This window comes from Ictalurus punctatus, chromosome 13 (assembly GCF_001660625.3).
Source record: "Ictalurus punctatus breed USDA103 chromosome 13, Coco_2.0, whole genome shotgun sequence".
Classification (NCBI taxonomy): Eukaryota; Metazoa; Chordata; class Actinopteri; order Siluriformes; family Ictaluridae; genus Ictalurus; species Ictalurus punctatus.
Genome location: NC_030428.2, coordinates 21,389,361 through 21,533,539, shown reverse-complemented (window position 1 = coordinate 21,533,539; position 144,179 = coordinate 21,389,361). Strand labels below are relative to the sequence as shown.

General features: G+C 38.3%; 5 protein-coding genes across 12 annotated transcripts in view; 4 read left to right on the top strand and 1 right to left on the bottom strand.

The window, feature by feature from the left end:
• The window catches only part of jakmip3 (Janus kinase and microtubule interacting protein 3), a 57,788-nt gene extending 17,910 nt beyond the window's left edge, over positions 1-39,878 (top strand). Inside the window, exons 3-24 of one of the 3 annotated variants that reach the window (XM_017482719.3) lie at positions 6,219-6,461; positions 7,129-7,371; positions 15,587-15,787; positions 19,369-19,488; positions 20,302-20,448; positions 22,830-22,961; positions 23,240-23,275; positions 25,709-25,771; positions 26,255-26,377; positions 26,463-26,591; positions 26,778-26,861; positions 29,325-29,387; positions 30,503-30,601; positions 30,764-30,862; positions 32,706-32,759; positions 32,895-32,960; positions 33,043-33,111; positions 35,035-35,112; positions 36,062-36,268; positions 37,349-37,414; positions 37,639-37,680; positions 39,254-39,878. In XM_017482719.3, coding sequence (XP_017338208.1) covers positions 6,219-6,461; positions 7,129-7,371; positions 15,587-15,787; positions 19,369-19,488; positions 20,302-20,448; positions 22,830-22,961; positions 23,240-23,275; positions 25,709-25,771; positions 26,255-26,377; positions 26,463-26,591; positions 26,778-26,861; positions 29,325-29,387; positions 30,503-30,601; positions 30,764-30,862; positions 32,706-32,759; positions 32,895-32,960; positions 33,043-33,111; positions 35,035-35,112; positions 36,062-36,268; positions 37,349-37,414; positions 37,639-37,680; positions 39,254-39,289 — 2,400 coding nt within the window. In that variant the 3' untranslated portion in view covers positions 39,290-39,878. Of the gene's footprint in view, positions 1-6,218; positions 6,462-7,128; positions 7,372-15,586; positions 15,788-19,368; positions 19,489-20,301; positions 20,449-22,829; positions 22,962-23,239; positions 23,276-25,708; positions 25,772-26,254; positions 26,378-26,462; positions 26,592-26,777; positions 26,862-29,324; positions 29,388-30,502; positions 30,602-30,763; positions 30,863-32,705; positions 32,766-32,894; positions 32,961-33,042; positions 33,112-35,034; positions 35,113-36,061; positions 36,269-37,348; positions 37,415-37,607; positions 37,681-39,253 lie in introns of all 3 variants that reach the window. The other 2 variants (XM_053685233.1, XM_017482722.3) reach the window with 2 other exon arrangements.
• Positions 39,879-45,665: 5,787 nt separating this feature from the next.
• On the top strand, positions 45,666-58,442 carry dpysl4 (dihydropyrimidinase like 4). The gene is made up of 14 exons (XM_017483130.3): positions 45,666-45,932; positions 47,089-47,177; positions 48,380-48,564; positions 49,407-49,571; positions 50,578-50,639; positions 50,768-50,848; positions 50,953-51,021; positions 52,181-52,301; positions 52,908-53,064; positions 54,086-54,227; positions 54,564-54,734; positions 54,880-55,059; positions 55,298-55,469; positions 56,685-58,442. The coding sequence occupies exons 1-14, from the start codon at positions 45,894-45,896 to the stop codon at positions 56,774-56,776; spliced, it is 1,725 nt and encodes a 574-aa protein (XP_017338619.1). The 5' UTR covers positions 45,666-45,893; the 3' UTR covers positions 56,777-58,442.
• A 137-nt stretch (positions 58,443-58,579) lies between these two features.
• LOC108273717 (zinc-binding protein A33) lies at positions 58,580-66,448 on the bottom strand. Its single transcript, XM_017483149.3, has 6 exons — positions 65,882-66,448; positions 65,684-65,779; positions 63,663-63,893; positions 63,211-63,233; positions 63,001-63,125; positions 58,580-62,050 (listed from the first exon to the last, which is right to left on the bottom strand). Exons 1-6 carry the CDS (start codon positions 66,317-66,319, stop codon positions 61,515-61,517), a joined length of 1,449 nt encoding a protein of 482 aa, XP_017338638.2. The 5' UTR covers positions 66,320-66,448; the 3' UTR covers positions 58,580-61,514.
• Positions 66,449-68,957: 2,509 nt separating this feature from the next.
• chmp6b (charged multivesicular body protein 6b) lies at positions 68,958-79,121 on the top strand. The gene is made up of 8 exons (XM_017483153.3): positions 68,958-69,178; positions 71,515-71,624; positions 73,282-73,369; positions 74,555-74,641; positions 74,869-74,934; positions 75,075-75,155; positions 75,285-75,348; positions 77,584-79,121. Exons 1-8 carry the CDS (start codon positions 69,116-69,118, stop codon positions 77,637-77,639), a joined length of 615 nt encoding a protein of 204 aa, XP_017338642.1. The 5' UTR covers positions 68,958-69,115; the 3' UTR covers positions 77,640-79,121.
• Positions 79,122-81,977: 2,856 nt separating this feature from the next.
• baiap2b (BAR/IMD domain containing adaptor protein 2b) lies at positions 81,978-143,404 on the top strand. 6 transcript variants are annotated; one of them, XM_053685018.1, is made up of 15 exons: positions 81,979-82,241; positions 95,761-95,836; positions 98,823-98,909; positions 113,781-113,842; positions 115,869-115,940; positions 118,255-118,395; positions 125,447-125,599; positions 131,332-131,562; positions 133,054-133,252; positions 133,998-134,199; positions 134,947-135,015; positions 135,286-135,448; positions 136,616-136,653; positions 142,533-142,575; positions 143,107-143,404. In XM_053685018.1, the coding sequence occupies exons 1-14, from the start codon at positions 82,170-82,172 to the stop codon at positions 142,558-142,560; spliced, it is 1,593 nt and encodes a 530-aa protein (XP_053540993.1). In that variant the 5' UTR covers positions 81,979-82,169; the 3' UTR covers positions 142,561-142,575; positions 143,107-143,404. The 6 variants fall into 6 exon arrangements, with proteins under 6 accessions (XP_047015564.1, XP_053540993.1, XP_047015566.1 ...); XM_047159608.2 differs by lacking the exons at positions 142,533-142,575; positions 143,107-143,404 and adding an exon at positions 138,802-139,425 and having other exon boundaries at positions 81,978-82,241; positions 134,001-134,199; XM_047159607.2 differs by lacking the exons at positions 142,533-142,575; positions 143,107-143,404 and adding an exon at positions 138,802-139,425 and having other exon boundaries at positions 81,980-82,241.
• Positions 143,405-144,179: the final 775 nt, after the last annotated feature.

The following is a 144,179-nucleotide window of genomic DNA, read 5'->3' as shown; positions in this document are numbered from 1 at the left end:
TTTATTAAGTCACTGATCTATATGCTGAATACACACATTTCATTATTTGGTTCAGATGGGGTTTAAAAAAAAAAAAAAAAACAAGTGGAAAAAAAAAACTGCTGAAAAAAAGAAAAGTTAAGGAAACCATTGCAGCTTTCTGCTAGTAATTGATTGTTGATTTATAGTTCTTTTGTGTTTTTCATATGGGTCTATCTGTATTTGATGGTTATTTAATGGAATTTCAGGATGTCCTACAGGAGGCTGATGGTCTTTTATGGTGAAGGTCCCTTATGTTTATAGGCCAAACAGATCTAGTATCTCTTAGTCTAATGGGCCTAATAGATCTAAAATCTAGTGAATTGACCAAATAGGTAGAACCAGTACATATTCTATTAAAATACAGCAGTTATATATATACCATATATAGTTTGCATATAGTTTGCATTACTAAATTAAGAATATTAATATCCATAAATCATTTTTTGGAAAATTGTAACCAGTACGCATATTTTCACTCGGAAGTAAAACAATATTTCTTAAAACTTTACAATAGTTAGAAAAAATATTTCTTAATGGCTTAGCAAAGTATTAATCCAGAAAGTTAGAAAGACTGAGACCAATGAGATGATGATCTGGGGAAATTACTGCTAAAAAAAATTATTTCAGTGGGTGGCATGGTGGTGTAGTGGTTAGCGTTGCTGCTTCACATCATATGGTTCCCTAGTTAGAGCTCATATTCTTCATGGTTTTTTAGTTCTCCGGTTTCTTCCACTTTTCCCAAAAACATTGCAGGGGGTGGAATTTCTATGCTAAATTGCTCCTAGGTGTAAATGACAGACTGTGCATGGTGTCCTGCAATGGATGGGTGTTCAGCCACGTTGTGATCAGTGGTCAATCCCTGAAGTTACATGATTATTAATCCACAGAAAGTTTGAGATATAGCGAATATAAATGTTGTATAATACATCACCTGATCTTTGGAGCGGTGATATTTTCAATGCTGAAATGCCAGTGCACCATTTAAAATATTGGATGTCATGGTGAACAGCTCTGAGCAACTGATTCATATGCAAACAACTCATTTTCATTCACTGTTTTTTTTATTATTATAAATATTTAAATATGTAATACATTCATGAATATTCATGTCAGTGTTGATAGGGAGTAATATTGGAAAGGCTACAGCCATGCATGTATCTGTGGATCTTTTTTGAAGCTTCTTTAATCAGATTCCTGTAGAAAATCTGGCAACAAGTCAGGATCAGCTTAGTTTCCCCTGCTGTGCCAGCTGAGAGCTTTCCAATATCAGTATACTGTGTTTATTATTATGGGGGGAAAAGGCACAGTATTGTCATAGCAATGCTTGTTCTTTTTGTGTGTGTGTCTGTGTGTGATGTGAGGCAGTAAGAATGTCTATGGAGCCTTCCTTTTACCCCATGCTCTGTCATGCATACATTTATTTTATGCTCTGTGTACATGTGCACAGTGTGTTTACATGTGTTGTGTGTACATGAACACATGGCTACACAATATGGACAGTGCTGGATTATACAGTATGCTACTCCTGAGGAAATACAGGTCCCTCCAAAAGTATTGGAAAAGCAAGGCCGATTCTATTTTTTTCACTATACATTGACGACATTTGTGTTTGAGATCTAAAGAGGAATATGAGACAACAGGATCAGAATTTCAGCTTCATTTCCTCTTATTTACATCTAGTATATGGACTGTATACGGTTCAGTTTAAAATCTAAATTTGGATCCCACTGTGTGTAAGTGTGTGTGAGAGAGAGAGCGACAGAGAATATGTTTAATGCAGCAGATTGTGCATTATTTCCAATAACTATCTGGCAAACAAATCGAAAACAAGTGAACACAAGGAAAAGTGTTTATCAGTAAGAGCCTGGATACACCACCATCACTCTAGCCTCATGATAGCTTGATATAAAGCCTAATAAAAACGCAATGGAAAGACAATCATTATTTCATTGCAACATAAAACAATTTAGAGATTAAAAAAGATTTAAGGCACAATTAACGTTAATTATTACACACTCTGATTTTATAGCAATGATTAAGATGCATTATACCACTGCTAATAACAGTAATAATAAACAGATGTGGGGGGTTGGAGTAAGCATGCGGTTATTAAACAAATCGATATTGTAAAGATTTCTGTAAGGAGACAAGTACTTAACATTTATGGAAGGAGTCTCCAAGGTCAACGCCTCAGGATAGAGGTGCTGATTTTCACCAAAAAGCAAAACCTTCTTTTGCATTGATCTTAAATCACTTAATCTCATCAGTGAAAGACTCATTCAAATGGAGTTGAATGGGAGCTAAACTGAGTGGGGAACTAATGTTGGTGTGTTTCCAGGGGACGGGACATGGGATTTATGCAAAGAATTCAGTGAAGCCAATCATTTGGAATTATTGCTTATATACCTAATTTGCACAGAATTGACAAAATCTCAGTCCAGTTATTTCAGTGTTGCTTGCAGTGTCACCTTTATCACAGCTCTGTTTCATACAATCATATAGAAAATGACTGTCACTTGGTTGTTTGCTAGTGTTAACTACAGAGTATAGTAAGATTTTCACCCACCTGATTATGTACAATTACATTTTTGCATAAGATATTCAGAATGTTTGCTTTGTTTGGCAGAAATGGAACTGTTGGGATATCTAGACTCCTAGAAAATGATCAACACTCTTCATACCTTCATGTAGGTAACTGTTATAGGGTTTTACATAGATCCTCTGTGTTCTACCAATAGGACAAACTGAAGATCATTCAAGGATTATAGATCTTTAGTTTCTGGGCGTGTATAAAATGAGGACATGATCAATACACTTTTTTTTTTTTTTTAACAACGATGCAGTCATTGTATCCTCAACACACTTAGAAAAGTGGGATCCATTTACCAAGCTTATAAGTTCATTCTGGGGAAACCCTTAAAGAGGCTATGTAGCATGTCCCCCCCCCCCCCCCCCCCCAAAAAAAAAAAAAATAGGTTTTGAGTAAACCCCTGTTAGAAAGGTGGAACAGATAACCATTCAGAAAATGCAAATGACACCCTTGCAATATTTCTGTAACTGGAAATGCAATATTTCTGCAACTGGAAAAGTCTCTCCAGAATATTCACACAACTGCAATTGATGAAAGCGCAAAACCATTCTTTTCTCAGCCTTTTGAAGATTTGCTTCCTGTTTGTAAAATATTTCTCTGGAAACATGCTGTTTGTTATACTGTAACAGAGAATCCTACAGCGAGTCTCAGGATAAATATTTACTTTAGCAGCAGTGACTTTAGCTTGAATCCAGAGATCCCACACTGAGTATGTTACACTTCATCTTGCCTATGTCAGTGTGAAATAATGAGCTGCAGCAGAAAAACAGTCCAACTGCACAGTAATGAAAGCACAAAGCTCACAGTTTTAAGGATGTGCTGCTGTCAAACCAGACAGTCAGACTGAGCAGAGCTATTGTGTTCTCGCTGACAGGAGCTGGAGATGGTGGAGATGCCTCTGCTGTTTCAGGCCTGAATAAACAATGCTCAACATGTATGGTAGCGATAAATGAGGCGCATGTCACCCTCAGCATGACTCCAGTTATAGCTTGTGGAGTGGAGGCGATGTTTCATTGGAAAGGAAAGTTGATTACATAGTGCACTTTGACTGGAATCTAGTTTTGGAACTTGCAGGACAGAGGAACCTTTTGGTCTGGTAAGAGTATTTCAGTATTAGTTTTTATAATGTTCTATAGCTTCCATTTTTATTATTATCCTTACTGTCTTCACATGTCACTAGCCAGTTACCAGTTATTTGACTCACCATGAACCCTTTTCAAGATTCCATGATTGGGGTTCCATTTGTGTACTACTGATATTACACTTACAAATATGGAATGATTAAAAGTCATTTTAAACACAGGTAAAGTGTCCTTCACAACAATATGTGCATATTTCTCATAAATAAAACATTAATAAATAATAATAATAAATACTATATATAGCACATAGAAAATGGCATGGGAGGAAGAAAATGAAGGGAGAATTTAAAACAATAATAATTTAATCTCATAAAAATAAAATCTGTGATATTTTTATATTTACTGATGAGGTCACATTGAAAATACAACCCCATTAAATAAGTCCCATTACTTTTAACACTGTTACTGTTCACTATTACTGTTTTGGAGCAAAATGCAGCCTTGTCAAATGAAAAAAAGTAAACATTTTTGGAATAGTAATGCGCATGTTTTATTAGATGTTTAAGAGTTATAAAAGTTAAACGGCACCATAATCATGTAATCCTGCACCCAGAGTTTTGCCCTAAATACAAGAGTACACAGTATACACTCACTGAATACATTACATTTGCTTAACTGCTCTACTGTAAACACAGTTATTGTCTTCACATTGACTATGTTTTTTCCTTCTGACCTTAATTAATCTGATGGATGACTCTGTCCCCTCTAAAGGCTTAGACTGAGGATAGCTCGGCCTGGGGTTCTGCTCTCTCTATGGAGAGTTCCATTTTCTTACTCAGCTACAAATCATGCAAACCCCAATTACTCTGTATAGCTGCTTTAAAACACACACACAGTAGCTCTGCAGATTTTGTGGGATTTATGTGTCCCATGTGGACAAGAGCTAGGTGTTGGATGACTGATAGGTCTTGTCATATGTCACACTATGGTTTAGATCAGGGGTTCCCAAACTTTTCCAGGGCAAGGCCCCCCAAATGGCATTAACATTTGACCGAGGCCCCCCTTTTGCAAGATGTCTTTAAAACACATTAAAAATACAGACTTCTGAATATATCCCCCTTTTTTTATTATTAATAATTACATCTTACATCTTTACATTACATTACATTAGGAATTATTGTGTGTGTGTGTGTGTGTGTGGTGGTCTGAGAATGAGAATTTTTTTTTCACACCAAATTGTTGAGGCTCTCCCTGCTGGCCCCCACTTTGAAAACCACTGGTTTAGATGAGCGATTTTATTGTTAGAGGAGGAAGAAGAAGAAGAAACCTTTATTTGGCACATATACGTTACAGCACAGTGAAATTCTTTTTTCGCATATCCCAATTTATTGGGAAGTTGGGTTCAGCGTGCAGGGTCAGCCATGATATGGTGCACCTGAAGCAGAGAGGCTCAAGGGCACAACAGTGGCAGCTTGGTGGTGCTGGGCTTGAACCCCTGACCTTCTATCAACAACACAAAGCCTTAACTGTTGGGCCACCACTGCAATGTTGTTCTCATTTCCTAATATTATTTGCATTATTAGTTAGAACTAACTCAATTTCAGCATTATTCACCATTTTTAATTGATATTATGAAAATAATGATCACTTACTAGCTTAAACAATCATTTATATTAATTAACACCTTGCTCCTAATTGCATCCATGACTAACAGTGAGTCCACATTGACCAACAAGAAACTGTCACGAATCGAGGTTGAGCCAGAAGCAAGTGCAGATAATGACATTTATTGAAACAAACGTACTAAGAAACAAAGACACGAACACAACTTGGTAAACCACCAAGACATGAACAACGAGAGTCCAGGACAACGAAAGACAACCAAACAGTGCAGACAAAGACTATATATACACACACGAGTGCTCATTAACCAAACGTGAGTCAGGTGCAGGTGGTCATGTGACAGCTAGTGCAGTGCAGTGGCTGATGGGAAGTGGAGTCCAGAGTTTCTTGATACGTGACAGAAACCTAAATAATATATTCTTGCAGATTTGAGAATAAATTTAAGATGTTGATAATGAACTGGAAACATCAATTGCTGTAATATGCGTATACTGTACACATATATTTACTTTGTTATCCTTACTTGGTGTATTCAAGCTACAGATTCTAAACATAACAAACATTTGTGCCACTGTACCTGTACTGATTTTTTCTTATTATTATTTTGCCATCCAAAGTTAAGGATTTTCTTATGTGATTTTACATCCACCGGCACTTATAACAGTCATTGCCACAATATTAATTTAAATTGAACAGTACGCAGTGGTGCACAAAAACTTTTATTCTGCTGTACTCAGCTGCTAATGAATTAAATCAGTTTCTCCTTTCAGGATGTATTTACTTTTAATGTGTTTACTTTACTTATTTACTTATTGGATTGTAGAATACCTGAAACAAAAGTGGCCAAGTTTAACACTTACTGTACATGTTTAACCCTCTTTCTCCTCTTTCCGCCATCACAGGTGAGTAAGCTGGAGAGGGAGAAGATGCAGGAGGTGCGTCATGAGCAGCACAAGTCTGCGGCGGTGGTGAGCGAGCTGCGGGCCAAGCTACACGAGGAGAAGTTGCGCGAGCTGCACTCTGTTCGGGAGACACTGCTGCGCCAGCACGAGTCCGAGCTGCTACGGGTGATTAAAATCAAAGACGGAGAGATTCAGAGACTGCAGGCCCTCGTGAATGCACTCCGAGATGGCTCTACTGACAAGGTGAAGAACTGGAGGAGATCTTAGAGAAAACATTTGCAGACCTGCATCATGACTCATACACTGACTTTTAAGTGGGTTCTAGATTTAGCACACCAAAGTCAACTAATTATGGACTTAATAATTAATGCTTAATGTGATGGGGAACTGAACAGTGCTGACGAGTTAAGCTTTGATTACAGTGGAATCCAAAAGTTTGTGCACCCTACCTTCTCACGTCTCAGAGTTTTGGAAAGAAAAAGAAAAAACTACTACAGTTTGTCATTTTTATTTTTCAAACACTCCATCTTTCTTCAGTAAAAAACACTCAAAGACTGATTGAAAGCATTAGGTATGATGATGTATAACACGTAGAGGATTGTACTATTTGAGTCAATATTAATCGTGTTAATCATTAACATGAAAAGAATTTCACTTTGTATTAGGATCATAATTGCATTTGTTAAACAATAAAAATGTTGGAATAAAGCAGTTCTTGTGATATTTACATGTACTTAAACAAATATTTACAATTTCAGGCTAAACCCAGAATCGAAAGATTCCTGAAAATGGACATGATTAAAATTAAAATTGTTATCAGTAGAGCCACAATATACAAGCACATTCTCATAACACCGCTTCGATTTAAATGGAAGTAAAAATAACATCAGTGACTACTCACTATGTGCAGGTGAAGTCGGCTCTGATGGTGGAGGTGAAGGAAGAGGCACGTCGGGGCTTCGAGGCCGAGCGCTCACGCCTGCAGCTGGAGATCACTGAGCTGAAGGGGGTGAAGCGGCAGATGGAGGAGGCGCTGAATGTAGCCCTGCAGGCCGACAAGATCAAAGCCGCCGAGATCCGCAGTGTGTACCATCTCCACCAAGAGGAGATCAACCGCATCAAGAAGGAGTGTGAGAGGGAGATCCGTAGACTGGTGCGTGCTGCTCTTCTTTTCATCATTTGGAATCAACAATCTGATTTACAAGACCAAAATTAGCATAGGGGTCCACACTTAAACTCTGTCTTAGCGTGGTATTTATCAAATCTCTACACCATATTTATAGGTTTCTTCAAGGAAATTTTCAGTGTACTTTTCTTAATAAATTTTATAATAATGTGCTCTAGGGCCCGGTTTTCAACTGGTGGTTTCAAGTGCATTGAGTATCAGGAGAGGTTTACTGATTTAATTGGATCCCTGTCACATATGCCTAAAGGAAATAATATTCTTAATGGGCTTCATGTGAGTACAAAAACACTTTAAGCGTACAGCATAGTAATACATTACAAATTACAGTATGTTAAAATAACTTATTGTAGTTACAATAAGTATAATATAAATGTTGATGATGGTGTAAACACACCCAAAGCCCATTTAAACCCTTAATGTCCCAGCTTACTACTCAGTTAATTATTTAGTAAGTACAGTAATATGAAAGGTATTTAGTTACAAAGGTGAGGAATGGAAGTTTGATGCAGCAACCTCGTAGAACACCTAGAAAAGTGAAACAGGAAGTTAGTTACACTGATCAGCCATAACATTAAAACCACTGACTGGTGAAGTGAATGACATTGATTATCTCGTTACTATGGCACCTGTCAAGGGGTGAAATATATTAGGCAGTAAGGGGCATAATGGAAGAAGGTGGCCTGGTCTGATGAATCGCATTTTCTTTTACATCATGTGGATGGCCAGGTGCCTGTGCATCGCTTACCTTGGGAAGAAATAGCATCAGGATGCACTATGGGAAGAAAGCCAGCTGGCGGATGCAGACCGATGCTCTGGGCAATGTTCTGCTGGGAAACCTTGCATTCATGTGGATGTTTCTTTGGCGCGTACCACCTACCTAAACATTGTTGCAGACCAAGTACACCCCTTCATGGTATCAGTGTTCCCTAATGGCAGTGACCTTTATAATGAGATAATGTGCCCTGTGACACTGCATTGTTCAGGAATGGTTTGAGGAACATGCAAAAGAGTTCAAGGTGTTGATTCAGCCTCCAAATTAAACAGATCACAGTCTGATCAAGCATCTTTGGGATGTGGTGGACAAATCAGTCTGATCCATGGAGGCCCCACCTCGCAACTTATAGGACTTAAAGGATCTGCTGCTAATATCTTGGTGTCAGATACCACAGCACACCTTCAGAGGTCTTGTTGAGTCCATGTCTCGCCAGGTCAAAACTGTTTTAGTGGCACAAGGGGGACCTTTAGTGTAAATGCTTGTTGTTTAGATCCTGATACAATCTAGGCACAAGGTGCACAAAATGACCAGGTCTCAATAGGATCTATTGTATATCAGTCCACAGTGCTGTGGCTGGAAAGGTACTACAAAAAGGTGGCTCTTACGGAGAAGGTTTGAGACTTATTGTTGCTTAGGGTATCTACATGCTCTTTAACTTTTCTGGGGCAGGGAACTGCTTCTTGCTCTTCTAAGCCCTTTCTCTTTATTCCCATTCCAATTTCTCACAGATTCAAAATCTGTCCAGCACTTTTAACAATAAACAAAACTTTAAACAAAAAGCTTTAGAAATCTGGATGTAAATTTCGATCTCTAATGAGCAAGCCAGAGGTGATAGTGGTAAAGAAACACTGCCTGAGACAATATGAGGAAGAAACCTTGAGAGGAACCAGACTCAAAAGGGAACCCTTTTATAAATCATTACAGTATACAAATGTTTACAGTACTAAGTGTGTAAAAGATAAGAGCACACAGTATTGTGAATAAGAGTCTGTGATGAGCACAGTGCATTTTACATCAGCAATTCTTAGGAAAAAGATCTACAGTATCCAAGTGCCAATCATTAGGGTATCTCTGTAACACTGTTAGAAGCTCATCCAATGAGACGTGAGCTTCCAGATGTAATTTCTAGGCCTGACAGCCTAAAAGCATGACAACGACAAACATTCCCATGAGAAGCTGATTGACTGAAGCATGGATCATGTGATATTGTCAATGTGCTGTGCTGTGTGCTGGGTCAGCAGAAAGTTTGGATGAGCTGAGAGGTCTTGTGCTGCTGCAGCTGATGTGTTCGTGTTATCGATCCTCAGAACTCTGTCCTGTGGGTCTCTTTATTTAGCCCAGCAGATGAGCACTGCTCTTAATCGCATTACCACAGTCAGTGCAGGATGACATGCAGTGGTGAAGTAGCAGGGACAGCGTTGACGTGCTGATGTTTACCGGTCATTCTGTACCTATTACAGATAAGACACAAGACTGCAGGAAGCTATTATCAGTCAGTAAGAGGAGGGAATGAGGGAAGACAATCTAAGAGAATACAGTGGCATAAGTATAAGGTGAATAAGGAAAGAAAGAAAAGAACATGCAGAGAATGCTGCAGTGGTCTTGGCAGATTTCAGATGACATCACCCTCCTTGACATCAGCACCACCCAGAGCTTGGAGAGAAAGATAAATAGAGACAGCAATTCCTGATTTTTTCTTCCACATTATATATAACTACATTATTGCTTTCTTATGGCTGGAGGGGTTCACTCTATCCTATAACCTTTATGTTTTCTTAAATGAATGACATGGCGACATCTCACTCGGCTACAATCATTTTGTTTTGTTTTTTTCGTAGTCTAAGATGAATGTCAGTCAGCCAGTTTAATTAGTACTCTTGGAACATATAAATGGAACGTGGCTACATTAACTGCTTTCTTATTCCTGATGATCGAACATACTCAGAGAAGAAGCAGAAAGACAGGAATGTTAAGACAGCTGCAACCTTGTGTAGGATAAGTGGTATGAAAGAGCATGATGGTTGGGCTGCAACTGCTGCAATCGTCAAGAGAAGCTATAAAAGTGAAAGTGAGTGAGGGCATGTTTTTGAGAAAATGCTGACTCTAGCTCAAGTATCACATTTGCATGTGGTGTGTTTCTGCATTCATTTTAAACCTGACGAGTTCCTTGGGTCTTTGTTCAAGAAGTTTTTATTGTGCTGAGCCATGTGTTTTGGAAATGTAGTCTCCTCAGGGTAGTTGAGCAGAAACATGACCCCAATCCACAGCTGGCTAATACAGTCTTTCACATTTTACACTGTGTCCTCAATTCATTCTTATTATTAGCTGTGGAAAGAAATGATTTTTTTGCATGAGCATATCATTGGTCACATGACATTATAGAAATTGATACCATATACAAAGCCTTCAGTAAAGTAGTAAAGTTTGCTAAATCTATTTCTATCCTGGTAGGATAAACCCATTGAGTCCTTTTGTTAAAAATTAAATATGAAATACTATATTTTGAGCCACCGAACCATGAATGTCAATCAAGCATGTGTGAATGTGAATAAGCTGCTCTTAACGTGAGATGAAATGACACTGTGGAGTGATAGGCATGACCGTATTAGTCTCTGAGACGGATGATGCACTATGACGCCTGAAAAAGAAACTCCACCTTCTCACATACTGAGCTGTCGGTTTCAGAGGGGCTTCTGATCGAGTTGAATGTGGATTACAGAAGTGCGTCCTTCCCTCTCTGTCACAGTTTAGTTTGCATAGAGAAATCGGATTATTACCATGGTGTTATTATTCATAGATGAAATAAGTGTAGTTACTATAGTCACATTTAAACAACTCTCTGCTTTATGTGGGTTAAACGGATGAAGAGCAAATGTGAGCAGGTTACATTTTACCTTCACCTTTATCTTCATATCTTCTAAATTATGAATAGCACGTAAACCTCTATAAAATGCATTTTTAAGGTATCCCTTCCCTTAAATGAAGTACACTTCGATCTTCAGCATCACTACACTAATACACAGTGTTCTGCAGGATGTAAACTGCATTGAAGCAGTGTGTTGTTTGGAGAGAGCCACTGAGCCCTGTTGTTTCTTGGCTTGGCTGTGCGTGACCCTGCCTTTCATGGTTGGATGAAGGCCAGGCCACACTCCTCCACTGATCCCTACAGCTAAAACTAGTGTACAACAAGATGCAGGATGGAGCGGTGCAGTTTTATGTTGCTAGGCAGTGCTGGCATTCAGCTGCAGTTTGTGAAGTCAGCAGGTAATCGGTCCATGAGGAATGTTGTATCGGAAATCACACTGAGCAAGAAGAGAGGCATCAATCTGCTTGTCCAAATGAAAAGTACATACTAAATACTTAATTAATAGTGCTAATAGAGCTAGATGGCCAGTCCGTACAGGATTTCAAGGGTTTTTTTCGTGGATTGAGTTTTTTGTGATTGCCAAAAATGCTTGATTTTACTGCATTTTTTTTCCCTTCAAAATTTGTGATGCAGTATGTGGAGTTTTTTGTGCTTTATTTTGTTGTTGTTGCAGGAAACCTACTTGTATTGCCGAAATTGCAATTGCACGAAATTGTTTTCGCAGTGATGTTTGTTGGTAAATGAGACGTTTTAGCTGTACTCGTATTCGACGCACATGAATCGAAGCTGGCTTTGGCTGAATGTGTGTTGTGATGACGTCACATGATGCATCTTGACCAAAATCTGCGGAAAATCTGTGGTAATTAAAAACATTTGTAAGCTGCTGAGAATATTGCAGAGTTCCATTGATTTGTGTTCATTTCTGCAATCGCAAAAGCACAAAATCCTAGAGGGACAGTAGAGGTTAGAGTATTAAAGTAGCAGTTTGTCATATTTTATAGTCTTCTGGTGCCTTCTCCCCAACTGACCTCATTCTCTTGGTTTTAATAAAACTAGTCAACTCTGTTCCAACTTGGGGTGACACAAAATGAAGAAAATAGTACACCAATTTCATTCTAATACTAGACATCACACTTTAATGACATATCTTTTAAATTTTACAGTTATGACGAAGGTGCACGTAGTGTCCCTTTAATTAAGTTTTAGAATAAAGCTTTGAAGGGACATCATCCATGCATCCATCCATCCATCTTCTATACCGCTTAATCCTTTTCAGGGTCGTGGGGAACCTGGAGCCTATCCTAGGAAGCATCGGGCACAAGGCGGGGTACACCCTGGACGGGATGCCAATCCATCGCAGGGCACAATCACATACACATTCACACACCCATTCATACACTACAGACACTTTGGACATGCCAGTCAGCCTACCATGTATGACTTTGGACTTGGGGAGGAAACCCCCGCAGCACGGGGAGAACATGCAAACTGAAGGGACATCAGTGGACCTTAAATTATTTTTGAAGGTATAGGTGTAGTAATATCTAAAATGTTAACTCCAAAATTTTTCATATGTGAGCACTAAATTGATTCCCCTGATTCCCTATATTATAATTCTTTATAGTCTCTCTCTCTCTCTCTCTCTCTCTCTCTCTCTCTCTCTCTCTCTCTCTCTGATGTGAAAATTAACTATTGCTCCCCACTTGGCAGGTGACTCATGGCAACACACCCAGGGTAGGCGTTACCATGGTGATCAGTGTGTGCGTGCATGTGTCTGTGTAACAGAGAGAACAACAGAGAGTTGGAAATCATTTTTTATTCAACATGTCCCCCCCACCCCCTACCTTTTTCTTTTCTTTTCTTTTCTTTTCTTTTAAACACAGCCATAAACTGTGATTTATACTACAGCAGCAGCAGTTACTACCAATCTGCTTGCAGTCTGAATACATTTCATCAACATTTTAAAAACATTTTAACACAGAGATGTGGGCTGTCTGGCTAAAGGCAGCATTAGTTCCCCTATTGAAAGTCATTCAGTATACAGTTATGATTCATTATAAGATAGAGATTTTGTCAATATTTGCTATGCTAAATTGCCCCTAGGTGTGGGTGTGTATATGTGTGTGTATGTGTGCGTGGTGCCTTGCAATGGATCTCAAACAGAGTGTATTCCCCTCTCACGCCCAGTGTTTCCAGTATAGGCTCCAGATCCAGTGAACTCTGACCAGGATAAAGCTGTTACTGACGATAAATGAATGTATAGTCTACATGTGTACCACTTATAGTACCATTTTATTCTATTTTAAACTTGGTTGCCAAATATGGGGACATAAAGGCTGTGAAAAGACCAGGTCAGATAGTGAGAAAACAGACAGGAATTTTATTTAAGTGTAGAGCCATAAATGAGCGGTAAAAGATTCAGCAAAAGGGGCAGGAATATAAATGATTCAGGTATGATGACCAAGCTCCCAAGCAGTTTTGTCCATGTTGTGGAAAATGTAAGGGGGAAAAAGAAAATAAAAAAAACATTATAAAACAGCTTCTAAAATCTGATTGGCTGAGCTGTGTTCAGAGTTTTTTGTAAAATCCTTGATATACACTGACGTGACCAAATCACATTAATTGAATGGTATATTAATGCTTGAGGTTTTAAACCGATTACACTGTTGTACTTAAGCCATTTGTCCTGTTGATAGAATACACTAATCTTTGCCTGCCGTGTTGCTTAGCAACTGAAACCTAATGTTAATAGATTACAATTCCCAGTGGAAGAATTGTATATTGTAAATACTATTTTATAAAAGTAATAAAGGTGTGTGTTACACTGATTATAACACAATCCCTCTAATGGCTTTAGTTTGTAGTTGCTGGCTGTTGCCTTTTTTTAGTACGATTTACAATGTTGTGTCCTTCCCATAATGATTAAACTGATTAAATAAATCATGGAGTAATTGAATTGATTCAGTCATTTTTAAAATAAATTGTTTTCAAAAATTTGGAAAACAACAAGACATGGTATCTAATGAGCTACAAAGTTCATTTAAAGCCCTGCACACCAGGGTTGTGTCTTTAAGGCCTTCTGTGAATAATCCGTCTTCTTACATCTGAAATATGTGAAAGGTCATAGTAAAGATGGCCTTTGCATGTGCAAATGTGAGAAGAATGTTATGATTATGACTGATCACTTGTGCTCCAGGCCTGCTGTATACCATTATCCACCAAAATCTAATGTGTGTGTTTGTGTGTGTGTGAGAGAGAGAGAGAGAGAGAGAGAGAGAGAGAGAGAGAGAGAGAGAGAGAGAGAGAGAGAGATGATTTGTGCCTTGTGAGCATGTGTTACCTGTGACATCACTTCTTAAAAGTGCTCACTTTTAACTTTTAGCATTTCTTCTACTTCTTGTTCTTCTTCTAGGGTCAAAGACTAAAATAATGTTCAAAAAAGCAATAAAAAAAAATATATTTTCATGTCTAGTTATACAAATATTAGTTATACTATAAGTTAAAGTACAATGCAATGAACACAAATATAGCCCTTTGATATATTATTCAATACAACAGATAATTGGCAAAAGTCATAAAGCATACATTTAATTGTACAAATTGGTTAACTGAACATATTTTATTTTATTAAATATAAATATACATACATATCTATACATATACATATATTGCTGCTATCATTGCAACCCTGTTCAACTCGAACAATATTGCTGTTGTAGTTACTATTTTGTTCTGTAAAAAAAAAAAAAAAAAAGGAACTTTTAAAATACTGTAACGTCTTTCCCCACAGTGACACGGAAGAGAGTTTCTCGCATAAATGGTTTATTGAACCAGGCTACTGTTGGCCGCAGACACGCCAGCTTAGAACAGTAACACAACACCATGAGGGTAATCTTTTCTCCCCACCCCCAGCACTCTCTCACCAAACTGCAATCCTAACTTTTTACATCCTCCTCCTCCAGGTCCCTACTCAATACTATTTAAACTTTTCTGCATTTATCTTTTTTTTATTATTATCTTTTTTTAAAAAAAAATTAATAAAGTTTCTGAAAATATATGTGCATTTTAGTTCTTCTTTCATTGGGATTGATAACAACAATCAAGGACTGCAGTCAATCATTGGGCCTGCATTGTAATTTTACAAATGTGAATATCAGAATTGAGGTGCTACTCCACACACACCACTCGATCTTTTTACTGCTGCTCATTAACATGGGTGGAGTCCATTATAGGCTGATGTCGGTGTTGCCATGGTGACCGCATTATTTGGGCAGACAGTGAGTGGGGACATTTGGTTGGTCACCATGATGAAATGTATGCCAGTGTAAGATCCTCACATGGATAGCAAGACGTATGTGTATGAGAGAAGGAGAGAGAGTGAGAGAGAAAGAGGGAGAGTATATAGCGCAAGAGAGCATATACTGTGTTCTGGCCAGAATGACACAAATCTTAAGGAAAAGACTGTTCCATGTGCAGGTCTAGAGTGTTATCGGAGTGTGTATCTGTGTGTGTGCATGACTATACTGTGTTCTGTCCTGTAGATGGATGAGATTAAGGTTAAAGAGCGCACTGTGCTCAGTCTGGAGAGGCACTTGGGTATGCAGGCGGCTCACAATCGGAAGCTGCAGCAGCAGAACCAGGCTGTAAGCGATCAGTTGGCTGTGATCAGAGACCTCAGCCCAAAGAAAGAGGTTCCGTATTCACCCGGTGCAGGAGACACAGCAGACAACACAGCTAACCCTGTAAGCAAATTTCACTCCCCACCTAATAATGTGCTCCTAGTGAATGTTGCACCTACCTGCTGTTCAGAAATCAATATGGCCTCCAGTCAGGAAATAGCTCTGATACTCAAGCTTCTTCAGAGCATCATGATGATTGTCATCAGAACAACAAAGGTCATCATGATCTGATGAAGGTTTAGTGCTTGACATTGAACATGTTTTTATTTTCAGATTTTTTTCTACATGTCGGTGTGTGTACTGTATATATATATAGTGTTCGTGGCATTTTACTGAAACTTAGTGGCAAACTGTGCATTTTAGAGCCTAAGACATAGATTTTACACTTATAAGGAAACAATTTTAAATCAAACCAATCATGTATGTTCCTAAATATGGTGAATAAATGTTTAAAAATCACAGCGATCACATTTTTCCCCATTCTGATGTTTGAAGCGCTTGACCTGTATCTGCATAATTGTGCTGCTTCCACATGATTGGCTGATTGGATAACTGCATACATTAGCAGATGTACAGGTGTTCCTATTAAAGTGGACAGTGAGTGTAAAATGAAAGTTTTATTCCACTATTTGCAGGCGATTCTATGAAATAATAATGAACTAAAATTACAGCCAAGAATTGTTTCCATTTTTATTTCAACAAAGTGCTTAAACCTTCTCCAAAGGCCCTAAGGATACTCTGCTGAAACTAGAACAGGCACTGGGCCATGACATAGCAGTAAAGCCATACCAAACAATATGGAACACGATTTTCTACGATTGGTGGTTACTCAGAGCTACTGGTGGCACAGAAATTAAGCTTGTAACTGACTTTCCTGATTGGTGCGTTAAGGCTCAAACCTCACCAACCCAACATTCCCCCCAAAAAAGTTTTTAAAATATGAGCCTGGCTTTGGATTGCTTGGAACGTCAAACTAAATGTGAAGTTTGGGAATTTCATCAATTTTTCACTTGTCATTTGAAGCTTACATAGAAAAAGTGAATTCAAACCTAAACCATATCTGACAGCGTAATCTCACCTATTTATGGTTCAGGATCTCAGGAACTGTTTGGAGTTTGTCGGAGACTGTTGGGTTGGTGATGCATCAGATTGGATTTTGTTACTTCAGCACCCACGGCAACATTCACCACAACCTGCTTAAGAAGAACACTAATAACCACTTCCCTGTCTATACTCACTGTAAACACTTTCCTGATTCATTGCTGGCTTCAGCTCTGATTGCTAACCTGGCAGGTTGCGCCGTGCCAAACTGGGGTTTTGTATTTGTGAAAGCTTTCTGTTTTTCTTTTGCTAAATATATATTTTATTTAAACCCTTTAAGATGTGTTTCTAAACTATTTCTTTTCAATACCGGTGTTGCATAATCCTAGCATGTGAATGGACCTCCTTAATGTTTGCCCTTAATGCCTTAAGAGCAGAACAGTTGATACACCCACTAATACACAGCATACTAACTTTAGCAGTGAAAAAAAAAATAGCTCATTGTTTTACTTAGTGAAGAAAAAATAATATATAGTATGTAGGATTAGAGAAACAACAATAGTCATGATACTACAGTAAGGATACAACAGTGCTGAAATGATTAGTCTGTTTTTGAGGCACTGTTATTTTATTATAATTTAATAATTAATATTTTTATATATATATTTATATACAGTTTAACATTTATTTAGCAGTTGTATGTATATGTAGAAATTACTGTATTACTGCTGTGGAAATATATATATATATATATATAGATATATAAATATATAGATATATATATATATATAGATATAGATAGATAGATAGATAGATTGGTGTTTTAGCGGTTAAGGCTCTGGGTTACTGATCAGAAGGTCGGGGGTTCAGGCCCCAGCACTGACAATCTGCCACTGTTGGGCCCTTGAACAAGGCCCTTAACTCTCTCTGCCCCAGGGGTGCTGTATCATAGCTGACCCTGCGCTCTGACCCCAGCTTCCTGTCATGCTGGGGTATGCGAAGAAAAGAATTTCACTGTGCATATGTTTATTATAAGACTAATTTTTATATATATATATATATATATATATATGTATGTGCGTGCGTGTGTGCTGTGCTGTGCTGGGCTGTGCTCTCTGGGAAGGAGGGATACTATACTCTTAAACTGCCCTGTGATCTAGCATCACCAGCAGTTCAATAAAGAATGTGGTTGCCTGGGCTCGGAGGAAGCATGTGATAGCCTTCTCCTGCCCTGGTTGGTAGCAGCTGTATGATAGGGGAGAGCTGGCTGGTGGGTGGGAATAAAAAAGAAATGAATAACAAAAAATGAATGAAAATAAAATCACCATAAATGATTTTGGGTTTTTCACCCAGGATTAGTAGTCATCTAGACCATAGTTTTTCCAGTCTAACAGTCCATTATATCTAATAATAATAATAATAATAATAATAATAATAATAATAATAACGTAACACAAATTAATTTGTGTTGGTTGAACCTGTTGCATTTGCATATTGGCTGCTACCTTAGCCTGATGAAGCTCAGTGCATTTTGTCCTTTTTTGTTGTTGTTGTTGTTTTTTTTTTTTAATAAACCAATTTTCCCTAGTAGTTATCCCCTACACATGCTGTCTAAATGATATACACATTAATTATTAATAGATTGTCTCCTGCACTGGGTATGCGCCTCTCAAGGTGTACATTTTGTATAATTGAGTTCTTTCTAATTCTGGATATTTAACTTTTTCTCATTATCTCATTTATCAAGCCCAATATAGTCTTATAAAGATATCTTATATTGTTAGATTCTTACACTCCTAGACAGTTTTCTCTAAGCTAAGCCGGTGGTGAGTCCCAAGGCAGATGTAGAACAGTCTTATTTCACACTTCCTGTAGAGTGATAACTGCATGAAATATCACCTGTGTAGTGCTGTGAGAATATAAGATGAGAAAACACACATCTTATACATCCCAAACTGTAAGATTCACACATTTTTCCACCTACACCCTGACTTCACAACCTTTACCTTTACCGTATCTTTTTTCTTTTCTGTATTGAAATTGTACTGTTGGCTGATTTTAGTTATTTGTTTGATTTTTTTTCTCTTTTTTTTGTTCAGCAGCAGCTGCCAGTGGATTTGCTCTCTGTGGCCTTTCAGTGCTTCGTATTTCAGATGTACCGTACACATTATTCTCAGTGTTTACAGTGATAAGCTTTAGAGTACATTTTCATGTTTGAGTAATAGTACAACTTTCCTGGGATTAAAAAGAGTAAGCTACAACTATAAACTCACTATACTGTAATTTTAACTTAAATATGGTGCTTGTGTCCTCTTTTGTGATACTAGATTTGAAAAAAAAAAAAAAAAGGAAGTGATCACAACAACCTCCATAAAACCCCGTGGAAGTGAATTTTATTTATGTCTTCTTGGCATTATAGTCTTATCCAAACACAAACCAGTTTATTGTTAAACATTTGTAAACACTTATAATTAAACTATAGCCTTTCCTGAACAGCTGAGGAATGTTTGAGGCCTGACAGCAGGCATTCGATGTGTTATTATGCTGTACATGCTGTACCCCAGCGGTTAGTTCCAGTTCTCTGCAGTCGGTTTGTGTTTCAGGTACAGCAGTTGGATGAGAAGGACGCTCGTCGTTTCCAGCTGAAAATAGCGGAACTGAGTGCCATCATTCGCAAGTTGGAGGACCGCAACGCTCTTCTCTCAGAGGAACGTAACGAGTTGGTGGGTCACGGATTCTTAATCTAGGAAATGTAAGGTTGAATTAATGCTTTAGAACATGTTGATGTGGAATTAATGAGTTGAAAATTATCCTGAGATGGAAAAATGTAATGGGCCAAAACTTGCTAGTCAATTTTTATCAATTGGGCAAATAGCTAACAGGAACATGAGTTTTCGTATTAACATGTTGAACAAATTGAGGACATTTATCAATGAGGGTGTGAGATTTCCAACTGTGGCAGTCTTGAGGCATCCTGCTTTTAATTTAAACCCACTATCTTCCAAACACAAGCTCAAAAACCTAACCTCTGAGCCACCACCGCCCTTAATTCTTAACAATACTGAACAACAACCATTTTTAACAGTCCTTGTTGTATTCTCTGAGATACAACACATATATATAATCATGTTTGGCAGTGGTGGCTCAATGGTTAAGGCTCTGGGTTACTGATCAGAAAGTCGAGGGGTCAAGCCCTAGCACCGCCAAGCTGCTACTGTTGGGCCCTTGAGCAAGGCCCTTAACCCTCTCTGCTCCAGGGGCGCCATATCATGGCTGTCTCTGACCCCAACTTCCTAAGAAGCTAGGATATGCGAACAAAATAATTTCAATGTACTGTAATGTATATGCGACGAATAAAGACTTCTTCTCGATCAAGACAGGATTAGAGATCAGTATATTAGATGGAATCCAGGTCTTTATTCACAAAATGTACCACTGCTCAATTATATAGACCATTTATGTAAAGGTTGCTATTATAATGCATGTAAATGTGTCTACTCACATTTATGTCTACGTATGTGTTTTTTAATCCACAGCTGAAGCGTCTCCGTGAGGCTGAAAGCCAATATAAACCACTTCTGGATAAGAATAAGCGTCTGAGTCGTAAGAACGAAGAGCTGGTTCATGCTTTCAGACGCATGGAGAATAAACTACGCTTTGTCACGCAGGAGAATATAGAAATGGTGCTTCACACATTCAACATGCTTCATCTAATAGCATTTACATTATAAACCAAAAGCTCTGAAACTTTGAACTTTGCGTTTAAAACATTAACATAAAATGCACATCGAGATACTTCAGTCGTGTTTGACTCCTCAATCAGCTGCTTGCATTTTATATTTAACCGAGACAGGATCACTTTATTTTCATGCTCAGCACCAGAGAACCTGCTGTACACTGTGTTTTTCTCTGTCAAGTGCATTAGTGTTGTTGGGTTTCAGATCTAATTGTCCATATTCAACCACAGTGCACCACCAACATTATAAGAACAACAATTGATTCTTTCTGCTGCATTATGAAGCTCACAGAAAGATCAATTTTACTGTGTACTGTAAATAACCCTGGAGGCTCTTACAGGAATATAGCTGTTGTCAATTGTTTTCAGTATGAATGTTTATTTATCATTGCTATAATGGCATGTAAACCAAATATGATTTTTGCAAAGTGTGGCTGGGAATGATTCAAGGCTGGTGGTGTTCAAATATCAGTCAAGTCATTAGAATTAATCATCTACTGTATATGCACAAGATATAAATCAGTAGCTTGGTTTCAGTACTCATAAATACCCACTTTCTTTCCACTTGACCTTTACAGTAGCAGTAAATTAATTAGCTCTGATCTGATCTGTCAGATCTGTCAGCACCACTGAAACTGATCTGGCTCTTTTAGAAATCAAAATTAGCATTATGCTTGCTATGGTACATTGAAGAATTCTCCTTACCAGTCCTAAAACAAAAAACTTAAAAAACAAAAAATGCCCCTATTTGTCTCGCTAAAATTCACCAGATAAGCTCTTCACCTTATGCTCCTGTATGTTTGAGCAGAAACAAGAGAAAATGTGTCATGCTGATGTGATGACCATGGTCTATCATATGCCTGTCTTATGTCCCAGATTAAAACACATTTAAAAGATGTATTAATCTTTAAAAAAAAAAAAAAAAAAAGGGGGGGGGGGGGGGGGGTAGCTATCTAACTAGCATTAAGTGACTATTAAACAAGCTAGCATGGAAACAAGGGGCAAGCTAGCATGAAAAAAAGGTTTAATAGCCAGCTAACAAGCATTACCTGGCTGTTAAACAAGCTAGCATGGAAACATGCTAACTAATACTTCTGTAACGTATTAAATAAAACTAGATGGCTAATGCCATCACTGTTGTAGCTAGACACAAATAGCTATATAGTAATCATAATTAATTATCCATCACTCTATAAGTGTAAGTATGAAATAAAATAAGGTACTGATCAAGATGCTGTAACACCAACACACTATTAACGTAATAGCTAGATGGCCTGCGAGTGTCCAAGCACTAAACCAAAACATACCTCTGATTAATTAGTAAAACGTGCTAATTACACAACATTATCCTACTGGAAAACCAAACAACAACAACAAAAAACAATAGAAACCATCACAGAAATTATAATGGTTTCCACTACAAATGCTATTACAAACCATCAGCTATCCATTAAAATCATTACCATTATTGGTCCTTAACGGTATCCACTAGACATAACATGCCATCAATAGAAGGCAAGAAATTACCAGTAGAGACCCACAGGGACCCTTAAAGTTTCCATTAAAACCAATCCAATTCCCATTATAACCATTAAAACCTTACAAATTACAAATTCTATGAGGATGTCTGTTTTTTTTCAGCAGGGTACAAAAAAAGGTTCAATTAGACTTATTAACCATGTGTAATCTATCTTTAAATCTCTGACAACATTTGGTTCCATGATGCTCATCACCATATTATACAGTTGTAATGTAATGTGCTCAGGGAACATTAGGCTGGCTGGGGCTAAGCAAACAGTGTCATGTGGTAGAAGGCTAAAAAGGAATATGGTTTAATAATATGACCTTCTATAATTCTATTAACTGAGAATTAAATAGTATAAAATATTAAATAGGCTACTTTATATTGATACGCTATCAGTGCAGTAGCTAAACATTACCTCAGAAACCTGCATGCAGCTAGATAGCTAAACCAGAAAACCTGGAACTAAGATATACTTTAGGTGATATATCCAGTAAACCTATATGACTGATTAACACAGTAGTATTAAAAGTTAAATCATTTACAAAGGTTTAAACTACCTCTTATTGTATATTTTCTTTAATATCTGTAGTGATTTTATGTTGATAATGATGCAGAGGGAAGATTAGCCTGCCTGGAGTGTGGCATACACTAAGATTAATGACCAGTCCTAAACTAACAGTGAGGTAGAAGTGCTAATGCTAATCTAATAATATGTGTATGTAGAGGCTAGTGGATAATGTTAAGCTAACAGTGGTGCATGTGGAATGTATTAGTTGCTTACTGCAGTGTTTTGTGTCTGTCAGCGGGAGAAGGTGGGGACTCTGCGCAGGCCGAGCTCTCTGAATGACCTGGACCAGAGCCATGAGGAAAGGGAGATGGAGTTCTTGCGTCTGCAGGTCCTTGAGCAGCAAAACATCATTGATGATTTGTCTAAGGTCCAGCCTTGTTATTTCTCCTGCTTACTCCCACTCTCACACAACCCCCCTATTACATGTGCAATTATTTGCTTTCAGCCAGGATTAAAATGTTGCAGGTTAGCAATTACAGCTAATGAAATGTATTAGCAAAAAGCATAAACGTCATGGTGGCAATAAGCATCATGTAGATGACATTTATTCCAAAAATAAACAGAGAATAATATCATTTTTATAGAGTTGTATGTTGTACTTTACTTGTCCTGGATAATTATTTGTTGGTTGTTTTTATTTTTCAGGCACTTGAAACTGCCGGATATGTGAAGAGTGTAATAGTAAGTTCTGTCTTGGAAACCGAAACATATTCATTATTTTATTGATGCAGTTGTGCTTGAGTAAGAATTAATTGTGTGTAAATACACTCTATGTATTGGCAAAAGTTTGTGTACCACTGACTATCACAGCCATATGCGATTCTTCCCCAAAGTCTTACCACAAAGTTGGAAGTACACAATTGTATGCTTAGCATTATAATTTCCCTTCACCGGAACTAAGGGGCCCAAACCTGTTCCAGTGGGACAATGCACCGGTACAAAGCAAGCTCCATGAAGACATGGTCAAGGTTGGAGTGGAGGAACTTGAGTGTCCTGCACAGAGTCCTGACCTCAACCCCACTGAACACCTTTGAGATGAAGTGGAACGCCAACTGCACCCCAAGCCTCCTCGCCGAACGGCAGTACCTGTCCTCAGTAACACTCTTGTGGCTGAACGGACACAAATCCCCACAGCCACGCTCCAAAGTCTAGTAGAAAGCCTTTCCAGAAGAGTGGAGTTATTATAACAGCAGAAAGCTGGACTAAATCTGGAATGGGATATTCAAATAGCACATATGGGTGTGATGGTCAGATTTTCACATGCTTTTAGCCACATGTTTAGCTGAGCTTAATTATTTTAAATGTCTACAGCATTGATATTCAGCTTACAGACCTTGTTCACAGGCAATTAGTGCCTCTTTCCAAATAAACATAGGAAAACATTAGCTAGGGCAGACTAACAATAATGTCTCAGATATTAGCTAGCATGATAATAACTTTGAATTAGCTGAATACAAATAGCACTCACATACAAACTCTCACAATAAAAAAAAAAAAAAAGTGTGAGCAGTATCAGATACTTAGTCAGTATCATACTGTCAGATCTGTTAAAGTTTAGGTTTGTTAGAAATATAGATCGACCCCTTTTGAAGCTGCCTGATGCTAAAAAAAAAATCACTTTATGACTTTATAAATATATTATTATAAAGAAATGTAGTGTTATAAGATGTAATGAGTAGAAAATAGTGATTTTTCTGTAATGTAGTGAATCAGGTGTATTAATCAGCCCGTATAGGATTTTGCGGATTTTTTTATTTTATTTTTTTTTTGTGTGTGATTGCTGTGGGCAAAAATGCTTGATTTTATTGCAGCTTTTTTGTGCTTTTTTTTTTTTTTGCAGAAAACTACTTGAATTGGTGAAATTGCACACAATTGTCTTACACAGTGATGTTTGTTGGTAAATGAGACCTTTTAGCTGTACTCATGTTCGACACACATGAATCAAAGGTGGCTTTGGTTGAATGTGAGTTGTGATGACGTCACCTGGCGCGTCTTGGCCCAAATCTACAGAAAATCTGCGGTAATTTTGAAAAATTGCAAGCTCCTCAGATTATTGCGGAGTTTCCTTGATTTTGTGTTCATTTCTGCAATCCTGGAGGGACCGATTAATGGAAGAAAACCTCAAGTAATATACAGATGCTTAAGAACCATTTTTAAGTACAGAAACAGTAAGTAATTGTTAGTCGGACTAAAGGTCTGATGCGAATCAGCTCATAAAAGTCAGTCACCATATCCTATAAGGATTCTGTGTGACTTTCTTTTTAAAAGTGTTTTAAACTTTCAGAGGAACCAACTTTACCAGTTACTGTAGGTTCCACGTGTTATTATGTCAGTTTTGGCTGTCTAAAGTTGCATGGAGAGATGGATGTATTTACACGTGTGTAACATTTGGCTAAAATGTGCGATCTGGCTCAAATCTATTTTAATGACATATTTGGTGTATTTATACCTGCTTTGTTATGTGGATATAATCCTGGTGGTTAGTATGAATGAAATGACTGATTGTAAATGGATTCATAGTTACAGTAGTTATGGTTGGCTTAGTAGTTTAATCTGCATCACTCCAGGTGGAAATTTTGAATTAGATCATTTGCACATAGTGTAAAATAGCCACATTCACACAGTAATGCAGCATATGACAGTAACAAAACCTGGTTTTTATCTTCAAATATCCAAGTTAGTGGTGCACTACACTTCAATATTTATTCTTCTCTATTTACATGAACAATAACATTTACATTTTCAAACCAAAATTATCTTCAGTAATGAATTCACTGTGGAAGGTGTGTTAAAAATTAACCCTCCGTTCTTTTTCTCAAAGGATGAATAACATTTGCATTAGAAATATACACGTTAGCCTATGTAAGTGAGGTGGAGAAAACAGAATGCTTCTTTTTTTTTTTTTTTCTTTTTTTTTTTTTAGTATAAATCATGCAATACATCCCTTGTGTTCTGAAGCATTGGGTCAGCTTTGTTATGATTGTTTCGTTTTGCAGGTCCACCAGGGCTTAGGTTGTTTATTAGTGGTCTATCTAGTGATGTTTAGTTCATGAATAAGAATGAATTCTTTATATAAATGATTGGGCTATAATTCCTGGTTTTCTGACCTTTTAGGAGAGGGACATGCTGCTCAGGTACAGGAGGCAGGACCCGACACGCAGGAGGAGGAGTCTCAAGGTTTGTAAGGTACCCTGTGCCTGAGTTAGCAGTTTAGTGGGCAGACACTACTAATGACCTGATTTTGAAACAGTCTTTTCATACTCTTGCTAATGAGTAGAGACTAACTTTTAATTAAACAGAAGGTCAGCTCAACAGACGAAACGGATAAAACAGGATATATACAGACAGTTTGCATGTTCTTCCTGAAATTTGGGGGTTTCCTCCAGGTACTCCACTTTCCTTTGCGTTGTAGGCTGACTGGCATTTCCAAATTGTCCATACTGTGTGAACGTGTGTGTGTGTGTGTGATTGTGCTCTGGTATGGGTTGGCACCCCAGCCAAGGTGTCCCCTGCCTTGTGCCCCAAGATCCCTGGGATAGGCTCAGGCTCCCCTGCGACCCTGTGTAGGATAAGCTGTATGGACAATGAATGGATGGAATATCTTTAGTGTGCATGTTTTGTCCTCTGTTTTTCTCCCCGTTGTCAATTTCTTTCCTGTAGCCAGTGATTGAGACATTTTTTGGCTATGATGAAGAAGGCTCCATAGACTCTGACGGCTCATCCATGTCCTACCATACAGACCGAACGCCCTGTACACCTGATGATGATCTGATGGATGAGGAGGTGGGTGCACCATTGTGCACATTTCTTTGTGATAGAGTTGCTCTGTGTGTTTGTGTTTATCTTTTCGATTGTGTAATATTTGTAGGGAATGCTTAAAGAGGAGACAGAACTCAGGTTCCGTCAGCTGACGATGGAGTACCAGGCTCTGCAGCGTGCCTATGCCTTGCTTCAGGAACAGGTCGGAGGAACTTTTGATGCTGAAAAAGAAGTCAAGGTAAATTACAACTACAATGTACATAGTAAATTAGTTTCCGGCTTACTTTTGGACCCTAGTGTGTATCAGAATTTATCAGGTCTTTTTGCTGCTGGAATGTAAAGGAGTTTATTAATTTTCAGTAAATAGTTTTAGGCTTTTATTTTTAACACAACCATCAGTGATGTCACTATTTGTCTTGTGCAGATACGAGAACAGTTGCAGGCAGATCTAACCCGCTACAAGAGCAGAATAACAGACCTGGAGTGTGTGTTGAGTCAGCAGGGCCAGGTAATCCTGCATTATGCTTCTTGTTATTGACCACATGGCCATCATGGTTGCATGAAAAGATTTCCTCCCTACTGAGAACTGTTCTTTTGAGACTCGTTTTCAACTTCTCCCCCTCACCCACACACACACACACTCTACTGGACACTCATTGGGCTCATCTCTGAGGGGGTTGAGATGGTGCTAGACTTCAGGAAGAACCCAGCCGCACCCGCTCCCATCATCCTGTGTGTCTCCCCAGTCGATACTGTGGACTCCTTCCGCTTCCTGAGAACCATTATTACCCAGGACCTCAAGTGGGAGCTGAACATCAGCTCTCTGATTAAAAACGTGCACAAGAGGATGTACTTCTTGAGGCAGCTGAAGTAGTTCAACCTACAAAAGACAATGATGTTGCACTTTTACACCTCCATCATTGAGTCAATACTCACCTCCTCCATCACTATCTGGTACGCTGCTCCCACTGCCATGGACAAGGGCACAATGCAGAGTGTCATTCATTCTGCTGAGAAGGTGATTGGCTGCAATCTGCCACCCCTTTATAACCTGTACAGTTCCAGGACCCTGAAGCGGGCAGTTAAGATTGTGGCTGAACCCTCTCACCCTGGACACAAACTTTTCGAGGCACTCCCCTCAGGCAGGAGGCTGCGGTCCATCAAGACCAAAACCTCACGCCACGAAAACAGTTTCTTTCCTTCTGCAACTGGCCTTGTTAATAATACCCACGACCCACCATGGTCTCTTATCCGCCTCCATGGACATTACACATATTAATGAAAAACCCCATATTGTTGTTTCATATGCATTACATTAACGCACACAACTCAGACTGCTATACTGCACCTTCTTACTTCAAACTGTGAGCATTTTATAACGTTCTCTCTTTTACTTTCTTATTTTACCTTGCAAATGTTTATTTTATTAATATTTTTATTTCTTGCATTTTACTATAATTGTTAAGCACCAGTACACCAAGACAAATTCCTTATACGTGTAAACCCATGGTACTTGGCAATAAAGGTAATTCTGATTCGGATTCACTTTCATAAATTACACTGGAAACAGCCTCATAGATTGCTCTTATGAAAAAAAGCTCTGAATGTCAGTTAGGAGAGCATGGCTGTAGTCTTTCACTCTGGGCTCTTAGAGATAACCAGCTGGTAGGCACAGTGCTCTTGCTTTCCAATGAGAGTGTGAGTAGACTATGAGTGTGTCTCTCAGACAGTGCATACCGAACAAAGATGTCATTTCCCTTCAGTCATTTGACTGGGAAGAGATAGATCAAGTGGAAACAGTGAAACTTAATGAGGTCTGCTGACGTACGGCACATTAACCAGTGCACTAAATCCAGTCTAGATCTCACCAAACAAATGTTTTAAAGGAATTTCAAGTTAAAGATCAATTACATTTGAGGTGCAGCAGTTCATTTTAAAACTTTACCCTTGTCAAAGGCCATTCTCATATTAGGAGAACAGGCAGCATGCATACTGTTGATATTTGTGTGCCAGACTCAGAAGATGCTTCACCTGGTCTGTACCTTCTGAATTCGCTTAAGTACCTACTGCTCGGCCATTACAGTACAGTATATACTGATCAGTATGTGTGTATAGCTAGAATACAATCCAGACATATTACACCCAGCATGTTGGCATTGTCACGTGACCAACAACTTAAAAAGAGCTGAGACGTTACCTTCCGCCATGTTTTATTCTGACAGCTCTTCCACACCAGTCCCGTTGCCTTATGGTATAGTGCAGTGTCCACTGACTCCATGCTGCAGAATTTCAGTAGGCCATCTGGGTATTCCTCGCCTACTGTTTTATGAATACTGAGAATTCGGTCATACTACTCATTTGGTATACTGATTTTCGCCTAATGTATAGTAGGGTTATTCGGATGCAGTACTGGACTTTCCTGAGCCATAATGCTTCTCATTTGCATGTATCTCAGCTAAACATTCTAACATTTTATAGTCTGGTTACCCCCAAAAAAGTGAAAAGTAAGACAACTGTATTTAAAAATTGTCAATGTTGTGCAAGAGCATTGTGGAGATTTTGACAGACGATACCTTTTTACAAGCTGAGTTGATTAGGCTTATGGCCATTTTGTTATCCAACATCCAATGATATTTACTGTGTGAGGAAATAACACTTGGCCACCATGGTTTTACATATCTTTAGGCAGCCTGACCTATTTCAACAAAGTGTTTGTTCAGTTGGCTCCTCATCCGCCATGATCTTTGCAGAAAGAGTCTAGGCATGATTAAATTGTAAACAAAACCATTTCCACATTGTTCTGGTCAAGTAAATACATTTATGAGGTGTATCATATAGGTGAGTTTTTCGCTTATTTGCCAGAGTTCAGCCACAGTGACTTCTGATGGCTTTTCCGGACATTTTCTGTTACTTCATTGCTATCATTCTGCATGGTAATTAAAGCTACCTGTTAATTTATTCTGTCTTTTAGGATACAAAGTGGATCGAGGAGAAGCAGGCATTATATCAGAGAAACCAAGAACTTGTTGAGAAGGTGAATTGTGTAAAACCTGTGTGTGTGTATGTATATATATATTTCATATATATACATATATACATATACATATTTCACACATGAAATCATGGTGGTATTAATTGCTCAAATTTTATCAAAATCTGGTTCACATTTGCATTACAGTCTGCACAGTTGACAAAATATCCGTTTGTACTCATTCTGATCACATCCTCTCTTTATGTCAGGAGCACGCACAGTGACTGTATTTAGTAATACACAGCCCTACTGAAGAAGAAGCTCTTAATGTGATGCATGCAGCATGCTATTTTTAGAAGTAAATACCTTAACGGAAGTGAATTGTTTCTCAAATACACAGGACAAGTAAACTACAGGCAAAAGAAAAACAGTCCACTGAAAGCCATTTAGCAGAAATATAAATAAATGCTGCAAAAACCATAATAAGAGCAGTGGCTAGGGACACAAAATTATTACTGCAGTACCCCGTAATTCAAGTTGAAGTCACTGTTAACCCTACAAATTTACATGCACATTGTATTTTTATATATATTAGTTTTAATTGCTTAAGGCACTTAAATGCAAGTGCTTATGTTTAAAAGCAGTGGTCTAGTGCTATTAAAAAATTATGTTGATTTTCATCAAACTTGATTTCTTGATATATCTTGATTTGGGTTTTTCTACTCAAGAAAAATCAAGCTCAAAGGTATGAACTAAATACAAGTGATTTGCATAGCCCAGAAGATTGACTTATCAGCTATGTAAACCGACTCTGCATATGAGGAACTTTCACCAAATTTTTATGAAACCTTTGAACTTAAGTTGCCAAATCTGAATATAGCAGAACACCCTGCTAAACATCTTCCAATAATACCTATAAAAAATATTTATTGCGATGGTCAATTAATTAGACATGTCATTTGAAATGTTATTTTGCCCCTTGCTCTATTCATTAATATGGGTTTGAACAGGGTTAATATTTCTACTGCAGACTGCTACAGGAGAATCTTAGACAACCGTTTTGGCTTCACTATTCAATAACTGTCCTGTACTGTAAAGTATATGTGTAAAACTCCATTTCCACAACCATTAAGTCAGCAGAATTTTGACATGTTCACGTCTTTTATATTTCCCCTCAGATGAAACATATGGAGACAGAAGAGATGCGATTCAAAAATGAAATTCAGGACGCAAAAGACCAAAATGAACTCCTGGAGTTCCGTATTCTTGAACTTGAAGTAAGTCTGACCGGGGCTGAGGCTGATTAATCTCAAGTGTTACATGTGGACTTTGATCACATCATTATATAGCTAGTCTCTTAACCGTATGATAGCACAGAAATTCATAACTGTGTCCATAATTGGACTTCCCTGAGTGATGTCATTGATTGTGTTCTCTAGGAGAGGGAAAGGAGATCCCCAGCCATAAACTTCCAGAATGTCCACTTCACAGAGGGTATGAGTCCACTGCAGGTGTACCTTCAGGCTGAGGGTGTCACTGTGAGTTCCCATTAATACCCCTGAGTTAAGAACAGCTTGTTATTAGATTTTAAATATAGTGTAGGTGTGTTAACTTTTGTAGTACATAAGTATATAAATGATACATTCAGTTAGACATTCAATCAATTCAAGGTGCATTAACGAGCATTAAAGGTGAAATAGTCGATTTCTTCTTATTCCTTACTTGTACCAAAAAACTGGAAGATATGTAGAACATGATTTTTTTTTTTTTTTTTAAATGGTTAAGCCATGGTCTTAGCAATTTATTAATTCCCTGGGAAAACCTGTTTTGGAAAACGGACTTCTGGTCCAGAGTGCTTGTTTGTGTTTGGATGCACCTCCTGTTAGTCATTTTATAGATATTATATACCCACCTAAGATTCTGGGGCGGAGCTTCATGAACATTGGCGGGAATCATTCACATGTTAACAGTAAGGTGGGTTTTACACCGAGACCCAATCTTGAATAAAATAAATAAATAAATAATACCTAATGCACCTTTAAGGGTCTTCAGTAGCACTTTCTATGAAGGTTGTATATATAATGACCTACAGTATGGATTCATTCATACCATTCTGTAATGCATAATTATCATATGCCATTGTACAAACTGTTTGAATTATTTATGAAAATGTAATTGCCATTAATCGTATGGTTTATAATGTATTTAGAAATTGTTAACAGGATGCCATATAAGTAGGGTTTTTAACACTACATACAGTATATAACAAAATGCCAAAGAAATTTCAGAAGTGGTAAAGTTATAGAGTTTCATTTCCTGATGATCTCTCTGCTACAGTTAAAAAAAAAGTAAAAGCCAGGTATAATGTGCTATACAAAGTGGGCCCATTTTTTTTTTTTTTTTTATAGTGATGATATAACATGTTATGAACACTACTTATAATGTACCATGTTAACAATACTTAAGGCTAAAACTAAAACTAGCTGTAAACTGTAACGCTGTAATTCATTATAAATATGACCTTCGTAGAAAGTGTTACTGGCTCAACAGCGGCTCTATCACAGTCCTAGCATTTGTACTTGCAATCTTCTGGTCACTGATCTTAATTATTGAGCTCTCAATGTATTACATGAGGTTATCTCTTATTAACAGCAACAGCTGATACATTTAAAACAAGTATGTAAAATAGCACCAGACATTACATAATAGGGTTTTTTTTAGCTCCAATCTTGAGCAGTGATATCCATTTTCCTAGGAAGTCTTATTGATCCAAGCCTCCACGCTAGATATCACATTTATGTTGGTACTGGACTTGTATAATAAATCACACTGAAAAAAACATGAAACACAAATCACAATACCTTTTTTTTCCTGGAATGTGATGGATTGATGGGTGAAACAAGATATTTGGACATGAAATAATAAATGGCTGTGTGTTAGTTTAAAATGTTATTCAGTTGACATCATTTTCTCCCCTCATGCATACGTGTTGATATGGTCAAACGTCAAATGTTTAAAGAGGTGGGGTCATTTCAAGAAAAAGTATGGAAAAAACAGGATTTTTTTTCTCTTTGAAGTAAAACTGATGAACTGTGTATAAACACTGACATGAGCTAACCAGGTAAAAATAAATTTGGTTTGTTTTCAGTAAACATTTTCAAACTATACAAAAAGTCACATTATAGTAACAAACATTTGAGAAAGCAGTGCTTCAGCTGGGTCTCACTGACGTAATCTCAACTGCATATTACTTTTTTGTACTGAACTAATAAAGTGCTTATCGAATGTGGTGGGTATTTTTATTTTCTCATTACCTGATTAGATCTGATTCTTAGAAATTCTGCTCTTAACTGTCCTGTAATGCTTTCTCCCATTCATCAGGACATCGTTATCATAGACCTGATGAAGAAACTGGACATTCTGGGGGATAACGCCGTAAGTGTATGTTCATTTCATACATAACTGTGTGTGTGTCTAAAGATGCTTAGGTGCTAAAATGTCCAACTGTTTGTTGTACAAATGGATCTTAGTGTTTTAAATGACTCTTTACATCTGATCTCTGTCACACAGAATCTGAGCAATGAGGAGCAAGTGGCCGTCATCCACGCCAGGACAGTATTAACATTAGCAGAAAAGGTACTGTTTGTACTCTCAGTCTATTCATATTTATTTCATTTACTCATTTGCATTTTTTTATGTTGTGTCTTTTTCTTTTCAGTGGCTAGAGCACATTGAGGTGACAAAATCAGCATTACAGCAGAAAATGCAGGACATAGAGAGTGAGAAGGTAAATGCATAAATAATTTCATTTAAAGATATTACACAATGGATCTACAGTCAATTCAAGAAGTATTGGCATTCTCCAGGAACATGAGCAAAGATGAATTTATCAAATAAACTCCACAATTAAGGTCTTTTGGGTTGAAAGCGTTTGATTTTCACTGTAGTTATGGATGGCAGATAGATTTTACATGTGCACAACCATACACACTTACCGTCCACTTTAGTAGGAAGATCTGTACACCTGCTCATTTGTGCAGTTATCCAATCAGCCAATCAAGTTGCAGCAGTGCAATGCATAAAATTATGCAGATACAGGTTAATTAGTTAGCTTTGGTTAATGTTCACAACAAACATCAGAATGGGGGAAAATGTGATGTCTGGGACTAAACGTGGCAGAGTTGTTGTTGCCAGATGTGCTTGTTGAGTATTTCATAAACTGCTGATCTCCTGGGATTTTCACACACAACAGTCTCTAGAGTTTACACAGGTGTCTTTTGATCTTTTGTTAAAATAAAATTGACAAAAATACTCTCATAGATATAAAACAATTGCAAACACATGTTAATCAAAAAATATCTTTGTTAAATATGTGTGCAACAATTATTGGCACGCCTAGGAATTCATATGAGAATAATATATTTGAAGTATATTCCCATTGATATTTTAAATTTGTTAGTACACCCGGGTGACTAGTAACAGAAAATTGTTCAACCATGACTTCCTGTTTCACAGGGGTATAAATATGAGGTAACACATAGGCCAAATTCCCTTAGTCATTCATTACAATGGGTAAGACAAAGGAATATAGCTGTGATGTGCGGCAAAAGGTTGTTGAGCTTCACAAAATGGGAAGTGTCAATAAGAAAATAGCACAAGCATTGTAAATGCCCATTTCCACCATCAGGGCAATAATTAAGAAGTTCCAATCAACTGGAAATGGTATGAATCAACCTGGAATTGGACGTGTGTCTATATTGTCTCAGCACACTGTGAAGAGGATGGTTTGAGTGGCCAAAAAATCTCTAAGGATCACAGCTGGAGAATTACAGAAGTTAGCTGCATCTTGGGGTCAGAAAGTCTCCAAAACTACAATCTGAATTCACCTACATCACCACAAGTTGTTTGGAAGGGTTTCAAGAAAAAAGCCTCTACTCTCATCCAAAAACAAATTCAAGCATCTTCAGTTTGCCAGACACTACTGGAACTTCAAATGGGATCGGGTTCTATGGTCAGATGAAACCAAAATAGAGCTTTTTGACAATAAATACCAGAGGTGGTTTTGGTGCACACAGAGAGGTAGCCATATGGAAAAGTATCTCATGTCCACGGTTAAATACGGTGGTGGCTCTTTCATGTTTTGGGGCTGTTTTTCTGCCAGAGGACCTGGACATTTTGTTGGGATACATGGCATCATGGAGTCTATCATTATCAACAGATATTAAATGAAAACCTGACTGCCTCTACCAGAAAACTTAAAATGGACCGTGGTTGGATCTTCCATCAGGACAATGATCCAAAACATCCATCAAAAGCAACACAAAAATGGTTAACTGACCACAAAATCAAGGTCCTGCCATGGTCATCCCAGTCCCCTGACTTGAAACCCATAGAAAACCCATAGGGTAAACTGAAGAGGAGAATCCACAAGCAGGACCAAATAAATTTCTAAAGACATATTTCTTTATATAAAATTTGAATCTTTGTGTGTAATGTTTATTATATACAATAATTTTTGACCATTCTCTTGAAGGGTGCCAATAACTCTGAAGTTGATAACCTGTTTTTGAATTATTAATTAAATGTAAAAGTGTATAGCTCAACAGGTTGTATAATATTTACTGATATGTCTGGTCATAAGTTTAAATGCTCTGTTTTCTTGTGTTAAATTGTGGTGATGTCATTTCCCCTTGTATCTCTTCCTACCCAGGAGCTGTTCAGTAAACAGAAAGGATATTTAGATGAAGAACTGGACTACAGGAAACAGTCGATGGATCAGGCTAATAAGGTGAGCAGGATTGCAGTCCAAAATTAAGTCATGTGTTAAAAATAGAAACGTGTATCATTTGTAAATAATGTTAAATGAATACAGCTGTCCATATTGTCTCTTTATGCCCTCTGCTGGTGCTGATTGGTCATCACTGTTCCACACCCCACCCTCTCTCACACACACTCTCTCTCTCTCTCTCTCTCTCTCTCTCTCTCTCTCTCTCTCTCTCTCTCTCTCTCTCTCATCTATTTTTCCATTTCTCTTTTTCTCTATTCTCCTTCTGTTTTTCACTCTCAACACTCTCCATCTATCATTTGTCTGTTCATCTCCTCTCATCCCTCCTACCTGTTTCTCTTCCCTCTCGCTCTCTTCACCTCTCGTTCCCCTCTCCTGATCTCTATTTATGTCTCTCCTCTCTTTGTCTCTTGATCTCTCCTTTTTTCATGTCTCTCTCTCTTTCCTCTCCTCATGTCTCTCTTCCTTTGTCTTCATGTCTCTCTCTTTTTAATCTCTCCCTGCATCTCTCTCTTTCCCTATCTTCATGTCTGTCTCTCTTCTTATGTCTCTCTCTCCCCTCTCTTCATATCTCTCCCCTCCCTTGTCCTAATGTATTTCTCTCTCTCCCTCTCTCTCTTTCTCCTCTCCTCATGTCTCTATCTTTACCTATCACTATGTCTCTCTTTCTCCTCCCTTCTCTTCATCTCTCTCTCTTTCTTTCTCTCTCCATGCTCCTTGCATCTCTATCTCTTTCTCTCCTCATGTCTCCTCTCCGCTCCTTATGTCTGTCTGTTTACCTATCATTTTCTCTCTTTCTCCTCTCTACTCTTCATGTCTAATTCTTTCTTTCTTTCTCTCTGTCTTTCCCTATATTCCCGTCTCTCTCTCCTCTCTCCTTATGTCTCTCTTTCCTTCTACTCATCACTCTCTCTCTCTCTCTCTCTCTCTCTCTCTCTCTGTCCTCTCTCAGCGGATATTGGAGCTGGAGGCCATGCTGTTCGATGCACTCCAGCAGGAAGAGGCGGGCGCTAAAGTGTCCGAGTTGCTGACAGAAGAGGAACGTGATTCACTGAGGAGAGCTGTCAATCAGTGGAAGAGGCAGGTGCTTAGTGAATTACGAGAGAAGGATTCTCAGATACTCAGAGAGAGAATGGAGCTACTGCAACATGCTCAACAGGTAATCACTGCAAGATATGCTGCGTTTGAAGGCAAGGAGTGGTGAGAAGAACTGAGGCAGATAGGATTAATATTTGATTTCGCTCTGTAATAGCACATTTGGCATGTCTTTCCTGTCCTGGGCTGCTTGGGGGATTAATCTTCACCCACCGGTGACCAGAACTCACCTTGCCATGGGTGCATGTTCACTTATTGTTTTCATTGCCGAACGTGGTGGTGTTTCTGGCCCTGCAGTGCTGTTGGTAGTGTTCTACCCAGTGCAGCAAAAATAGCCAACACTGTCATAAGGTTGGCCAGTTTGCCAGCTAGGGATAATTGTGGTCACATCAGATTTTTTGAAAATTACATTTATACCATGCACTTTTGTCTCGCACTTCCAGGGTTGACGGTTTGATTCCTGCCTCCACCCTGTGTGCGGGGAGTTTGGGAGGGGGGGTTTCCTCCAGGTACTCCGGTCCCCCCCCCCCCCCCCCAATCCAAAGACATGCTTTGTAGGCTGATTGGCATTTCCATATTTTCTGTAGTGTGTGAATGAATGTGCAATTGTGTGTGTGATTGGAGCCCTGTCCTGGGATAGGCTCCAGGCTCCCCCACGACCCTGTGAAAGATAAGTGGTACAGAAAATGGATGGATGGATGACCACTTGTATTTAATTACATTTTCTGAAAATTAGCAGTGTGGAAGAAGGCTTAGCTCTGCCACAATTAGCACAATCACATCATGTCATATAGCCTTGAAAAGCTGCCTCCTGCAGAATCAAGCTAGCGTTTCCATGTATTCCCATTTTCTTTAAAATTCTTATAAACCACACTTACGATCAAGGAAGCACATGAAAATGCATTGTATATTTTCAAAGCTTTTATTTCAAATCTATTTTTTTTATACATTCAGAAACTTACTAAATTTAGATTACATCCCCATCCAGAAGGGTATCACTGAAGAATGTTAATAATTGTTGAAAAACTTTTTATAAGTGAATGTTGTTTCCTTGACTAAACAAACCAATAACAACAAAAACATAGTGTGATATGGAGGTTCACTCATTGCATGTATTTACCTGTGTGTTTTAATCCATACACAGAGAATAAAAGAGCTGGAAGAATGGATTGAGGGTCAGAAACGACAGATTAAGGAACTGGAAGAAAAGGTAAGACATACAGTACTGTGTGTGTGTGTGTGTGTGTGTGTGTGTGTGTGTGTGTGTGTGTGTACGTACGAGTGCATGTGTATGCGACTCGGTAATGTCAAATCTATGTGATTATTTCTTTCCTGAATGACTTCTCCAATTTCTTTTTCTTGTCTGTTCTGTTATTTCATTTTTTCCCCATTTCCATGTTCAGTTTTTATTTTTATTTTTGTTCTTTTCTTTAGCCTTCATTCTTTGGTCATAATTCTTCCAACAGACCAGAAATGGTGAGTACCAACAGAACTAAAACATAGAACACAAAGATTGTTTCCTTCTTCATTGAAGAAAAGTTTATTTGTGTGTAAAGCTTAGATACTTTAAAATGCCGGTTGGTTCTCTTTTTTTATTTGATCAGTAGAAAAAAAAACACCCTGAAAGACTTGCATATTAATCATTATTATTAACATGTGATCTTCGATGGCAGCCAAGATTTACTTTGTAATGACGTTCTTAATGTACTTTTTGGTTTAAAACTCTATTTTCACTTTGGTGAACAATTTCTTACATTACCCACAATGCCGTTCAACTACATGCTGATAGTGATGTCAGTGGGAATTAGCCCTTTGCGTCATCTCTACCTAAAGACAGTGATGCAGCAGCACTTTAATCTGTCCTTTAGTCCTTTAATCTGTCCTGCTCTCTCACCTCCTCATCTGTACACTCTGCTCAACCAGATCAGCTTCCAAAGCTTCAACTTTAATGCTAATACTGCCAGTAACACCTTCACACTCATCATCTGTTAGACTGATAACAAGCCAAGTCAAGTCTCTGCCGGAAAGTGGAAGCTCAGTGGTTAAGACTTTGGATTACTGATTGGAAGGTTATGAGTTCAAATCCCAGCACTGCCAAGCTACCATTGTCAGGTTCTTAACCCTCAATTGTTCGGTTGTATAAATAAGATAAAAATGTAAGGTGCTCTGGATAAGGGCGTCTGCCAAATGTAAATGTAACTCAGTGTGACTGTGTTGTAGTGCTGCATTGCATTCTGGATCTTTGACTCCAGTATTTGCTGTTATCCACTATATCTACTGTATATCGACATTTGATTGATTACACATCTCTGAAAAAAAAACTACGTGAGAAAAGAAGCTCTCGTTCTTTTATTTTTAGACGCTAACAGTGAAACAGGAAATTAAGTGAAATGAACCAACAGTTTAGCACCAGAATCTTCGCACATCACAAATGAAGACACCAATGATAAAACGATCAGAGTCACACTGTGCTTGAATTCCAGAATTTGAATTTAAAAGTGCAGAACCTTCTTATGTCATAATAGTTGAGAACAGAGAAAATCTTGGTGATATATTTACTAGACCCATTCATAGTCTTTATGAAGACACCAAAAGTTATCAGCCATTATTGTTTACATTGTGTTAATTGAAGCATGAAAAAATGCTTGCGCGGACTCCGTTCTTTCTTTCATGTGTATTCACAGTAATACAGTGATGAACTTATACTAATTTATTCAACTGAGCATCATCAACATCACTTAAATACTGAAAACTCACAGAATATACATTATACAGCAATCTCAAATTGAATATTATTAATATTAATCAATACTATTATTAACATTAATTAATACATTTCAATATTAATTCATTATTAATATTGTATTATTATATTAATATTGGAGCAATTACTAATGAGATATGTTGAAGAAATTTGACAGTAAGTTAACAATGAAATTCACTCAGCTGGGTGTCCACCATTACTCATGGCTGATTTAAGGCATGTGACTGGACTGTGATCAATTTTTCCATAGCATGGCTATAGTGAGATGTTATTTTTGTTATTTAGTTCACAGGTTTCCAGACTGCTTTCTGCCTTCTGTAATCGAGATCAACTGACAGATCCGTAAGCAGCTTTGATCGGGAAGGCCAGTGATCATCTAAGACTAAAGCTGATCTCACAGCTTCGACTCAAGCGTCTCATTTGGGACCTACAACTAGAGGAATATGGTGCTCTCTGTCTCTCTTTGTCTCTCTCCAGTGGAGTTTTTAATCCTGCTGATCTTTGGACTCTGCTCTGTGTGACTTCTTGCGTGTGGAATTCAAGGAGTCTTAAACTGAAGCGTGCTCTCCTTTCCCTGCTAAGCAGGTGGTGCTGGAAGCTGCTTCCCTTTGGAAGCCTGGTGGAATGGAGGTGTTACATTCAAATCCTTCCCCCTCACTGTTTACACTCACTCTTATTTGGTTCCCTATGGCACAAATACCAGTGCCTGCTCTCTCTCTCTCTCTCTCTCTCTCTCTCTCTCTCTCTCTCTCTCTCTCTCTCTCTCTCTCTCACTCACACACACACACACATACACACACACACATACATACATCCTACGTAATGGAACTGAAAGCCAAAACCCTTGGGTTATATTTGATTTTTTTTTTTTTTTTTTTTTTATGTAAAAGAGCTGTGTTTCAAATAAATTTCTCAAAAGAGAACTGCAAACGTGAAAGGATGTGCATTCTTTAATCTTGACCAAAAACTTTTAAGAATCCTGTTAAGGTGTTCGATACACTTACACATGAGTCATTTCAGTTGGAATAACAGATTATGGTTTATTGTTGTTGAAAGGTGGCTTTGCTTTGCTATAGATGAAAGTGAAACATTTTGTGATGTTATAACAGCTCCAGCTAAATTTTAGCACTTGCATACAAAGGGATTAAAGAGAAAAGCTAAACGAGAGGATAATGCAAAGCTAATTTTGGTGCACAGCATTAACAATGGGGCTAAATTAATGCCTCTGGAATAATTCATTTATTCATTCATCTTCAGTAACTGCTTTATCCTGATCAGGGTTGTAGTGGATCCAGAGCTTAACCCAGGAAAACTGGGCATGGTGGTGGGAATATACCCTGGACACCCTGTGCAGGGCATTGTGCACACAAACATTCACACACTCGTTCACATCTAGGGGCAATTCCGTCTTGCCATTCCATCTCCTGACATGTTTTTGGAAGGTGGGAGAAACCAGAGAACATGGAGGAAAGTTAAAAATGTAAAGCTCCACACAAACTGTAACTTAGGCTCAGGATCAAACCAGGGACATTGGAACTGTGTGTATTTTATATAATTGCAGCCTTTAAATGCCTAACAACAATTTACTTTAACACTACAATATTTTATTAAACATAGATTTGTCTGCAATGAATAACCTTATATGGAACGCTTAACATTGAATTCTTGATTTAAATCCATATGTAAAATCTCTAATTCATGTTTCCAAAAGAGTTTGTTATAGTCCTGTCCTTTTCTTTTAGGAAGTACTTTCTCAATACCAAAACAACAGTGTTTCTATAAAATGTACAGCAACTGGATTCCTGAAATCAGAATTTCTAATAGCTATGTTTAGCGAATCCTTTTTTATAAGCTTTCCTTGTCTTCCCTGCATACAATAAACCCATTCATCCTAAAAAGAAAACTGAAGGGATATTTAATAGAATTACATCTATAAGTGAATTTAGCTAAAGTATATAGAGGTTGATACTGTTTATGGTTTGGTTTGATTGATGGTGCAGTTTAGTCCTAAACTGCACCTTAGTCCTGTCTTTTTCTTTTTCCTAATTGCAGAAATTATTATTGTCAAAAGGGGGCAGCACATCTCTCTCTTAGCATATTCATTGGATTTAATATTTACATTGACTCAACTGTGCCTGACCTCCAGAGGGGAAAAATCATCATCTTTAATTCAGTGCCTTACTATATATTTAGTTATAGCTTTTTATTTTAAATATCCAGGTATGGAAATGCTGGAATACGTTAATATATTTGGTTTTGCTAAATTAAAAAATACCGTACATTAAGAAGCTAAGACTCATAACAAACTCAAATGAGCTGAATTGGATATTGTGGACTTATCTGCTTTTTCCATTATCTTAATTAGCGGACAAAAAATACATTGTTATATTTATTTTGCATTCTGTGGAATGAAGACCCCACACCCTTTTGTGTCAGCTAAGATGAAGAATAGAAAAGATGACAGGACAAGAGAAGCAGGGGGTAGAAGTAGTCTGGTGAAATGTAGGGCTTTGTGTCTGGCCTTCAGGCCCTCAAAACTGTGTCAGTGGCTTCAAACTGAGTGAGTTCACTCAGGCGGACTGACTGCGACTGAAATAAAAGATTAAAACAGACAGGAAATCAACCGAGATTCAATTTGTGTCTTTACTCTGTGACTGGAAATGAAATGAAACATGCATTGGGGATATTGGAAGACTTATACAGAGTGCAGAAATCTGATAGTAATTGAATATTAATATGTTCTCATTATTAAGAGTTTGGATTTTGGATGTTTCAATCTATAATTAGTGACTGAACTTGCAGTGTTCATGTGACATGTGACTTCCTCTGCTTTGAGTCACACAAACACACTAACTCAGGTAAAAGTACCGCTAATAAAGTAGCAAGAATTTACTCAAGTAAAAGTAGTGATGAAGAAAATTACTCAAGTAAGAGTAAGTTGTCTGATTTAAAACTACTTGAGTAATTACTTTACAGATTCCTCCTTACACTGTTCTACATGTGAGGAACACCATTTTGTACTATTATGATAGCAAACCAAGTAAGCATTGCTGAAGTGAACCCTGCCTCCATGATCAGCATTATAAAAAGAAAGGGAATATTAGTCAAACTTTGTTGGTTGCTTGCTAGGTTTGTTTGCTAGCTAGCTAGCTAGCTCATGTTTCTAGCTACATTGTTAGCTATCTAGTAAAGATGCTCCTTACACATTTTCCCGAGTGTTATTATCTACAGGGTAGGGAGGGTTACAAATGGCGTCATAATAAATTTCACAATATGAAAGTAATGTAAACTGATTACATTTGGATTACTTCAAGGCCACTTATGTAAATAAAGTCAAGAGAAAAGCAATATGATCTAAAATACTTTTATTTAGCGTTTATTTTAAGCTTAAAACATGTTAAATGTTTGGATTTGTTTTAATAAAATAAATAAAAGATCACTGTCCCTGATGCAGGTAACATTACCTCACAAAAGCTAGGGTGACCATATTCTGGTTTTCCAAAAAGTGGACACCTTTTTTTTATTTTTTAAATTTTTTTTAGGGGGCGGGGTTATCAACATTGGTGTGCAAGAAGGCAGGAATTACAGAGAGGGGTTAAAACGATGCAAACATGCGCACACATTGCAGTATTAGACCATAAGCACATCATAAGGAAACTAAAGCCGAATCCTGGACATTCTCTCAAATTTATAAATCCCAGCAGGACGCTTTTTTCAGGTCTGAAAAAGAGGACATGTCCAGGAAAAACAGGAAGTAATACCTTAACAAAAGCATTTCAGAGAACAATTTGTGTTCATTTCTACCAAATGTGCATCGCGACTGGCAAGAGAGAACCAGAACTATAATCAAGCAGCTGTCTATATTGTGTTATGTCAAAAGATTGATTTTTTTGGTTTGAAATGAAAAAAATTGCTATCCTGATAGTATTCCCTTTTTTTTCTTCTTTTTTTTTTACAAAATGTACCTGTAATCTGATTACTTTGTTTTTTGACGTAACCGTAATGGATTACAGTTACCGTTTTTTTGTATCCTGATTACGTAATGGCGTTACACGTATTTCATTACTCCCCAACCCTGATTATCTATAATCTGTAGCAGTACATTCATAGATACACTTTTAACACAATAAGCAATCACCACTGAACTACTCAATTTTAAGTATAATACAAAGTTTTTCATTCTGTAAAATATCAAAAGATCTGGCTAGCTAGTTAGCTCACTCAGCTACCTAATGTACATGTTACTTGTGCATGTTTCTGCAGGTTTGATGTTGAGCTATGAAATAAAATTATCTTTTGAATGACATATTTTGTACATCATTATCACATTGTTGTTGTTTTGTAAGCATAAAACAAATCAAACTTTGTAATGATGATCAAAAATAAATGTAAAAAAAAAAATACTATGATTTAATTATTCTCAAAAAAGTACCATTACAGTAAGCCACATTCTCAAGTACTGTAATGAGAGTGCAGTACATGTGGTTGGTTACTTTCCGCCCCTGCGCATGACACCTCTGTAGTGTTTATTATTATGTAGAGAACTAGATGAAGGTGAGAGCTGTTTTTTTTATTTAAAAAATTTGTGTGTGTGTGTGGTTTTTTTATTTTATTTTTTTTTTTTTTATTTTATTTTTTTTTTTTTTGGTGTCTGCCTACTACATGTGATTGTTACACTTCTGTAGTTTACTAAGTGCTCGTGCTCCAGGGGACACATGGATAAAAACGTGCTGATATACAGTCAGCATTTTGCCAAATAGCTATGTCAAAATAGATTAAGGTAACTCTTTGGGCTCTGTGTGTGTGAGTGTGTTTGCGTGTGTGTGTGTGTGTTTGTCTGTCTTCATGCATGCCTGTCTTCATTCCTCAGGGGATGTGCTCATTTCAGAAGAGCAGTTTCCTCAGTGCCCGTACTACAGAGTGACCCAGCTTTTTTTCTGAGACGGCCTTTCCTTTACTAGATTCTATTCCACTATCTTGGAAGTTAATCTTGTGTTAATCCTGAGCGCGATGGCTGAGAGGAAACTGTCTGATGAGGATACTGAGCGGGGGTCTCTGCTCTCTGGGCTGGGCTCGAGCAGTCCCAAACCACGGGTCATGTTAGGTGGCATGTTCTGTTGTGTGGAGGGTGCGTTTGAAAATAAAACTCTCAATTTCGAGTCATTCAGCCCGAGCTCTGCCAGAAGACAGATTGGGAACAGACATTACTCACACATTCTCAGCGAAAGCAGCACCCACACACCAACATCCAGATCTGAGGCAACAGAGTCTCCTGGTTTATGCGATCAAACCATCACACACACAACAGAGGACCAGCAGGTGTGTGGAGGGACACAGGAGGTAAGACCGAGATTTTTTGTACTCATTTTGTTTCTTTGTTGGTTTTTGATGCAGCTCCTGTATATAGGTATGTGGGCTATTAGTATTTGTGTGAGTCATTTACACAGATAGTAGTCTACTACAGATATTTACACAGATAGTAGTCAACTACACATAGTCTATCTGTATTCCTATGGATAGTTATGGGTTCTTTGCTTTCTAAATGGGTTCTATTTTGAACCCTCTCTGAAATCCTTCTGTCTGTTGTACAATTTTACATAGCACCTTTAAGCATTTCCCCAGAAGAGAACATCTTTATGGTGCTAGATGCAACCTTTTATTCTGTGTGTATTCGTAGCTCCAGAGCAACTATGAAGCCATTACAGTAATATCATTCAGTGAACAAATCAAAATCTGAAAATGCAACATAGCGTTATATGCAGCACACAAAAACTGGCAAGATTGCATTGCCTTTATGTACAGTGTATTAGCCTACATGTAGTGCAATATAATAATAATAATAAGAAGAAGAAGAAATATTATTATTATTATTATTATTATTATTATTATTATTATTATTATTATTATTATTGTGAACTTATGTGTAAAGGTGAAGCACAAGAAAATAATAAAGAAGATAAATATTTCTATATGGTAAAACTTCTAAGGTAATTATATTATTGTTATTATTTAATTGAATACGCACTACTACTACTACTACTACTACTACTACTAATAATAATAATAATAATAATAATAATAATAATAATAATAATAATCATTATTATTATTGTTGTTATATTATTATTATTATTATTATTATTATTTAATTGAATATTATACTACTACTAATGTATACTACTACCCCGTTAAGGGTGCCCCCCCCCCCACCTTTGGTCCTGAGATAGGGTCCAGGCTCCCCCTCAACTTGACCCTGTGTATTATAAGTGGTAGGCCTATAGAAGATGGATGGATGGATGGATAATAATAATAATAATAGTAATAATAATAATAATAATAATAATAATAATAATAATAATAATAATTTATGTAAAAGTAAAGCACTATCAAGAAAATAAATGAGAATGTATTTGAATATTATGCATTACTGTATTCTACTGATAATAATAATAATAATAATAATAATAATAATAATAATAATAATAACAACAACAACAACAACAACAACCATAATAAAAATAGCCAGCTAATATGAAATGCATACAAGACAAGAAAATAAGAAATAGTATAACTCTCTAGGGACCACCAAGTGGTCTCACGGAGGTCCGGTAGCAGGGTGCGGTGCTCAGTAAGCAGATGGTGTTCGGCTGGAGGAGGATGTTTGAAGGGAGGAGGGGTAGAATAGGAGGTGTGGTGTGCGAGAGAGAGGAGGTGTGTGTGAGAGGAGGTGTGTGTGTGTGTGTGTGTGTGAGGGGGGTAGGAGGAGAGGGAGGACTCTGGTCGCATTGTTCAGCTCCATCCCACATTACACCGCGCTACACCCGGTACTGAAAGTGACAGCTCCGCTCCCCGGCTCCATCGCTGCTGCTTTACTGTGCTGTGCTCACACACACATCTCATCTCCAGGACCTCTCCATTCCCGGCTATGTCTTTCCAAGGCAAAAAGAACATTTCCCGTGCTACGGTAAGCGGTGTGGAGAGATTTACAGGAAACGGCGAGACGAGATGCGGCGGCTTTTTATTATCCGTGTGCAGTGATGGCGCCGGTTACAGTCTCGCGTCTAACCGCGTGTCTAGACAACCTTTACAAGCTGACAGCTCAAGAAGATAACGAGTGGTGTCTTGTCGGTTGATATAAATCGTCAGAAAATGATTTCTACATGATATTTAATGGGTGAATCTCTGCGCCATGCCCATTTTACTCGTATTTATTAATTCTAGGGGTTCATTGTGTCATACATCCGCTCTAAATCCGCCTTTCAGTCCTTTGTTATTATTATGAAAATGATTTAAAATAAACATTTAACCTGGCCTGTAATGTAAATGACGCGCCCACGTCCTAATTCCTGACCCAGCAAATGTAAAGACTCCAGTGTGTGGCCTAGAAGTCTGGCTCTCCAGGTTTTCCAGACTTAGGAATGAGGTTTTCTTTATTAGGGTCGGAAACAGACATGCATATTTTTTTGGTGTCTATAGCATATCCAGATATCAACTCAACCATGACAGAGTGGCCTTATTGGAGCTCATTTGTCAGTGGTGTGTGAATATCTGTCTTGTCTGTTGTCTCTTGTGAGCTTGAAGCATGATCAGGGCCTGTGTATTACATGCTCACAGCTGCAGGCGGGTGATGGAGATGTGCTCATGGTTGTGTTACAGTTGTGCTACACTGCTTTACCAGCATGAACTGGTATTTCCAAAGCACCCATTACCACCATTAACAAATATTTAAGATATGTGTTCAAAACACAGGCCGTAAAGATGTACTTAATAATAGAATGATAGAATAATAGAATGAATAATAGAATGAGTTGAAATGCAAGCATTGAAGCCTGGTGGAAATAAATTGTGTTGAGTACAGGAAGTCGAGCTAATTGGCTTAATGTGCTCATTTGAAGAGAGGAGTGCAGTGAAAAATCAGGGGTGTGTGGCGATGGATGTCATGATGTACAGGAAAGAGATTTGTTGGAGTAAGAGTGGAATGGTGAGACAGCTTTGTAGATGTCTTTATGTGATAAGAAGACCAAAGCTAATCATTAGAGAGCCAGTCTAATATGACTAATAGCCTATGTACAATGCTAAAATTGTGAAAATGGCCTTTTGATGTGTTTCTCAATCTGCAGAGTGACAAGATCATTATCAAAGGAGGGAAAATTGTGAATGATGACCAGTCGTTCTATGCTGACATCTTTATCGAGGATGGGACCATCAAGTACGTCTTTCTGATATACTTGTACAAGATATCCTTACGTGCACAAATCTCATTTTATAATTGCTTTGATGTGCCGCTTCTATACAATATTTCATTATACGACAGAAACGGGTACAAAGGTGCATACATTTCCACCCTCATTAAAAATCCAGATCCTATGAATATGCAAATTGAAAATGCTCCTAACCCAACACACCCCACCCTCATACCCGTTTTTCCCAGTGTGTCTGTCATGTGTTGATCCTTTATAAATGTGCTAAAACTGCTGCAGTGACAGTTCAAGCCCTTTAAATGGAGAAATAGGGGAACCCTGACAGAATTTAATCATAAAATATTGAGGGTGGCTTTAATAATATCATTTAGGACCCTTCATGAAAAGCATTACATTGGAGTGCATGTCCTTCTATTAGTCCATCGATCTTTCCGCCCATAAATAATAGTATTATTTTTATTATTTATCTGGAAGACCTTTTTGTTTCAGCATCTATTTATATTCAGCAAATGTAACCACAATATTTACAATAATATGACCAATTTTTTTTTATAACCTAAGTGCTATCTAGTTTTAAATAATTTTGTTTCTTAAAAAAAGTTGAAAACATTCTATCCAGAAGTCTTAAAGTGAGTGTATCAAAAGTTACCTGTCATTTTCAAGTTGTAATTTCTCTGTGCGAATTTGTGAAGTTAAAAATATCACCTTTGTCCCTTGTGAAACTGGAAATGAAAAACTAACAATGGAACAAATACATAACCATGTTAATTGTCCTGAAAGTTGTAGTTTACAGCAAATAAAGTAAATACTCTTCCCTTCATTTCATGTTCTTAAAATGTCGGCTATTTAGAAATAACAATTCATTTTTTTCCAAAATTTTATTTTACCGCACCTCAATAATCAATGGAACCATATTATTTATAGCGTTATAGTTACTTTAATTATTGTTTATTGCAGTAGAATAATTAGACTGTTATGCATGTATTCATGTGTATCTTCAGGCTTTTGCAGCTTGTATAGTTAATATGTCAACCAGCTAAACTAAGAGAATTTGGCTCATTGTTAGAGTATTAGTATTTCTAGACCATGCCCTATGTGTACTGCCATTTTTTGATCAACACTACAGAGCCACTCTGGAAGTCACTCTGGATAAGGATGTTGTTCAAATGCTGTAACTGTAAATGTAAATCTTCTTTCCGGTGTCATTTAGGCAGATTGGGGAGAACCTTATCGTGCCCAGCGGGGTGAAGACTGTGGATGCTTATGGGCACATTGTCATCCCAGGTGGCGTCGATGTGAACACCAGCTTCCTGACACCCTACCTGGGAATGATGCCCGCTGATGACTTTTACCACGGCACATGCGCTGCCCTGGCAGGAGGCACCACCATGATCAGTAGGTTAAAGCTGTATGAATAACATAGTAATGTGTATAGAAAAATATTAGCTAAGAATGAAATGCTCTATTATTTAAATAAGGTGTAGACAAGAAAAAGCACTAAACTGCAATGCATGGTTTTCCAATGACTTAAATGAATGTCAAGATGATTAGAGAGAAGAAGAGAGACAGGAGATTATAGGAGGCAAAATAGTCATGCAGAAATGGATGATGAAAATGCAGTATAAAAGAAAGAGAAGGGAATCATGGGGAAATAAGTGATGGATTTAAAGGGGAGATAAGATTTGATGGCACATTTTAGGCAGGTTAAAATTATTTACTGAACAATACGAATAAGGAGGATGTGACTGGTTACTGGAACAGGAGCTGTGTGTATGGGTGTGTGTGTGTGTGTGTGTCAATGTGAGAGCTTGCCCTTTCTCATTAAAATCATGAGATCAGGATCACAGTGCTGTCACAAAGTGTAATCCTTTTCCACTCATCTCCTGCCACAAACACTCAAATCACCCCCAGTCTGTAATTTGATTTTGGGAACACCAAAATGTGTCTTTGCAAGAAGAGAGACACTGAAAGAGTCTTAATGGTCTATAATGCAAACTAACTTAACTTTAACTGCTCTCATATACTCCAGATTATATTACAGTACTCCATTTTTGCATAGTTTTTTGTCCGTCAGGATATTTGTATAACTTACTTAAGGCAAAGGCAGTAATAGCCATTAAATAATGTGTCACCACGTTGTATAGGATGAAAGTAAAGCATTTCATCTCAGTAATGGTCTATGACAAATAATATCAGTGCACACCGGTCAAATATATTTTCTGTCTTTCTGTCTGTAGTTGACCATGTTGTTCCTGAGCCTGGCATCAGTTTGCTGACTGCTTATGACCAGTGGAGGGATACAGCAGATAAGCGATCATGCTGTGATTACTCGCTGCACATGGACATCACCCGCTGGCATGAGGGAATGTTTGAGGAGCTTGAAACTCTGGTCAAAGATAAAGGTAACTGTTTTCATATTTACTATCACAATACATATCAAAATCAGGACTATGCACCATCATGAGTGATAATATTGAGTTAGAATACTGTAACATTGCTATGCTTTATCACATAACAGATGTTTACGTATAGTCCACAAGACACAATAATAACTGAATTTACTCGCAGGAACCAGTTCAAAAGTTTACACACTCTTGATTCTTAATACTGTGTGTTGTTACCTGGAGGATCACCGACTGTTTTTATGCTTTGTGATAGTTGTTCATGAGTCCCTTGTTTGTCCTGAGCAGTTAAACTGCCCACTGTTCTTTAGAAAAATCCTCCACTTCCTACATATTCTTTGCTGGTCCAGCATCTTCTGCATATTTGACCTCTTCCCAGCAATGGCTATATGATGTTGAGATCCATCTTTTCACACTTAGGACAACTGAGGGACTCATACACAGCTATTACAAAAGGCGCAAACATTCACTGATGCTCAAGAAGGCAACACACTAGGGGGCCGGGGGGTGTAAACTTTTGAACAGGATGATCAGTGTAAATTGTTGTTATTTTTTTTAAAGATCTTATTTTTTCATTTACTACTGCTCTTCAGAAGCTACATAAGATATTTAAATTTTTCCCAGAAGACAAAATAATAATTTACACCGATAATCTTGTTCAAAATTATACACCCCCCTGGGTCTTAATGTATTGCCTTGTTGAGAATCGGTGAATGTTTGCACCTTTTGTAGTAGTTGTGTACGAGTCCCTCAATTGTCCTCGGTGTAAAAAGATGGATCTCAACATCATTTAGCCGCTGTTGGAAAGGAGTCAAATATGTAGAAGATGCTGGAAAACCAAATAATGCGCAGGACCTGGAGGATTAACCTTAACCTTATATTTCCTCACTGTATTATAAGGCTTTATTTTGACAAGTTGTCTAATAGGAATTACCTCAAAGCCTGTAGATATTAAATCTGATCTTAAGTACAGTATGTAACATACGTAATTATCTGTGTGTTTTAGGTGTTAACTCCTTCCTGGTTTTCATGGCTTATAAGGACAGGTATCAAAGCTCAGATTCACAGGTAAGTTTGATAGTCAACACTAATGTGATATGTCATGAGTCATTCATCCAGGTATTATATACACCCTGACTGTTAGAATGAATGTGATGTACAGTACCTATTTAAAGTGAGTTCTGTCTTTACTGTAGATGTATGAGATATTCTCCATTCTGAGAGATTTGGGAGCAATCGCTCAAGTACATGCTGAGAATGGGGACATTATTGAAGAGGTAATGACCAGACCATGTGGAAAATTTTATAGCTTGGGTGTAAAGTAAGGCCTCCTTACTTACTGTATATTTTCTAAAAGAGATGCTGTTTTTTGTGATCTCAGGAGCAGAAGAGGTTGTTGGATCTGGGGATCACAGGCCCTGAGGGACATGTGCTAAGCCATCCCGAGGAGGTACACGCATTTCAAGTTACACCACTTTCCCTATTTAGCAGTGGATGTCCTATTCATCTTAGTCATTTATTCATTGTCCACCAATACAATTGTAACATCCACTTAAAATGAATAGCAATACAGACAGTGTTTAAGGATGTGGATGTCATATAAAATGCCATTTTACTCATATTTACAAAGACCAGCCTTTTCAACATTTTTATTTCACCTTGTCATAATAAGGGTGAACTGAAACAAACATAATCCCTGCAATACATTTCTCTCATTTTTAGTAGGCAAATTGAACTCATCAAAAAAAATCATCAGAATTTAAAATGGGTCAGGAAACATAATTACTAAATAGTAGAGATGCAACGATGTATCGGCTGATAAAGGCTATTTTTCATGTATAAAAACATCCAATGATTAGGGCCCATTATATCATGTCAACAAAAGAGGGTGGGAAAACACATCGATTTCATACTGTGTGTAAAGATGATGTCTCTTGTGTGGAATAATGACGAAACTGCAGTTTGTAAGCTCTGTAAGATCTTCACTATTACAATTTTACACAGGAAGTGAGCGGCAGTGAAGCGGGAGTTTCGGCGTCGAGTCGTAATTTTTCTTTTTTTTATTCTTTGTCGTGCTGCTCGCGCTGAATTAAAGGGCCTGTACACCGTTGAAAGATTTAAATGAAGATGAGTTGACAAAAAAGTATATATTGCACAGAAAAATATATTTGTAGAGTAGTGTATTTCATATCCAGTTAAAAAAGTTGATAATATATATTACCAGTTTGAGGTTTAATGATGAAGTAGAAATTAATAACATTTAATAAGTTAAGAAATCTTACTTTAATCTTCAGAATTTAGTTAATGTGTTAATGTTAATTAGAGTAATGTGTTTTCTGTTTATGAGACCAGTTACTGTGAAACAACTTGCTGAAATGGAGAGAATAAAGTTTTTATTTGCATCTCCTTCAGAATAGTGGAATTAATTATTATTAATTTAAAAGAAGGCATAAAAGGCACAACTATCTGTAGCGGTATCGGACGATATGACTCTGAATAATTGGTTATCGATATCGACTGAGAAATTTAGTATTGGTGCATCTCTACTAAATAGTTAATTTCTGCAACACATGCTGAATTGCTCATTGTGAGTGTTTTCTATTCACTAGGTGGAGACGGAGGCCGTGTATCGAGCCATCACCATCGCTAAACAGGCCAACTGCCCTCTCTACATCACCAAAGTGATGAGTAAAGCCGCTGCTGATGTCATCGCCAAGGCCAGGAAAAAGGGTACAAAACCCCATAGTAATTAGACATATGGGAAAGAGTGATGCCTCATGAAGAATCATGCAGGAACAAGAGTGGGGCAGTCATGGCTCATTGGTTAAAGGCTCTGGCTTACTGATCAGAAGGTCAGGAGTTCAAGCCCCAGCATTGCCAAGCTACCACTGTTGGGCCCTTGGGCAAGGCCCTTAACCCTCAATTGCTCAGCTGTATAAATGAGATAAATGTAATTTGCTCTGGATAAGGGCGTCTGCCAAATGCTGTAAATGTAAGAGATGTGTCCCAAATGATGTGCTAAACACTTAACCATGTAGTCTATGAATTTTATAAGGTTATTTTTTCATTTAGCATCTGAGTCTGATAGTCCTTCCCCCTCTGCTAAGTAATTAAAGCTGCGACAGTTGAGTGCATGAAGTGTCCCACATTCCACACTTCTTTTTTTAGTTTTTTTAAGTGCATCATCCGGGTAGTTAAAGTGTACTTTTTCTATTTGGAATTTTCAGTGTGAACACACTAATCGCACTATTTATAATACAAAATGCCATAGAATAGTGTACATGTATGTGAATTGGGACGCACCTACTGATTAAATCACTTGCTTTTGAATACTAGGCATGGTTGTTTATGGAGAGTCAATTGCAGCTAGTCTTGGAACGGATGGGTCACACTATTGGAGCAAAAACTGGGCCAAAGCTGCTGCCTTTGTCATGTCTCCACCTCTCAATCCGGATGTGGGAACCCCAGACTACCTCAATTCCATGCTGTCATGGTAAGTCTCTCAACAGGGCTTCTGAGTGAAACAACTAAAAAATGTTCATGTGTGAGATCGAATTCTGTCAATGCCATAGCCATCCATGGCTGGGGGTCCAAGAGAGCAAAATTGTCTGTGTTCTCTGAGTGGTAGGGATTGCATTACTTTCTCTACTGTCAGTCAGAGCAACAAGAGTCAATCATAGGTATCTGTGTGTTCAGTTTTTTGGATGAGCATAGACAGCACTGTCCTGAGTATTCAGCTGTCCTGTGATGTACAGTTTACGGCCAAAAGTATCTAACTAATCACACCAATATGTGTTTGTTTAACACTGCATTCCAGATGTAGTCCTCCCTTTGTCCTTATAATAACCTCCATTTTTCTGGGAAGGATTTCCACTAGATTTTGGAGCATGGCTATATGGGATTTGTATCCATTCAGCCACAAGAGCGTTAGTAAAGTTGGGTACTGATGTCAGGCAAGAAGGCCTGGCACATAATCAGCATTCCAGTTCATCCCAAAGATGTTCAGTGAGGTTGAGGTAAGTGCTCTGTGCAGGCCAATCGAGGTATTCCACACCAACCTTGGCAAACCATGTCTTTATGAACCTCGCTTTGTGCAGAGGGGCATTATCATGCTGAAACAGGTTTTCCGGTGAAGTGAAATCTTAATGCTACAGAATACAAAGACATTCTATATGATTCTGTGCTTCCAAATTTGTGGTAACAGTTTGAGGATAAACCACATATGGGTGTGATGGTCAGGTGTCCACATACTTTTGGCCATCAAATGTAGCATATGTATGTGCTAACCTTCACCCTCCCCAGTTGGTAGCTGTCGTGTGATAGGGGAGCGTTAGGTAGTAGTATCTCTCAGTAATTTGAGAGATACAGGGGTAAAAATTCCACAACATTAAAGAATGTGTCGACTTCAGCAGCAAAGTATTGATCATGTCTCCTAAATGTAACCACAGTTGCTGCTTTATGTGCATGAAATGCAATTATCTATTTAATATTAATATAATAATACTGTGTTGCAGTGGGGATCTTCAGGTGACAGCCAGCGCTCACTGCACATTCTCCACAGCCCAGAAAGCTGTAGGGAAAGACAACTTTACACTCATTCCTGAAGGGACCAATGGCATCGAGGAACGCATGAGTATCATCTGGGACAAGGCTGTGGTACGTCACCTTCTCTCTTTCCCGTTCTTTCTTTTTCTGGTAATCTCTATTATTATTACCCACATATTAGTGTGAATAGCATTTAACAATGCTGTTTTATGGCAGTTATCAGTTATAATTTTTGTGGGAGAAATGTTTTGATGTACATTTGTGCTTTGTCTCGCTTTGTGGTTTGTTATTCTCAATGGATGTGATACCGTTTATGTACATTGTCTATATGTGTTTATGTATTGTGCTCTTTCACAATAGAAGTCATACTTTGTGTTTTTATTATACATGTAAAAACAGTTTTAGTGCTATATTTTCACAAATAATATGATGTTTTCTTATCTCCAGGCAACTGGTAAAATGGACGAGAATGAGTTTGTGGCAGTGACAAGCACAAATGCAGCCAAGATTTTCAACTTGTACCCTCGCAAGGGCAGAATCGCAGTGGGCTCTGATGCTGATCTTGTCATCTGGAACACCAAAGAGACCAAAACCTTTTCAGCCAAAACTCACAATCTGGTAAAGCTTACACATGGAAATGTTTTGGACTGATAATGGCCCTTGGACAACTGATGAATCCAAATCCAGTCCCCTTATTGTATTAAAAGTAAATAGGCCTGTAGTTTTATCATTTCCTTTATTTACCATGTATTTTTTTCTGAAGACTGTAGAGATGAATATCTTTGAGGGCATGGAGTGCAAGGGCTTTCCCATGGTTGTCATCAGCCAAGGCAGTATTGTTTTGGAGGATGGCAAGTTGGATGTGTTGGAGGGTTCAGGTCGCTTTGTCCCCAGGAAAGCCTTTCCAGACTACGTGTACAAGAGGATCAAAGCCCGGAGCAGGGTACGAGACTCTGAGACTTCAAGTTTCTGCACTTAAACAAGATATACATGAGCAGAGGTGCTTTGCATTGACTAAGGGTCGTGTTGGCACCAGCTGTCTTTTTCAAAAGTAAAACCAAATATTGCCCTCTCATGGACCTTGCCTCTTGGAGAAAATGCCTAGAAAAAACAACGACAAATTGTTACCTGGATTTTAAATATGTGAAATGTGTGTTGTAATGATTTAAAATGTGTTGCAGATGGCAGAGGCCCGTGGTGTTCCTCGAGGTAATTACGATGGTCCAGTCCATGATGTAATCAGCATGACCAAGTCTGTACCACCGACTCCTACCACCAGAGGGTCCTCCTGTCCAGGGAAGAGTGTGGTGGGGCCAGCTAGAAACCTGCACCAATCAGGATTCAGCCTGTCTGGTAATCACTGGCCAACATTATTTGTCTTTTGTAATTACTCTGTAATGGTATTTTTATCTGTTTACCTGATTTTGCACATAAACATACAACAATCTTAACGTTACAAAAAAAAAAATTTGGGTTGAGCTGGAAAAGTGATTTTTTTTTTTTTTTTTAAGGTCACAATGCAGTTATAAATCAACTTGCGATTATCAGATACTAGTTGACTGAGTGGTGGTTCAGTAGTTAAGCCGTTGAATTACTGTTTGGAAGATTGTGAGTTCTAAATCCCATCATGGCCAACTGCCACTGCTGGGCCCTTGAGCAAGGCTCATATCATGTTCACATAACTTGGAACTCATATAGACATTTACATATCTTGTTTTCCTCACTTAGCATGGGAGGATGTTAGTGATTCTGTTTCAACCCCTTTTCTTAAAAAAATTAATAATAATCAGCATATATCCATTTTCCCCTCACACTAACTAACTGTGTGAGTTAGCATTTGGCAGAATTGAGAGCTGTCAGCCATTAAGACACAAGTATTTCCATATATTTTCCTGTAAGCCCTGTCTGATTCGTCTTGCCTTCATTCACTGATGATAAATACAACACTCCCTTCATTGAAGATAGAAAATTATAACACTGCAGTCTTCTTTTACTGATGTAGTGACAAACCGCTCCAAGTGGAGAACTATTTTGGGCTAAAGAAAAAATCTTCAAGTCTACAGCGCCGAATGCCCAAGCCAGGTCACGACCATGGCATCTGCCAAATGCCGTAAATGTAGTAGACTTTTTTCTTCAAAATTAGTTAAATGCCATAAATTCCATTAAAGGTTTTACACCAAAACATTGCTTAATTGCTTTAAAGGCCTAACGTGGCAACACTCATTCTATCTTTTAAAGATAAAAAGACATCAATATAAGGTTGGTAGCCACTTTAGATTATATGTTGTCAAACAAATGTCATAAAGCAGATTCGGTTGGACTTTTGTGGAACCAATCAAGCACAACACCAAAATACAGAGAATGGTATGAAGGAGTGATGCTGGGGCTGATTGCTTCCTAGCCCAGACTGTAGATTCATGCAGCCTACCAGTGAAAGTCATGTCAGGTGATCACTGCGAACACTGAGCATTAAAAAATATAAATTGGAAAGTTCTGTGTGGTTTGAATTTAGATTAAGTCTTAAATCAACAATCTATAGTGTTTTAACTAACTGTCTGTCTAATAAAGGAACTCAGATGGATGACCACATCCCCAGGCGTACAGCACAGCGGATCGTAGCACCCCCTGGAGGGAAATCCAACATCACATCCCTTTCTTGAGGTGCTTCCACTAAAGGAAAACATGCAAATATCCACAATTGGCTTCCAGTTTATTATATACCAATAATATCATGCAAGCAACATTTTATTCACAACCTTTCTACAACTTCTCTGCTTCCCATCTGCAAAGCCCATAGTGCAGCATGAAACATTTTCCAGAATGTGCAGAGTCCACATCCTATTTGTCCTATTCTGCTTTCACATACAAGTAGCACTCATAATGTGATGGAGATGAATAGTCAATGATTGTAATGTCTGTATTATGCTGGAGGGATGACATCCTATGTTGCCTTTGAACCAGTGCTTTTCCTGTCAGATGTGTTTTGGTTTGAGACTGGATTTTTCAAGAGGGACTCTGTGTCCATGTCTGTACTTTGAGCAAGCTACTTATAGATGGTCTTAGCTTTGTAATAAAAATAGAGTTGGTGTAGTTAAGTGTGTAGGTTAGTAGAGTAATAAAGAGCCAACAGGCCAGTGGTTGAGTGTTAAATATCCAAGGCCTTATCTTTCAAAGAAAGGAACATGTAAGAAACAGTGGACTATAATGTATTACAGGTGAAAAGTCATTGCCTTCCTTCCATTGGCATCAATTCTGTCATTACAGTGTTTCTAATGTGAAACATTTGGTGCTCTTTAACATGCTACTGTGAAGAACAGAACACTTTCTAGCCCTTACTGTCTAGCCTCCTTTAATGTAAACCTCTCATTTTTACTTTTCAAAGGGCCTCAATTATAAACGGCCATTTTTATAGCCAAACTACACAGACCTTATTAGCCAGAAACGTTCGTATTTTTTTATTTGTGTTAAAAATGAGCTGATTTACAAATCAGTGATGCTCCGATGAAAGGAAGCCAGTCAATAAATTATTGTTTTCTACTTTTTTCTGTGTTCAGTCTGTAAATATGTTCTATGTTCTTAACTGTGCATGTTTGACATGTTCAACCTTCAATAAACAGGTTTTTAGGGGAAATTCATTTCTTATTATTTAATGGATAATAAATACAGACGCTGAAGTGTTTTGATGTTTGAACCTCTGCCGAATATAAGCCATGATATCAGTGTAGTGGGTTTGTTACATTTAATTGAAATACGCGAGACAGAACATATTCCAAGCACAGATCTGTTAAAGGAGCCGACAGTGATGGAAGTGTCAAGACTGAATTTTCATTAGTTGACAAGAAACAAGTGCAAGTCAGCCAAGTGCTTAAGTGCTCTTGAAAGAACTGAGTCCTCAGATTACTGGCAAAAAAAAAAAAAGAGTGAGAACACAACATGGTATCACAGCTGAAAATGGCTAACAATATACTTATTTTGTATGAAAAGCTATGAAGCAAATTGATGAGAGTTGGAGTCGGGTCAACATTTGCAACTGTGACTACAACTTCATTCATGTGCACAAAATCCACACTTTGTTTTTTTTTTTAAGTGCTCTGAAAACATTCCTTCAAATGCAACAATCTGTAGCATCAATAACAGTACCGGTGAAAATCTCCAGTGTTCAGTTAAATCCAAAAGACTCAGATGAACACATTAAGTGTTAAGTCAACACCAAAGCATTTACTGTCTATTGTTACTAATATGCAGTTTTTCCTGCCTTTTCTCAGATCACTTAAAACACTACAGACAATTATTTACGGACTTCAATCTTTACATGCTTACAGTGTTAGACAGCTCTATCAGCTCTGTCTGGGCTATCTGCTTTTTATTCATAATTGCTCAGCTTAGTGAGCTATTTTTTAATTCTCATGTTCAACAACCAGAAATAAATAACACTACTTGCTATTAATAAACACTACATAATGTCATTTTACAAAACAAAAGTTTTTATTTGGTTATAGTATTGCAACACACCAACACAACGCAATGTGAAGGGAGAAAACTACAGCGTATAGCAAACACCGGCCATTTCAGACTATAAACAGACTATAATGCTACGAAATTATATACTCAGTTGTGTCTGTGTCAATGCATTGAATTAGGTAGCTAGCTCTCCATACTTTATTACGTTACATTAGCTACCAATTTTTTGCCTTGTTAATTAGGCTTATAGTAAAAAAAAAATACATGGTACCTGCAATTTGTCTTTATTGTTTAACCTTTAGATCTTTTGTTATGTTGATATCCATGAGAGCAGAGTATTTTTGTGAATTTTTGTGATTTTTTTAAACAAAAGATCAAAAGGTTAAACAATAAAGACATATTTTCACAGACTTCTTTGATCATATTTACCTAGGGTGCCAATATTAGTGGAGAGCACTGTAGCTGACATATTCCTGCCCTCATTCCCCAGCTCGGCTATGTCTGATATGAACACTTAAAAACACATCTGTGTGCCAAATGTCCTTGGAAATGGTGAGACAGATTACAGAAGGGTTAGTGCTGATGAGAAGAGACAGGTGCATATGAGAGGACACGCTTGTCTCGAGAGTCTCTTCAGTCCGGTGTAAACACAGGCCATTTCATCACTGTTTATGTATGTTATAGTTAATCAGTGTTAGATTTGTCCAGTGAACTCTGGTTAAGCAAAGAGCATTAATTTTTATATACACTTATTAGTCATCATTAGGGATTGTAAAATGATTGCACAAATAATACTATAAGAATGAAAGATATATATTGCTTTGCCATTTAATACTATTATGTCATAATACAATATAACGGGTAGATGTATCTGTAAAATCCTCATAGTTAGTTTATATATGTCCATGCATGCAGTGCCACATGACATATACACAGTTGTTTATCACTGTTCTTTGTGATTATGAAGCGAAATTAATATTCTGCATGCAGTTCCTGCCTCCATGCCCAAACATAATACTGCTTTGCACTAATGTACATTTACAGTATTTGCCTGTTTCATGCATAACTGACATCGCAAATGCAAGTGCAAATAGTTCAAAGTCATTATTATTACTTGAGCAGAGTCAGCTACAGTATAACACATAATAGATTACTGTTTCCCGACATTAACATTTCAGATTAGCATCAATGGCGTTTGATGAAATTATGCATTAGAATAAGAATTAGATGAGTGGGTTAAAGGTGAAAAAGCTTACATTTGTGAAGACACTCCTATAGCTGTACATTACAATTCTATTAATATTTTTGTATATATGGCACATACTGTATATAAATTGGTTTAAAGGCCTAAACGTATAGCTCATTACTGTATTGCATAATCTCTAAATAATAATAATAATAATAATAATAATAATAATAATATCATATTTTCAGGAAACCTTTTCAGAATATTCCAAAGTCGATATCTTTTTATTTCAATTTAGGTGAGAATACATCTAGATAAAGCTGATTTTTAATTAGCATACACTTAATTGCATCATTTTCTTACAAATAATAAGAACCTATAACAAAACACTTCTAATGATAGTCTCTGAAAAGTGTATCATGATTATGAAAAGTGTATGTATCATGATAACCTTAGCTCATTATAATATTGCTCACTCCTAGTACAGGATTAAAAGTACTGATACCCAGCATCAGTGCCAGATTGTCTTGAAATCCCATTATCATATTTTCTTTCTTTTTTCTTTATTTATTCTAAAGTAAAGGCCATATTTTTTCATAATTTAAAGAGGGGGGGGTCACTAAATAATATGCTGTTGCACTGGCAGTGAAAGTACTGAATTATTTTAATAGGAAAATAGTGTTTTAGGAGGATTATTAGTCCTTTAATATATCATTTAAAGCAATGTAGAAATATAGTTTTACCTTGCTGTGACTATACATCACTAAACCATAACATTACCTTGTGAACGCTTATTTCAGATGTCCTTGTAGGACGTACCATTACATTACTATTTCAGATTATTTCTGGCTTCGTTCATATCTGTCTTCTTATTTTACAGTGCTGTGAAAAAGTATTTGCAGATTTCTTCTGTTTTTGTGTATATGTCATACTAAATTGTTTCAGAGATTAAAATTAAATCTAAGATAAAACAAAGGCACCCTGAGTAAACACAAATTATTATGTTATTTATTGAAGCAAAAAAGTTATCCAATAGCAGCTGGGCCTGTGTGAAAATGTATTTGCCCCGTACTGAGTCGAAAGTGAAACTGTTTGGAAGGGTTCCTGTTACATCTGGTATAAACCAAAAACGAAATTCCACAAAAAGAACATCATACCTACAGTCAAGCATGGTGGAGGTAGTGTGATGGTGTGGGGATGCTTTGCTGCTTCAGGGCCTGGGCAACTTGCAATAATTGAGGGAAACATGAATTCTGATCTCTACCAGAAAATCCTAAAGAGAATATCCGGTCTTCAGTCAGTAAGTTGAAACTCAAGCACAACTGATTTATGCAGCAAGACAATGGTCCAAAGCATAGGAGTAAGTCCTAGTCCTAAAAGTAAGTGAAAGGCTGATCTCCAGTTATCGGAAGCATTTGGTTGTAGTTATTGCTGCTAAAGATGACACAACCAGATTTTAAGTTTAAGGGTGCAATTAATTTTTTACATTGGTGATAGGTGTTGAATAACGTTTTTTCTTCCATAAAAGTAAATAAATAAATAAATAAAAACTGTACTGTGTGTTTACTCAGGTTGACTTTGTTTTATGTTGTATTTCATCTGAAGATCTAAAACTATATAGTATGAGATATACACAAAAACAGAAGAAATCAACTTCTTTTTCACAGCACTGTATGCATACATCAACAGTATGACGTGACATTATTCTGCTACTTTATTCTTCCAACTCTTTCAGTGTGATCTTTCCTGAGCTATTCTGTGTACACAGACACTTTCTCAGCAAGGATGCGTAGAGGATGCCTTTTACATGAGTTAGAGAAATATGGATAGAGTTTCTCAGTGAACTTGGCTTTAAACCTGTAGATCAGTGTGTTATCTGCAGCATCTGAGAACGTGACCCTCCCCACATCCCAGTCCAGCTGAACTCGCACTCTTTGTGGTTTCTTCTTAACTGGAATCGGCTCGTTGGTAGAGTTCGGTGCCCGATAGTGACCTCCATGCAGGCACATGGTCCAAATGCCATGCTCAGGACTGAGTGAAAACCACTCCTTCCGTTGCACACTATCATACGCCACCCCGAGTGCCCACTCAGTGCTGTCGCCTACCTCCACGTCCCAGCTGTGGCGGCCTGTCCCCAAGGCCTCAGACCCGAGCACACACTTGTAGTAGCAGAAGCGCTCGGGGTTATCAGGTACCTGCTGCTCTTCATCTGTGTAGCGCAGGACAGTGAGGTCGTCAGATAGAGATAGGTACGCATCTGCTGTATTGGGGTCAAGGGTCACTGGAGCTGATGGGGAAGAGGTGTGAGTTGCACATGATTATACAGTGTCGTATAGGTTTGAAAAAGGATTTGGATAGGTTGTTGTTCCAGTATTCACACGAAACAGGAGCCTACATTTTGTGGTAAAATATTTTTTGCAAGTGCATTGTTGCTTGAACAAGTTGTCTGCATGTGTCATAAATTTTGTACATTTTCTCAGGAAAAAAATAAGGGTGCTGTACACATAGTAGCTGTACAACAATATATAAATAGTAGAGTTCTTTGCACAAAATGAATAAAATATACCTCAATTGAATAGCAGTATAGTATAAAGGTGGGTGATATTACAAAAACATAATCATATAATATGTAATATACATCATAATATTTTGTTTGCTGTTATTTACTAACAAACTGGAGGAGAGATGATATAACGGCAAACAGTACAAAACTGATGAAAATGTCCATGTATTTATTAATGCTGTACAAAAATAAACCATTATAAGAAATAAGAGGAGGAAATTATAATTGTATAATGTTCCACTAACATCTACTAGTTCCTGTAAGTTTATTATAATTTTAATTAAACAGTATGGCATTTTTATTTGTTTATTCAGGTTTTTATTTTTATTTTTATAAAATGATCATACCACATTGTCATATCCTTACACCAAGTTAGATCTACTAATACAGAGTATAGTTTTACTTTGTATTTGTGATATATATATATATATATATATATATATATATATATATAATATATATATATATATATATATATATATATATATATTTATATATATATATATATATATATATATATAATATATATATGTATATATATATATATATATAATGTATGTATGTATGTATGGGATAACTCTCAGTAATAACTCAAATCCAAAATCCAATGCCATACAGAAACAAAACAACAAGTCACAAAAAGCTTCATGTTATTCTTTCTTTCTGGTACTTACTGTATGTGACGACAGTTTGCATTTTCTCCCAGACTCTGAATTTGAGGCAGCTCAGATATTTGGCCACATCAAGCAGAGCTCCGTTCATCTCTTTAAGGTCCTGTGGTGTGCACTCCACCCTGTAACTGAAAACAAAGCACTCATTAAATTCAGGGTTTTATGTAATATCTGTAAAGAATGAAAATGTCACAGCTAATCTAGTTTACTTACCATTCAGACGCCTTCTTATAGTTCTGCAATACAACAAGGAATGATTCATTGGCCTGCTTTCAAACTCATACGCTCTTGTTATAATCCAGTTATCTTCCCACACTGTAAAACCGGATAGTTCATTTAACTCAAAAAATTTGAGGAAACTAATTACCTCAAAATGTTTAAGTTAAGTTTAAAGTTAAGTTTTTAAAAATAACAAAAATTTAACTCAAACTTTGTCATTTAAAATTAATCTCTGTTATATTTAAGTGTATTTGGCTTAAAGAAATTGATTTATCAACTGAAAAATTTTGAGGTAATTAGTTTCCTCAATTTTTTTTTAATTGAATGAACTTATCCGGATTTACAGTGCATAAAAGAAACTTTAGCTATAAGTATTTGGAAGAAAGTTATTGATATACATTCTGAATGGAATTGTGAAAAATTATATAAAGTCTTGTCATCTTTACCTTTAGAAATTCAAAGTCTTCAGAAGAAATGGCCTCCTCAGTGTACTTAATGGTTTCAGTCAGAGACATAATCTCCTCTGTTAGCCTGTCAATCTTCTCCTTTATTTTGCCACTCTTCTGCTCCTCTTCCTCCATCAGAGCTGCGAGCATGGACGCCTCCTCATCCCGGAGGAACTGCTGCAGCTTCTCAAAGTCAGCCTTTATCAGCTGCACTGTATGTTGGGTCTGCCGCTGCTCACAGGGATATATTAGTATTAACTTATTATTATTATTATTATTATTATTATTATTATATTTACAGTAATATTTATTTTGGTCCATCTGGACTTATACTACGTGTTAATTCAACACTGATTTTGTTATGTATTCATACAAAAGTTACAGTACTAAATGTACATATCATATATTACAGTATTATTCTACTATGTGTTATTGTTAATAGACAGATACACTATATAGCCAACAGTATGTGGACACTTGGCCAATCACACCCATATGTGCTTTTTGAGCATCCCATTCCACATTTAGTCTCCCTTATTGTTATAATAACCTCCACATTTCTGGGAAGGCTTTTCACTAGATTTTGGAAGGTGGCTGTAGAGATTTGTGCTCATTCAGCAACAAGAGCATTATTGAGTTCAGGCACTGATGTCTGGAGAGGAGCTCTGGGGTGCAGTCGGCATTCCAGTTCATCTCAAAGTTGTTTAGTGGGGTTGAGATCAGGGCTCTGTGCAGGAAACTGAAGTTCTTCCACTCCAACCTTAGCAAACCATGTCTTCATTAGCCTCGCTTTGTTGGCCGGAGCATTGTCATGCTGAAATATTAGGTTTGGGCCTCTTAGTTCCAATGAAGAGAAATTGTAATGCTACAGCATACAAAGACATCCTATACAATTATGTGCTTCAACTTTGTGGCAACAGTTTGGGGACGAATCAAATATGGGTGTGATGGTCAGGTGTCCACAAATTTTTGTATAGATAGATAGATAGATAGATAGATGTAAGACAGTGCAACATTGACTGGACCATTCATATTCAGTGTGTGTGGGATGTGAGGTAATGGGTTTTGTGTGAAGGAACATTCATGTCTGTGCAAATCATTAATGTGTGCAAAATTATGCAAAACCATTGGTTGGTGTTTTGCATGTGGGTAATTACTGTATCATGAGGTTCAATCTGGCTGGTGTTATACTTATTATACTCATTCTATCTAGAAGTAGTAAATGCTTGAAATCTGCCACTAGAGTAAGATACACACACATGATTTATTCACTTATATTCAAGATCTTTTTTTTATACTTGCTATGATATCATTTTTGGCACTGTATATAATTTAATATAGTCAGATTGATCTAGTATTTCCTATTATAAGGTTACATTAAACAAAATGTAAGATTATGAAGCCAATTTCTAGCCATTCTTACTAATCTGAAGCTTGAAACAGAATTGTTCTACTTGCAGATAATTTAGCTATTTTTTATTATTTATTTCAAGAAAGAAGGAAGAATGTCTGCCAATAGAATAAGCACATTTAAAGCTTAAAATTAGTAAACATGTCTGGAAATAGGTTTAATACTATATAGGAATACTAGGAAATACTAGAAAATTATGTCTATATTCAAGATATTTACAAGTCCTGGAAGCCCAGGAACAGAAATTGTTGTTGTCGTTTACTTTAAACATGCATGATTAAAATCATGCAATTTTTAACTGATCAGTTGTTATTATTATTTGGCCTTAGAGTAGGGAAAACTTCATACTGCAGAGCAGGAGGTCCCTAGGACCAGAGTTTGTACTGAATATATTCAGTAAGTTTTCAAAACACAGAACCCCAGTGCACACTAGCCTTAAAATAAAAAGAGGAATATTAGCTTTCAATTGCTTTGCTCATGAAGAACCACTAATGAAAACAATATCAATATGACTTTTAATCTGTGGACCAGAAGTCTGAACCTGTAACGCTGTAAGACTATGTAGGGACGAACGTCAATAAAATAGTGTCGATAGTAGTGATGCAGTTACCCTGATGTGATCTGCTGTCTCTTGGCAGATTTGTTTGGTTGTGTTTAGGGTCTCCAGCTTCTCCTGTAAGGGTGTCAATGCAAACCGCAGCTCTCTCTAAAGGCAGTTGGGAGAGAGAATACATATATTAGCATCCATATTTGTCTGAGAATCTTTTCAACAGTCACACGGGAATCTTTCTCTGTGTCTGTCTCTCACCTTGCACTCCAGAGCTGCTTCCTCTGTAGTATTACAGTCGTGACCCTCATGATCTTCTCCCTGGCACTGACTACAGATCAGCTCCTCGTCCTCCATGCAGAACAGAGTCAGTCTGTCACCATGCCTAGCACACGCCTTACCACCATCTGCCCAGTTATTGTCTTCCTGGATGAAGCCTAGCCCCAGCTCGGCCCGGGTCCTGTCTCGTTGAGGTTGACCTAGAAATATGGAGTCAAACAGGCCTTTGAGGACATTTTCAAGCAGCTCCCGTCCATAGCACTCAGTGCATCTTTGCTGCTCATGTCCTAACTCGAGCTGGCACAACTGTAAGCAAGACTGGCATAAGCTGTGTCCACAGGGGAGCAGGAGTGACCCCTCGGCCTGACACGCTGGGCAAACAGGGTCACCTGGAGGTAATGAAGGCTGATCAGATGCCATAATTATGTGCTGGCTGTTATGGTTCTTCAACGCTCACAAATGTTGACTTCTACAAGTTGTTCTATAGTCCTTTCTCTCTCCTGCTTGGGGTATGCTGCACTCTCTTCGTTTGTGGAAATCCCCTGTTGGTTAGTTGATGGGCTATTTATAAAGTTGTTATTTTGGATAGTGCCTTCTGACGTACGTGTGTGTGTGTGTGTGTGTGTGTGTGTGTGTGTGTGTGTGTGTGTGTGTGTGTGTGTTTGTGTGTGTTTTGAAGTAGGCCAGGTCACACAGAGGAAAGTTTATTTAGGTTCAATTCTGTGGTATCTTTACTGAAAGCACTATGCACAGGGGGCTAGGATGTCATATATGTTATGTTGCTACCTTATGTGGTGCTTCTGAGTGAGTGCTTAACAGTGTGAACATGTCTCCGCAGTTCGAGGGTTAAAAAGCCATGTTATTGGATATATGATTCATGTTTTTAATCTGCACAACACTGCAAACCCCAATTCTGAAAGTTGGGACAGTATGGAAAATGTAAAAAAAAAAAAAAAAAAAAATTCACCCTGTGCTATACCGAAAACACATTATTTGATGTTTTACTTTGTGAATTTAATTTATTTTTGAAAATATTCACTCATTTCAAATCTGATGACTACAACACAAACACTCAGGTTGTGTGTGGGTCCCTGCTGACAAAAAAACAACAGAAACTATCACAGAAATTCTAATGGTTCTAATGGTCCAAATCCTAATTCTGCTACAAATACCATTACATACCATCAGCTAACCATTAAATCCATTACCACTGTTCGTCCTTAATGGCATCCACTAGACATAACATGCCTCCAATAGAAGCAACAGATTACCAGTAGAGATCCACAGGGACCATTACAGTTTTTTTATTAAAACCAATACCCAATTCTCATTATAACCATTCAAACCATTACAAATTCTATGAGGGTTTCTATTGTTTTTCTTTTGTTTTCAGCAGGGGTGTATCACAGTACACACATATATATGTATGTATTCTCCTTCTTCACTTGACTTTAGTGATTGAAGCATCTAATAACATCAAGTCTTTAATGGTCCTATGAAGAATGGGTTGGTAGCGGGCTCAAAAAAATAAAATGAAAATGTCCAGTATTATTATTTATTACAGCACAGACCTACTGCAACAATACATTTTTTTTTTTTAATTTACCATCCAAGAATCACTGAATAAATACAGTAAAAGATTTGTTTTTAAGACCATTCTCACTTGTCAGTGGACTTGCTGATACCATGTAGATTTTGAAACCGGACCACGCCCATATCGATGTCGTAAGGCACATTAAAACATTGGAGCAATGACAACAACAACAAAAAAAAAGACTAATTTTTTTAAATTTTCCATACCATCTACACTGTTGAATATTTAATTTCAAGATACTCTGATATTGATAATTTATGCTTTTTTTTTTTTTGTAAAAATGAGAAAGAGTTGGTGACGCATTTGCTTTTTGAATGTAAAATTCAAATGTATTTGAATTGCCAAAATTTATCTTTAATTTAGTAAACATGAAATACTATTTTACACTAAAGGGATATCATTGTCCATTATGAAAACAATGTTAGCAAAGGTCTTGAATACATTGTTAATTTATTTCTACTAATGGAAAACTTTTATGTACGTAAGCAAAAGTATGTTAATTCATCCCCAATCTTTAGGGTTGTTTATACTGGAATTTGATTGTTTTATATCTTCTCTGAACTTGTTTTTTTTTAAAAAAAAAAAAAAGAAAGAAAAAAAAAGAGTCCTTAACATGTTAAAAAAAATTAAAATTATATATAATTTTTGAATAGGGCACACGGTGGCTTAGTTGTTAGCACGTTCGCCTCACACCTCCAGGGTCGGGGGTTTGATTCCCACCGTGGCCCTGTGTGTGCGGAGATTGTTCTCCCCGTGCTGTGGGGGTTTCCTCTGGGTACTCCGGTTTCCTCCCCCAGTCCAAAGACATGCATGGTAGGCTGATCGGCGTGTCCAAAGTGTCCGTAGTGTGTGAATGTGTGTGTGAGTGTGCCCTGCGATGGATTGGCAGGGTGTCCAGGGTGTACCCCGGCTTGTGCCTGATGCTCCCTGGGATAGGCTCCAGGTTTCCCTGTGACCCTGAAGAGGATAAGCGGTAGAAGATGGATGGATGGATAATTTTTGAATATAATTTTCTGACCCCTTGTTACCAATTAATGCCACACTTTGTTTTTTACTATTGCATGCTATGCTATGTTTGTTACATGCTGTTTTCAATTTAAAATAAAAATAAAAATTAAAAAAAAGAAAAATATGACAAAGACCCTTGGGGTAATTATTCATGACTCTAAAAATGTATTAGCTCTTAATATGTAAAGGGTTAGCTAGCATGAAATGTATTCATCTTTACCCCTTTACCTGATGTCCCACTTCTGCTGAGCTTACCCTTTTTCCTTTCCTAAGATATGAAGGAAACATTTAAACATTACTTTTAGGAGACGAGGCTGGATCTAGATTCCAGAACTTTATTTCTAAACGTTCTTTGCCTCGTTTCTTGAATCTAAATCTAAAATCTAATCAGAATAAAATAGAAATATTTCCCATACGTGTATGAGACTTTCCATTTGAAATGTATGCTCAGGCAGCACTCTGCTTATTTCAAACGTTGTTGGCCGCCGCCTTCACATTGCTAATGCTTTTGTAATACGTTACAGCTAGCTTTAAACGGAGTAAAAATGGGATTTTGAGCATTTAACGATTGAGAAAGTCTTGTCTGGGGAGACAGTGCGGGATGCTGCATCGCAATGGGAAATATTTTTGGCAAAAAGAAACGAAGTCGAGTCACAGAACAGGACAGAGCTGTTTTGGTGAGGAACGACAGCTCCCATGCTAGTCAGTTAGCTAACCACAGAACAGGAAAGGCTTTTAGAGAAATATTTTTGTTTTGCAAGATAATATTTTAGTTGTTTTTATTTTTATTGTAGTGCTAGGGGTCTTTATATCATTTTGACTGACATCATAATCATAACTGTTTATCTAAAATATGCTTTAGCTTTTTTGAGTAGCTGATATTGCTAGTAAACAGGGAGTGGTTTGTCTAAGAGGAAACTTACTTTGAGTAAAAGTTAATGATAACAGATTAGTTATTGATTCATGGTAGCTGTGGTGGTGTAGATTTTTTTTTTTTTTTTACAAATACCCACGTTATCATCTGGGGTGTTTCTTAGCGCTTTAAATTAGGTTGTTTTTTTTTTTTGTTTTTTGTTTTTGTATTTATGTCATTATCTTTCTTAAGCTAGCTAAGCAGGTGTAGCTACCTACTTAACTTTCAGTTTTGTTTCGCTTAGCTTCAAGCTAATATGACTGTTTTAACTGAGAGATTTGGTCCAAGAGATAGCTAAAGGAATTTTTTAATTATTATTGAAGTTAATACTACTACTACTAATAATAATAATAATAATAATAATTCTTAGTATTATTGTTGTTAATGGTAGAATTATTAAATATTAGACCACACAGCTGTTCAAGAATTCTCAAGTCTGATCAGTCAGCAGCTCTGACTGTAGTTCCATCTTCAAGACAAATCAGAAATTTATATTAATATGTGCTCTTTCTAATACATAATTGTTTCTACAGTAACAGCTCATTCACAGGGACTTGTGTGATGGACATACCACATAATCTAAACCTAACTATAAACTGGTTAAAAATATAATTCAGCAGGGTAAAAACCATATAATTATTGATATGGTGAAGCTTTCTGTAAGGAGACATTTATAGAACGAGTCTTGGGGCGTTTTCAGACCTGTAGATGTGTGCTTTGTTCCGAAATGGGAAATTAAATTGTTACAATGTTGTACTTTTCTCCTTGGCTCGGTTCGCTTTCACAAGGGTACCAAAATGTGTTGTCGCGTGAGTTTATGTTCCAGGGTTTTGCTCTTGCAGTTGTCCTTCAAGATGGAGAGACAGCAGCTCCAAAAGCTTATGTCTAGCTGTAGTTATTGTAATTTCCATCCATCCATTTTCTATACTGCTTATCCTTCAGGGTCAAGTGGAGCCTGGAGCCTATCCCAGGGAGCATTGGGTACAAGGCGTGGGACACCCTGGATGCGGTCCCAATCCATCGCAGGGCACAATCACACACACATTCATACACTATGGACACTTTGAACATGCCAAACAGCCTATCATGCATGTCTTTGGATTGGGGGAGGAAACTGGAGTACTCGGAAGAAACCCCCGCAGCACAGGGAGAACATACAAACTCCACACACACAGGGCAGCAGCGGGAATCGAACCCCCAACCCTGGAGGTGTGATGTGAACATGCTAACCACTAAGCGACTGTGTGCCCATTATTGTAATTGATCTCATTGATATGCTCCCTGGAGTGATTAAGCCCATCTCCTTGAGACACTCACTAAACACCTACTAATCCTTGGATTTTCAGAAATATGTTTCAGACCAAATTTTACTGAGCTGTTTCCCTCGTCTTTGGTCCAAGTTAAACCGCGACTTATGTTGCGAGCCATTAGCAAAACAAGCACGCTTTTTACCTAATGCGGTTCCTGTCATGCGTTGCTCGATGGGTTGGTCCATTGGGTCGGATTGCTTGCTCACCAGACACAAACCGCTCCAGAGTTTGTTTGCAATCGTGCTCAGACCGCCTCGGGTCTCAAGCGCGATTGCCGTGTTCATACGTGTTGAAACGTTTCAGGTTCTAAAACAAATGCTCCAAATGAGCCAAGTGTGCAAACACTCTCAGTAGGTTTTCCACCATGGGAAAGTCTTCATTGTTGTATTACTAACTGCTGGTGAGGGAATTACTGTTTATGGCTGCTATAACATAAGGGATCAAATGCAACTAATGAGTCACATAGACCTTCCACAACACAAAGTTGTTATAAACAGTTCAAATGTATGAGTGATGGGCCACATCACACCACCCTGTCGCCGATTATTTTCCTGTAACCGTAATTCCTGGCATGTTTTATGTCATACTTGTAAAATATTACGTCTAGATATTATTTGAGCAGTCGACCATTCTCTGCAGTAGGACCATTCTTCTTGCCATACTAGTAGTGTGAATTGGACAAAGGGTTAGAGAATGATTTAAAAAGAAAAAAACTAAGCACCCAAATAATATCACATCAGACATGGTCATGGTCAAATGACATTTGTCATTTTCTTCATGTTGAGTGCAGCAACTGAAGCAGCAGAGAGATAAACTGAAGCAATATCAGAAGAGGATCACTCTACAGCTGGGGAAGGAGAGACAGTTGGCCAAGCAGCTGCTGCATGATGGCAAGAAGGAGTGAGTAGAAGTGCAAATACATGTGGTTTTATTTTTGTCCCTACTGGAAAAACAAAACAAAACAATAGAAACCATCACAGAAATTCCAGTTGTTTCCATTACAAATACCATTACAAAACATTACCATTATTGGTCTGTAATCTAGACATAACATGCCACCAATAGAAGGCAACAAATTACCAGTATTCCATTAAATTACAGTTTCCATTAAAACCATTACAAATTCTGAGGGTTTCTATTGTTTGTTTTGTTTTTAAGCAGGGGTGTGTTGTGTCTCAGAACTTATTTCATATATGTATTATTATGTATTCCCCTTCTTTCCTTGACTTTAGTGATTGAAGCATCTAATAACACTAAGCCTTTTATGGTCCTATGAAGGGGTTGGTGGTGGGTGTAAAAAAAAATCAAATGAAAACGTCCAATATTATTATTTATTACGGCGCAGACCTACTGTCATATGTAAATATTTCTCATTACATGAGAAAAAATATTGGGTGTAAAATATTTGATATGTTGAATATTGAGTGAGTAGAAACATGTATTTGTCATTTCAATGCTTTGACAATATTGTAAGTGCACAACAGAAAAGCATTCGCTCCATCATCTGGAGATCGCGAGTTCTAATCCCCATGATGCCACAGCACAAAACTGCAAAATTGGCCATGATCTTAAGGAGAGAGTGGTGGCATACTCTTTCTCCACCTATCAACACTAACCAATCACGGGCGACTGTGAGCTCACGCATGTGGAAGTGGGAGGATCATGCTTTTCTCTGAGTATGTTATGCCACATCTGGCGTTGCATGAGCAGCAGTTTGAAAAGTTGAATTCGGGTAGCTTCATGTGCCTCGGAGGAAGTACGTGATCGCCTTCGTCCTCCCTGGTTGGTGGGTGTCGTATGATAGGAGAGAGATGCCTGATGGATGGGAATTGGACATGACCAAATTGGCTTTGGACCTCAGTTCAAATGAACAGTTATACTATGATGTCTTAGGACTACAATTGCTATGATAGTTTTAGGACTGCAAATGCCACAAACAGTTTTGCACTCAAATCTCTATCAGTGAACAGTGGATAAGTTCAACAAAACTGACTTCATGTGAAAACTGTAATGAATTTCCTGGTTACACAACTGCCCAATTTGATTGTGTAGTACACAGTTATAGAAGGGATTTATTTATAATCGCATTATCTGTTACCCAGATTAGTATGTGTTCCCTTTCGAGTCTGGTTCCTCTCAAGGTTTCTTCCTCATGTCGTCTCAGGGGTTTTTCCTTACCACTGTCGCCTCATTAGGGATAAATTTATACATTTAAAATCTATATCCTGAATTTATATATTTCTCTAAATCTGCTTTGGGACAACGACCATTGTTAAAAGCGCTGTACAAATACAACTGAATTGAATTGAAATGTGTGTGTATTTCTCTCCTGTCAGAATTTGTGTTTATCATGTTTATCATATCAGTCTTAATTGTGCTGAAATCCAGAAATCCAGCCAAACAACATATGACAACTGTATTTAATCTAGAACCAAATATGACTTTTGAATGATAGCCACCAGTGGTATGTCATTGGTACCTTCAGTTCTAGTTGTACCATAGCTCAGGCACTAAGGTCTCCCATGTTAAAGAAATACAACATCTTGTGTTTTTGCAGGAAAGCTCTCCTGTTGCTTAAGAAAAAACGCTTCCAGGAACAACTTCTGGACAAGACGGAGAACCAGATAAGCAACCTAGAGCGCATGGTAAATAAACTTAATAACTGCATGAAGGTGGATAAAAAGACTCCGGCTGATACGGACATGCCATGTAAACATTCTTTCACTACAACTAAATTTGCCTCTTGGTCTATTTTGTGTTTGGCCAAAATATTATACAGAAATAATGAACATAATTCACAGCCAGTGCATATGTTGAATGTCTACACAGCTATGTGCTTTTAGAGGTGTTCTAGCCCATAGTGAGGTTTTTAAAAGAGGATTTAATTTTCTGTTTAAACACTGCTCTCGAGTGACTCAACAGAAAAGCATTCGCTATGTACTCAGGAGAACGCAAGTTCAGCCATCTGTGGCCGGTAACCTTGAGAGCAAAATTGGCCAGTCTGGGTGGGAGGGATGGCATATAACTAACACTAGCTAATTTTTGGCTGTGTGTGGCTGTGCGTGCTTTTCCCTGTGACGCAGCATGAGTAGCAGTTCGAAATGATTCAGCTGGCTGGCTTCATTTGTCTCGGAGGAAACACGTGTTAGCCTTCACCCCCTTTCATTGGTAGGTGTCGTGTGTTAGTGACGAGCTGGCTGGTGGGTGGGAATTTGCTGGCGAACAAATTGGGGAGTAAATGTGAGGAAAAAACAGCTCGAGAGTTCTCTAAAGCTGAGGCAGCGAGTCCATATATTTTCCTGCATATTTCCATGAACTGAATTCCATTTTTAAGCTGCTGTGGTGTATGCTGTTCTGCTGATGGATCAAGAGATGTGCAGGATTCTTGTGTGATTCAGGATACAGACGGTTGCACTGCTCTAAGTAAGCAAGTTTAGTGATGCCATGTTTTCCACAGCCTCTTGTGATTCAGCATAATATCCAAATAGCAATTTCAATATTTAAGCACGCGGACAGGGAATTGGCAACACAGTGTTTGATCGATGTTCAAGCACACCCCTAAAATATTGCCTCGTTACAAATGGGCATTTTGTGGAAGACGATATCTCAACTACAATCTGTTCATTTTAGTTGCAATATTAAATAATTCAGTGGTTAACAGTTGTAGTGCCTAGTTTGGGAACTACCAGAGTATAGATGCAAAGCATTTATTTTACAGACCAACATGTCCATCCTGCCATTAATTAATGTATTATTGATCTGAGTAATCATAGCCTTTTTGTATATTATGGTACAGGAGATTATAGGACCCTTTCTGCTTCTTCCCACAGGTTCAAGACATTGAGTTTGCACAGATCGAGATGAAGGTGATTGAAGGACTGAAGGTTGGCAATGACTGCTTAAAGAAAATGCATGAGGTATGTGTACTTATTTTAATGTGCCAATGAGGTTTGGGACTTAACCTACACATTTTACTCCTATTGTATTTATCTGTAATGTGGACCATATTTTCTTTGTTTCTTTGGAGTATTTGTCGGCAGACTGGTACAGAAGTATCGTATAGCCTGGACTTTAAGAATGCAATTCAGTTGGAAAGCGGCGAGTCGTATTCCCTGTTTTAATCCTCCTTGTCTTGTTAATGCAGATGATGTCCATAGAAGACGTGGAGAGGATCATGGATGAGACCCAGGAATGCATTGAGTACCAGAAGGTGAGTGTCTAAATTCCGCAGTCAGTTTATACAGTACATCCAAGTTTTAGTAAACGTGTAAGTCGCGTATTAGTTTTTTCACAGCTAAAGAACACTGATTGTGTTTTTTGTGTAACTGCTGGATTTATTCCTGTGTGCAGCAAATTGATGACATTCTGGCAGGCTCTCTGACACAAGAGGACGAGGATGCTGTATTAGCAGAGCTGGAGGCTATCACTCAGGTGTGTGTTTGTGTTGTCTATTCACGTAACTGAAGTGCTTTCTTGGTGTTTTTTGCATTGTCTGATTATCTGTGTGTGTGTGTGTGTGTGTGTGTGTGTGTGTGTGTGTGTGTGTGTGCGCGCGCGCAGGGAGATGTTGAGCTTCCTGAGGTGCCTGATGAGCAATTACCAGAGATTCCAGATCAAGAGCCAGGTGTGTATTCTCACTCTGTAGCACACACACACATGCCTTATGTAAGGAAATGCACAAAAAAGGAGTGCTATTATTGTAAAATTATCAATATCACATGATGCGTTCTAATTTGTATTCATTTCTAGTTGCGTTTAATGTTGCGGAATATCCATGAAACAAGTTCCTGTTGTCATTAATGTTATAACAGTGAGGCTACTGTGATGTTACGTGTTACTGATGAGCTACAAAGCCTCATCCTCTGCCCTCATAACTATTCCATAGCAGAAAACTTACAGTATAGGTTCGGCTTTCAGTAAAAGCCATGATGTGGCATCTTACATTGGAAATATATCACAGAACACGTCACGATAGCAACAGTTATATGTTTTTGTTTGAATATATAGGTTTTCACTGGTATTGCTAGCATTTGGGATACATACAATGGGTTTTTACAAACAGGCTGTGTTCAGATATGAAAACATACAAAAACTGGCATTACTGGCTGTTAAACTGGCATTTATTTTTACAGCCTTTTCATTAAACTGTTCAGAGGAATGTAAAGGAATTACCCCTTTAAACTAGGGTTATGGACGTAGTAAATTATTTAGAGGGTAGTGTTTAATTGGCTTATAACTGGAGTATTAATTTGAACAGACCTTCTTAATTAGCAGACTGTACCCCAGTGTAACAGTGGCTTTGTAGTTGGTGAACATCTAAAGGAAACCAATTATTGGGTGATGTGCTGTGTGGAGAGGGCATTTACATTTGACTCGCAGATAACTGGGATATTTCCAGTTCTTCTGCACTGCATTTTACCTAGCAGAGAGATTAATTCGTTGATCTCTAGTGCTGTCGTGTTGCTTCTTTTAGTAGGTGAGGTGACATGATGGACTAACACCGTACAAGCTCAATCAGTATTTTTTTTTTACCTCATAATGTTGTTAGAGCATTACTGCTTCTCATTTCTTATGATTGAGGGAGATGCTGTTCATTATCTCTGAATTAACTGTATTGGGTAACCGTCAACATGAACTATTTTCTGTAGTTGTTAAACTACTGGGTAAATTTGTAGGGGGAAAGAGATAGTTTGTCCTGTTTCTTGGTGCACTGCTCACTCTTGTTTTGTATATAGATGGGTTCTAAACCACCATGTTACTGTAGCTGTGTTTAGATTGATTAGGCTGTTTTGGAGTTTGTTTGGAGTTTTTTTTTTTTGTTTGTTTGTTTGTTTGTTATCTTTTTGTCTCTGGTACGTCACATCACAGCTAAATCAGAGCTTTAAAAGCCAGATCTTCAGACTGGTATGTAAAAAGCTTATAGAGTCTTTTCAAAATAGTCTTAGTGTCCACTCAAGACCGAAAAAAAAAAAAAAAAAAACTTATTTAGAAGCTTTAAAACTTCTGCCTATTCACTCTATAAGGTTTGTTCAGGATTCAGCCTGTTTAACTGATGACATCTCGTAGCTCAAATTGGTCTGCACTTAAATGCTCTGGACTTATATAGCGCTTTTATCCAAAGCGCTTTACACTGTGTCTCATTCACTCATTCAGACACGCACTCACACACCAATGGTAGCAGAGCTGCAATGCAAGGCGCTAACTTGTCATCGGCAGCAACTTGGGGTTCAGTGCCTTGCCCAAGGAGACTTCGGTATGTGGAGTCATGTGGGCCAGGAATCGAACCTCCTAACCCTACGATTAGTGGACTACCCGCTCTACCACATGACTCCACAGCCACCTCAAAAGCCACCTGGACCTAAATACAATCCCTGTAGCTGGGTTAGAAGAAAGAAATGACAGCATAAAGGGTAAATTTGGGTTGAACCTGACTGGTTCAGGCCAAGAAAATGGTTCGCCAGGCGATGGTAAAGCAGATCAGTGCTTCAGATCCATCCGTTTTATGCACTACTGAAGAGAGTGAGAAGAGACACTATGCGCTATCAAAATTCTGGATGTAGAGTGCAGAAATTATAAAATGACAAGAAGCCACAGAAGAGTAAAACAGTCTACTATTTCCTAGTGACAGTGAAATGCCCTGAACTACACACAAGTTTCTATATATTTAGAGGCTGCTTTTAGTGTTTAAAAGCTTTCTTGAGACCTTGAATGTATTTATTTGAAAGTTTTCAGACTAGAGTTTCTGTCTGAAGTGGCCTTCAAGGAACACAATGTTATCATACCTTACATTTATTTGTACATTTCTTTGTACTGTATATATTATAATAATATTAACATTGACCTTTTGGAATTGTTTCAGAGCGGAAGAAGGAAATTGTGAAGAAGAAGCCGGAGAGAGAGCTGTTGGCTTTGTAGAGCCTCACCAATGCACTTTTATATTGTTCCTGTAACTCCTGGGCGTAGATGACAACTCGCTCCTCTCTAGAAAAGAAACTTTCTAGAAACATTCAAGAGAACTCCCTTAAACATGGGAGCTTCGTTTACGACCCATCATAGTTCTCTCAGATCTGCAGTCCATCTAATGGGGCTTTTCTGCTGGACAGTGCCGTACAGTTTACACTTACTACACCTTATCTTTTATTTTCCCATACAACGACAGCAGAGTTTGCAGGTCTGACTTTTTACTTGTTTTGTTTTCTATGAATTGACAAACAGCATCACACTTGGTGGAAATTTTGAGAGACCCTATTATGCTCTGCTGTATTGTCAATTGAGTTTTTTTTCTTCTTTTTTTTTTCCTTTCCAAATAGGAATCTGTCTCAGGCGACAGTTCTATGACTATCATGATTGACCAATCACTGGTTTTGCTTGGTAACTGGTTGTTTAACTGCAGTACAGGTCAATTGATAAAGTAAACAACACAAAACAGGATCACTAGCTTCTTGCCATACTGCACTGTCCAATGAAAAAGTGCTTGATTCTTCCCTGTGTATTTGTCAATGCCTGGTCTAATGAAGAAAAGGTTTGGTTTTTTAATTTGTTTTCCAACCATTACTATTTTTTAAAAACTAAATACATCATTAACCTGTGACTCTTCAGACCAGTGATTATTTTTAATCTTACCTTCCAGGTCTCTCATGATTTAACCATACACACACACACACACACACACACACACACACACACACACACACACACACACACACACACACACACACACACACACACACATATATATATATATATATATATATATATATATATATATATATATATATATATAGAGAGAGAGAGAGAGAGAGAGAGACACATACGTGTGTGTGTGTGTGTGTGTATAAACCTTCTGGCCAGGTATAAGGCATTTTGTCATCGTCATCCCAACCCACTCTGACTTAATAAACTGCATGTGAGGCTTATACCAGTATCTTGTCAGAATTATAGGCTAATAAATGCTGTGTAAAAGCTCCTTCACTTTATTACCTCTCTACATGGGTGCTTACAACACTCCTTTCTGATTTAGGAGGATTACGTCTGTTGGATTAGAAGGTTGTATACCCCATTTTAACGTTCTTCACATTGCCAACGAATGCAGTCATACTTTAATTTTTTTTTTTATCTCAGTGATTTACTTGAGCCTTTTTTCCCCCCAGACTCAAGGTTTATTTTTTAAGATCTGGAAACATTTCTTAAACCCAAAGTTAGTTCTTCCCTAGAATACACAATACACAAGCCAATAAATATACTTTTTTCTCTCTATTATGATTTATTGCTATCATGTTGGACTGCACTCAGCTGCTCTGTACTCAGAGCTGTCCAGCACTTCTTCATAGTCTTAAAAGTCTGATTATACAAATTTCATTTTGTTATTTTGCAACAATAAAATTATTTTGAATCATTTTTTATTTTGCCGTGGGTTTCATTAAAGATGGATGTTATGGACCACTAGAGGGCAGAGCCGCCTTTTATCCTTTGGAGACTTTTCCATTATGAGTAAATGTTTGAGGGTGCTAATATTTCTTTACTCTTTTTCTTTTTACATACAAGTGTCTAGAGTGCTGTGTTGGTGAATAATTCTGGATATGAGTAAGTCTTCTCAGTCAGTAGCTCATGTGGGGGCAGGTTAGTGGCTAAGGTGGTCCTGAGTGGTTCCTACATGAAAGTTTGAGAATGTAGATAATGGGTTCATAGGAAACTCATAATGGTGAAGAGGAACCTCTCCGTAGGCATTTAATGGTGTTGATCAAACCTCTGTAGCAGGTGTCTGTAGCACCTTTTTGATCCATTCATTTTCTCTATTTGTTTGAAATATTATTGTTAACAAGGTATAAGCCTGCACTTGATCCTGGACCTGCACCATTGTCTGTTTACGTGGCACAGTTTCTGTCTCTTTACAAGGTATTAGTATCTTCCACAGCAGTTCAGCTTCAACACTGCCTCGGACTTAATCCGATTTCACTGCTGTGTAATGACGCTGAACAACCTTTAATCCTGGCTACTGATCCCTCATCATTTTGCAGCTCGGTTATTTACACTGTGCCTTTGTGTTAACAGACTCCAGATAAGACATTCACAATGATGTAGAATCAATTCTGTGTGTGTGTGTGTGTGTGTGTGTGGCTGGATAGTAACAAAAGCAGGATGGTCCATTAGCTACAGTAGCTGAGTTTCCTTGACCTTTAAAATGTTTGCCTAATGTCCTGACAAGGATAAGACTGTCCGAGTGGGCACATTTGGCTGGTCCCCACAGGATTCTTTTTTTTTATTATTTATTTTTTTTTTTAAATTTACAAAAACTACAGCTTATTATTTAAGAACCTAAAAGAGTCCAAAGGTTTCCTTTAGGTTACTCAGGTTAAGGTTAGGTTTGGGTTGTAGGCGTACCATTAATCAGGTGGATTAATAATGGTCAATGGAAGGAAGGTCTTCACATGGATAGCAATACAAACCTGTGTGTGTGTGTGTGTGTGTGTGTGTGTGTGTGTGTGTGTGTGTGTGTGTGGCTGGATAGTAACAAAAGCAGGATGGTCCATTACAGTAGGTGACTTTCCTTGACCTTTAAAATGTGCGTCCTCCTTTTAAATTTGGAAAGACTGGAACATTCTTAAAGGCCAGTGTGTGTGAGAGAGAGAGAGAGAGAGAGAGAGAGAGAGAGAGAGAGAGAGAGAGAGAAATGGAGAGGAGGAACGCCTGTTCGTGCAACCCACAATTAAACCCCGCTAAAGTGTTCTGCGTGGGTTTCATCCGTCATGATGTGAAAAAGTACGGAGGGATCCCTCGCCTACATCACACACACACACACACACACACACACACACACACACTCCTCCACCTCCGCCAGGAATCCGCAGTGCTGTAAGTGTTGCGTGTTCAGCACCGCTCATCGCCCCCGCGCGCGCGCGCGCGCACACACACACATACACACATCTAGCGTACACAGCTCAGGGTTAGAGTTAGACTTTATTGTGCCATTCAGACATCATCCTCACATCCAAAACTGCATATTACTTCACTAACCATACTACACTCTTAAAACAATAGTCTACACCACCACTGAAATCTATTCTTGGCATATATTTTTTTATATAATACTGTAGAATGCGGTTTTGGAAGCAGCCCACGTGTCTAAATTGGTACACAAAAGGGTGGGATGGATCATGTACACGATATACTATTGTACAATAGCCTACAGTGGCTGTGTCATCATCCCAAAATAAGTCAAATTATTTGGCAAATATATATTCGCTTGACACGAAATATCAGTGTGAATTTTATTCGTTTACAAAGTGATGCTGAGAAATGTGTTCATCCTACAAATCATCTGTTATGGATTAAAACCTGCACAGTTTGCACACCCATGAATGGAAAGGGATCACCTTATAGGACATTAACTGACTCATCCAAATCACCCATCACCATTGCCTCACACCTCTGAGGTTTAGGGTTCGATTCCTGCCTCTGCCTTATGTGCGTGGAGTTTGTATGTTCTCCACGTGCTTCGAGGGTTTCCTCCAGGTACTCTGGTTTCTTTCCCCAGTCCAAAGACATGTATTGTAGGTTGATTGGCATTTCCAAATTTAAATGTGTGTGTGTGTGTGTGATTGTACCCTGTGATGGGTTGGCATCCCATCCAGGGCCTTGTGGCACTCCGTCCTAGTCCCCTGGGATATAGGCTCCAGGTTCCCTGCAACCCTGTGTAGGATAAGTGGTACAGAAAATGGATGAATCTCAGCACTGACACTGACATGATAATCTGTGGTGCTGGTACGAATGTAGCCTATTAGGTTCAGCAGTGTTCACTGGGTCCTGAAATTGGTGGTGCATCTCTATTATCAGAGTAGAGTGTCAACTCCAGTACACTACAGTGTTCCTAGTACAGAGTCTGGATCACAACTACAGTGTTGTAGGGGATAGACTCCAAGATCACTGAGCTCAGGCTGAAGCACTGACTGAAGATGAATGTGTCTATATGTGTTTTATTTTATATATCAGATTTGATCTCAGGTACGCTAGGCTTAGATGATAAAGAATAAGTTCTTATATTTTAAAAAAGAAAAATAATTAGCCCATCCATCCATCTATCTATCTATCTATCTATCTATCTATCTATCTATCTATCTATCTATCCATCCATCCATCCATCCATCCGCCGGAGCCTTAGGGCGATTCCGCATGAATGGTTTTCTTCCCGGTGGTGGGCGGAGCTTTGGGCGGAGCTTCGGACGAATAGAGAGCATCCCTCAGTGACGACATCAGCAGTCTTGCGCCGGCTCTCCTCCGCGCGTGGGCACACAGTGAGAGAGAGAATTCCGTATAAAACAGAGCGGCCGGTACTCTCTCTGGCTCAGCGTCTCTGTGTCACACTGCAGTGCTGATCTGCTCTCTCACAGCTGAAGTTTTCTCTGTCACGCTGTCGTTTGTCTCGTAGTGGGAAATAAATTCCTGTCCATGGTTGTGACTGGAACCTCTAAAATGTCCCGAGCCGACGAGGTGCACCGCATAACGGAGAATGTCTACAAGGTGAGTGTGAGTGTGTGTGTGTGTGAGTGAGTGTGAGTGTGTGTGTGAGTGAGTGAGTGGGTGTGCCTGTGAGTGTGTGTGTGTGTGTGTGTGTGTGTGTGTGTGTGTGTGTGTGTGTGTGAGAGAGAGAGTGAGTGTGTTAGTGTGCGTGTGTGAGTGAAAGAGAGTGTGAGTGAGTGTGTGTGAGTGAGTGTGTGTGAGTGAGAGTGAGTGAGTGAGTGAGTGTGTGAGTGAGTGTGTGTGTGTGTGTGTGTGTGTGAGTGAGTGAGTGTGTATGTGAGTGTATGAGTGAGAGTCACCACCATATGCCTCCCATATGGTGAGCTTATTGTTAGTAGTTTGGTGTTATGTGAAAACAGAACCTGGACCTTTGGTGTAAGTTTTGTGTTGTGTTTTGTTTGTTGTGTTTATAACGCACCTATGTAAATGCAAAATGAAGTGTGCACTTGCAAGGTCTTTTTTTTATTATTGTTCCGTGACACTTGATCACTACGCTGAACACATAACTCTCGGGTTGTTAACAGTACATCTCCGTTACTCCAGCTGGGTGTTTCTGTGGTGGTCCAAACAACATCTTAGATCTTGGTTGATTCAGTGTACAATATGAGTGTAATATACAGTAGTGTAGTGCTACTGTGCATAAGCTATACACACACACACACACACACACACACACACACACACACACACTTCTACACAAAGTTGTCTGTTTTGTTGGAGCTTTCTTTAGAACGCATGGAGACGAGACTGTGTAAAACAGCTGGACAGAGCATGTCTGAATCCAACCATGTTACTGACTAGCAACTCGGAGCAGGACAGACTCTTGTCTTCAGATTTTTCTTATACGACTCTTGTCTGCTGTCTTGTGGCCGTTTTATAGAAACGTACTTGCCCAGTGCTTCCAAAATCCTACGTCTGACCTAATGAGGCATGTTAGTACAATCCTGTGGACATCTGGGTAGGGGCTTAAGTATCAGGACTGTTAAACCCTGTACATGAGGCTTATTTCATCTGAGGGGGGAGGGAAGTGTGCTGATCCGATAAGGTTCACGGTTGTGGTGGTCAGCGGGGAACGGAGTATTGAGGAGTTTGCTCTGGACTCAGTTCTGTAACAATTAACTGCATTGGAGCTGTGCTGTTCTGCTCAAGATGCAATTGGCTAATATGCTGAATTGTGCTTACTCACAGTTATTCAAATAGACCAGAATATCAGTTTGTAATAAAAAAAAAAAAAAGTTTCTAGGTCTGTTATAATTCTGTCATTTTGAAGGTACCTTTACAAAACTGATTCGCGTCACTGCAATGCAGTAGATTTTGCTCACCTTCCTTTATTTTTCTGGTATTGAAATGATCTCTTCCTACACGTGAGACAGGGATGGTCAGCTCTGTTCTTCTTCCTTAACACGCAGTTCATACGGAATACATACAGGAGCTTTAACAGAGGGCGTGGGGATTGGGTGGTAGGAAAGAGATGGCTTGTCAATGGTTGTTTTTTTTCCTTTTTTTTTTCTTGCAATTGCAACTTGCCTCAGAAGCAGCAAGCGGCTCGAAAAATTCCATACTGCTTCTTTAAGATACTTGGAATGATAAGTTGCATTGGCACGTTCAATGTCAAGTGTGGTTTTAAAGTTCAGTCACATGAGCAGGTTTTATAGCTGTGAAGTTAAAGTGTCCCCCCTCCACCTGTACACAATGATAAATTTTTGTACAGTCTCGAAAGAAATCATTTAGATACTGCTGAAACTGAGATGTGTATTTTTGCTACTACTGCCAAGAAAGCCTGGTGTAATAAATCAATGTGAAGCAACCATAACTAACCAGGAGGGATGCCAGTGCATCTGAAGCTTTTTTCCCTGTCAGATTTAATTAAGTGCCTTTCACAAACAGGAAATCATCACAGATCTTTAGAAATCTGCGTAAACACCATGCTCCCTGTAGACGTTGCTGACTGACACCTACAGCGTGCTAGTGTAATGACTGATCAGTGGCAGTGGGGGAACAATCGAGCTGTGCAGGATGTAACTCGGTATCGTTATTTCGGCAGCCTGCGGTGAACTCTAGAGACTATCGGAAAGAAGCAGTGCCAGCTGAGCTAATGAGTCCGTACTGAAGGAAAGACTGTCCCTGCGTCCCACTTGGAATACTATCCGTACTAAATAGTATCCGAGATGAGAATTAGTGTCTCCCAAATGGTAGTATGTTGGTATCCCGGAGTTACCCGGATGGTCTACTATTTCCAGTAGATTTTCGAAGTGTGGATCCGTGGACACTTTTTCAGCGATATATTTCCCACAACTCTTTGTGTGAGGGAGTTCAAGGATGCATTTTAGACAGGCGTAAATGAAATGTGGAAAAATAAATCAAGGGAATGATAAGTATAAATTATATAAGGAATAACGGAAGAAGAAAGGCAGCGAGGAGTTTGTTTACAGTTAAGGTATTCTGTTCCGGGCAACAATGTTCTCTCTCGTTACACATGTTAGTATGTCCCAATATTTGCATAATCTTTTAATACACACTCAAAAATATGTACTTGTTCTTAACAAAAAGAGTACATACTTTTAGTACATAGTGTAAGCATGCCAGTTGGGGATGCAGGGTGTGTCATGTGGACTGGAGGTGGCTGGGGGATTGTTTTCTTTCTGTTTATTGCCTGTCACTCTCAGCCCCGTAGCATGGACACGGTACAGATCTGCTTGGAAGTGAAGGGTTGCAGCTTTGACCCTTGTTTGGGCACCGGATTTGGAAGAGACAGACTCCGGCAGTGCCAGTTGGAGACGATGAGGATGCAGCAACGAGATAATTGATGCCACATGACCTGCAGAGGCGGAATGCTTCATTTGCTTGCTTCAGGCTGCCAGTCGGGATGAGCTGGCACAAAGGGCTCTGGGTTCTCAGCTCTCACGGTCTCACTTCTGCAGACTAATGAAGTGAATTTGGTGTATTTTGTATTTGTATATTCCAGCACCATTTGTATGCAATCTGTGTTGAACCAAATACAGACTAAACAATATCAATGTGGTCATTATGCCTAGTGTGGCACGTTTTCAGGTCCTGGATAGGAGAATTAAATAGAGATTTGTGTAAAGTGTGTGTGTGTGTGTGGGAGAGGTTAGGCCTGGCAGCTGCTTAGTAATCTCACAGTTCCCCCTGAGTGTTAAGCCTCTTGTCGGTGGTCACGAGTGACTCAGTCTGCATCTGCCAGCATGAGTTGGTGGCATCTTGTGGTCTGTGTGTGTTCGAATCCATCTTAGCTGATGTCCCACAGTATGTAGGCTGTATATCAAACTCTTGTGGTTGTGAGTGGGGGTGTATAATCGAATATGGTCTCATTGGTATCAAATTTTGTACTGGAGACAACTAAATAAAAATCTTTTCCTTTATACTGTGTTGTCAATCCTTGCAAATCGTATCTCGTTAAGAAGGATTTCCCACTTGTCTGTCACATTCGAGGACTTAATTGAGGTCTTTGATGTCCTATTCAACAGTTCTTTACTGCTGTATATAGTAGCAGAGGCACTGTTCTTGACGTTCTTGACGTTCTTGACATGATTGATGAAGTGCAGTACAAATGCCAAGCATCACCTTCAAAGACAGTAAGCATGAATAAGTGTGTCTTAAGGTATGTAAGGTACATGTGAACCTGGCAAGTCACACACATCAAATGGTGTAGCTTAAGCTCAGGAGGTTTGTACATGTACCAGTTCTAAAGTAAACATCATCTGCACGTGACATGCCTTCAAGTTTGTTCTCTCTTCCTGATACCTGTGAATGTGTACACGATGTTTGGTATCGGTAGAGCTGGTTTTGGAAATGTTTGAACATAAATGTCGACGCTAATGAAGGATTTCTGCGTTTCTCACAGTTTATATATATGTATGTATGTATGTATGTATGTATGTATATAATGCTTGATCATTCTGAGGTTTATTTACACCCTTATTTAATCTCTGCATGTGAAAAAGGACAGTGACAGTTCTAACTGCAGATCATTTCTGGGAAAAGTAATTGAGTTTAGACAAATAAGGGCTGGTCTGACGATGAGGAGGAACGCGGGGGACAAAAGTGACCCAACTGTAATCAGTGACAATAAAATTTTCACAGATTTAGAAATGTGGCTTGACTGGAATGTATGGTCCTTATTACACTTTAGATATGATATCATCAAGATTGAGTTGTGGTTGTGTTTTGGCATAAAACAGATTAGATCATCATTGTTGTTCCAAAGGAATGTGGTATGTGTTGGACGTCACTCATTTGAGGTCTGGGAATAGAACCATGACGGACAAAAATCACTCAGAAATAAGTATCATGAGGCATTTTATAAATCAGTATTTGTCTGTTCACTGTCCGTTTGTTGGCTAGGAAGAACAGGGTCACAGAGTGGATTTTCAAACCTTCCTTAGAGAAAAGAGCTAAATCAGGCACCATGCTAACCTACTTTACTGCAAACCCTGCTTCTAACAGATGGTAGCGTTGTGACTTTGGCACTGGTAATGTGTGTTGTTTATTTGCTCAGGCTCTTACAGGCTTAGTCATCATAGTACATACACTATATGTCCAGTCTGTCCCAGTATCGATTAATATGTGGGTTAGAGCGTATACTCTAGTTGTATACTAGCTGTGTACTCCATGGCAAACCTTCTACTCAAACATGCTCAGTCTGTGAGCTTATTGATTTACATGAGTTTATATAGTGGTTAGCTTATTAATCAAAACTCCTCTAGTGTCTGCAGGTTTAAATGGCACCATGCCTAGAGATGCGTCACTCTATAACCAGATACACCACATTTTTCTCATCTTTTGCATGTTTGAAATCCTTCACACTTATCAACTCTTATATTTGTGTTTATACAGAGCCTTAATGCACGTAAAGATTTCCATCAGCCTGTGTACATAGATCTGATTACAAATTCTGTGTGAATTATATGTTAATATATAAACTTGCTAAATGTATGCATTACCATCCACGGTGTATGCAGTCTGAACCATATTTATGCACTTGCGTTTAATGAGCAGTGTTGAATAGTGCCAACTGTGGTTTTTAATTAACTTAAAGCTTAATATATTTCAACAGACCATCTTAGAAGATATTTATTTTAGGAACATGATCCAATTTTTCAAACATCAGGCACATTATTTAAATGTTTACAATTCTATTTTTTTTCTATATTTTTGGAGCCATAGAGTATTTTATGTCTGAAAGTTCCACTGACAGAATACATTTTTAGTAAAACGGTTATTAGATTGACGTATGATGATAATAATGGTGGGTTGTGGTTTTATTTGGTAATTGTAAGAGTAAAAAAATCATGAAGTCTTGGCTATGCTTTGTGGAAATGATGATCCCTGGACCCAATATTGAGAACAATGGTTTTAATTGATGTTAGTCTCAGCAGAGTGCTCATAAAATGTCCTAACTTAACAGATATCAAGAAGCATTAGTTGAATTTCTATCCCTCGGTCTATCTAGCCCGTGCATTGTGATGTATTTAAACAGACTATACACATTGTTCGATCAGATGACAGTTTCACTTAAATCATTTTTTTCCAAATGAGCAGTCACATTATTCCTGGATTATTAAAATGCCTGCAAAACATCACTATTAAAAGCTCAACACAACAGTGGCATTTGTGCAAATGATGCAGTTTTTTGTGTTTTCATCTTCGTCTTATATTATGTTGGTTTTTAATGAGACCAGCAACATTTGTGAAGACTTACAAATCTGTGTCAGTGTGTATGTACATCATTGTCATAATACATGCTGTGTAGATGACAAGTGAACCAGCTGTTCTGATGTGGGGGGGAGGAAATGTGACATCCGTTTAAAAAAAAAAAACAAAAAAAAAAAACAACCTGCTTCTTGCACTAGTATTCAGGTGTCCTGTTCTGTGTTTTGGGGGTGTGGCTTTGGAGGAAACATTAAAAAGAGGATCTGTATTTGTTCGAATTATGTGTCGACCCATCTACCACTAAAATAACAGTGTTTACTCTCTTCAGTAGCTTGTTTTGCACCAGCCAAATATAAATATGTCTCTAGGATCACATAAAGAGCTGTACAGCCTTCATCTTAAGCCAAAGCCTCTAAATTGTCGTTGCGGTGACACTTCGGCTGAAATGTTTCTAGACAGTGAACTAATGTGCTCCTTTGGCAGCCATGTTGGAACTAATTTGGTGCAAAGAGGGAATAGTGATGGGATTAATCTCTCTACTGCTGTGCTGTTTAAAATTGCAGATTGGTAGGACAACCTGCCAGGGCAATCAAGGTCAAAGAGGAGGGGTGTGAGAGATGAGACTGGCAGAGGATGAGGAAAAAGTTATTGTGACTGGTCTCAATTTTTTTTGGATTGAGGGTTGAACTAAAGGAATTAGAGGGATGGAAGGGGAAATATCCATCTTCCCTGTGCATCCTTTTTTCCAGAATTGAGAAAATGAGAGCACGAGAATAGTGCGTGGTTGTAATAGGATTCTTACTGATGGAGAGAGTATGAAGATGGATTTGGTGTCTGATAGAATTGCAAATGCATACAGTCTGCAGGAGGCTATGTAAAGGCATTTCATCTCTGATCTTACTGCAGAATAACAGCACACACTTCTCAATTTGTCCCAGATCACGTGTACACACACATGAGCACTTGAAAAAGCTTTACTCTTTCATTGTTATCATGCAAATTAGGCTGTGTGTGTGTGTTTGTGTGTTTGTGTGTGTGCCTTCTCACTCGTCAAACTGATTCACACAAGCCACTGTTGCTTTTCTCTGAATGGATCGCCGTGTTCCTCTGGATGGGGTTCCTCTGCTGCCGTGCATTCCGATAATGAACAGTCGCTCCTAATGGCTTCATCTGAACTCCCCCTCTGGCTGGGCTGTGATGGTATAGCCTGAACGTGCCGAGAATGCGAATAAACTGCAGCAGAGAAAGAAAGGACTGCGGGGGAATTCCGACACGACCAAATATGGGCACGGAAGTCTTCTCCTTCACCTCAGTGAGGTGGGATTCATGCTGGCGCAGTTGTGCGGAGGCGGCACACACTCCCACAGTAGATAAGAACTCATCTGAAATGTAAATGGCAATATGCGCATGTGATGTGTGTTCACATCACTAAGTCTCCCAGGGCCTGATGGAGCGACGATGCTTTAGCCATGAGATTTGTGCTTGCTGTGGACACTAATGGATTCAGTGATCAGTGAACTGTGATGGGATACGATGATATAAGGAACGCATCATTAGTTTTATTTATTTATTTATTTTAAAAAGGCTATCGAGTCAACGATTTATTATAATGTGAAAGTATGCAGAAGAAATGTTACCATTACAAGTGCCATATAGTGTAAAAAAAAAACAAACAAGAATGCAAATGATTGTCACTGGGTTCATACCACCAGTTTTGTTCCATCAGTTAAAGGAGCTAGAAGATAGTGTACATTTAAATCTAATTTATATATAAGATTTCACCTTAAGTACCACTGTTATGTTCCTTTATATCATTTGTGCCGTATCTAGTCCAAGCTTTTCATCCATGAAGGTGAAAGGGAAAAGTTTAAGGGGAAAGTTTAAAAAGTACGGATGCACCAAACGGCCCCAATTATACAGCTCTGATACCTGATACTGATACAATTTCGACTTCCTCTCAGTGGCCAAACCGATTGTCTGATGTTTGACATAAGTTGGCAGCAGAAGCTTACAGAGATTAAATAACAACCTGCTTTAACACAAGCTACAGTAAGTTCTCTGTTCGCGTACAAGGTCTGTGTTGTGTCAATCAATATCATACATATTCATGAGATAAAATATAAGCAGATTCAGAAAATATGTCAAATTAGACTTGCTTCCAGGCTGTTGAGCGTTGGAACAGAAATCATTTGCTCTATCATCAGGAGGTCAAATCGTGCAGCCATTTATGGCCAGGAGCCAAGGAAGAAAAATTGCTTGTGCTCTGTGGGTGGGAGGAATGATATTACTGTCTCTCCTCTGTCAATCACAGTGACACTAGCCAATCATCAATCTCTGTGAGATCGTATTGTAAAAGGGCAGATAGCTCTTGTTTTACGCATGTGATTAATCATGACCAGAGGTACAGTTGACTGGCTTCACACGTCTCTGAGGAAGCATGTGTTAGCCTTAACCCTTCCTGTTTGGTAGCTGTTGTGTGATAGGGGAGAGCAAGATGGTGGGTTGGAATTGGCAGGTTACCAAATTGGGGAGAAAAAAAGATCTAATTCCAAGGCAGCTGAGGGTTAAGGATCCCCGTTCAAGGGCTCAGAAATTCAACTCAATACCTTGGACACTTGACCTTTAAAGCACCACTGAGTTAATTATAATTTTGTATTGAAGTAGTTGATAGATTTATAGTGGAAGCTTATTTCATTTTACTTATTGTATTATTGATTAGTTTTATTTTTCCTGAATGGCTGTCATTTAATCTTATTGCACATTGATATACAAAAGGCTAGGGATATACCGAATGTTCGGCAAGCAAAATTAATAAAGTGAAAATAAGTGAAAGGAATAAGTGAAAAGGCCGAATAAATTCGACTGAACAATGACGTGTTTGATGACGTGACAAAATAGCCTAGCAACCAGAGTGAGACGCACGAATGTCACGACCTCGATGAGGGGGTGCGCGCATGCACGAGCTACGTGCACGAGCTACGTGCTCTTTGGATGTTTACCCTGGATACGTGCGTTTGTTTTTTTTCTGTTCCGGAGCATGTTTCTGTCATGTCGCGAGACGTAAGGGAGTAGAGTACAGAAGCAGGTAAAGACGTATTTATTTAAGGGCAGGCAGACAAATCCAAATCCAAAAAATTTAGTCAAGACAGGCAAAGGGTTATCAGGCAAGCGGCAAACAGGCATAAATGGGGCAAAGCAGGAATCAAAGTCGCGGTCACAGAAAACAGGGTCAAAGCACAAAACAAGAAACATGAACTAGTTCTAACAAGAAACGTGAACTAGTACTATGGACAGGGAGCGGAAAAACCAGCGGGGACTAAATGAACTAATCTATAGTTTAAACTAACTAAATCTATCAAGGAACATAATATTATCAACGTATCTAACTACACTATATCTACTATAACACTCCGCAAGGTGTACAGCGACGCGAGCGGTATATATCCCCAATATAATCAGCCATATAGAACCCAATAGAACCGTTTTCTGCACTCTTGTCAATGCACTTTTTAATGCACTTTTTGTTGTAAGCTACAGAGTGTTCCATTCGTTCAGCAGTCAGTTATAGGCCTAACATCGGCTATTCAAGGGGGCTCAAAGATGACCACATACAAATATTTTTATTTTACTCATTTATTTATTTAAAGTTATATTGTGCCTTGTTGGTAGCCTATGCCTGCTGGAATGAAAAAAAATGTTCAGTGTTAAATAAATATTTTGAAATTGTAGTTTTTGTAATTGATTTTTTTCTTTGACAAGCAAGACAAAACAGTAAAAAGCACATTTTGACTATTTAATTTATGAAATGTTGAAAAAGATGGCAAAATAAATGGAAAAAACACAAAAAAACGTGTTCGGTATTCGGCCTTCGACTTTCGGCCAAGTTTTTCATTATATTCGGCTTCGGCCAAGAATTTTCACTTCGGTGCATCCCTACAAAATCCCTACCCTGATCTGACCTCTGAGAGTGTCTGTTAGTCTGCATTCCTTTCTGTACGACTCTTTAGATCTTTTTTCTTGTCAGTCATGCAAGGATGTAACACGGGACATGCTGCTTGAATCAAAGTTCTCTCTGGAGTCTGATTTGTGATCAGCTGTGCGTCTGTCGAGCCAAATCCTGAATTTCTTGCACTCTAGCTCTTCATGCTTCTGTGTGCCTCACAGATTACATTTTAGCTTCCTCCTTTTTTTAAGTGTTTGGCTCTGTGAGTCGGCTGACAGCAGCCAGTGCTGTCAGGCTAATTATCACAGCTGGAAAAAAGGCTCAGCTGAGCTTCTTTTGTGGAATGGCCGATAGATTGCATTACTGATGAGAAGCTGAGATGAGGGCGGCGCTGTGGCACAGCGGGTAGTGTCGCTGCCTCAGGCTCAGGTTTGCCTGAATGGAGTTTCTCTTGGTGTGATGGGGTTCCTCTCACCTCTGGCTACTTTAGTTTCCTCCTATGTGTATGTGTGTGAGCGAGTGCATCCATGAGCTAGGCTCTATGATGGATTGCTGCCCTGTTTTCCTGCCTTGTTATATTTCTTATCTTTGTTAATTGTAGCTGTGGATTTTAACAGTGTATTGTTGGTATACTATTGGCCCATGTATAGCTGTTTCGGATTTCTGCTCTCAGCGGAATGTGATGTTCTTCAGGATCTTCTTGAAACATGAACGTTTTATCTGATTGTTTTTTGGTGTGTTTTTGAGGTTAGATGTCTCTGCTGTTTCTCCTCTTTGAGAACTTATTTTATTAATTATAAAACAAAAACAAATCCAATTTTATGAAATGATATTCCTCAAAATAGCACCATTTGTACTAATGCATTTGAAAAGCCAAATCATTTTAAAGTTATTACAGAAATGGGGTGCAAACAGGATATTAAGCTATTTAGATTAAATTTCCTTCTCTCTGTTTGGATTGATTTTATAATACTAATCTTCAGCTGAGTAGAAGCATGTATGACAAAACAAAACAAACAAACAAAAAAACAGGACAAAACAGTTATTGCTAATCGACTATAATTGTAATAGTATTTTTTTTTCTTAAAAAAAACAAACATATTGCTAAATCCACTGCTGCATAGTCTACACATCACACACTTTTGCCCTCTTTTGTTCTTTTTTGTTTTGTTTTGTTTTGTTTTTTTGTTTTTTTTATAAACCTGAATCTTGTTTTCTAAGAAGTGGAACAGTAGGAGGCATTGAACTAGTTTAGTTCACCAACAGCTTCACTTCACAAAACATCTCAAGTGGAGCGTTTGATGTTCACACACTCATGCTCTCATTAACCTTTTCTTACAGTTGGTACATTCTGCTGCTTTATTGGAATTGTTTCCTTCTCTTTTCCTTTAGTTCTGAATTCCTCTGATAGAAAGTGCTTTTCATGATTCACACTTCACACTTCTTTGCCATGCCAAAGAAAAGCCTGTGAAATAAAGACAAGACCACTTGTAAAGGGAAAAGGTCATACTTTATTCTGTGTGCAGCAGATGTTCAAGAGGAGGGAGATTATTCTGATCAGGACGCTCAAATGGAATGCGGAGAGTTTTTCTATCACAAGGGGTTTTAGAAGGAACAAATGGACTCGAAAGGGCAGCTGTGAACGTGGGATCGGGTGAGTCAGCGTAGGAGCGTGGTTCACCACGCAACCTGGTGCCTCCTCACTCCATACTCAGCAGCCCCTCTGTGTGTGAGTGCCCACTTCTGAATGTGTGTGTGTACAATATGTGAATCATCAGAGGAAACTTCAGTGGCCTCAATCAGAAACTGCAGTGATTTCTGGGTAGAAACTGTGCTGGAGACATGTGCATGAGACACTTCTTAGTTTTAGGTGCTGGGAATGAGTGAAGATGTTAAGTGAAGCAGATGCGTGTTGGTGTTGAGATCCAATTGCATATTATTCTCAACTGAAGCATATAAAACCGTAAGAAAAATTGTAGTACTGATAAAACAAGATATTTCTCCTATTCCTGATTCATATCACCACCTTAAGTTTAACATAACTTTAATGAATTAGGACCTAATGTAAATAGACTTGAGTATTTAGTACACTTACAGTTGCAATCAAAATCATTCAACCCCCTTTGCAAATCAGGTTTATTGTTAAAATTTACAGACTTTCAGCTGTTTGCAATGAACAAATCGAACAAAAGCAATTGAAACAGTTCAACATAACGAATGCGTCAAGTGGTTTCCCCAAATTAAACTGAAAATGCAACTTATAATGACTTCTCCAGTTTCAAAATTATTCAACCCCTTCATGGCAAGCATCTTTAGTACTTAGTAGAGCACCTTTTTGTTGTTATGACCTGCTGCAACCAAGATGCAGAGCTTCTGGCAGCGTTCCTGAGGAATCTTAGCCCATTCCTCATGAGCAATGGCCTCCAGGTCAGTAATATTCTTGGGTTTGTGTGCTGCAACTTCCTTCTTCAAATCCCACCAGAGATTTTCTATGCTGTTCAAGTCAGGTGACTGTGATAGCCCTGTAGAATCTTCCAGGACTTCTTCTGCAACCAAGCCTTGGTGGAATTTGTAGGTATGCTTGGGATCATTGTCCTGTTGGAAGGTCCAATTTCCTGGTACTTCAATGAATACATCTTGCCTTCCACACACTGCAGGTTTACAGTCCCAGAGGATGCAAAGCAGCCCCAGAGCATCACCGAGCCACCACCATGCTTGACTGTGGACAGAGTATTCTTTCTTCAATCTTCTTCCTCCAGACATAAAGCTGATCCATCATGCTGAAAAGTTCCAGTTTTGTTTCATCACTCCACAGAACTGAATCCCAAAACTTCTGTGCATTATTGATATGATTTTGATCCAACTTTTCTTGTGCTTTTGGGTCAGTAGTGGTGTACGTCTTGGAGTTCTGGCATGAAAACCTTCTGTGTTTAGTAAGCATCTTACTGTACTCACTGAAACCTCAGTGCCTGTTGCCACCAAGTCTTGCTGCAGGTCTTTTGCAGTCAATCGAGGATTTTTCACAATCTGCCTTCTCAGATCTCTGGTTGTAGCTATTGATAGCTTCCTTTTTCTGCCCCGTCCACGTATTTCATGAATTTTCTGCCCCTAGTCAGTTCAGGTTTTTCATATGTTCCAGCTCAAGCACACCTGGTAACTAATGAAGCCCTTGATTAGTTGCATCAGGTGTGCTTGAGACAACACCTGTTTTGAATATTTGTGCTGTTGTGAGGGATTATGTTCAGGGGGTGGGAAACCCTAACCCTAACCCTTGGAAACTGGAGAAGTCATTATAAGTTGCATTTTCAGTTGAATTTGGGGAAACCAATTGACGCATCCGTTGTGTTGAACTATTTCAATTGCTTTTGTTTGATTTGTTCATTACAAACAGCTGAAAGCTGTCAATTTTGACAATAAACTCGATTTGCAATGGGGGTTGAATAATTTTGATTGCAACTGTAGATATAAGTGCATGTATCTAAAAGTAAGGTAAAAGTCACTTGACAAGTATACTTGGACATGCCAGTATATCAACACAAATTCTTATTTACAGTGGCAGCCTGGCAAGCAGCAAAGCCACTTGAGGGGATTGAACGAGAAACAGTTGAAGAAAATACTCAAGGTGAAAAGGGAAGATGAAAAATGATACATCATCACTGTACAGTAGTTATTTCTGTTTGGTTAAAGTTAAAGAATTCTTGCAGTGTTTCTATATTGAACAACCACCACAATACCAGAAAACGGTTGATAGCTTGGATTTGTTAGTATGTCTAGGGATCCCATTATATTCTCTGTTTCAGTGACTGTATACTTGTGAGGTTGGCTTTTCCTCTGTGTTGATAGTTCTATGTGTGTAAGTGTTGACTGCCTATGTGCTTACCAAAGCCTCTGTTTCTCTTTCAGTCCATCATGGAGCAGTTTAACCCCTGCTTGAGGAACTTTGTAGCCATGGGGAAGACGTACGAGAAGGCTCTTTCTAGTGAGTACATCGTCACCAATTGTCTATTATCCAATCACGTTTTCTCTCTCAGGTATTTGTCCAGCTCATTTGCTTGGTCAGTTGCATGCGTACAAGCTGAAACCGTAAAGGGACTGGTGAGCATACAGTATACAGTACACACTCTTTGGCTTGCTGAATTCTTGGTAAGCTTCAAGAATTCAAAGCTTATTTTTGGATATAAGGACGCAATGCTGTGTTATATGTTGTAAATGTACTGTATGTTAAAATATGTCTTATTGTCTGTGGGGACTTCGGCTTCCTCTGTTGTACTGATTACGTCATGAAATGTTCCACGTCAAAATCCATCTGCACCCCCTGGCATCCCTCTCACCCATGCATGGCTTCATTAACCATCGCGTCAGTTTGTCTGATGGACTCCATATTTTTGTTTTGGTTTGTATAAGTGGACGTCAGGTTGCACATGGACAAGACACAGTCATAGTGATGCAGGCATCGCAATGTTGTGTCCTGGGAAACAGGGAAGGCAAAGTGGAACACGGAGCAGGCAGAAATAGGCCAGGCTGGTATGTGAGCATTAGCACAGTCTCATAGAAGGAAGAAAATGGAACAGTGCACTTGAGTATCCAGGACAAGCTTGGCTGAAACCTGTAAGAAGTACAAGGACAAGCAGTTTTTTTTTTTTTTTTATCAGGTCATTCCAGATGTATTTCTTGTTAGTGTATACCACAGGGAGTGTATCACGTAAATCATAGCATAATCACAGCATAAATCTGCCATAGCATAATTAAGTGTCTACAATAATAATCCTTAATAATTAAAAAGTCTGACAAATGGGAAGACAATATGATTGTTTCGCTTGTAAAGTATTTACTGTTAGAAATAACTGCAAACCCAGTGGACTCAGTAGTTACGATATGAATTTAAATGAAAAGTTTTGATTTACAGTACTGTGCAAAAGATATAGGCACACATTTTTTTTTAGTACAAACTTTGTTATAGATTTGTTATTTCATGACTTCTACATTATCAAGTCAATACAAAAAAACATTTTAGATTCCCAAACATTAGTTTTCTATCACAAAATAAATGTTGCAGTAAAATCTTTGTATGTCAGTAAAGAAAGCAGCATATTACGTGGTAAGAGACACTTTTCAGACAAAAAAAAACACAATGAAGGCTGCTGGGTTTTGCTGCAAAAATAAGAAGCAAGTGCGACAGTCAAAGTCTCCAGAAGAACCGTGTCTGGTTCCGCAAGATGCTCAATAAAACTTACACCTCATTTCCTTATAAAACTGCACTAATTGTACCGGAGACTACTGTTTTTATTTTTTGTCACACCAAATATTTACTTTGTTTCATTTACTGTTTACTGCTCTGTATGGAATTTATTTTTTAATGAAGAAACATTTGATTTCATTATTTTTGAAGGCATCTTTACATCTACAGCATTTCTTTGCATGTGCCTAAAACTTTTGCACAGTACTGTAATTTATAATGAACACTATGTACCAAATTTAGTTAAAATCTAGTTTGTGGAAATGCACTACACTTCACCTAGCAGCTGTAGAAAATAACTGTGTGTGTGTGTGTGTGTGTGTGTGTGTGTGTGTGTGTGTGTGTGTGTATACACTCAAGCAGCCTGATGAGTTAAAAATAGTCCTGAAGCCCAGAGTGGGAATTGCTTTCCATCATGCCAGCCCTGCCTGGGCCAGTGCCACTGTGGGTTGAAGGATCTCTTCACTGGAATAGTAAATATAGCAAATCTCCCAGACTGAGAACAGAAATCCTGTACCAATTCACCAGTGCAGATGGGCTTTCTGAATATTTTTAATAGACTGAAAAGAATGTCATGTAAATCAGTTTCTCCATGGGTCCAAATAGGATAATTGGGAATTTAATGAGGTTTTCCAGATGTTTTTATACCCGTTCCATCTCATCTGCTAATTTTCTGAGTTTTCTTTTATTAATCAGATTGATCTGTGAAGGGCAGTGGGTTTTCAGCCCCAGGACTGAAGCAGATTCATTATGAATCACTGTTTTAGATTTTATCTGAGCCACTTTGCACAATAGATCTGAGCATAGTATAGTTGCTGGTTGCTTTGATTTGAGCAGCTACCATTAACCCTTTGTGCTTTTGCATCTGGCATTCTGACTAAGGGATATGGTAGAAATGTTGTAAATCATTGGATGTAGTGTGGTTAAAATGATATGGGAGACTGAAGTGGTCCTGGTGGTCGCATTGTTTAACCCCTTTTAAACCAGTTCATTTGCTTTTGGCAAAAGTCACGCCACTGTGAGCTCTGTTCATATTTCTTTTTTCTTTTCCCCAGAGCCCCCTCCCTAGCACGCTCTTCACCACATAGGCTTTCCATTTGGAGTAATGGAGCAACAAAGCCCCCCAGTTTTCAGCCCCTAATCTCCCCTTAAACAGGAAATGCTTGTCATGGCCTTCCATCAGTGCTGGATGATGAGTCTGTAGTCTGTACCTGACTGAATCAGGAGCTTGCGTGCACTACATCCACCTCTTCCACTCACCATTTCATATTGCGCTGTAGATTATGCTGCGCTGCAGAAGCTTTCATTAGTGTCCAAGACACTGTGAGGTCTGAGTTGGAGTTATTTTTTCATGATTTTCTGAACTATTATTGCCAATTAGGTCAGAGTGTATCTTCTTCTGCCCTAGCTAAAATATCCTCCTTCTTATGAGTTCAGACTGTATGTCTGCTAAGCTGCTGTGTTCTTCTGGCTGCTTACTACAGGTGAGACTCGGTGCTCATTTGTGGCAGGACTGCACAGATTGGCATTTCATATTCCTGCATTTTGTGCATCGCAGCCCAATCCCAAGCCGCGCCTATCCATCATGGAATATACCGTAGATCTTTAGGTTTTCCCCACACCTGTCCCAATAGGTTAAGGAAGCCATTAAGGATATAGGGATGCCCGAGGGTCATAGAGATCTAGAACATTCCCGTTTCTGATGTCCCAAATGCTTCCATGTTTTCAGGTGTGACATTTGCAGCAAAAGGCTACTTCGACGCCCTGGTCCGGATGGGTGAACTGGCCAGCGAGAGTCACGGCTCTAAGGACCTTGGTGAGTTATAGACCATAGCTGCAGTGCCCCATGCAGTGCCCAGGACTTTGCAAAAGACTCCAACAGCGTTCATTTTGGGGATTGTGTGAAAATGTCTGATGCATAATTCATAGTGCAGCCATCTTAAAACTCAAATACAAACACGGTAAACTAAGTAAGCACAAAAACCTTGCATCCTTTTTCGCGCTGTCTGCTATTCTGTTTTATCCAGAAGGCATGTTTGTAAGTGGTTACCACAAAAGTCATGCCTTTCTTGCATATAGGTTTACTTTACATCAGATGAGTGAGAACATTATCTTTCCTTGATTGAAATCTCAACATAGGAAATATTGATTGTTTTGAAATGACATGTATTTTATATGATTGCAATATTTTGATGTCCATAGCCCTGTACTTCACACAATAACTAATGATGGGCAAGCCGAAGACCTACAGTATACAAGATTTACTGTATGAGAATTTGAGAACGCATAATGCAATGTTTATGCTTTAAAGTTGTCTTGAATATCTTATAATGATATAGTTGAAATGCAGAATCCTGTCAGCAGTTATACATTATGTCCTGTATCTCAATAACAGTGTGCTTACTGAAGAAAAAATAAGTCATTTTTAGAGACCTCTACTGCCTGTCAAAGGCATTTACAATATTGAAACCTTTCTCACAACTACCCCAGGAGTGGGGCTGGGGTTGAGTTCTGTTCTAGGTGAGGGTGGGGCTAATTTTTCAGTCAGGAAGTGTAAATAGAAGCCTGAAACGGAGAACCTAGTGAGATCCATTGGATGGCAATATTGCAAATCACAGTTTCACAGTGTTTTTGAAATTATACGTGTATATTATCAGTCTAGGAACACTCTCAGATATTGCTAACTGCACCTTTAAAGCAATAACAATCATGGCATCCTTTATTGTACAACTCTCGTACGCTGGTCCATAACAGTGCAGCATTTGTAATTTGTATAATTCTTAAGTCTCCAGTACAATTTATAGGGAAGGAACATGGATTGTATAGTGATGTACTGGATGCTATAACTTTGACGTTTATAAATGAACAGAGATGAAACTTGCATTAGGTTGCTTCAAAGTCCAGTAGCTTTTGGTCACTGAGTAAATTGGCTTTCGGCAGCTTTCAGCACTGTATCTATTGATATCAGGGCAAAGATTCACACGGTGTGATGGAGTTGTGTGGAAGCGCTGCAGTGCCAGCTCTCTTCATCCTGCTTCTTAAAGCAAATCTAATTCTGATACTAAATCTCATTGGAAAAAGAAAGGGGAGTGGGAGCTCCTTTCTGACTGTATTATTCATTGCAGAGGCTTTGTCAGACCTCTTACAGGTCACAGTAGCATCAGCTTTCATTTTGTGTCAGGTTGTATTTCTGTTAATGTTTATTTAGTACACTTTACCATTATTGGAAATTTTGTCTTTACCTCTATGATGACATCAGCTGAGATTTTTTATTAATGGAGACAGGCAGGTGTTTGTTTTTTTCTTTTTAAAGAAAACCTCCAGCAAAAATTGTTTTTCAGTATTATGGATTCAGTATAGATTTCAAAATGTGTGTTATTCAGTAGTATGGATTCAGTATACATTCAGAAATGTGTGTTATTCAGTAGTATGGATTCTGTATATATTTAGAAATGTGTGGTATTCAGTAGTATGGATTCAGAATAGATTCAGAAATATGTTATTCAGTAGTATGGATTCAGTATACATTCAGAAATGTGTGTTATTCAGTGGTATGGATTCAGTATAGATGTAGAAATGTGTGTGATTCAGTGGTATGGATTCAGTATAGATGTAGAAATGTGTGTTATTCAGTAGTATGGATTCAGTATAGATTCAGAAATATGTTATTCAGTAGTATGGATTCAGTGTAGATGTAGGAATTTGTGTTATTCAGTAGTATGGATTCTGTTTAGATTCAGAAATGTGTTATTCAGTAGTACGGATTCAGTATAGGTTCACAAGTGTGTGTTGTTCAGTAGTATAGGTTCAGTGTAGACTCACAAATGGCTGCTAAAGGTTTAGTAGGTTCTCGACAGTTTGATATTCAGTGGTATAGTTTCAGTATAGGTTCACAAAACTGTTTTGTTCAGTAAAATACATTCAATATACGTATCTCCCCAAAATTAAATTATTCAGTAATATAGGTTCACAGAAGTGTTTTTTAGTAGTATAAGATTCAATATAGGTTTACAAAAGTGTGTTGTTCAGTTGTATAGATGGATATATAGATGAACTATATGTTCACAAGTTATCCTGTAGTATTTGTTCAGTATAGGTTCCCAGATTGTGTTTTCAGTAGTATTTGTTCAGTATGCATTCATAAAACTTGTGTTTTTCAGTAGTAAAGGTTTAATATAGGTTCAAAAAGTATGTTTTCAGTAGTGTAGGCAGGAATCAGTCTCAGCGCGTATGTGTGTGTCTGTGTGTGTGCATGTGCGTGTGTGTGGACAGAATGTTTCACATCTCCTAAATGCAGCTGCTCTTTCTCACACTCTCTAAGAAAATGTGTCTACTGGCCACACCCTTCTCTTTCTGTTCTTCACGCATCACTTCTCTTGTTTGCCCTATGGTAGATATCTTTGGATGCTACCTGCATTAATGTCTTGCAAAAAACATTTTCTATTCTTCTTTTACCTTCAAGTAAGATGAAGAAATTGAAGAAGTATAAGGTGGGACACAATCCCAGAGTATAATCAGCAAATAATGCACTTAAGTGAGTTATTAGAGCTTATGCACAGAGATTCTCTGATCCAGAAGGGTGGGTGATTTTGAGAGGCTGTTAAAAACAAGAGTGTGTATGTAGCAAATGTCTGAGTTGGTGTCAAGGACTGCAAAAAAGCCTGAATAATCGTGCATCCAGGCTGTGTGTGTGTGTATGTGTGTGTGTGTGTGTGTGTGTGTGTGTGTGTATACAGTATGTGTGTGTCTTAATGTGTGTACAAACTGCATTGACCGGAGAATTAATTACAGTTATGGAAAATGAATTACAAAGCGCTCTACATGTCACATTATTGATGAATCTTGTCAACCTCTAAGCCATAAGCTGTGAATCTCAGTTATCGACTCCTCCGTCCTCACATTCTGAAACGTGTGATGCCACTCCCCTCACACACACCTTCTCTTTTTATCTTTGCTGCTATATAAAACCAACTATATCTCCTGGTATAAGATGGGGATGTTGATTAATTCTCTATAACAGAAGCTCTGACAATAGTACCAGGTGCAAGGCAAATCACAATTTTATATTAATGTGCTCATTCGAATATGTTATCGTTTCTATAATCGCAATTAATTCAACAGGAAAATGGATGGATGGATGGATGAATGGATGGATGGAAAGACATGCATAATTGTTGATATGCTGAAGGCGTCTGTTTTGGAGGACTTTGCACTTTTGGGTACCTATCAAGCTGTGACTTGTGTTTTTTTTTAAAAATTAAATTATTCATGTCAAGAGAGAAAAAGAGACGTTGATGAGGGAAGCTGCTTTGTGACAATGTCTGCTGTTAAAAGTGCTGCATAAATAAATCGAATTGAATTGAAGTTTTACCCTCTGATCGCCCACCGCTGACTCGTGAGGAAACGAGCATCAGCTCTGTGTAATTAAAATATCTACATGAGTCAGAAAGTGTCACATAGGGAACTGGTTTCTAGGGAGAGAAGGTGAAACTGTGGTGAGAGGTATTGCAGATTGAGCAGTACTTGAGAATGATGTGAAAGTAGGACCAAAAAAAAAAAAAAGCATAATGGTGTAGACTGTGCTTGCAAAATGGCATGAAAAATGTGGTGCCCTAGCCATCCTAAGCGGCTCTGGCAAGGTGTCAAGTTCCTGCATTATGCAGACGAATCCATTACTCTTGTTAATGTGTACTGCATCAGCTGTACGGATCAAGAGGTCGCTGTAAACGACTGTTGTGAATAATACTTCGGACTCTGCAAGATAACCAATACATCTTTTATCTGTAAAACAAAAAACAAAACCCACCAGTGTATGTGTCAGGATTCCCTTACTTAAGTAGTTATGGAGAAACCTTGACTGGTAAAACTGACAGTCTCATTATTTGGTGTCATCTCCCTGTCCCTTGTGTAACCTCGCCGTGTGAAAGGAGTTGCGTGGAGCTCCGGCGCTCAACACCCGTGCACGCATGCAAGAACGTAGCCTTCCCGAGGATAACGCTGCTCTAAAAATAGAGCACACACGCCTTAGTACACTCTGTTCTGCTGCAGAGAAAGGCAAACTGTGGAAAGAGAGTGTAAGAGCGAGCAATAGCGCTGTCCTAAAATGGCTTTTTGGTGATGTCAGTGTTGCCAGAACCAGCCTCCACTGTCTGCCTCCTGCTCACCGCATGAGTGTGTGGGATACTAAGCAGCTTCCGCTTTCTTCCTGCCCAAATATGGTCAACATCCTGGGTACTGACTGTGCTTTATAGAGGTTGAGCTGTGAATGCTGCACTAGCACAGCCTCCTCTGAATTATAGATGATATGGTGATATTTTCTGTGCAAACATTTCAACAAGCTGATATTAATTCCACCTTAAAATAGACTCTGCACTTTTGCTGTCAGGAAGCAACTTGAGAGCCTTGAGCTAATGAATGGCTGCAAAACAAAGGTGTAATTAAAAACCTTAATCAGCGGTTTACATACAATAACAAGATAAAGGAAATGGAAGTTAGTCCAAATTTAGACCTTCAGCAAGCCTTTTTTTTACACAGACGCATTAACATGTCCTAGTAGTTATTGTATTTGTCATTGTCAACATTTCTTCAAGCCATTAATGGCTCAGACGTCCACCAGTATGGAGGCTGTGCATTAAATGCTCCAAAAATCTCTACTTCTCACCTGGTTGCTGTTTAATTAGAAGTTTTATGTTTTGTTTGTGAGTAATCTGGATTTCATTTCACTTCTTCTGCTCTGGCTGAGTTTCATGCCTCGCAGGTGGCCATGTTTTGAAGCACCAGCTTCCTCGTTAGAAATATTTCACATGAAGTAGGCTTAGTCTAATGGATCAGCCTTTTGAGTCATACAGAGAGTTTGAAATGATTCAAGTTTCCAGATCAGGAAGAAAGTACTGTATACACACAAACACATGATTTATTTTTGTGACGAATTGATTTATTTATCCTGAGCTCGGTTTATTGTCTATGTGTCGTTCCTGTATTTGTGGGTCTCGCACGCTTAAATTGACCCTAGGTGTGAATGAGTGTGTGAATGTGCATCCAGGGCGTACTCCTGCCTCACACTCAGTGTTCCCAGGTTTGGATCTGGATCAGCTGCAACTCTGACCAGGATGAAGCACTTAAATGTACACTACATGCCCCTTTTTAGGTAAAAGATACGTTAGATGCTAAAGGTTTTGAAATGTGTACCCTTGAGGATAGCACACCAGTGGCAAGGAAAAGTACAGTTTAGTACCCATTTTTCTGAGAGCTTATGTTAAATAATAATAAATAACACTATACCCAACACTAACTCTTACCCTACAATCAGTAAGCAAAAAGGAACACTCCTGGCTCTTCTAATGTTTTGGGGGAAAAAAATAAGAAAATAACTTCACAGGTTCCAATTATCATGTATTTTTGTCATCAGCATAATCAACATGATCCCCTCTCCACTAAAAGATGCCTTTAAGATTTTTCCTCACCGCGTAATGCAGTAAGTTAATGCTAATTTCTTTACTAGCATGCAATGAAACTGTAACAAAGACTTATACCACTACACTACAAAATAGTGTTGTATGTACATCAGCCATTCTGTTTTCCTATCACTATTTACAGTACATGCATCTATAGTGTCCTATGTGTACAACCCAGTGGTATCATGTTTTTCTAAAAAGACATGTGCTTGATAACTTGAAACCTATGAAGGTATTTTGCAGATGCCACCTTTAATTGTCTCTATGATAAAATATTGTGCGTGCTTGTAAATTGCTAAACAGGAAAATGTTATCTTATTCTTCCCTTGCCTCTCTGAATAAAGAGTATAGGATAAAAACAAGAAAGTAGACCTCAAGACACAATCCATAATGTTCTCCCTTTGCACACATATAAATGAAGTCGTTTAGAGATGCAGGTCTCCAGCCAGCATTCGGTTGGTTATTTTTAAGGAGCAGGTGAGTGTGTGTTGGGGGAATTTTCCAGAAAAGAATGAGATGTTAAAATCACAACTTTTCGAATAGAGGTGCTGCTGAACATCTTTTCACCTCGAGAGGAATCGAGTGGATATGCAGAACAGTGTGTTAACACCAGACTGACACTTCTCTTAGCTGACAGCTTGATGCTTACCTTCCTTTTTAGCAGAGATACAGATGTGGAAAGACAGTCTATAGTTTTCTTCTCACTGTAAGGGAGTGGGAAGCTCGGACAACTGCTTAGTGTTTTCTTACACTCATTTTGTCTTACCCCCTTAGAGTAATAGTGTCTTAGCTTTCAGGCCCTTCACGCTTGTATACGGCAAACAGTTCAGACCTAAAAGGATGTCGATGCACCGTATCAATGTTATCTTTCAAAAAAAGAACAGGATAACTTTAATATAGTGGAATCGTCAGTTTTTTTTATAAGATGCTTTATTAGTTTCTAGAATATTTGCCCAAGAGGCTTTACAGAAATCCAGATTCAGGACCTGTAATAAGGTAGCTGAGTGTAAGAGTGAGAAATAAACTTTTCCTGAGATAATAAAAGAGAGATATTTTGAAGGAAAGTCAAATGCTCTAGGTAGTAATAATAGAAATAAGAATAATTGTAATATTGATCATTCTAGACAGGTAAAAAATATATATATAATAACATTCCAAAAAAGTCACTAAAGTTTATGGTGGAAAAATGAGTAAAGAGCAAATGAGAGGTCCCATTAACTACAGAACAGCTTTCATGGTGCCCTAAATTAATTACATGCCTAACTATCCATCAGTTTTCATTGTCATACCCCTTACCAGTTAGTGTGAGTGCTACCGCAGTCATCAATCTCTATTGTGGCTCTAACAGCTGCTCATTAATGATAAAACCCCTTTCTGTCATCCATTCTCTTTAATCAACCTATAGCACAGTGCTGCTGAATTCCCAAATCTGACTGGCTGCAAAGCAATCCCAGGTTTATATTAATGCACTCATTCTTTCAAAGTATATTATTGTTTCTATAATTATCTATATAACAGATAAATCAAAGGAATGGACACTATGATGGACACTCCACATAATCGAAGACTAATAATAAAAAGATATAAAAATGTGCTATTATTGAAGAAGGAATACAATAAAGTGATAACAGGAACTAAATTCTCTCACACACTAAATGTAATTCTTCCACAACATTAAATGCCATTATAACCTCATAAAAGGTATAATGTGCCATTCTTTAATAAAATTTAATAATAACAATTGGCAAATTGTTGTGATATAAGAGGAATAAAACTTATTTAAACAGTTTGAAAATAGCTCATTCCACAGGTGTTACATTTCAAACGTATGTAGCCTTGTGATTGTGCAAACTATTTGTAATTTATTTCCATTATGCATCACATCATCTTCGGTTGTGTAATTATAAAAGAAAGCATCAAAAATTGCTCCATGTGACATCATGGATTGGACACAACTTTCTCCCTATAAAGAATAAAAAGAAAAAGTAATTAGACCTGCGCAATTGTATTGCTTTGTAAAAATAATAATAATAATAATAATAATAATAATAATAATAATAGTAATCAATCTTTAAGAGATCAAGCAAACAGACCTGTTTTGCATCAAGAGCCTTAAAATGAGATGCCAGCTTACAGCTAGCACAGCTACACCTGTCCCACTATAAAAAAAAAAATAAAAAAAAAAGTATGAGTATGAATGCGATTATGGCTTCGGTTTGGTAATAAGGTGCTTATGCTTATCACTAGCATCTGTGTGCTGCATCATTCTTATACTGTCGACTTTTATTACCTCCAGCAAGGTCACAGCAGTTGAGGAAGGATGTAAAGTAGTGAAATTCAGAGGGATAAGTAGAAAAAAGGTGGGGGAAATCAAGATTGAGCCAAAGTATGAGCAAGTGGATAGAATGATAACAGGAAAACAAGAGTGAGGTGCAAAATATAGAAGAAAGGGCAGGAAATAGTTGCATTATACAGCAGTGAAACCCTAAATACCTGTGCGAGAGGGTGAGAAAGATTAAAGCAGACACGGTCATTCATTTTCAGCTGATGAAAAACTCACTCTCTGTCAGTAATGAGGCTCTCAATTTCTTTTTCCATCTCAGCAGGATCATTATAGGAGGTCATAGGTCAGGTCAACCCCCTGTGGTTACGCCTCTACTATCCACCTTTTCTTATATTAATGATGCTATACTAAAGGTTAGATTACATTACATGCTAATCAACACATGTTATTTTTAGTAGTAAGATTTTTATCAGGGCTTTTGAGCATTAGTGTCTCTGTAGCTGGCGACAGTCAACGTCTGGGCTGTTTAAGGGCCGCAACTGTCTGAGAGTTTGTTCTATTTTATGGATGTTTAAATATTAGACTTTGAGAATGGTGTCTCTTTGTACTCTGGTCATGAAAGCCATACCAGCCCATCACATGAGTGTCTGTTAGCATAGAACACTAGCATTAGCCTTCATTCTCTTGGGTTAGTAGCTGTTGTGTGATGGGGAAAAGTGGATGTATTGGATTTTTCAGTGGCTACGTTGGGGGGGGGGGGGGGGGGGGGGGATGGTGTACATAATAATAATAATAAAAAAAACATTCCAGTTACTTGTAATCTTACCGGTTAGATGTTGCTCCATGGATTCATTTCTGTTCATAGATTTTATCAGACCAATGGAGAAACTTTTGAACACTGATTATCTTATGTGACTTAATGAGTCCTTAAACTATAGAGTTTGGTTTTTGCCAGTTTGCTGGATCTTTAGCCATGTTTAGCAAGTGAACAAAAATAAATGAATCTTTGGAAGACAGCTGAACTACAGTTCTCAAAGTGGGGTCCATAAAGCATAGACAAGGGCTCGATCATTTTTCAGTTTATAACTGTAGTGGAACTTACCACTATTCTCAAAGTTATTATAATTGTATTATGTATGTGGTCCATGGAATGTTTTCACAGTTAAAGAGGTCTCTGGCTGAAAAAATGTTTGAGAACTCCAGAACTGGAGCACTCTTGTTATTTCTGGTTAAGCCTGGTTCACGTCCCTTTTATTGGGTCTTTTTCTTTCTTCACAAATACTTACAAGCTCTGTACAAGGGACAGGCATTTTGAATAGCGGAATTCTTTTCGACGGCCTCTTGCAGGCCTCCAAAGAAGTACAGTCCACATTCCTTCACTGCAGAACGAAGGACCTGCAGCCATTTATCCCTGGCTCAAAGCCTGGCCACCGCTATTGGCTTTAATTGCTCAGATTTTAATTGCTCCAACCCTTTAAACCCAAATAACAATATGCTGAAGGCCCCATAAGCCTCTGCTGTGTGATCAGTGCTGATTATCAGTAAGCGGATTAGAGCGCAAGTGGATGGAGGGAAGGAGGAGCAGGTGGAGTGGAATTAGATCAAGCATGGTGCTGACTAAAAACAGGATATTGGAGTGTGCTGCTTTGGAGATGAAGGCAGCCAGGGCAAGGTCAATGGACAAAGGTACACAGGGTTGCATATCTTCTGTCCCTCTGATTTTGGTGTGTGTGCGTGTGTGTGTGTGTGTGTGGTTAACCGTGGGCGGAGAGGTTGAAATAGAGAATTAAACTTGAAAGCCTTTAATCTCCTCTCCACCAGCACACACTCTAGGAATGATGGTACTCATGAGCACAGTAAGTCACAAACACACATGATGATAAAGTCTCTTCCAGCTTCAGCCAATTTGGTGATTTGTATTAGCCTTAATCCAATTGGTTAGCTTGAGTCTCAGAGGTCCACGAGGTGATCGATACCCTTTGGGGAACAATATAATGCTCAATTGAATTGGCGTACCTCATTTGTTAACTGATCTAAATTCGGCTTTGTTGTTATTGTGATCAGAGTTAGGAGACAGATAAAAAAAAACTTGCTCCTAATGGCATGCCATTTTAGGCACCACCTGATTGTGTATAGGACAAAGATGGATTTGAAGAATGGTCACATAATGACATTACTGTATCACTTGTATTTGCTTTGTAGTTCTTAATACACAACAGTCAAAATGTCTACAACTCTACAATAATAATTCATGACTCAGACATATGAATCCCAGTTTTAGTGTCATCCTGAGTTCAACTTCCTGTCTATGTGTTGTGTCACATGTTTTCCTGTCCATGTGGGTTGCCTCTACATAATCCAATTTCCTCCAACTTCCTAAAAACATACCTGTAGTTGCTCTAATTTTCCCCTATGTTTGAAAGCAGGGTGTATTCCTACCTTAGTGTCAGCAGGATCGGCTCTGGATCCAGTGCGGCCCTGATAAAACAGTTACTGCAGAAAGAGCTAGATATAATTGAAAGAGTTCTCAAAACTTGTATGTTCTCCATAAGTTCAGAAATACATAAGTGGCTTTCCGTCCAGTGCTTTTGCCCTACCAGTGGCAACAAAGCAACACTCTGCTTTGTTTATGTTTTGTTTGTGTTTTTTAAACAAACAAAAAAAATTCCCATATGTATAACAATGTCAGTAAATAAACAGCATATGTTGGTTTAATCAGTATTATTACCATACTTTATTAATAAATATCACGTTAATAGACATAAGTTGCATGCCTACAGGAATTTAAATGTATCCGTTCTATAATATATGTGTGAGGCAGATGACTAAAAAAAACCTTTAAAATTTTTTGTTGTGAATTGAATACATAAGCCGTTTTTCATAGCCAGTGATGAACACTAAGCTCCGCTGTACTTCATCTGCAAATAACACACACACACACGCACACACTGCCTAAGATTTATTCTGAGCTTTAGAGCTGATTAGATGAGAGCTGATAGTACAATGAGGCTGAGAACAGGATTTGACCTGGTGTAAATAATGAAAGGACACATAGGGTCATCCTTTATGAAACCCACTGTGTACACAATATTCAGAAAGATCTAGACCTTAGTCCAAACCTCCTATTATTGTGTCTATTAGGAGACCTGAGCAAATAGATAGAGGATGGCCGATAGAAAGGTGTGTGAGTGTACAACTCTGAGCACCTACTCTCATTTTTTACATTAGTCAGTAGCACGGCTGTCTCATTGATCTGTTTGACAAAGCGGTTTGGAAATGGACCAAACAGATGGCAGTAGGTAGAAGTGCATTGATCTACATTGCTGTGTGACGTATCCACTGCATTAGGACTCAGACAACACACATACACATACACCTACACCCACACCCACACCCATACACCCTCCTCTCCGCCCCACAAACACACAGGCAAGTAACACCGAACACTGTGACTCAATCTGGAACTGGAGGTAGAGAGATATGAAGCCAATGTTCATGTTGTACATTAGTGTGAATGGGTGTGTATGTGTGTGTAAGTGTGTTTGTGCATGTAAACCATCAGTTTATATCAGGCCATGTATGTGAGCACCTTGTCGTGTAAGGAACATGGTGTGCGTACTAATGGCTGTTTCTTTACAAAATAGTGTTGGACTGGCCAAAACCTGGTTAATACAGACTCAGACAGGGATCAGAATATCACCTCGGGAAGATAGCTCAACGCTGCTTAATGCCATTTCTCTAACATGATGACATGATCACGATCCTATACATTCTCCCCAGTGATATTCAACATAGTTAGTCACGGGTGCTGAATCAAATATGTTACAACTGGATTAGTGCAACTTCAACTGATTTTATTAATATTCATATGTATGTTAATTTAATATGTATTACTGTATTTTTAAAGGTTCTCAATCTCTCAAGATTTAGGCATACACGCTTAGAAAAAAGGTCCTCAGTTGTCCCTTTAGTGGAACTCTTAATGGTTCTATGTAGAACCATATAACAGAGGAGATTCCTTTTCAGGAAGTAGAACTAATTTAGAAAACCGGATTTGTTAACCATCCAAAGTAACACGTATATCCAAAGAGTGTATATGTGTGGTGGACTGGGAAAACCCGTCACACGGTGACATTGACATTTTCCTTTATATATACAGTAGTTTTGAAAAGTACAGGCCATGAGCCGAAATATTTTTCTCTTTTGCATGTTTTTCAACCACAAGTGAAGTTCTAGCATTTTAAAAATCTGGGTGCATTTAAATTTTGCGTTCTGACTTTGGTACAAGAGCATCACTGGCATTTTAATAGCCGATATTTAATTCCACACTGAATTGATTAATGTCTATGTCATGTAGCCATCCAACAACTAGATCAAAGTCTGACATTCACACTTAGCTAGCAAGACATCTTCAGGCTGAGCAAATATGTTATACTGATTCCTTACACAATATGATCTTTGCAGGAGAACAGCCTTAATGACAAGATTACAGTGAACGTTCATTGAATAAAACCATTTCCATGTTGTTTTGGTGACATATGTTTACTGTCTCATAAAGCCAAGGTGTTAAAGTTTCTTCTAGGTTAATATATATATATATATATATATATATATATATATATATATATATATATATAAAAAATATACACAGTACTGTGAAAAAGTCTTATGCACCCTGGTTTTTTTGTGTACAAACTTTGTTATATATTTCTAAACTTTGTTTGATGACTTCTACATTATCAAGCCAGTATAAAACCTTTTAAAATTTCCTAGCATTAGTTTTCTAGAACAATATTAAACATTACAGATTAAATGTTGCAAAATAAAATATTTATATATCTGTAAAGAAAATAACATTATGTAAGAGACCGTTTTCAGACAAAAAACATAATGAAGGCTGCTGGGTTTTGCTGGAAAAATAAGAAGCAAGCGCAACAATTAAAGAAGGCTGTGAAAAATTGTGTTTATTGTTTAAACTTTTGATCTTTTGTTCAAAATAATTCACAAAAATACTCTGCTCTCATGGATATCAAACAATTGCAAACAAACCACAGGTTTATGCAAAAAATCGTCTTTGTTAAATATAGGTGTGAAACAATTATTGGCACCCTTTTAGTCAATACTTTGTGCTACCTCCCTTTGCCAAGATAACAGCTCTGAGTCTTCTCCTATAATGCCTGATGAGGTTGGAGAATACATGGCAAGGGATCTGAGACCATTCCTCCATACAGAATCTCTCCAGATCCTTCACATTTCAAGGTCCACACTGGTGGGCTCTCCTCTTCAGTTCACCCCACAAGTTTTCCATGGGTTTTGTATGTCTGGAAAACTGAAGACACTTGAATTTGTTTTTGGATGAGAGTAGAGGCTTTTTTCTTGAAACCCTTCCAAACAACTTGTGGTGATGTAGGTGACTTCGGATTGTAGTTTTGGAGACTTTCTGACCCCAAGACACAACTTCTGCAGCTCTCCAGCTGTGATCCCTGGAGATTTTTTGGCCACCATCCTCTTCACAGTGCGCTGAGACAATATAAACACACGTCCAATTCCAGGTTGATTCATGACATTTCCAGTTGACTGAAACTTCTTAATTATTACCCTGATGGTAGAAATGGACATTTTCAATGTTTGTAGTATTTTCTTATAGCTGCTTCCCATTTTGTGAAGCTCAACAACCTTTTGCTGCACATCACAGCTATATTCCTTGGTCTATCCCATTGTTATGAATGACTCAGGGAATTTGGCCTATGTGTTACCTCATATTTATACTTTTTTTTTTGACAGACAATTATTTTTTTCCCTCTTTGGAAGTTTGCATGAATTCAGCCACTTTGGCACGTGATGATGGGTTTTCCCTGACCACCTCGCATATGTTTTTTTTGATCATGTCATTAATCTGATATGAAATTTTATTATATATTAATAAAGTTGTCAGAAACGGTATGCCTGCAAATCATAACCAAATCACAATCGCTAACCTCTAGATCTTGCACATGTATTTCCAAATTTGAGATCGGTCACATCAGCTTTATTGTGATTTTCCTGGATGTGTAATGGTTTGAAAAGAGCAGTTGTAGAAGGAGACAATATCTGTGTTGGATCCCTCTCTGGTCCATATTAATGCAGGTTTGGCTGTATTTATGAGGGAAACAGGCTGGGGAGATGCGTGTCGGTATTCAGTGTGTCTGTTGTATTCTCCCTGGGAAATATTTTATCTCCTTCATAGTGTCCCCAGGTGTACTGCTGTACTGTTCTTCTGTTTTTTTTTTCCTCAAACCAGCTCTTTTGTTCTTTCTGTTTTTCAATGCGCTGGATAATCAGAAGAAGCTGCGTGTAGGTACCCTGCATACCTCACACACCGAGACCACACACCTCCTGGCTGCATGAATTGTTGTCATATAGCTGTGTTGCTTTATGACTAATGATCACATTATGCAATGTGCTGGTGATTATTAATGTGCTGCACCTGCTTTGTTTATTTATTCCAGCTACTGCAATAAGCTTTTGTTGCTGTGATTTTCATATATGTTCTGATTTCATTATCTGGTATGTGCTTAATGAAGACCTGTTCACTGCTGTCTGTCTTTTATTTTTCATCTATAATTTCTTCATCAATCAGTCTCTCTCTACCTCCTTTTCTCGTCTCTCTTTTTATATTTGTGTCACACAGCTTATATTGTTTATGTGGACCCACATGATTTTACTGCACGTAGATAGTACAGGATGTGTACATGCACATGAGGGCTTTAACATATTCTCTCTCTCTCTCTCTCTCTCTCTCTCTCTCTCTCTCTCTCTCTGTCTCTCTCATTCTCTCTCTCTCTCTCTCTCATTCTCTCTCTCTCTCTCTCTTTCTCTCTCTCTCATTCTCTCTCTCTCTCACTCTCTGTCTCTCTCTCTCTCTCTCTCTCTCTCTCTCTCTCTCTCCCTCTCTTTCTCTCTCTCATAGGGGATGTACTCTTTCAGATGGCAGAAGTCCACAGACAGATTCAGATGCAGTTGGAAGACATGGTGTGTATCATTGTGAAAAGTAATTTCTTTTGACATGAGTGGCGTATGGAATAAAAGCATATTATTATTATTAGTAGTAGTAGTAGTAATAGTAGTAGTAGTAGTAGTAGTAGTAGTAGTAGTAGTAGTATTTGCCTAAGAAATAAAACATTATTGGGCATGCTGTTATGGGAAAATAATCAACAAAAGGGTAGTATGTGACCCCAAAGTTGACTAATTTCCAATAACAGTATGCCACATGTGTTTTACTCCTTATATGCCACAGAAATTTGCAGACATGAACATTTTGTTGTTGTTTATTGATGAACACATTGTACTTTTTATCCATTTATCATTACATTTAATGTCATGGAAAGTCAGTGAAACAAGTTCCTGTTATGACTTCCATAGTAGTTATAGTAGCAAGAAATGATTTTTAAGTGACAAAATAATTTTACAGAGGAATCTGAAGAAATTTTCGAGATGGAAAACTTGCATTAGAGACTCCTTACAAAAATGCTAAATAAGCATGTCTTCACTGAGAACATGCTTATATCAAGTTGTTAATATTATTAATAGAAATGTGTACTGTAATTTGCCTTGCATCCAGAACTACAACTTCTGACTTTTGATCAGATTCAAGAATTCAACAGCACTGTGAAGTAAACACCATTAAATACCCCAAATAGTTCTAATTCCTATTCTTTTATTTGACCTTATCTGGAGGCTTTCATCTGGCTCAGTAGTGGCGAAAGAGAAGGGTGTGCCGACTCAAAATGTCACCTGAACAATGGTGCCTGTCTATAGCATTATCCACCCTGAGGCTAAAAGATATTGGGGGCTTTCCTGCTCAGTGTCACGTGCTGACACAGGGTAAACAAACACCATACTCTGTTTCATCCTTAACTAAAAGGATAACATTGAGAAAGAGGAGATCCTGCAGGACTCTGACATACCTTTCACTCAGGTTAAACCTTCTCAAAGTGTGTGCTTTTACCAGCTGTGTTATATCTGCATTCTCATAGAGCTGGCCTTATCTCTGTAAAGTAGCTGCTGATGTAGCTAAGCCCAGCTGATATGGTTGGAGTTTAGTATTGAAGCTTAGATTGAGTGGTGCTTGAGTGGCTGTCTGCATAAACAAGCATTTTAAGCTTGAGAATAGATGCCTAGGTGAGAAGATCATGAGTGTGAATTCTGATGATGCTCTCCAAGTCTGGCAAGAAGGATGTCTGTTCATTTTTCCTAGGATGATGCTAACCAATTGTAGGTGTTTAAACTGTATTTCCAGCACTAGACTCAGTTCCATGACTGTGTCACTTCTGTGCTGGGAATGAGCCAATACCGAAAATATATTGGGTCAGTTTTAGTCCTTTTCTCATTGATGGACAGGATAAACAAGGACTTAGAAATTGTGAAAAGCAGCACATGGGTTACAGTATCTCTAACTACAAAGTCTATGGAAGGTTTACCTGCTAAAATAGCCCGTGAGTCTAGATGTACACAGACGGGTGAGGAATTAAAGGAAAACCAGTGGCTCTGTTAGGCTTTGGGGGCTATTTATTTATCTAGCCGTATGGGTGGATTCACTTATCCCCTTAGAGTGAAGAGTCACTAGAAATCAATACAAAGTTCTCTGTATCACAGTTATCCTTTGATGAAACATTTCTGTCCTTATGGGAGTGGTCTCTTCCAGAGTGACTCCGCCCCATCCACAGGGCTCACTGAATGGTTTGATGAGGATGAAGATTATGTAAATTATATGCTAAGATAATTAGCACATGTTAGACTTGTAGCTCTCTTCACCGTCATGATCAAAATACCAATGGAGTGAATATCTTTTGGAAGAATGATGTTCATCCTTCCAGTACAGTTCCAGAGATGTGTAGAATCTCTGCCAAGGAGCACTGAAGCTGTTCTAGCATCTTCGTAGACTTAATGTTGAAATTCCCTTATTTTTTTTGGTTATCCATTTGTGTGTAAGACAAGAGAGAGAGAGAGGTAGCAATGCCATTACCTCATATATGTACTGCATGCTTTTGTCTCTTAGCTGAAATCCTTCCACAATGAGCTCCTGACAGAACTGGAGAAGAAGGTCGAGCTGGATGCACGCTACTTAAATGTAGGTAACAAATCCACACTCAGAGATGCTGTTGAATTAATATTCTTCTTAAATTTGTTGAAACTAATTCCAAAGTTGCAGTGAACTTTCTCACACTTCAGTTATTTATATAGCTTTTAGCCACAAAACATATTATCCACCCTTTAATTTTTTATTTATTTATTTATTTATTTTTTTAACCACTTGCTTATAATTATATATCCTAGTATGTTGGATTTAATGATGTTCTCTTACTTCTGAATTCACCATGAATCATTTCATATCTGGTGTGTGCTTTCACAATGTAACACAAACTTTATTTTCAGCAAACTGATTAATAAGGCTGTGTATTATGTGAGTATTATAATGTGCAGTGCACTTAATGGCAGTCTGCGTGTTAGTGTAACAGCCCTCTAGAGCATTTCTCAGCAAGGAGACTGCATTCAGGGATTCTGTTGATAGTTAAAGAGAGACTAATGCATTTACAGTTTATTCTCCATTGCTCAGGATTAGTTTTCCGTGGTATTCTCCTGGATCTCCTAAATTACAAGTATTTAATCAAATATTCACAGTCCAAATTTAAAGCCCAATTTACACCACACAGGGAAAAAAAAAACTGCTCATAAATAAACACTATAAGAGCTTATTAAGCAGTGCATAAACATCTTCATAAAGCATAACTCAAAGGAAAACTGCTCTACAGTTTTTCCATCAACGTTTGTCTAACATTCAGTAATCGAGGCAGAATTATGATTTCTTGTATTGCATCGAATCAAAAAGGGTACTTCTGGGAATTTGAACAAGTCTGCAGAGATTTACATTTCTGATTCTTTCCCCTTATTAAAACCCTTGTGTTTTGTCTGATAATCTCTTAGTATAGCAGAGTCTAAATGAATGTAAAATGGTGCCTGAGGCATCTTTACTGAAGTCTTAAGGACTTATAGTATTACAGCAAAATTCTGACCCCAGTTCTTGTGCACATCTGACCCTGAACCTTGGCAATGAATCACTGATCAATACATAATGGTGTATAATGAAAATATTTAACCTTGCTTTAATACATTTTCATGGCACTGACACTAAATAAAGAAAATAAAGAGATTGTCAGGATTCAGTGAGAAGTGGCAGAAAGCTCTGCAGGTGGAGAGCAAAGGAGACAAAGAGCCACATCTAAAACACAAATGCTGTCTGAAGCAAGGAGTTTTTTGGTGATAGAAAGTGGGCAAAGGTGAGCAAGTAAGCTTTCCATAAACCACATAAAACCATAAACGCACTTTCAGATTCTGAACATTTGGTTAAAACTAGCACTAGACTAAACTACGTTAGTCACTGTGACATTTAAACACATTTCTTTTTCTTTTGATTTGAGTACTAGGCTTTAAAGTCCTCATGAAATCAAAATTTGGAAAAAAAAAAAAAAAAAGTTTTGTGACTTTTAGTATGACTATATTAGTCTTAAGGTCATCTAAAAGCTAGTGTGCTCCAAAACAATGACCAAATTCTCATTTAGAAGATTCATGCATCCAAAATGTACAGTCTCTCTGTACCACCAATACGGATTAACAATTTTGATGACATCATTCTGCACTTCAGCTTTTCATCAGATATTCTGTCCAATCAAACGCTCTCTAGAATCAGAAGTGTCCCGCCCCCGACAGTTGTAAGTTTTCTGGCTGTGAGGTAAGCTACAGTAAACAGTATTTTCTACAGTATTTAAAAAGGGGGAGGAGCCACTCGATATGTCCATCCCTGACTTCCTGCTTCAGTGGAAATTACGTCAACACACCAAATAATGCTACGCGTTTCAAGGCACTTCACGGGGACTTTAAGCACTTCCTAAAATAAAATCACATCAGAGAAAACCCTATGCTGTTTGCACTAAAATTATTGTAAAAAGTTACTCAATTTAGTATCAGAAATAATCTTACCAGCCAAGTAACACTTCACTTAGAAAGAATTTGACTTCATAGTTTCTCCTTTAACAAAGACTAAACAGAATAAAGCAGAATTAGACTGGTACAAGGAAAGGGTGAATACTAGAATAAAATAAAATATATTATAATTTCCGCAGTGCACTGATTTGTGTAAATGATGTTTGTCCAATACATTATTGAGCAGGGCTACAGCTCAGGGGAAGAAACTGCGTCTATGTCTGGAGGTTTTTATTATCGTGGTTTGTAATCAGTATCTCACCCTTGTCGGAAGTGTTTGAAAAAGTGTGAGAGCGGGATGAGAGGGGTCAGAGACATAGCTGTTATTTTTATTGTGCATACACAAAAGGTTTGTTAGGACCTTAACCTTTTTTCAAAAAGGTCGTTGTGGTTTTGTCCCTCAGGCCGCTTTGAAGAAATACCAGATGGAGCACCGGAGCAAAGGAGAAAGTCTGGAGAAGTGCCAGGCGGAGCTGAAGAAACTGCGACGGAAAAGCCAGCAAGGCAGCAAGAGCGCATCCAAGTATAGAGATAATGAGATGCAGGTAAGAATGAAAATAGTCAATCCAGCTTTAAAGGGCTTTTCCAAAAAAGTTGAATGCGCGAGGTTTGAACGTATTGGCCTCTTTGGGCCTCTCAGCTGGATTTGTACCTGTGGCATGGCTGTGTTTATTCTCTTAAGGCCAGTTTATAGCATATGTCAGTATTGCTTTGAATAGATTTCTCAGTTGATCTTGGGCTATGCTGGTGCAAAACATTTGTTACGGTTGAAAGACACCCCACCTACTTAATCTACTTCGGGAACAAAATGTTCTTGCAGATTTACAATGGAAACTGAGTTATCACTTTGGTTATCAGCATCATCCACATCAACCGCTGTCTCATCATCTGAGGTAAAAATCATTCACAGCATTTAGACATGCCTCATTATCATCATCTCTTCACTCACGTGTTAACTGTTCATGCTAACATTGGTGTGGAAATAATCCCTGATTAATTAATTACCATCTGTACAGTGCTGTGAGCATGTTTCTACAAAGTGACTTGATTAGACTTATGTCTGTTTTGCTATGGCGTGTAGCCATCCAGAAAGTTGTTCAAAGCCTGATATTGTCTGTGTGAGGAATTCACTAGTGGGATTTCTAATTTTGACAAATTAATTTGGTCAAACCCTGATTTTTTTTTTCTTCATCATTTTTGGCTGTTGTCCCGGAAATACATCTACAGCGACCTTTGACCGTATAACACACAAGCAAGAGTGCTGTTATACTAAATATAAGCACTCTTGGAACGCCTCTTGTCCAGTCAAATTAGTGGACTAGAGCTAACTGTTGTATAACTACTGTATATATTCCAGCCCACTCCCCTAGCTGTTTTATTGAAGAGCAGGGCCCACTCTGCTTATGTAGGTTTGTGGCTTTGTCTAACTACAACTTGTTTGGCATGAACGCCTCTCACCAGAGAGGAGTAATTGTGTTGAGCTGTGGGTTACACTTACCTGGGGTCTGTTCTGCCCTAACAGTAGGTGGGCTACTAATGATGCCGTGGAGGCGCACTGCTTTTTAAATGTCTGAGTGTGACGTGTAAATGGTGTGGGTTGTTTGGGCTTGTTGAAGCACTCCACAGGTGTCATGTTATAAAAGAATGGAGGTGAAAGGAGGAGGTGGTTTAATGTGGTTTGCCAAGTAGCCCTCAGGTTTAAATGTAGTGCGATTTCAGGGGAATGAAATCTGAGCTTTTTTTCAACCTCAGTTGAGACTGAGTGAAAACAGGAAGAGAGAAGGTGTACATATAGGTGTATGTAGTCAGAGAGCACAGCCAGATCTGCTCTCTTGACTCCCAGACATGGACGGCTGTTCTGATGCACCACTCGGGAGCCCCCTTTGTATCACATTATATGAAATGTCATAATTTGTGGCATGGGGACATGGTGGCTTAATGGTTAGCACATTTTGCTTCACACCTCTGGGGTTGTGTGTGTGTGTGTGTGTGGGGGGGGGGGGGGGGGGGGGCTTTGTTCTCCCCATGCGTCAGGGGTTTCCTCCAGGTACTCCGGTTTCCTCCCCCAGTCTGAAGGCTGATTGGCATTTCCAACCTGTCCATAGTGTGTGAATGGGTGTGTGATTGTGCCTTGCAATTAGTTGGCACCCTGTCCCGGGTGTCCCCTGCCTTGTGCCCCAAGTTCCCTGGGGGAGGCTCCAGGCTCCCCGTGACCCTCTGTAGGATAAGCAGGATGGAAGATGGATGGAATTTGTGGCATACGACATGGTACTCATTATTGTCTGCTAGGCTCATGGCTTAGATCAAAACACAACTTTTATTTTTCGTTTTGTTTTATTTTGTATATTGCGATCGGTCTGCTTTTAAAAAAAATAAATTGTAAATAGCTTTCTACAGACTTTTAAGTGATGGTACCTAGCAGCTTACCTAAATGACCTGACTGATTGTGTTATGTGATCTAACTAGATTTAAGCACAGAATTGACTTTTGGCTACAATCTATTCCTGTTAGCTAAAAGATGATGTTTATTTACATCTGTAATGGGATAGCCTTTAACTCAGGGCCTAAAATGTCTGCATAATGATCCACAGGTGTATTAAGAGCATGTGGAAGTATTCACACTAAGAATATTGTAGCTTGGTTTCTACTTCATAACAAGCTTAGCTGTGACTACAGGTTTGGATCGCCGCTGAAGGCCAAAGTTGCGACACTGGTATCAGGAGTTTGTGCAGCGTGTATAAAGTAATTACTAAGACTTGAGTCTAACAGCAGTACAGCTATCTGCGATGCAGAGCTTTAGCAAATCAATATCTGGAGCTGCCAGGTCTCTGCAACGGCTCCTTGGTTTTCAGAAAACTCAGCTATTTTTAGCTGATTAGCAGGTAAGAACCTCTAGGTATTTCCTCTGGTAGAACCCGTGTGTGTCTGTGTGTCTGTGTGTCTGTGTGTCTGTGTGTCTGTGTGTCTGTGTGTCTGTGTGTGTGTGACCCTTATGGACTTGCACAGACATTTTCTGTAGTTCATGTCTCCCTGGTTCATGTTTTCTTTCAGCTTGCTGTATGTCACTTGCAGATGAGTGCTTACATCTGCACTGAATAATTCAAGTGTGTATGTGTGTGTGTGTGTGTGTGTGTGTGTGTGTGTGTGTGTGTGTGTGTGTTCTGGTCACTGCTCTGTGTGAAATCAGTGTATGAATTTTACATGGCAGTGCTGCTAGTCCCTGCTGTGCGTCATGCTGCAGATGAGATCAGCTGGCCATATTAAAGCCTGTGCTACATTAAAGCCTGTGTGAACCTGACACACACACACACACACACACACACACACACACACACACACACACACACACACACACACACACACACAATTCTGTCTTATTATACTTGTGAGGACCATATATTGACATAATTATTAATTCTGTGCTACACCTAAATCTAACCCCCAAACACCCACCCCCAACCAAAAAACACACACACAAAAGTTCATTTTTTGCTCAAAAATGTCCTCACAAGGTCAAAACTGTTCGAAATTCCTATACTTGTTGGGACATTTGGTCCAGACAAAGATTTCAGACAAAAAAGATTTTAGGCAACTACATCCTTACATCTACCCCATCCTCTTCCTGTACAGACCATCATAACAGTAGAATAAATCTGCATCTCATTGCAGGTTATTAGAGTTTATGGCAAGTGTTCAATATTCATGGAGATTTGTTTAATCTAATAATCTAATGAGATTAATTTAACAAAAAATTAATCAATAAGAATAGCATTATTGTTTCATTACATAATTATACTAAAGACATTTGCAGTCAGATTTGAATTTTATCATGTGACTAGCCTTGGAGTGTGAGAGCGAGAGAGAGAGAGAGAGAGAGAGCACGAGAGCGAGCGCGAGAGCGCACATTACTCTTGTGTAATAACTGAATGACACTGATATGAGCCCCAGAGTCTCTCATCCCAACTCGGTTATCTGTAAGAAATGAGCTTGAGGCACATTAATCAAAATGTTTTCAGTATAAGTGCATGTATATTATCATCGCAGCATAAAAAGCAGACCTAGATTCAGAGCCTAAGGATCAGATTTTACAGAGGATTTAAGTCCTTTATAGTTGCTGTGTGCTTACTTAAAAAAAAAGATCACATCTGAGCACTCAAAGTGATCATGTATGTCAGAGGTCTTGGATCATCATCCGCATAACTGTCTATATTAAAAGGTAACTATTTTTCAAGAGCTAAAAAGCTACAACAGCATTCCTTATCATGTAAAGTATTTGCTGAGTTTCACTTTATCATCCAATACACTAACTTCCTTTCACACTTCTCTGAAAATGTGTCTGTCAGAGCCCTGTATACTGTGATGTTTATTATTAAATGGTACAGACATTTTTACTTAATCAGTTATCAACACCTCAAAATTGTAAAAATAAATAAATAAATACATTTTTTAACTCATTTCCAAGAATACATTATTAAATACCATTATACTGAAATCATTCATTCGTTTTCACTAAGCACTTGATCACACTCTACTGGCAATCAGTTATTTTTGACTCAGGTTATAACACAGGTTCTATCTATCCATCCATCCATTTTCAGAGTGGCTGGCAGGCCAACAGAGGCAGTTAGCTAGTCTAATTCAAATTAATCTGTAGTTACAGATCTGAAATCAGAGGGGTTTTTTTTTGTTTTTGTTTTTTTTTTTACTGAACTTTGGGAACATGCTTGTTTTGTGTGATAACTGGTAGGTTCATCACCTGCTTCTTGAAAACTTATGGATGCCTAGTACATTCCTGAATCACACTGAGGTTACATCTACACGGGGGTTGCAGTGAGTTCTTTTCAGGGCTCAAAAGCCTCTTTACAGAGCAACAGTAAAGTTAATATTATAGCTCATGGTGAGGTGTACCCACTGTGTACATCCCAAGCCCCACCACTCCAATCACCATACCTCTCAGTGGAAAAAGATCAAAGAGAAGAAACAATGACAATAACATTAGTGACAACTGCAACAGGGTTTAAAAACTGGATAAACCTTTTAAAACCAATCAAAGTTGCTTAAGACCAGTTTTAATAACTGCCAGTAATCAAACATATTTCTTTCTGTGCAAGTAATGATAAAGTTGACCACCAATATTAGCTTTTAACGGTCTGCTCTATTTTGGACTCTGTTGCAGTCAATTAGTGGAAAGGATGTGGACCCAGCATAAAACTGACCATCCTTTACTGCCTTCTCGACTCCTCCTCTATATTATTTTTGTCCGTCTCGTCCTAGTTCTGCTTCTTTGCTATGTTTTTTGCGCTGTACTAGTTAGCCTCTCGCTCTTATTTTGAGTTGGTGTTCTGCAGTAATGGAGATGTGTGTGTGTGTGTGTGTGTGTGTGTGTATGTATGTATGTATATATATATATATATATATATATATATATATATATATATATATATATATATATATATATATATACACAATATACGGTTGCAAGCAGAATTATTCAACCCCCATTGCAAATCAGGTTTGAGTCACTCACTATGATTGGCAGCTCCCTAGTGGTGTCTGAAAGTCAGGCAGTTTGACCTGAGTTCTTCTGTCTAGACTTGCATACTTATACAGCAGTACTGACAAGGTGTGAAAGGCTTATATTAATGTACCTTAATATACCTGCATGTTAACTTGAAACAGGTACTCATTTTCTTTTGTCATGTATTTCTTATGTTAATCAGATCCAGGCTTACTGACTTGACAGCACTCCATGACCTCACTTTGACTTGCTTTTGAACAGCCACATTGGATTATCCTAACCAAGTGTTAGATGCAGGATACAGTGGACGTGAACATCACCCACAGTACAGTACTGCATTGGAGGCAAATGATTTGCAGTGTAGGGAGGAACATCAGTGTTTGGTTACAAATTGCTAGTCATAAAGTAGAGCTGCCCTTAGTGCTTTTGCTGACTTCTCTGTCTGTGTCTACTTATTACCGACTTAAGAAAAATGGGCTTGGTTTATTTTAAACTGTTCAAAATGTCAGGATGAAACAGTATCCCGACTGGCATTTGCATGCTCTATTGTGTAAATAAGTACCATGACGTCTTCTGCATTGTGGCACAGCCATGTGTGGAAATTCCTTGAAATGCTATGACATCAATATCTTATCCCAGAGCAGTACTCCTTAACACAAATGAGAACCCAAGGTTTTATTCGAGTTCACCCCAAACTTTTTGCTGTGTTTTACCATTACATACCTACATTCTGAATGTATAGCCCATGTTGAATATGGGAGTGAATGTAAATGATTAAATTTACGATCTCCTAGCACTTAGGGAGTCTAATGGTGATGACCATGATCTTGGACTATTTTTAATAACCTTGATGAGCTCAGCTATATTCATTAACACTTGGCAGGTGGGAATCACAATATTCCACACACTAGTACCTGTACTCGGTGTAAGTGTCATCCTGGCTCAGGATGAGTCTTACACCTGGCTGAGGTCAGGTTTGTGTATGTGTGTGTGTCTGTGTCGATGTGGGTATGTGTTGCTGGAATACACCGACCTCTGTGGCGCTGTGTCCTTGTTGTTGAAGGACATAGAAGCTATGGCCAACAGAGTAGCAGGGAGTTTGGCATTACATCAGACAGCCATTTTCTGTTGACTAAAAACACAAGACAAAATGGCACTACACTGTATCTTCATTGTGAGTTTGCATGCATGTACATATTTAGTAATAAAGATCAACTGGCAAATGTTTTCAACATACAGAAGAGTCCAAAAGTCTGAATTCATGTCCATAAGCTGCTTTATTTACTCAATTATGAAGACCAAGGCCCAATTATTCATAGCTAGTACAGTTCAAATAATGTTGGTTCTTAATGTCCGTTGTAGCCATCATAATCCTCATACAGGATCAAACTCTCTGACTCATAAACATTTAAAAACATATTAAATGTTTTTTAACCATTAAAATGAAATACAGGGCATAATGTACTTTACTGTACCTATACTAGCAGTAACAGTCTTTTAACAATCCGCTACCATTAGTCCCAAAAAAAAATTCTAACTACCTAAGTTATCATGCTTTTTAGAACCCCAGCCCAAGGGAAGGAACATAACCCACCACACCACCCAGTTAACACACCAAATTCAAATGAGACCATGAAATAAAGAAGAAAGACAATAGCTTGATCGGCTGCAGAATCCTGAGAGAGGGGGGTTGTATTCATTTTTGATCCATTTGTGCTTAATTACTACATAAAATAGTCCCCAGTAGTGATGTTAAACTTTTGGACCCTACTGTACAGTTGACCTTTAGGTTCGGTAAACATATCAGTGCAACTTAATCTCTTTTTTTTTTTTTTTTTTTTTTTTGGGGGGGGCGGTCATCTGATACTCAGCCAAGCTCACTGAATGCATCCATTGCCAACTTTGCAGCTCATTTAGCTTCAGAATGCTTTATTTGGCGCGCTCACATTGCCAGGTAGCATCAAGCTTACATGAATGTTGTTCAAAGTGTGAGCTTTCTCTCAGCCTGTCTTGAGAGAAGGCTTCAGGCCAGGCTTGGCTGTCTCACACCGCCTCAAACCGCCTTCCCTGTCATTCAGTATGTGGAGACCATCAGTAGCAGGCAGAGCGAGCTGGACAGCCACATCGCAGAGGGCTACGTAAATGCCCTGACAGAGGAGAGGAGAAGGTACTGCTTCCTGGTGGACCGCCAATGTGCCATAGCCAAGAGCACCAACACTTACCACACCAAGGTGAGGATCGTTCAGTCAATCCATCTGCTTTCATCACATCATGCTTCTGCTTTATGAATCAGAGAGGGGGCGAACCAGCAGTCATTGAGCCTTAAAATTTAGGTTGCTTGAAAAAATACAATAGGGTCCACTACCAAGTCTGATATGAACAATTTCTTCATTCTTTACTATTGTAAAGCATTTCTATTAAAGTAGTTTAGTAAACAGTAGTAGATAATAGTAGATACTTTTGTCTGAAAGCAGAGTTGATGACAATGAATTGATTAATGATGAAATAAAACAGTTCTTGGTAGTAGACACTATTGCACATGATAAAAGCCCATGAATATACTTTACATTAATCCTCACCATGTTTAAAGCTTATTAATGAATGTGTGGAGGTCTGAGAAATCCCACTAGATGTTGCTATGGCTGAATTCTGTAAAATAGCCTATATATATATATATATATATATATATATATATATATATATATATATATATATATATATATATATATATATATATATTATTTGTAGTTTTCAGAACTATATATTGTAGAAAATATTGAAATTTTACCATGTGAAGGGTATTCCCAGGCCACCACACTTGTAAGTTAAATATCCTCCTATGTCATGCAGTAATCTCCTACCAATACTACTAATCTACTTTGCTTACTAACATTATCATACTATGGTAAACTACATTTAATAAAGAAGTACACTCATTGATTAGCTGTTTCAGCCCTAAGAATTCCCTCTCTTTACCATCTTATAAAGCAGCATGCTGCTAATTATGTGAAAATGTCTGCTTTACAATGGTCTGCATATGTGAAATTTTCTTTTTACATGAAATTTTGACAGATGGCTACATTATCACAATGAAACTAGTTTCCCTGAGCACTTCAATAGCTTCCGAGTTCCATTCCTGGACTTGCCTACCTTGCGCGTGAGATTTAATTAAACACTCGGTAGAGCAGATGAATAGACATGGGCCAGTGCCAATGTGCTATGAGCCACATGCATTGTGTTATACAGACCGTGTGTGAATAGAGGTGAGCTATAGAATAGAGGGGACTCCGGTCTTGTATGGATGAATGAGTTTCTATCCTCTGTTCTGTATGTGGCCCACGCTGCTGTATCACTGATAGACAGGGTGGTGGGAAGGAAAGCATATGTAGGGGGAAAATCAAGGAGACTGAGAGGAAGTGAGGCCTACTTCTGCAAGAACATAACAGCCAACAGTAAACCCTATAGATGAGAGAGTGAAAGAGTGCAGATGAATGCGTAGGAAGGTTCAAACTGATTTGATGAAGACTTTACTGTGTTTGACTGAGATGAAGTTGAACATAATTGTTGTGTAGGAGGATGAGAAGTTGGGTAGAAAATGGGGACACATCCCAATCTCCGTATTCCCTTCCTAGATAGGGAGAAATTAGGAAAGGGAAAATGGGAGAGAATACTAATGACTATGAGTCTGTTGATGAAAATGGATTAATAGACACACACACACACACACACACACACACACACACACACACACACACACACACACACACACACACACACACACACATACACACACCTACCTTTGGTCTCTGTGTACAAGTCCCATTAGAAAAAAGTTCAGGAAAATCTCAGGAACAGAGTAGCGCAAAAGGAACAGACCTTCTTCCCACAGAGACACCATCATCTCTGGATCTCCACACCGTCGCCCACGGCTAGCACACTCAGACTACTGGGTTGTTAATCATCGTCTGCCACCAAGGCCAACTGAGCAAATAAAGGGTACAGCACGAAGGCTTTCTCCTGCTGAGACATGACTTAGTGTTTGAGACACAACTCTTTTTTTCATAATACAAACTTTAAAATGTATAATTAGGAAAGAGCTAATTCATATGTATCAAACAATATGGATTAATAAACTAAGTACCAAATACCCATATTTAAAGCTCTTATGTACATCTATATTTATGTCTATAAAGCTGTGTGTGTCTTTATACCACAGCACTGGTGAATTCTTGAATCTGATTTGTCAGAAGATGTTGATTCATTTTCTAAAACAGCAGCTCTGAAAATGACAACAGGAACTAACTTGTGGATGTTTCACAACATTATACACCGATCAGCCATAACTTTAAAGCCACTGACAGGTGGCTTTAAAGTGAATAAGAATAATAATAAGAATAATGATACTGATTATCTTGTTACAAAAGGCACCTGTTAAAAGGTGGGATATATTCGAACAGTCAGTTCTCAAAGTTGATGTGTTGGAAGCAGGAAAAATGGGCAAGCGTAAGGATCAGAGTGACTTTGAAAAGGGACAAATTGTGATGGCTAGACGACTAGATCAGAAAATCTCCAAAACAGCAGGTCTTGTGGGGGTGTTCCCGGTATGCAGTGGTTAGTACCTACCAAAAGTGGTCCAAGGAAGGACAACTGGTGAACTGGTGAGAGGGTCATGGGCACCCAAGGCTCGTTGATGTTAATGGGGAGTGAAGAGTAGCCCGTCTAGTCAGATCCCATATGGAGCTGCTGTAGCACAAAGTGCTGAAAAATTTAATGCTGGCTATGATAGAAAAGTGTCAGAACACACAGTGCATCCCAGCTTGCTGTGTCTGATGCTGCATAGCCTCAGACCGGTCAGAGTGCAAATGCTGACCTGTGTTCATCGCTGAAAGCATCTACAATAGGCACGTTAGCATCAGAACTGGGCAATGGAGCAATGGAAGAAGGTGGCCTGTTGTGATGAATCACGTTTTCTTTTACATCATGTGGGCGGCCAGATGCATGCGTGCCACTGGGAAGAGATGGCACCAGGATGCACTATGGGGAAAAAGGCCAGCCGGAAGAGACAGCGCAATGCTCTAGGCAATGTTCTGCTGGGAAACCTTGGGTTCTGGCATTCATGTGGATGTTACTTTGACACATACAACCTACTTAAACATTGTTGCAGACCAAGAACACCCCTTCATGGCAATGGTATTCCCTAATAGCCCAAGACATTCTTATGAAAAAGACATAGCCAAAAAGATATAATACATGAAGGCATTTTCATGCTACACAATGCATTATCACAGTGTTCATGTTTGCTAGCAAAACAGTAGTACTGCATTTTAAAAATATACATTTATATCTTCTAAAATAAATGATTTAACATGAAATCGGAAAGAAAGTAAAGCACTCCATACAAACATATGTTTTAATGTTAATTCAGCTACCTTATTGTAATTAACAAGTTATCTGTAAATTATTCATCATTGCAAACAAAATTGTAACATTTATGTTGAAATTTAAGGGGTTGATCAATTACTTCTTAATGGACCGTATTTATGACGACAGGCTTAAGCATTATTCAGAAGTTACGTGAGCATTTGAGTGAAACAGAGGCATGTCTCAGGTACATGTGATTCATTTTATCATCCACAAAAAAAAGTTTTAATCAGAGACTTTTTTTTTTTTAATAGATGCAATTCTGAACTACACTTACTTGATGTGAGATGAATGCTCAGTCAGCTTATCCTTCAAACTGTCAGCATGTTTTCTTTACAGGCCATCACGTCACAGTAACCAAACCACTGGCATTATTTTATTACTTCATCAACTCAAAATAGAGAATTAAATGCATGATATAATCACCTACATCCCTATATGATTTTGATTTAGCATCTTTTGGCCACATTAAGTTGTGTGCACAATTAACTGTCAGCCACTATGTTGAAAAACATAATAAATAAATCAACAAATAAAATGCAAAAAGGATAGATCGGGCTCAATCCAGTGCTATTTTATTAACTGCTGTATAATGAGGGTGGAAGACATATTGTTAAATTAAACCAAATGTACATGTGATATTACACTTAGCACTGTTCATACCTCAGTCTACTGACAATATGTTTGTTTAAATCTGGCAGTCCTGAGGCGTAAACGATGGCAATTTGCATAATCTGAATGGCGAGCCCAAAAAATTGACTGTCTAGCCCATCTCCAAATATGCATAACTTTCCCCATGTAAATATTGGGCATAAGTCACCAGCTGTGCATATGACCGTTAATGAAAACAGTGAAGTCCATCAGTGCTGGAAAAGATTTATATCTATGATATCTGTATTGTGATCAAACTTTATGACCGATTTTCTCCCCAAATAAGCTTTTAGACTGATGGTACTCTATGTCCCTGACCTAGTGAACTAGCATAAGGATGTGTTTTGATAGAGACTACAAAACACTTCTGTACGTCGCTCTGGATAAAGATGTCAGCTAAATGTCATAAATGTCACTGTAAACATTAGCATCGCCAACTCGTACTTCTCCCTCCTTGTCCTTGCACATTTGTTCTCAAAACACACACAAATGGCCATTAGTGCCCTAGTCAGGTTGGTCACGATGCCCTCTGCAGGTGCCCATGTGGGTGCCAGGCTGGCAGCGTGGGTGATAATTGCCTCAGCAGGGGAACCTTTCGAGTGTGACTCAGATAAAGGAGTATGTAGGTGGTCTCTCTCTGTTTCTCTGTCTGTTTATCTGTCTGCCTGTCAATATTTCTTTCACCTTCTCTCTCTATAGGTCTTGATAATTTATTCTCTGCTCTCTACCTTTTTAATTTCTCAACCAGAATTGAATATACTATAAATGAATAAATGGAGGAATGTATAGATCAGCAATTAAAAAAAAAGACCATGCAAGGATCGATAAGGATTAATGTATATTTTGACAAATGCCATGGAAAATTTGGCCACTTCATGTTCATATCTGTATTTGTATCCATTGGATCCAATGAACACAATTTATTCATTCCAAATAATGCATTGTTATTCAGGTTTCATCCCTAATGTGTAGCAGTGTAAATTGAGGGGGTGGGATTGGTTTGTGGGTAGGAAAAGGTTTGTCAATGATTCCACTGCAATTTTGACTCACTTTACAGGCAGTAGAGGACGCCAAACATTACAAACTGCTCTTTCAAAGAGGCGGCAGCTGCAAAATGTTGGCAGTGCTCTTAGATACTGTACCATCTGACTGGACAGGCATTGTTATTCCCGTCCATACACTGTACACAAAGATGGCATTAATTAAATGTCCTTGCTCTATGGATAACCTGTAAAAATTCAGTTTTCTTTCCTTTCTGCAGCGTAGGCAAGTTTGTGCTCCTGAGCTCTGAGTTTCTTGTCTCAATGCCCAGTTGGGACCTAGAGCCAAGAATAGTGTGGGGTAATGCGGTGATATCTGGCCCTGTGCGTGTGTGTGTGTGTGTGTGTGTGTGTGTGTGTGTGTGTGTGTGTGTGTGTGTGTGTGTGTGTGTGTCTGTGTGTGTGTGTGTGTGTGTGTGTGTGTGTGTGTGTCTGTGTGTGGGAGGGACGGTGGAGTGGGAACAGACAAAGCAGGTCTTAAGGTGTAAGATTGATGTTTCATTGCTTTAAAGTAGCACAGCAAAGTGCAAAGCCTCCGTGTTTTAGAGGAGTATAATAGAGTGGTGAAGAGGGATCACTCTATCACTCTCTCTGTATCACAGACTCTAATCAATGTGGATTTAAGTGCGCTTGCACTTTACTTGAGGTGTGTGTGTGTGTGTGTAGAAAGACCTTTTGGTCTTTGGTAAAGTTTCCTTTACTGAAGCTATACTTTCTATAATATTGGCTATATATTTTGTGATTGTACCCAGCCATCTGTATGTATCTTTACACATTTCGTTTAGACTCATGTCTCCCACTAGTTGATAGCTCTGTTAAAATTGAAAATATTTGTGTGTGTGTGTGCTCAGGGTAAAGACCTGCTGATGCAGAAGATCCCGATGTGGCAGCAGGCATGTTCTGACCCCCATAAACTCCCAGACCGAGCTGTTCACCTTGCACAGCAGATGAGCTCAGGGGGAACACTGGGTACAGGACAACAGCATGCCTCTAAATCTAATTTGGTGATCTCAGATCCCATACCAGGAGCCAAACCTTTACCTGTTTCACCTGAACTGGCTGCTCTCATGGGCAACCAACAGGTGAGTGAAGGATATGGCTCAAATTGCTTAAGGCCAGCTTAGCTCCATTTCACATGGTTTTTAGAGCTTTCAAGTTTTTGGGTTTTTTTTTTTTTTTTCTTTTAAGAAAAAAAAAAGAGACATATCGGGCTAACCAGTGATCCTCAGTTTGTCAATGCGGAGAATGTCTTTACATCATTAAACCAGCGCATACATTTTTAGAAAGTACACTTAATAACTCCTGCTGCCTGGTGCGATGGTCACTTTATGGTTTTGTATACTAAAAGGTTTTCATCCATCTTTGTTGTTGATATTGGAGGGACAGTTTTCGTTTATGTTTACTCTGGTATATTGCACAATAACCGAATTATAATCATCATCTTACTTAAAGATGTGAAAACTGCATACGTTTTATCATTTATAATGTACTATAGCCTCGTACCTAAGAACTGCTGCTGTGATCATAAGAATATTCATAATGAATATCTGTGCAACATAAATATTGAGAACTCAGTCCATCTGAACTCAGGTTGATTGGGTTCTGTGATGATATAGTATATGTGCAACTTCATTTATTCATATATTCATGTATTATATTCATGTATTCATTTGTTTGTTTGTTCGTTTGTTCATTCATCTACAGTAAGTGCTTTATTCTGGTCAGGGTTGCGGTGGATTCAGAGCCTATCCCTGGAACACTGGGTGTGAGGCTAGAATACATTTTGAATAGGATACCAGTCCTCACATCTAGAGGCAATTTAGTGTACCCAATCCACCTGCCAACACGTTTTTGGGAGGTGAGAGGAGGCCAGAGAACCCAAGGGAAATGCTATCCACTGCACCTACGCAAAACTTTCAAGCCCTTAATGTGTAGCTCAAGTGGTTTGGAGGCAACTTAATTAAATATTGAAATCATAACTTTTACCCAGTTTAACTGAAACAGCCATGAGGATTCATTCTGTTTCTTTCCTTCTTTTTTTCCTTCAATAGTAGTGATATTAAAAGACTAACCCTGGAGCTTCATTTATAGTGGGTTATTACAAAAGAGAAAATGTACTCCCTTTTCAGTGTATATGCACCATGCTTAAATCTGACAGTTTCAGCCTACAGCAGTTTTCCTGCATAAATTAGGAATACTGTTCTATGTTGTAGTGTAATGATTTTATGGACAAGTCGTTAATACAAGATACGGTATGCTTAGGTTCGTTTGGAGGGATTGAGAAAAGGCTATACAGCTCCTAATCAGTGGTACATGAATTAGTGCATTTTCTTGAGAAGGCTATATAGAACTTACGGGTAACTTCACAGCAGGGTATTTTGAGCAGAAAGAACAGAAACACTGGGTTGTTTGAAAAGACTAGCAGTTCTGGAGAAGTGTACTATTTCAGAGGAAATCTGTTTATTTGCTGATGTCAGCGAACCTGAAACCAGGAGGAAGCTATTGAATAAGAGTAATTCTGATTGTAATAAAGGACTCTGTAATGACCTGGCACATTTCTGCTGCCTCCCTAGAGGATGATGGGAATGGAAAGTGTTCCAATGTTGAATGGAACATCTGGGGCACATGGAGAGGACTACCAGCACTGGATGGATAGCCAAGCTGCACAGGCCAAATCGGCCTCAACACAGGTCCACCGGCAAAGCGGTGAGATCTACTCTAACACACTGCCTGTCCGCAAAGTGGCACCAACCAAGAGCAAGAGCACTGTGGGTAAGCACATGTAGCCTTTAGAGAAACAGTGACTTTTTTTTTTTTTGGAAAATTATTATCCTTGTTATACACACACTAAATGGAGCGGCTTTAGCTTACTTCAGCCATTGGATATACCTTTAAAGGACAAGGACAGATGTTGTTTCCTGGTAAAAGTAGGTGACTTGCTGGAGCAATCGTTCCTTTTCTCCCTCTCTCTATATTAGAAGACAGTGTCTCTTGCACTCTGGCAATATGAGTCCAAACATGCTTAATGAAAACAGGCCAGAACTGGAGGGAATAGAAAGGACAGGCTTTAAAAAGCCAGGAAAATGGGTGAAGGACACAGCTGGTGTCTGGTGGTATTTTCAGGTGCTTTAAGAGCAAAGTTTTGGAGGAAAACAGTTGACATGCAATGTATAGTCAAGTGAAAAAATAAGTACACCTCTATTATCCTACATCCTAAGAACTGTTTCAAAGAGGATCAAATCTTTAGTTGTCCAAATATGTCAAAAAAGCCAACAATTTCCATGGGGTGTATTATATGACTTTCTGTATTATATGAAATTCTGTGGCCCCGTTTGTTCCTACAAATGTATGAAATATAGAACACCTCTATATCATAGTTAAATACCATAGTGAACATTTGCTTTATCATCCTGTTTTGATTAGTTTTGCCCACTTCAGCCATCCCCTTTGCCTTTGTATTGATCATTCATGCCTCTGACTGTTACTAGACCACCAACTCTTTAATCTTTGAACACAGCAGAGACTCAGACACTGCCTAGGTCGAGCTCAGTTGCGGCTGGCCTGGAGAGGAATGGGCGGACCCGTGTCCAGGCAATCTTTTCACACTCAGCCGGAGACAACAATACACTGCTCAGCTTCATTGAAGGCGACATTATCACACTGCTGGTGCCCGAGGCCCGGGACGGGTGGCACTATGGAGAGAGTGAGAAGACGAGGATGTGAGTGGCACATGTCTAAAATAATTTAGACACATTGCTCTGAAAACATGTTTACATGTTTACATGAACAGAAAAGCTGTTTAAGTACACAGTACAAAAAACTGTGTACTCAAACACAAAGTCATGTCTAATCAAACTAAATACTATTTGCTTGAACAATTATTTACTAAAATTGAAAACTGTTTATTCAAACAAATACCCTGTTAACTCAAACAGAAAACCTGTTCCATCACAATTACTGGGAGTAGTTGATAAAATCTGTTAGTAAATGGGGCAGAGATGGTTTGGCGGTTAAGGCTCTGGGTTACTGGTCGGAAGGTTGGGGGTCCAAGCCCCAGCACTGCCAAGCTGCCACTGTTGGGCCCTTGAGCAAGGCCCTTAACCCTCTCTGCTCCAGGGGCGCAGTATCATGGTCGACCCTGTGCTCTGACCCCAGTTTCATGACATGCTGGGGTATGGAAAGAAAAGAATTTCACTGTACATATATATATGTGACCAATAAAAACTCATTATCATTAATGCTTTACGTAATTATGCCAGTCTTCGGTGTAAATCCAACACTACAAGCATTACATTCTATCAAAAACATCTTCTAAAATGGACATGAGAGAAAGTCTTTAGGTAGTGATTAGGTAGTTTTATTCTGCTAGTTCACATTGCACTCATTAGATCGAAAAATAAAAAGATGACATGTATATTACTTACACGAATCGTGCCTGATGTTGAATTTGTATTTCTATACGCCAGGCGAGGATGGTTCCCCTTCTCCTACACCAGAGTGATCCCCGAGACAGACGGCAGCCGACTCGGCGTCAGGTAATACAAAACAGTCACAATTAACACCTTTTTCGCAAGTGGGAGGTTAGACCTGCCTCCTCATCGCCTAGCCTTTTTTTACAGTCCATTGATTTGACATAAGGACAGTGGTTTTTAAGAAGACAATACAGTATATGTGTAGGAATATGATAAATTCACCAGGGCTAAATTAACTGTGCATTAATTTAGCATCACTGATTTTACCGTTAAAACAGTTTACTGTGTGCATGCTTAATTGATAGTTGACTAATATGAAGTTTGTGGGTGTAGTTTTCAGCATGGTAGGAGCTGCAGCACAGGGAATCTTCTTGAGAGAGAACCGATGGTTCTGCCGTCTCCAGATTACGGCCCCACCTCTCGGCTAATGGCACAGAACGCCTCACTGGGCAGACATCAGAGAACATACAGCGTTGCAACGCCAGGATTCTCGCAGGTGTGTGCGCACACACACACACACACACACACACACACACACTGTATATATGAGCAGTCTCCCAATGTACTGTATTATGTGTACTCCATACATCAGTTGATTCAGGCACATCGGTGAATATAAATATATATGTATATGTTAAATCATCAGCGTATTAGTAAAATGACCTAGTAACTCAAACAATTTGCAGTCAGGACCAATCAAATTTCACTGTACATACAGGCTGTGCAGGTATGTACATGTTTATAGCATATGAGGAATGAAACAGAAAATAAATGTAGTGAGATGCAGCTGGTCTGCACATGCTCAACAGCCCAGTGGGGATGAGCTCCATTAGAGCCGCCAGCATAAAGGACGTTTCAGAACATTACCCACAGCAATTTCTGTATGTGTGTGCATGTGAGAAGAACCTGGACTCAGCTGAGAGAGAGAGATAGAGAGAGACATAGACTGAGAGAGAGAGAGAGAGGTGTCGAGAGGTGTCACTAGATGATTGGACTAATGGTGTATAGGCCTTCATGTGGAAAAAAACATTAAAATTCATGGAACAATGGTTTGACTGAATAGATAAAAAATCTTTTCTAAACTTGTAACCGGTTTTTGCTTAAACACCACATTCTTCAAAATCTTCCTGTTTACCTTTGAGCACAAGAACATTTCATTATATGGGTTGAATCAAATGAGTTAATATAGTTTGCAAATAATTATAAAGTGGTCAGTTTAAATGACAGGCTGGGAGGTCCCAACACAGTGAATTAGAATTAGAGTAATGTTTAACTAATTGAAAATTGTTAAACTTTATTAAACACAGCTTGCTTCCATACTTTTGACATATACAGTAGTTTATGTTCTGGCTGTTATCTTTACTGACAGAGGAATGATGCTTAAATGTAAATACACCCTGTACGCATACATCAGGCTGCCACCATGTGCCCTGTACACTATTTATGAGCTTATTCGGTCTGCCCTGACTTCATCCGTAGTGCACTGTAACACACGTTGTAGTGCCAATTTAACGCACTACTACTGCCACCTAGTGGCCATTCAGCTCTCACACACTTGAACCTCATATTTAATGGAGGTTGAGGATTTGAGATTCACATTAGCTGTGCTAATATGCAGCATCATTAAGCACATTAATTACACGTTGTTTTTCTTTTCCCACAGCAAGGGCTTGACGGCTACGAGGCCCGTTTCCCAACAAGGTAAGACTTTCAGATTTTACAGAGTTTAGTCACAGAACTCTTACAGTTACTGTAGAATTGTTCGGTCAATAAATAATGCCATGCATTAGGGAGGTTTTAAATTCTGTTTAAGTCTTTTCTATTTTTCATTGTCCCATTTTCTATTATGTATTGACCTTTTTTTAGTTTTATTCAACTAAATTATCACATAGTTAATCCAAACAATTATGAATGTGGCAAGCAACAGTTTCTGTCTGCTTGACCTGCAGCTGAAGCTGGCATCTCTAATAGAAGCTTGTGGAGCTCTTGGCTAAAACTTGATCAGGTGGGCAGGTGACCAATCGGTGCACCCAAACCCATGATGGACAGATGGAGGTTAAACCTCCTGTTGTTTAAATGGGTTTGAAAATCCTTAGAAGTACCCGATAGTGATTTCCAAAAAAAAACTCCTCTCCCATAGATGATAAGCATTGTATCATCAGGTTTATTCATTTATGATGATAGTGCCACACAACTTTGTTTGAAAAAGTAAAGAACATATTCGTGCAAAACATTTATTCTGTCTGCTGAAAAGAAAGTAAACTGCTTGGCACAGCAGAGCTGGTCACCAGCATTATCAATATAATGCGTACTGGTTACACATAAGCAACCAGCAAGACCTGCTTTAGCTGTAGTGTTCTGCTAGTCAACCAGCACCAGACCAACTAATTAGCACATGCTGCATTCATGACTAAGTGGAAACTGGAGTGTTTCTGACTCTCTTTGTTTCTGACTCTAAACAGGAAAAATCTGTTTGAATGGACGCAGAGTTCATAATTCCCACCCGCAAAGTTAGAGCCTCATAGCTAAATAAAAGTCTCCTCACAGAAAACCTCACCATTTTTTTTTTTTTTTTTAATCCTCGTATGTGGAGCATCCATAATACAAGTCCCCATGTAAGTTGTTACTATAGAAATGATAACATAGTAGTCTGCAAGCGCTGTATCAATGCACTTGTTCTAATGACTGAGCTGTAGTTATAGAAAATGAATCCTTCTGACTAATTAGATTAATCAGACTAATAATAAATAAATAAATAACAGTAAGTGCTGCAGAACAGTACAAAGTAAACACTGACTTCATGCGCCTGTGCTCTTCTGGGGTGCTTGTGCATATAGTTTAAAATTTGTTTCACATAAAAAGTGCTAACTTTTTCCTTTTTAGTGAAGGTCTTGTGAACTCTGAGTCAATGGGGAAACAGTTATCATGAATGCAGCATAAGTCAAAGGTGTTTGTTTTTTTTCCAGCAGGGTAGAAATGTATTTGTTCATCTATGGAGAAAATTCCCCGTCCTTTGTAGTAACATACCAATCTACAGGATTTAAATTCATATCCTATTCTATGGATTCTATATTTCTTTGCTTTATTGTTTGTTTTGTTATCCCATCCCATTTTGTGTTTGTTTTTGACCCTTGCTTTTGCTTATTCCATGTTGGTCTTTGTATTTTATTCCTTACGTATATATTAGCTTTTGAGTTCTGTGGTGGGACAAGAATTAAGCAAAAGCCAGGAAAATAGTCTAAACCTACTGTAACCCCCACTTCCTGCCAGATATCACAAGGAGCTGTATAATCCCTCTATTCGGATTTATTGGGGCTTTTTGCAGTACAGTTACAGTAATAGTCCCAGCTTAAATGAACATGCATGGATAGCTGTAAGGGCTTTTGTTTGGTTATTTCATGAGAATTTATAAAACATTCCTCTCAAGGAGCACAGCACTGCCTATTGTTACGTCTAGGATTTAAATCACACAACAGCCGTACTGCAAAAAATACCACCTCAGACAGGATCCCATTCCACTACCATTAGCTTGAGGATAAAAACATTAAACAGAATGCTAATGATGAGTAAAAGCCATTGGCCACCAATTAGCATTATGCAAATGATGCCATGCTAAATGGCGGCTAGCTGCTTTTATTCATTGCCTGCAGCATTAGCATTGTTGGTTTAATTATGCCTTTAATTATATCACTATTTAGCACTGATGACTGAACTTAGCGTAATTAACTGTAGCTTTGTGTCATTCACTGAGCTCCTTGTGCTCATCCTGCAGTGTTGCATTGTTGTTGTTGTTGTGTGGGTGTGTGTCTGAACCCAACCTGGCAGCCTCTCCCTCTTCTTGTTCCACAGTTCGGAGATCAAATTGATTTCGACAGTGTGAAAGGACAGACACACAGACACCAACCGTCCTTCTCCCCTCACTCCCTCACTCGGTTGTTTCCCTCATTCGTCCATCCGCCTTTTCACCCACCAAAGAAGAGGAGAAACGCCCACCTTCCCTTTCCCTCTTATTACACCACTCGTTAGCTCTTATAAATCTCCACGGAACAGTTCTCACAACGCTTCAGTTTTGAGGACTACGGGTCTGTTGTTAATGAGCTCACTGAAATGGACTCAGAAAAACAGTGAATATGTAACTCTTGCTTTTCTTTCATGCATATTGAAAGTGCACATTTTTTGGGTTGCAGAAATGGGACTAAAATCTGTGGCTGAAGATGAGGCTGCAGTAGTGAGTGGCTGCTTGACGCATAACATTTTTACATTTTAAGTGAAGGAAAAGCTCTTTTACTTTGTCAGACAAATGAGCTTTCTTACACAAGTGATGTAATCCTCACAGTCAGCCAAAGTCTGTTCTTTTTTCTTTTTTTTTTATTGCACTTAGCATTTAAGATGTTCTGTAGAAGACAGCTCGTTCTTCATTTGTGCTCCCTGAAATCCCTGAATAATAAATGACCGAAATTGTCTTTACAGCTATGTCTGTATCCATATGGCTGTTTCTCAAACAACAAGTAGAATGTCCGAGAGTCTGAATCTGACAGCATCTAAATGATATGAGTCCCAAAATCCCATTACAAACACATCACAGAAATAAAAGTACAGATCTATCTGTGTAGCTGTCTAGCTTCAAACATCCAACCAAGAAAAGCTACATGCCACCATGTTGATTTTCCAAATCGGAACCATAATTTCCTGGGAAGCCGTGTCTCTTGTACATATTTAAATTACATTTGTAGATACAATAAGATGGCAGGTTGGTGGCACATAGGTAGTGTTGCTTCCTCATAGCTCCAAGGTCCCTGGTTTGATCCTGAGCTCGGGTTATTGTCTTTCCACTCTATGTGAGTTCTCCAGTTTCCTCAAATGTCCCAAAAGCATGCTAGCAGGTGGACTGGCAACTCTAAATTGCACAGAGATATGACTGGGTGTGTATATGGTGCCCTGCAATGGACTAGTGAGAGAGAGGCTCTGGATCCACCATGGTTACACCAAGTGGTATCTGAAGATGAATAAGCGATCCGATTTTTGTGCTCAAGGTGCTCACTGGTGCTCACAGTCTGTTAAGTTTGTTTTTTGTTAATGCCAAGATGTATTTGTCCTTCTGTGCTGAAAATAATCTATACTGAATACAAATAATGGCATTTACTGAGCTAATTAAAAGTAAGTCAATCAAATGATAGGTAGAACGTGATGTTCTTCTGTTTATTTGATGCTGTGACAAGAATCCAGTCAAATTTATCCTTCTAGTAGGTGCTCTAGCCTTCTCTCAGCTCACGTGAGGTTGTGTTGTAATGAAAAACATTCTTCTTCCCCACCACTGACTGTCTGAATAATGGATGAAAAATGATGTGACGTGTTTTGTTTTCTGTTCTACTGAGTAGCCAAGTAATGAGCTATGCATCTCAAAGCACTGTTCTGATCATTAGCACTGTGTGCATCTTCAAAGTCCTGCCCTCGTTCCCTCGTCACTCGCAGCTGTTTCCCAGATCTCCCACACACACTTACTGCATTTGCTGTTTGAAGGCGTAATTTAATGCTTGAAACATCTCATGATTATACATGCCTCCCAGTGGAAAATGATGTAAAGTGTTGCACATTAGAAAAGTATGTAGCTGGCTGCATCTGTCTCTCTCCTCTCATTGTCCTCTCACGTCTCAATTTGTCTTTCAGTGTGTGTGTGACAAATCTGAACTCTTCATTTCCTTTTTTGCCAACCCTGTCCATCTCTTTTTTGATAAATTTAGACACAAAAGCAGTAAGGGGTCAACGACTGGAAGCTGCCAGTGCTTCTTCTTTCTGCATTAGAATAAAGCCGAGGCATGACTGCCACGTTCTTCTCAGTCCTGGTGCCCAAATGGAAACACTCGATCTACTCAGTCTGTCTTTGTGCTTTGGAATGCTAACACGTGGATGTAAAGATCTAAATTTATATATATATATATATATATATATATATATATATATATATATATATATATATATATATATATAATATATGGACACATATATATATATATATATATATATATATATATATATATATATATATATATAAACAGATAAATAGACCCTCAATATTATACAGAGGGAATATACTGTATATAAACATGCATGCATTTTGGGGGAACACCAAAAACAGTGTAATGTTGCAGCATAACCTCAAATGTATGGTGACTTTCTACTTCGAAAACCTGAATAAAACTATGTATTGAGATGAGAGCATGGAGTCATTCCTCAAGCTGTCTTTGATTAACTCTTGTCTGAACTCACATCTTCATAAATGTGCTTGTTTGTTGCTATAGAAATAGTTTAACACTTATGTAATAAAGTTTAGCAATAATTTGTCATACAAGTAACCTTTTTTCACAACTCTACTCTATGATTGTCAGTCTGGGAAAATGTCACACTTTGATCAAGTTGTTGAATAGCTACATGCCGTAGTAAAATAGACAGTCAGTATAGAATATATATCTTTAATATTCTCCTATTTCACTTTTGGTGGTAACCTGACTTTAAAAAGTTTACTTCTAGTTGAGATGCATGCAAAAGAGAAGCAGATTTGCAGTTCAGGCATGTAGTTTTTAGAAATCTATAAAGTAGAAATATGTCAATTTCACCAGGTGAAGCGTTTTCTCGGGCTGCCAAACATATTGGATTTATTTTTGGAATGTGACCCAATGATCACTACAGATTTTAAAGCCAGTTAAGTGTAACACTTTTTCCATTTTTCCATTACTCTATCCATGGCACACTTTTCAAGCCTTTAGTCTACCAACATACTGTTTCTTAATTTTTTTAAAAAAAATCCACATTTTGGTCTATTTTTAGACAAATGCTATATTCCATTACCTGAGAAAAGCAGCATTTCTAGGTTCCCCAGCTGTTTTTCCTACCTACACATTTGAAGTCATAAGTGTTGTGAATATGTCTGGGGGGTGAGAGAGACGGAGAGAATCTGTGGTGAGTGAAGTATGTTTTTGAGCTTTAATATGCTCTCTTCACATCACTGTCATTTGTACTTCACCCTTACACAGGAGATTCTCTGGGACATACTGTGTCTTGTGTATTTGTTTGTTTGTTTATCTCTTTGCTAGTTTGCTCATTAAGAACCTTAATTTACAGAGGTGCTGTATTTTTTGGCTCATTAACACACATATTAGTAATTCTGTTTGTAACTATTGATAAGATCATTGACCCTTTACTCCAGGAGCTTTCGGCAGGTCCAGGCTTGGATTCCTTTTTCTACAAACCTTTCCCAGTTGTTTCACTATACAAATAATATGCTTTAAAATGAATAATTAAATAATTAGCTGAGAGTTTATAAGCGATTAATGTTGCTTTTTATCACAATGGCAGCAAGAGAAGGAGAACTTTAATAATCCTACAGAGACGTAATATGTAGTACTTTCACATAGTCCATGTATGGTAAGATGTAAACTTTAACCAAATATGAACCATGTAAGTCTGCTGATCGTAACCAGTTTTAGAAGTCATGTTGTCAAATTACTTAGATCCAAAGTTCTAACATTTTGTTAATTATTAAGACAAGCTTTCAAACACAAGGTTTCTTTTTATTCTTTCAGCATGGGCCCCGAATTTGCCCGCTTTTGAATGAGCAATAATGACGTAAGTGACTTATTGCCTTTTGCATTCAGCTATGAAAAGTTAAGATTTGATTTTCTTCATGGACCATTACCCATGGCATTAATTGGCTTTTTATTCACGCTCCACTTAACTCACCTGAAGATTTTATTAAATTGTTGGAATTTCTTAGTATCCTTCATTTTAGGAATAAACTTGTGCAACTTGAATAATCTAACATTTAACCAAAAGTTCGATTCAGTGGAAGAATAAGAGATTGTTGCACAATTGTATTCCTTGAAAAGCTAATAATTCTCATTGCAACTGCTTGCAAACCAAGTATTTCACTGCCAAAATATTATGCATATAGGATTTTATATTTATAAGTGAAATTCAAGCTTTATCAATGTTTGGAAAACCTTCTTTGTAATTTCTTTACGTGTCAAATGACTGGCTTCATTTTGGCACAGTGGATCTGCTTTTAGCATGTACTATATACAGACAGCAAGCTTTTGAACATCTCAACATATGTTCCTCTGTCAAGTGAATAGTCAGTGTTGTGGTTTGTGTTTGTAGACGTCCAGACCCTTTCAGTACCTTCATGTCTTGACAGTGCCACAACAGCTCCATCCACGAGCAGAGATGTCAGCTGGTTGCTGCTGAGGACCTCACATCTACAGTTCTCTTTTCTAAACATTACAGCTTTAATAAAGCGACCTCCAGTAAAGCTGCTATACTTTTATGCACATGCCAAGGTTACACAGGCTGAACTGGGACTGTATTTCCAACAGTGAAACATGACACAGACGCTGTTTCTAACTTTTATGTGCAAATACATTTTGTTGTACATTATTATTATTATTATTATTATTATTATTATTATTATTATTATTATTATTATTATTATTATTATTATTATTATTACCAGTAGTAGTAGTAGTAGTAATAGTAGTAGTAGTAGTAGTAGTAGTAGTAATAATAATAATAATAATAATAATAATAATAATAAACACTAGGATTGTATGACAGCATAATCATGCAATGAGTGAAAAAGCCTCTGTAATTTCATTAAGCATATATCTTTTCATTTCTTCTGGTGATCAAATTTCATTGAAGAGTTTAGGCAGACTACAGTCTAACAGGCTCTACTGATTTTTTTTTTTTTAATCGTAACTCTTATCCTTTAAATAGTATTTGCAATAATAATCTTATGCAAGCATGTATACAAAATGGGCATAAAGTAACAACCATGGTGCTCTTAGATTTTAAAATGGGCTTTAGCAACTTTAACAACAGAATGCAATAAATTATATTAGATTAGCTATATATATATATATATATATATATATATATATATATATATATATATATATATATATATATATATATATATATATATATATATATATAATATACATACATACATACATATGTCATATATATATTTATATACACACACACACACACACACACACACACACACACACATATATATATATATATATATATATATATATATATATATATATATATATATATATATATATATATATATATATATATATATATATGTGTGTGTGTGTATGTATCAAATCCAGCTGTGCTTAATATTACAAATATTGTTAAGATGTACAGATGACTGTTATTAC

Coding starts and splice junctions, on each gene's coding strand:
- baiap2b (XM_047159607.2), top strand. CDS start 82,170: ATGGTTGTGACTGGAACCTCTAAAATGTCCCGAGCCGACGAGGTGCAC. Junction 82,242..95,760: donor TAACGGAGAATGTCTACAAG/GTGAGTGTGAGT, acceptor TTTCTCTTTCAG/TCCATCATGGAGCAGTTTAA. Junction 131,563..133,053: donor CTCTCATGGGCAACCAACAG/GTGAGTGAAGGA, acceptor CTGCCTCCCTAG/AGGATGATGGGAATGGAAAG.
- chmp6b (XM_017483153.3), top strand. CDS start 69,116: ATGGGAAATATTTTTGGCAAAAAGAAACGAAGTCGAGTCACAGAACAG. Junction 71,625..73,281: donor CTGCATGATGGCAAGAAGGA/GTGAGTAGAAGT, acceptor GTGTTTTTGCAG/GAAAGCTCTCCTGTTGCTTA. Junction 74,642..74,868: donor GCTTAAAGAAAATGCATGAG/GTATGTGTACTT, acceptor TTGTTAATGCAG/ATGATGTCCATAGAAGACGT.
- LOC108273717 (XM_017483149.3), bottom strand. CDS start 66,319: ATGGCATCTGATCAGCCTTCATTACCTCCAGGTGACCCTGTTTGCCCA. Junction 65,780..65,881: donor AAGCAGCTCTGGAGTGCAAG/GTGAGAGACAGA, acceptor AACTGCCTTTAG/AGAGAGCTGCGGTTTGCATT. Junction 63,234..63,662: donor AAGACTTTGAATTTCTAAAG/GTAAAGATGACA, acceptor GTTGTATTGCAG/AACTATAAGAAGGCGTCTGA.
- dpysl4 (XM_017483130.3), top strand. CDS start 45,894: ATGTCTTTCCAAGGCAAAAAGAACATTTCCCGTGCTACG. Junction 54,228..54,563: donor TCATCTGGGACAAGGCTGTG/GTACGTCACCTT, acceptor TCTTATCTCCAG/GCAACTGGTAAAATGGACGA. Junction 55,470..56,684: donor ATCAGGATTCAGCCTGTCTG/GTAATCACTGGC, acceptor TGTCTAATAAAG/GAACTCAGATGGATGACCAC.